The 125,348-nt window shown below is 47.3% G+C and overlaps 4 protein-coding genes and 2 pseudogenes across 8 annotated transcripts; 3 read left to right on the top strand and 3 right to left on the bottom strand.

The window, feature by feature from the left end:
• Positions 1-3,019: 3,019 nt before the first annotated feature.
• On the bottom strand, positions 3,020-27,343 carry SCNN1A (sodium channel epithelial 1 subunit alpha; the record flags this gene model as incomplete). The annotated part of the gene is made up of 12 exons (XM_080812277.1): positions 3,020-4,408; positions 4,761-4,836; positions 4,984-5,039; positions 5,195-5,252; positions 5,385-5,463; positions 8,818-8,935; positions 9,119-9,217; positions 9,589-9,752; positions 10,156-10,259; positions 14,859-15,049; positions 15,894-16,161; positions 26,988-27,343. The coding sequence occupies 12 exons, from the start codon at positions 27,341-27,343 to the stop codon at positions 4,028-4,030; spliced, it is 1,950 nt and encodes a 649-aa protein (XP_080668403.1). The 3' UTR covers positions 3,020-4,027.
• Positions 27,344-35,640: 8,297 nt separating this feature from the next.
• Positions 35,641-42,446, top strand: LTBR (lymphotoxin beta receptor). Its single transcript, XM_080812447.1, has 10 exons — positions 35,641-36,019; positions 36,162-36,258; positions 36,488-36,613; positions 36,694-36,846; positions 37,175-37,271; positions 37,408-37,499; positions 40,151-40,258; positions 40,524-40,549; positions 41,126-41,351; positions 41,530-42,446. The coding sequence occupies exons 1-10, from the start codon at positions 35,924-35,926 to the stop codon at positions 41,769-41,771; spliced, it is 1,263 nt and encodes a 420-aa protein (XP_080668573.1). The 5' UTR covers positions 35,641-35,923; the 3' UTR covers positions 41,772-42,446.
• A 2,600-nt stretch (positions 42,447-45,046) lies between these two features.
• VAMP1 (vesicle associated membrane protein 1) lies at positions 45,047-123,617 on the bottom strand. Of its 2 annotated transcripts, none has more exons than XM_080811138.1 (6): positions 123,592-123,617; positions 123,201-123,310; positions 119,802-119,928; positions 119,435-119,593; positions 118,676-118,727; positions 45,047-45,462 (listed from the first exon to the last, which is right to left on the bottom strand). In XM_080811138.1, coding segments are annotated over exons 2-6 (393 nt in total). In that variant the 5' UTR covers positions 123,203-123,310; positions 123,592-123,617; the 3' UTR covers positions 45,047-45,409. The 2 variants fall into 2 exon arrangements, with proteins under 2 accessions (XP_080667264.1, XP_080667265.1); XM_080811139.1 differs by lacking the exon at positions 45,047-45,462 and adding an exon at positions 99,142-99,725 and having other exon boundaries at positions 123,592-123,604.
• LOC308348011 (calcyclin-binding protein-like) lies at positions 61,286-61,839 on the top strand (annotated as a pseudogene). Its single transcript has one exon. The product of its transcript is annotated as a calcyclin-binding protein-like (transcript).
• Positions 85,973-86,455, bottom strand: LOC308348010 (large ribosomal subunit protein eL21-like; annotated as a pseudogene). The gene has a single exon. The product of its transcript is annotated as a large ribosomal subunit protein eL21-like (transcript).
• TAPBPL (TAP binding protein like) lies at positions 101,927-115,385 on the top strand. 2 transcript variants are annotated; one of them, XM_080811136.1, is made up of 8 exons: positions 101,927-102,301; positions 102,446-102,577; positions 108,556-108,774; positions 108,921-109,178; positions 111,706-112,044; positions 112,655-112,957; positions 114,137-114,220; positions 114,397-115,379. In XM_080811136.1, exons 1-8 carry the CDS (start codon positions 102,166-102,168, stop codon positions 114,438-114,440), a joined length of 1,515 nt encoding a protein of 504 aa, XP_080667262.1. In that variant the 5' UTR covers positions 101,927-102,165; the 3' UTR covers positions 114,441-115,379. The 2 variants fall into 2 exon arrangements, with proteins under 2 accessions (XP_080667262.1, XP_080667263.1); XM_080811137.1 differs by lacking the exons at positions 101,927-102,301; positions 102,446-102,577 and adding an exon at positions 107,222-107,813 and having other exon boundaries at positions 114,397-115,385.
• Positions 123,618-125,348: the final 1,731 nt, after the last annotated feature.

Here is a 125,348-nt window from a genome sequence, read left to right as displayed (position 1 = left end):
TGCGACGAGGAGAGAACCTAGCTCAGGGGGTGGGTGTAAGGGTTTTACTGAGACAAAACAGGTTGAGTGTCTGACCCATGACAGGTACTCAGTGTTCCTTAGTAGCTCTTCCCTTGTCCCCCAAGTTCTCCATTGACACCCTAGTCTCCCACTTTCTTGGGTGTTTATCCCTCCAACCCAGACTCGGAGTGAACCCTCACCCTAGTTTTCCACCCTGACTGGGGCCCTGACACCCTCCCCCCGCTGCTCTGTTCTCATTCACCCTGCCTGGCTGGGGCCCCTAGCTGCTGATCCTGGCTCCCCCACAAAAAATCGAGGGACCTGAGGCAAAACCTCACCCGAGCCTCATTTACTAAGTGAGAGTAACATTGCCTGGCCCACCTACATGGGGGAAATGATGTCATGAGGATTAATGAGATCATATCTGTGAAAATGCTTTGGAAATTAAAGATACCTCGATCACGTTTTACCAGTACATTCTCAGTGCCCCTCTCCCAAATATTCTGATAGATCAATCCAAATTGACCTTGAACATGATCTACCACAGCCTTCTGTTTTATAGGTAAGAAAACTGAGGCCTGGAGATACACATGCAGGTTCTCTGCATGCCAGCTGAAACCCGGGAGCCCCGACTTCAGCCCAAGGGCCCATTTTACTATGATAGACAACATTGCCACTTTTTTATCTGTCCCCTTGAGTCAGACACCACCCCCTGGGTATTTCAGGCCACTCCCCTTTGTGCAAGATATCTCCCAGAGATGAGTCCCACAACGAGGGTACAACTTTCACCCTAATATCCTCTGGGCATAGTGACTTTCATAGTGCCCAGCCCAGGCACGAGGTACCCCCCCACCCCATAGGGCGACCAGAGAGGTCTTTGTGGCTTGGAATCAGAGCTCCTCGCCCCTTCTCTCCTGGATCCACCAGCTGACCCCACCTCTTGTACTCCATCCTCCCTGGCTCTCCCTGGCCTCCCCTCTTTGATCCAGAGGGCATGGCATCTGTAGAAGGGAATGGAGCTCACATGCCTGCTACCCAGGGCTGACTTCACCCCACCCTCCAGCTTCTGAAAAAAGAAGTGTTTACCATACATTAAGCATTCAATAAGTGGTAGCAATGTTAGTAATTGCACAATTAACAGTATTCCCAATTAAGAACAACTTTAATGTCCTGTTTTTAATGTTACTATGAATTTTTAATAGTCTGTGCCACCTGTCAAAGCCATTACACATAGTCTGGCACAAAAAGAGAGTTTCTTTCATTGTTTAGGTTAAATGTGTATTTACTTTAAATTTTAAAGAATGTGGTATTAAATTGTTCAATAAAATTCTGCCTTAAAAAGATGGTGAGAGTGGGTGCTTGTAAGCATATGAAAGGCTAGCTAGTCTCATGGAGGGGGTGAGATTGTGGACATGACCCCTCCAGGGGAAGAAGAAATAATGGTGAGGGAGGGAATGGAAGAGATGGAGAAACAGGAGAGAAGTGAACTAAGGGATGATGGAATTGGCTGTTAGGGCTTGTGAAGTAACAGATGAAGGGAAAAGAGCACAGACCCCTCCCCCCATGCCACGTGTGTGTGTGTGTGTGTGTGTGTGTGTGTGTGTGTGTGTGTCTCTCTCTCTCACACACACACACACACACACGCACACAGTAGCAGCAGAGTGATCAAAAGGACACTGCTCCAAGTCTGGGTGACTTGGGTTCTAGCCCCAGCCCCATCACATGACTCCATGTCTCACAGGGCGCCGGGATGGATCATAGCAGGAGACCTGGCTGGTTCTGTTAAGAATTAGGAGCTTGGGCAAGTCACTTCACCTGCCAACCTCAATAAGGAAAAGAAAGCAACCTAAAGACTTTCTTCTCTGACACCCATTCTGACTCCTAACCCTGGGGTCCAAGGGTCTGTATAGATAAGAGATAAACAGCTCAGGGTGGAAATGCAGTGGGCCAGGAGAAACTCCAGTGTGGGTTGTGGGGGAGGGGAGGAGGAGCTGATCGCTCTCTTCCATGCTTTGTCCTGCTGCCAGAGGAGAGGGTCTGGGGACCCGGAGAAGAAAGGCCCAGAGAGCAGACAAAGACAGGCTGAACCTGAGGGTTCGGACAGAGGTTGTGACACCACCATTTTCCCCTCATCAGCTCAAGTCTAGGAAAGGGAAGTCAGAAGTTCTCACGTCAGTTCCTGTCACAACCTTTTCTACCTCTCAGCTCCTTTCACTGCCTACCCCTCCTTCTCCAAGGTTCCTGTGGCTCCTCAGGACAGGGAAGATTGTAATTGAGAGGGGTAAGACCATGGCAGCAGGGAGTTGTCCTCGGAGATGATGAGGAAGAGTAACTTCCGGCTTCCGGGTCTGATATTAGAATGGAGGAAGGAACCGGGATTCCAAAAACCGGGGTTCCACTCACATCCCCATTGCTCCTTTAATACAAGCAGGAAGATTCCTGCTGCTGCTCTCTGCAGTGATGAGAGGGTAAGAATATACCAGGCTTGGAGGTTCCAGAAGATTCGAACTGGCCTGCGTCTCATGCTCCCCCACACCCCATCCCTCCTAACAAACTACTGGGCAGTTGATGGGGAGATGGGCAGGTGAGGGCATTACCTTGAGACTGGGTGCAGAGTCACTCCAATTGCACTTAGCAGCTGGAGAGGTGGATGACTGATGACGTAAGTAAAGTTGGGGAAGGAAAGGAAGTTCAAACAGTGGACAAGGGTGAGTCATCCCAATCACTGCCCAGTAGGTGTCCTAAGGGGGACAGCACCATGGCTTCGCTGTCCCACCCTAACATGGTGACGGCCACCTAGCAGGTGCTCAGCAATGCCCACGGAGGAGCTGGCGGTACAGTTGGTCTCTGCCAAGACCCCTGAAGAATGGCTGCTTCCATTGTGAAGCCAAGGGCTCTGGGGGGTCTGTCCCCTCGCCCCACCCTGGGACCTCCCACAAGCTTGGGCAGTGACCCAAGGACTTGTGTCCATTCCTTACCCCCTCGATGGTGCCCCTGTACAGCTCTCCAGACATTCTTTATGCAGCAAACATTTATTGAGCGCCTGCCTACTTGCTCTAAGTGGGACACCGGGCTAGACCCTGAGGATACGTAAATGAACAAGACTCCGTCCCCAACCCCAAGGAGCTCACAGTCTAGTTGGGGAGGCAGGCACAAAGGAACAAGAAAGCATTAGGCAACATCAGCTCTAAAACAGATGTTATGCTGCCTTATGGGAGTCCAGGGGAGAGGGAAGTGATCAACTCTGGGGAAGACAAGAAGGAACTGAAGTCTTCACAGAAGTAGTGGTGTCGGAGTAGGGTTCTAAGGGATGCGTAGGAATTCTCCAGATGGTGAGGAAAGCTTCCAGGCTGAGCAGAGAACTGGAGCAAATATGCAGAGGTATAAAGGATGCAGAGGCACTGGGGTATGGCTCCGTGGGGACATAGGGTAGATGAGCCTGGAAGAGTCCTGCGGCCACCTAGGAATGGCCAAGCCTTTCCTACACTGGTCTGCTCCAGCCCCTGCCCTGGGAAGGGGAATTGCCCAAGAACTAACAAAGGGGGCTTTTGGGTGGTGTTCCCCACTCAAGTTCAAGAAGAGGTGCTAACGTGTCTACTGGAAAGCAGCGTGGCCAGGCCCGGGGCTGGGTAGGAAATGTGCACGCCTTTGTGTTCTCTTGCTTGTGTTTTGTTTCCGGTCGCCAGCGGTTTCCAGGGAAGGTTCCTTGTCGAAGCTCCAAGTTTGGCCTGGCTGATCCAAGGGAAAGGCAGACTTGTTTGTACTTGGGGAGGGAAATCAGCGTCTTCTCGAGGCAGGACCAGAGGGTACAGGGCAGGAGACAGGGCCATTCCGGGCAGGTTCCTTGGCCCCTGCTCAGTGGGCCATTTCTGTAGCCCCTTACCCATCCTGCTTCCCTCCCCCACACCAAAGGCAGTTGGGCAGCTCTGAGAGGAAGTCCCCAAACTTTCTCTCATCCTGCCAAGCCTTCCTCCTCCCACCAGGGGAAGTGCCTGCCTTGGGTGGAGGGGGACACTCTCCTTCCCTCTCAGGGCTCCCCCAGAGTACAGGTGGAGGCACTGGTCCTCACCAAGCTGGATGGAGATGGGCGGGGGTCCAGGGAGGCATAGGCAGGGGGAGGGGCTGTCAAGGCTGGGGAAGTCGCAGGGCCTGGTGGGGATGAGGAGGGGGATGTGGCATGGGGGCAGATATGGGAGGGGACGGAGGAGGCTGGAGTGGAGGCCACCTCCCGGGCACCCCTGCCCCCTCGGCCTGGAGACCAGTAGCGGCTTCGGAGCCTCCGGAGTAGCATGAGGACTGTAATGACCAGGAGGTCAAAGATGAGCTCCGCCATCTCCACCACAGACAGCACCGAGGAGCCAAACCACAGGCTCCACTGGCTGCCCAGGTTGGACAGGAGGGTGACCATCTGTGAGGGAAAAGGGCACACTGACCACGAGAGCCAAGGTAGAAGAAGAGCCCCATCCCTCCTTCCGCGAGGCCCACACCCACCTCTTTCGGCCTCTTGGTGGTTCCCTGGACCCTTTCCGTCCAAGTCATACCCATCTGGCACACCCTTACCTGTCGCCGTGCCCAGAGACTTCTTCTGTCCAAGTTCCCCTTCTTCCAACCTTCTCAACCTTCACCCTTGTCCCCTCTCCTTTCCTTTTCCCCTACCTTCAAGGCCTAGACCTCTGTGGCCCCCAGGGGCACCCCCTTGTTTTCCCTCACAGCCACCCACTAAGACCTCCAAGAGAATCTCAGGCTCAGTAAGGACATACCGTGACGGAGGGAGACTCAGAGTTGGTTTTGTATTTCAGCTCCTTGAAGAAGATGTTGAGTTTGGCAACGCCATTTCTTTGGAGTCAAGGAGAGGGTAGAAGAAATGGCAATGGATTAACTTCTCAGACCCTCATAAACACCCTCCCCTGATCACATCCTCTTCCCAGATACACTTTCCCTCCCACGGACTCCTTTCCCCAGCCAGATCAGGGTAGGACTGACCTTTTGTTGTTAATAGTATAGTTGTTCTGTTGGGAGAGCATCCGAAAGACCCAGTCCTGGAAAAGAATGGGGGTGCCAATGGGGTCACCCCATATTCTTCAGGCTTACAGGGTACGGTGTGGCATCAAACACATCTATATACATACCCAGAGAAGACCACAGTGTTACACACACACACACACACACACACATCCCCTTTTCCCCACTTTACCTGAGATGTCACTGAGGGCCATCGTGAATAACCAGCAGACAGCTGATAGCCAGTCACACTGGAGATGGAGAAAGGAGCTCAGTGCTTGTGGTGAGGGTCCGCCACTCAAAGGCTTAGCCAAGTACCCTGTACTCTCCCCAGCCAAGTGGCCAGCTGCCCAACCCATGCCCCAGGGGAAGGAGACACTCACCTGCATGGCTTCCGGCACTTGGTGAAACAGCCCAGGCGGTCTGAGGAAAAGGCATCCTGGAGCTTATAGTAACAGTAACCTGTGGATGCAGAGACGTGCCCATTTTCCTGGGGCACCTCCACCTTCTCCACCCCAGACCCAAGAGGTCTCCCAAGATATGTGGGTACCCATATCCCAAGTTGCATTACAGCAATGACGCCCAAGTGGGGGCACCAAAAACTGTTCAAGAAATTAAGCTAAGTCAGGAAAATTTAAAGAAAAAAAAAATTAAAAACCCAAACCAAAAACAACCCAGGACACATCCGTATAAAGATGACTAGGATATGGACAAAAATCTTAAAATCAAAAAGAAAACTGGGAACAACTGTGTAAGAAGCACAAGCTTAAACCACAGTGAGATGCCACTTCACACCCACCAGGATAGCCATTAAAAAAATAAGTAAGTGTCCGGGAGGATGTGAAGAAGCTAAAACCGTCCTTCTTTGCTGCTGGGAACGTGAAATGGTGTGGCCACTTTGGAAAAGAGTCTGGCAGTTCCTCAAAATGTTGAAAACGGAGTTACGATATGACCCAGAAACGCCACTTCTAGGTATATGCCCAAGAGAACTGAAACACATGTTCACATACGAAATAGAAACAGGACATAGAAACAAGCCAAGTGTCTCCGCGAGGTGGAGCTGTACCATGGACTATTCTTCAGCCCTGAGAAGGAACCCAGTACCCCTAGATCCCACCACGTGGACGGCCCTGGAAAATGATACGCTAAATACAGGAAGCAGGGGCGCCTGGGTGGCTCAGTGGGTTAGGCCTCTGCCTTCGGCTCAGGTCATGATCCCAGAGTCCTGGGATGGAGCCCCGTGTCAGGCTCTCTGCTCAGCGGGGGGCCTGTTTCCCCCTCCCCCTCTGCCTGCCTCTCTGCCTACTTGTGATCTCTGTCTGTCAAATAAATAAATAAAATCTTTTAATAAATAAATAAATGAATAAATACAGGAAGCAGTCACAAAGGACCACACAGTACAGGATTCCGGTCCCATGAAATGTCCAGAATGGGCAAATCTGTAGAGACGGAAAGTGGATTAGTGGTTCCCAGGCTGGGGCAGGGGGGCTGTGGGTGCGGGACATGGGGAGCTCAGAGTGCTAATGGGTCAAAAGTTTCTTTGGGGCGACACCTGGGTGGCTCAATCCATTAAGCATCTGCCTTAGGCTCAGGTCATGATCCCAGGGTCCTGGGATGGAGCCCCACATTGGGCTCCCTGCTCAGCGGAGAGCTGGCTTCTCCCTCTGCCAGCCGCTCCCCCTGCTTGTGCTCTCTCTCTGACAAATAAATAAATAAAACCTTTTAGGGGCACCTGGGTGGTTCAGTGGGTTAAAGCCTCTGCCTTCGGCTCAGGTCATGATCCCAGGGTCCTAGGATCGAGCCCCATATCCGGTTCTCTGCTCAGTGGGGAGCCTGCTTCCTCCTCTCGCTCTCTCTCTGCCTGCCTCTCTGCCTGCTTATGATCTCTGTCTGTCAAATAAATAAATAAAATCTTAAAAAAAAAACAAACTTAAAAAAAAAGAGTTTCCTTTGAGAGTGATAGAAATGTTCTCAAGTAGGCTGTGGCTGCCGCACAGCTCCTTGAGTATACTGAAAACTAAAACTATACTAAAATCAAATTGTGCACTTTAAATGGGTGAATTAAATGGGAGATAAATGATCTCAATAAAGCTGTTACCTAAAAAAGGGAGGGGAGATGACTCTACAGATCCCCCTTCTCCCCTATTTACCAAGTTCTTAATAAGGTTATTGTGTCATTCCTGCTACTTTCAGTTGCCCATTCTGGAAGTCCTCCATTTCTGACCCAAATCCCCCTGTCTGCCAGGACTGGCGGCGGGGGGGGGGGGGGGGTCTGGAAAGGCAAAGCAGGGGGGCAGCTGGGCCGCTTCCTCTGGGAAGTCAGGAATCCTTAGGGAACAGCAGATCGTGTTTCCCCCCACTCCCCCATTCCTCTCCCCTATCCTCCTGGCTTCTCAGCAATCAGCATTGTTATTTTTCTCTCCCAGATCCTCAAGCTCACAGCCACTCAGAAATCATTGAGGGCAGCAAGGAGCAGTGGGCAGGGAGTCCCCACTCTGCACATGGGAGGGGGACATCACATCACATCTTCCCCCTGGGCCTTGGCTTGCTCATCTGAGAAAGGAGACAGTGAGGCCAGATGGCCCCTGAGTTTCCCTCCAGCTCTGGTGTGCTCTGACCTAAGGTAGGAGAGAGGAGAACAGGAAGGCGGGGACTCCCAACTACAGGGCAGGGGGAAAGACCTGTGGGGAGCACACCCAGGAAAGGGAGGAGGCAGAAAGATCCACAGGGACAGAACCAAAAGAGGCAGACACTAATCTCCAGGGTCAGCCCGGGCCCCTCACAAGTACGGAGGCTCACCTCCTCCAGCAACAGCCACCAGTGAGAGGAGAGCTGGGCCCAGGGGAGCCCGGGTAGGAGGACCGGTCAGTGGAACCAGGTGAGAGCATGTGCACCAGGACTGCCAACCCTCTACTTTCTAGTTTCTTGTTTGGGATTTTCTTTCTCTCTCAGCTTCTTAGTACAGAGCTTCTACACAGCATGACTCAACTATAGTTACAGAAAGGAACAGGGATTGGGCTACTCCTAAACCTGGAGATTTCAGTGCTCTCCAAACTTTTTTGATTGTGCCCTCCTGTAGATAAAAAAAAATTCTTAAATTGGGGCACCTGGTTTCAGCTCAGGTGGTGATCTCAGAGTTGGGACATTGAGCCCCACATCAGGCTCTGCACTCAGCAAGGAGTCTGCTTGGGTTCCTCTCTCCCTCCCTTTCTGCACCTCCCCTTCCCCCACCATGCTTGCTTGCTCTCTCTCTCTTTCTCTCTCCCCCCCCCCAAATAAATGAATAAATCTTTTTTTTAAAATCTTAAATAAGTAACTCTCTATGTATTGATTTATAAATTCCATACTTGCTACTAGAGAACTGATCCATTAGGTACATTATAAAACATATACAGAACAGAAGATGGAGAGATCCATATAATTCTAGTATTTTCTTCTGGCACCCAGTGAGCGGTCTTGTGCCTTGCCCAGCACCTGGCAAGTGAGACGGGGAAGCTATAGGCAAAGTGTGCACTGGGACCTCAGGACCTCAGAAAGACTTTCCTCACGTGCTTTTCCTTCCTTATGCTGCAAGTTATTTTTAAATGGGGCGATTCCCTATAAACACACAGAAGCCAGGATGCAAAGAGGGAAGCTGAGAGGAAGGAACAGGGATAGAGGAGAGAGAGTGAGAGGTAACTGAGAGGTGAGCCTAAGGGCTGGAACACAGCAGAGAGAGAGAATTAGCAACCCAGAGGGTCCAAGAGGGGAGCACTTGCTCCCGCTCCAAGAAAGTCCTGGGGCCCAGGGTCAGACTGGGGCTCCCTGCGGGCTCACCCCAGGAATTGTGCTTCCTGTAGTCACAGAACTCCGCATTCTTGGGCAGTGGATAGAAGATGTAGGCACAGCCACACTGCTTGATCATGTGCTCCTGGAAGCAGGAACGGATGCACACCTGGAGGAGAGGGGGGTGATGGGAAAGGGGGTTCAGGCCTGCCGTCCCCACACAGCAGGGAAGGGAACCCCTCTTTCCACCTGTAACACACGCATACACACACACAAATATACCCCTCCAACTTTCAACTGACCTACAGGGCAGGCCTAGGGGATGGTTGCCATAGAAACAGGCTGGTCTCACCTGCTGTGTGTACTTGGAAAGATAAAGGTTCTCCACAGGGACATCACTGCCATTCTTGGTACAGTCACCATAGTTGCCCCCAAGCCTGTCCAGCGCTTCCTGCGTACCCGCATGCACAATGAAGTCAGAGGTCAGAGGTTAGAGCCAGTGGCCCAGGCCCCTTCCTGAATTCTCTGTCTTCCCTCAGTCCAGAGGGTTTTTATCTCCTACCCAGCCAGCCCCTCCTGTCTGTCTGGCCATTTTCAAACATGCCCCCAGGGGACCCCAACAACTATCCCAGGGCTACTTTCAAGAACACTGGCTCCCTACTTCTCCAGCCCCTTGTCCCCGACGCTGCTCCTAAAGACCGCCACCAGCCCCAGACCCACCCCACATGATCTCCCTCTACGGTCTTCGGCTGTCGAGTCACCTCTCCTGCTCTCTCTGACCTGTGGCTCTCCCCTCCCAGGCCTCCCCGGCAGCACCCTTGCCTTCCTCATGCTGATGGAGGTCTCTACGCCAGGCCGCAAGTTAAAGCCACCGTCATCCATGAAGGCAGGCTCATCCTGCCCGTGGACCATGACCCTGGCCCCAGTCACTGTGGACAGCAGCGGGATGAAGTCATTCTGCTCTGTACGCAGTGTTAGGGACAGACCTGCGGGTACAGAGGGAGCAGAGTGGGGGCGGAGTTGGAGACGTGTTAGGGGACGGAAACCCCCTCTCCCACCTGCCTAGTCTCTACTGCTCCTAAGGGGGCCTTCCTGTAGGCCAGGAAGACCTACATAGGGATTTGGCAACCCCTGGACTGGATTCAGGGGTGGTGGGCAGGCAGAATTGGGACAGGGATTCCTAGCACACCTGGAGTGGACTCAGTGGTGCCCATGGGGGACAAAGAACAAAGAAGACTCCTTCCAGGATAGAGACAGGCATGTTATAGGGGAGCCCAGAGGCACACAGCATCTCTAGGACATGAGCACTGGGTGGGTAAGTGCGGGTGAGCAGGGCCGCAGGAAGCCCTGAGGAGAGGTCAGGGATGGCGGGAATGAGGAATGGCTCACCATTTTTTATCCCAGGCATAGAAGACATCCAGAGGTTAGAGCTGTTCTTGCCATTGAAAGTGTAGCAGTTCCCATACATCGGGTGATGAAAGTGAGAGTAATTCCTATCCAGGAGGAGGGAAAGTAGGATCAGAAAGGGAAGTGTAAGGGATCAGAGAGAGAACTTTCAGTGACCTTGGCTTTCTGATCACCTACTATGTGCTGGCACACCCTGGGAGCTTTACCCATGGTCCCTAAGCCACTCTTACCAATCGCCTGTGAGGGATCATCCCCATATCACAGAAGAGGAAGCCAGGGCGCAGAGAGGTCAAGGAGCTGCCCAAGGTCACACAAACAATGATGACAAACTTGGGACACAAAAACAGGTCCTCTACCTTCTAGTCCAGTCTCCTCCCACCAGGCCACCTGACCTCACTGGCCTTGTGACCTCTCTGGTGTCACTGTGCTGCATTACGAAGACTTTGGCAGTGTCCCTAGCTTTTCATGTATCTAAATCTTAGTTCCCCATTTGGACTGTGATCTCCTTGAGGACAGGGGTCACATCTCATTCATCTCTGTATCATCTCTGGGTTAACTGCATAGTTCCTGGCATCCAGACAATAGAGAAGATGGTTAATAAATGAATGAAGTGGAGAACTGGGAGCGAACAGGGTTAGAGGAGACGGTGAGACCAGCAGTGAGCACAGAGCTGAGAGGAGGAAGGTCAGCACCCAGGGCAGGAATGAGCAGGGTTCTGCTGGGATGGCCTTGAGCAAGTCATTTTCTCTAAGCTTATTTTCCTCGTCTGTCAAATGAGGAGATTGGAACTAGATGATCTGGAATGTTCCACTGGCCTTAAAGAACAAAAGCCCAGAGATGTGAAAGATGGGTGCCCATTCTGGGAAGTGCTAGCAAGCCAGCATTTCCAGAGCAAAGGCTGGATTCAGGGAGGGAAAGAAGAGGCTCCAGAAGTGAACAGAGGCCAGTCCTGGAAGGCCTGTGAGCCCTGCTCAGGGGAGAGAGGGGACAGACAGGTACGACGTTGTGGATGCCCACCATGGGCTCTATGTGGCAGGTGGAATCAACAGATTAGATGGAACAACATGGATGCACTTTAAAATAGGGCTCACTTAAAAAAAAAAAAAAAGGCAAGGGACGCCTGGGTGGCTCAGTCAGCTAAGTGTTTGCCTTTGACTCAGGTCCTGATCCCAGGGTCCTGGATCGAGCCCTGCATCGGGCTCTCTGCTCAGTGGGGAGCCTGCTTCTCCCTCTCCCTCTGCCTCTTCTCACTCATGCTCTCTCTCTCTCACCCTCTCTTCCTCTCTCAAATAAATAAAATCTTTAAGAAAAAAAAAAAGGTGAAATGAGACACCACCACTTACACATACATCTCAACCACATTTTGCAAAAAACACATATAAAGAGATACACATTCAGCACAATAGGGGAATCTATGAGAAGCAACAGAACGGAACAGTTAAGAGCACAGACTTCGGAACTCAACTACGCACGTCTGAACCCCAGCTTGAACAAGCAGGAGCCCTGGGTCCCGCCAAGTTACTTCATCTCTCTGCACTGCAGTTTCCTCTTCAGTAAAACAGGGATGATAACAGTACTTACCTCACGGGAGTGTGGTAAGGATGAAATCACCCTTTGAATGAGGCTTAGCACTTAGGAAGAGCTATATAAGTTTGCTATTAAGGTTATAAAGTAAAAAAGACGGTAGCAAGTGAAGGAAGGGGAGGATTTAGAACCTTCATACACTGCCAGGGAAATGTAAACTGGGATGATGGCCACTTGGAAAACAGTCTGCCAGTTCCTCAAAACATTAAACACAGAATTACCCTAGGACCCAGCAATCCCACTCCCAGGTGGATGCCTCAGAGAAATCAAGATTCATCCCTACAAAAAACTGTATGGAAATGTTCATAACAACGTTACTCATAATAGTCAAGAAGCGGAAATAATCCATATGTCCATCAACTGAGGAACAGATAAATAAAATGCGGGCTAGCCATACAACGGAGTATTACCCAGTCATCAAGAGAACAAACTGCTGGGGCGCCTGGGTGGCTCAGTCAGTTGAGCGTCCAACTCTTGACCTTGGCTCGGGTCATGCTCTCATGGGTGGTGGGATCGAGCCCTACGTCAGGCTCCATGCTCAGTGGGGAGTCTGCTTGAAGATTCTCTCTTCCTCTTCTTCTGCCCCTCCCCCCAATAGATAAATAAATCTTTTTTAAAAAGGTTGGGGGCGGGAGCGCCTGGGTGGCTCGGTCAGTTTACCATCTATCTTCAGCTCAGGTCATGATCTCAGGGTCCTGGGAGCAAGACCTGTGACAGGATCCCTGCTCAGTGGGAGTCTGCTTCTCCCTCTTCCTCTGCCCACCCCCCAGAACCCCACTCATGTTCCCTCTCTCTAGTAGTAAAAATTTTTAAAAATAAATAAAATTTCAAATTAGAAAGAATGGGGGCACCTGGGTGGCTCAATCATTGGGTGTCTGCCTTTGACTCAGGTTGTGATCCCAAGATCCTGGGGTCAAGCCCCACATCAGGCTCCCTGCTCAATGGGGAGCCTGCTTCTCCCTCTCCCTCTGCTTGTCCCTCTCCCTCTGCTCCCCCTGCTTGTGTTCTCTCACTCTCTCTGTCAAATAAATAAATAAAATCTTTTTTAAAATTTTTAAAAGAATGAAGTGTTGATACATGCTACAAAATGGACAGGCCTTGAAAACATCATGCTGAGTGAAAGAAGCCAGAGACCAAAGGCCACATAGAGTATGATTCTATGTATACGAAATGCCCACGACAGGAAATATATATAGATGGAAAGTAGATTCCTGGTTTCCAGGGCTTGGAGGAGGGGAGGGAATGGGGAGTGACTGCTGGTAGGTGCAGGGTTTCTTTTCGGGGTGAGGAGAATGTTCTTAAATTAGATCGTGCCTGCACATTTCTGTGAATACACTATAAATCACTGAATGGTATATATTTAAAGGATGAATTTTATGGTGTGTTGTATCTCAGTCAAGCTGTTATTAGAGAAAAGATTACAGAGCAAAGGAGAAAGCCATGATAAGGGGCTTCAACTCTATTCCAGAGGCCATGAGAGACCATGGAGGATTTTAAGCAGGACTAACTGGGGTAGTTGCAGAATAAAGAGAGGATTTGGAGTCCAAAAGACAATGGGAGGGGATTATAATAAACTGGGTGAGAAATGACGAGGCTCCAGGCTCTGAGCTAAGGAAGTGACCTAACCGTCAAGACTGAGATGAACTCTGGACTTTCCATTGATGCGGAGGTACGAGCAGGGGGCTGGCACAGTGAGAGGATCTTTGGGAAGGTGACATTTAGAGACACTTGGTGGCAGGTGTGAGCCTCCCAGGAGGTAGCTCCTGTCTTCAAACAAACATGAAGACGAGAAACAGGAACAAAATCCCCTGTGCGCGGGCCAGAGTGTGTGTGCCAGGTGGGGGGGGGGGGGCAGAAGCAGGTGACATCTGTCCTTGCTGCCGTGCTGCAGTGACATGGGAAGGAAAGGCCCCTAGAGAGTGGAGATGCTGCCTCAGCACCCTTCCTCAGCCAGGCAAAGACAGCCAGATGGCCCCTGAAACGGTGAAGCTCAAGGAGCAGGAGTAAGAGGGGAAGGCAGGGGTGGGGGGGCCAGAGGCTGCCACCAGCCACGACCTCTTTGTGAGGACGTAATGACTGGAGTTCTGGCCCAGGTAATGCCTGGAGGGCACTGCAGGGGAGTGGGAAGGATCCTTAGCTAGGGCTGCCCTAGAAACCTAGGGCAAGCCACATTCACCTGTTGGAGTTCAAGGGCGATGCGACCCAAGTCTCCCTGCAGTTTACAAAATGCCCTCACACTTATCTCATGAACTTGGAGATGGGTATAATCAACATTGCCTGAATAGAAATGCCAAAAGGCTGGGGCGCCTGGGTGGCTCAGCGGGTTAAAGCCTCTGCCTTTGGCTCAGGTCATGATCCCAGGGTCCTGGGATGGAGCCCTGCATCGGGTTCTCTGCTCGGCAGGGAGCCTGCTTCCCTACCCCCCTCTCTGCCTGCCTCTCTGACTACTTGTGATCTCTGTCAAATAAATAAATAAATAAAATCTTAAAAAAAAAAAAAAAAAGGAAAGAAAGAAAGGCCAAAAGTTATCTATATTTTCCTATTTGGTGTATCCCAAATTCCTAGAACAACGACTGGCACACAGCCCAGATAGTAAACAGTGTTTGCTGAATGAACATTGAACGGATCTCATTTTCCCCCATTTTATAAACAAAGAAACGCTCTTTGCAGAGCGATGTCAAATGTCTTGAGTCACCTGGCTGGGAAGTTACAGAGCCAGAGCAGGGGCTCAGGCTCACTCCCTGATTCAATCCATGCTATTTCCACCAAACCATTACTGTCCACCTCCTCTGAGAAGATGACCTCCCAGGCACTTTTGAGTTTGGGGCTAGTGACAAAGAGGCCTTAGAAAGATGGTGACGCATGCTTCCAGCCATGGGAGTCTGAAAGCCAGACCTCAACTCCATCCAGCCTTTCCAGGGCATCCCTATTAGGCTGCATCACTCAGACCAAGAACCCCTGCAGGATAATCCACAGGACAGAGGTTTGGACCTCTCCTCTTGGCACAAAGCATTTCCCGGGTGCCGCCCACATGAGCCTCAGATTGGCCTCGGGGAAGGAGATCCTGTGGCGAGCGCGGAGGGCAGGCACGAGGGACTCACGCCTGACTGCAGGAGCCCTGGTTGAAGCGGCAGGCGAAGATGAAGTTGTCCAGCATGTCCTCCCCCGGGGCGGGAGAAGTGTCTCGCAGTCTCGCAAGAATGTTGATGTAGTGGAAACGGTACCACTCCCTCACTGCATCCACCCCTGACGAGTATGTCTGGTAAAAGCAGTCCGATTTGTTCTGGTTGCACTAGACACAGAGACCACAGAGTGTCAGAGGGCCGGCAGCAGGGGACAGGCTGCAGGACAGGCTGAGGTCAAACATGGAGTGGTCTGGGGTCCCAAGGGCTAATAGAGGGGTGGGGAGCCAGGAGGGGGTTAGAACAGAAGGCAGACAGAAGCTGAAGCCCAGAGGAGAATGGACCAGGAAAGCATGGGCTTAAGGGAGTGCTTGGCCAAGGAGACGGGGAGCTGTACACACCTTGTGGGTCATTTCTAGAGCCTCTGCAAGAGGGTGGAGCAACCATTCGTCTCCCCATTTTACCGATGGCAAGACGGAGGAATCAAGAGGTTTGCCCCAGGAACTGAGCTAGGACGAGAACCCAGGTCTCCTGGCTGTATGGTCCACTCTCCCCAAACAGGGTCTCTCTTCTTTCCTCTGTTACTTCCCCACTTCCGCTTATTCTCCATTTTACTTTTTATTAAAACAATCTTTTTAAGTCTTTCTCCTGTCTCCTTCTTCTCTCTTAGGCCGGCAGAGGCCCACTTCCCTACTGGTGGGTCCCAACTGAGCCCCACCGAGGGGGACTGACAATTCAGAAAGGTGCTTTTTTCACAACAGATCTGACTTCCGGCCGCTGGAACGCTCCCGCAGAGGCCGGGGCGAGGAGACCCCACAGGCCCGCACACAGAGAGGTGTTAGTTAATTAATTAAAGTATTTTGCGGGCCGACAAGATCCCGCCTCCCGTCGCTAGGCAACTGAAGCGGGGTCCGGAAAGGCAGGCGGGTCCCGGGCGCAGGCGGAACCAAGGGGCCCGGGCGCCGGGGCGGGGAGGGGGGCGGGGCCTCCGGGGCTCAAGGGGCGGGGCCTTACCAGCTGGAAGCCGATCTTCCAGTCCTTCCTGTCCACTTGGGGGTTGTTGTCCTGCACAATCGATTTGGCGCTGCGGGCTTGGCGGGCCCGGGAGGGCGGGGCCGGGACGGCCAGGCGCTGTAGGGGGTGCGGCCAAGTCTCTCCGAGGTCGCGACGACCGCGGGGGTGGGCCCCCACGGTGCTGGAAGAGTTGTACTTGTACAGGTCGTAAAGCGTCTGCTCGGTGATGCGGTCCAGTTCCTCCAGCTCCCCTTTAATTTGCGTGTCCCTGGAAGTGGCGATGGGAAGGGGGTCGGTCTGGGGGGTCGGCCTCGCGCGAGTCCCTGGCCCCTGAGGGACCCAGTTTCCTCGCCCGAAACCGGTGAGGTCGGTTCATCAAGGAGAAGCCTGCGGGGAATAGCTCTGGGGGCCCCAGGGCTCTCTCGGAGGGCGGGGGACGTTGGGGTGTAGACAAGGTGTTCCGCGGGGGCAGTGGAGACGACTGTGAGCCTCTGCGGTGACGGCGTTATTACGGCCTGTTTATCAGAAGGGAGAGGCGGGAGGCGCCTGTCTGGGGGGCGCTCTCCTCCCACTCGCCCTGGCAGAGAGGGGAGCCCGGAACTCCTCTGCCTTTTCCAAAGCAGGGACAGGGTGTGGCCTCGTCCGCGCCCACACGCTCCCTCGGACCCGCGGTGTGTGGGTCATCCCACCCGGGTCCCCGCAGGCCCCCCGAAGTGGCCTTTGGGCCCGTCTGCCACCTAGCACCTGCTAAATTAGGGGTGCTGAACTGCACTTCTAAAACTTCCCCAGGAACTTTAAAACTACAGATGCCGCACACGGCCCCTCCCCATCAAAGACTCAGTTTTAATGAGTGATGGGTGGGGCCCAAACACCAGAAGTTAAACACTGTCCAGTGTAAATCATCACATTCCTTCTCGTACAGGCCCTATGACCCTCTCCATCATGAAAGTCCATAATAGCAGTGCCTTAGGGCTAGAATCTACCAAAACGAAACAGACACATTAATAAATTCAACAAGGTTGTAGGATACAAAACCAATGTACAAAAATTCACTGTATTTCTAAATAATAGCAACAAAAAGATGGAAAAATGAAATCACAAAACAACACCATATTAAATAACATAAACAACATCAAATACCAGGAATAAATTTAATGAAAGGCAGGCAAGAGCTTTATCCTGAAAATCATGCTGACAGAACTCAAAGGCCAAAATGAATGGAGAGTTACATGAGTTCATGGGTCAGCAGACATTCTGAAGAAACCGACAGGCTGATTCTAAGGTGTATGTGGAAATGGGAAGAATGTACAGTGGTCAAAACAATTCTGTTTTTAAGTTTATTTGTTTATTTTTAAGTAATCTCTACACTTCACATGGGGCTCGAACTCAGACCCTGAAATCTAGAGTCCCATATTCTTCTGAGCCAGCCAGGCATCCCTCAAAACAATTTTGGAAAAGAGCAAAGCTGGAGTCCTTAACTCTATCTGACTTCAAACTCACTGTGAAGCCACAGTCAGCAAAACAGGGCAGTGCTTACGTAAGGATAGACAATAGATTAATGGAACAGAATAAAGTCCAGAAATAAACTCACACGTATACAGTCAACTGAGTTTTGACAAAACCTAATGAAAATAATTTTTTCAAACAGATGGTGCTGGAACAACTGTATGCTGTGTTGAGAAGAAAAACAAAAAATTTAAAAAAAAGAAAGGAAACTCAACCTCTACCTCAGTTTATACACAAATATTAAATCAGGTTGGATCATAGACCCAAACATAAAATTCAGAAGCAGAAAGATTTTAGAAGGAAACATCGAAGATACCTTCATGACCTTAAGGTTTTGTTTTTTGGTTAAAAAATATATATTTTTTGGTAAAAAATGTATGTATATATAAATATATATTTATATGTATATGTATATAAATATACACATGTGTATGTGTATATATGTGCATATATATATGTATTTATATGTATATAAATATACATATGTATGCATGTATATGTAATATGTATTATACATATTATATATATATCTAAGGAATTAACTGATGGATCATTAAGCTCCATTTCTGAAACTAATAATATGCTATATGTTAATTAATTGAATTTAGATAAAATAAAGTTTAAAACACCTTAGGAAGACCTTATCCTGCAATATAAAGATCTCTTACAAATCAGCAATAAAAAGGCAAATTGTTTTTAAATGAACCAAAAACAAATCCAAAAGACAATAAAAGTAAAAATGCACCAAAAGAGATACACAAATAGTCACTAAACACACGAAAAGGTGCTCAACATAATTAGTCCTCACTACACTTCAACAAAAAATATAAATTTTAAGAAAGGCAAACTTCTAAAAAAAAAAAAAAAAAGAATGAGGCACCATTTAACATCCATTAGAAAGGCTAAACCTAGGGACACCTGGGTGGCTCAGTCAGTTAAGCATCTGACTCTTAATCTCAGCTCAGGTCTTGATCTCAAGGTCCTGAGTTCAAGCCATACATTGGGCTCCACACCTAGCATGGGACCCACTTTAAAAAAAAAAAAAAAAAAAGGCTAAACCTAAAAGATTGACAATGTCAAATGCCGGTGAGAATGGAGAGCAGCTGGAGCTGCAGCTGGTGGGAATGGACAGCAGCTGGAGTTGCAGCTGGTGGGAGTCTATAATGGCACAGTCGAGTGCCGCTTGGTAGCCCTCGACTACCAAAGTTAAACACCCATCTACCTCATGACTCCGGATATCCTACCCGATTCCACTCCTAGCTATTTATTCAAGCACAATGAAAACATAAAGACTTGTACATGAATGTTCATAGCAGCTTTATTCATAAGAGCAAAAAGCTTGAAAACAACCCAAGTGTCCATCAATACTACTCAGCAATAAAAGGAGGCTGATACAGGCAAAAAGCATGGGAGAATTTCAGAAATACAATAAAATCAGTAAGTTGAGCCAGACACATGCAAAAAAAAAAAAGTGTGATTTCCTTTAAAAAATCCGACAATAGGTCAAACTAACTGATGGTGATAGAAGTCAGAGAATGACAGTGGGAGAGGGAGAGGAATGGACTTCAAAGGGCCACCAGATAATGGAAATGTTCAGGATCTTGATAGTCAAACTTTAGTGAGGACTTAAGATTTGTGCATGTTACTGTATATCAATTATACCTCCATTATTTTTTTTTTAAGATTTTATTTATCTGAGAGAGAGAAGGAGCAGGAAGAGGGGCAGAGGGAGAGGGAGAAGCAGACTCCCCACATGGCACTGCATCCCAGGACTCTGGGATCATGACTTGAGCCCAAGGCCGATGCTTAACCGACTAAGCCACCCAGGTGCCCAGTTATACTTCAATTAAAGAAAAAGTCAAGGGGCACCTGGGTGGCTCAGTCGGCTGAGCATCCGACTCTTGGTTTTGGCTCAGGTCATGATCTCAGGGTGGTGAGATCAAGCCCCACATTGGGCTCCAGGCTAGGCATGGAGCCTGCTTAAGATTCTCTCTCTCCCTCTTCCTCTGCCCCTCCCCTCACTCACACTTTCTCTTTCTGTCTCTAAAAAAAAAAAAATAATAATAAGAGAAAGGAAGGAAGGAAGGAAGGGAGAGAGGAGAGGAGAGGAGAGGAGAGGAGAGGAGAGAAAAGGTCAAATACGTGTGTGTCAGGGGAACTGCCAGAGATTCGGGTTTCGTGGGAAAGGGTGGGGCCCAAACAAGGTTGTTTTACAAGAACCTCAGGGGCCCTAACCAGTCTCTAGGCCATACCCTCACTGTCTCCTCCACTAGGCTCGGTTTCTCCCTCCTTCATAAAGTCTAGCTGGCTGGGCCCCAGGCATCAGCCCCAGCTGCCCCTCATCTCTTCAGAAAATGTAGCTCAGGTCAGAGGTGTGTGTCTGACATTCCCAGAGACTTGCTTGTGATTGGGTAATTCAAAGGATGGCAGAATTGGCTAGTCTTTATTGAGCACTTACTCTGAGCCAGGCGCTGTGGTATTAGAAAGGACATAATTTAATGTAATCTTCAGTAAAATTCAGCAAACTGCTGGCCACTGTCAGCTAATACTATTGTCATTCCTTTTCACAGGTGAAAAACCTGAGGCAGGTGGCTTATTCAAGGTTACCCAGCCAGGAACCGGGTCAGAAAGCACTCCAGCCATCATACTGTCCTCCACTCTGTCCCTGCCAGTGCTGGCTATTTTAGGAGGTTGACAAGCTGCCCCAGAAGGAGCACTGGATCCAGAATTAACTAGATGTGCATCCTGGTGTTCCCACCACACACTTCCAGCTAGGCAATGTTGGTAAGTAACTCACCCTTTCTGAATCCAGCCTCAATCTCCCCACCTGTAAAAGGGGCATAACACTAGATCTCCATACCACATGAAGGTCTCAGGGGGTTAAATAAGAAAATATTCAGTGACACGAAATGAACAGGACACTGAGTATCTGGAAGACACGGAGAGGAGTCCGAAGCCTGAGAAACGCAACCGTCTTTCTCCCACTCACATAGGAAGAATCTAGGTCTGCCACCTTGGCTGGAGTTATTGTCCCATATGCCACCACATCTCTGGCTGAGCATTCCCTTTCCACACCCCCTTAAGCTGTCTCAAGTTCCTCTGCATCCATCTTCTGCCTTGTACACTCCCCTCACCCTCATCTTCGACTCAGAAAGTCTAGCACCTTCTCTAGCCACACTGCTCCTCCCCACAGAGCCCCAGGCTGTCCCTATGCCAGTTTCCCCCTTGACAGCCCCCCTTCCTATTTGGCTCCTTCCTGCCTCTTCCAGAGAGGCCTCTGATGAGACCCTAACCCCACCTCCAGAAGAGGCCAGGCTCCACAGAAAACACACTCCCTCCTCCAACGTCTGCCTCTCTCCTTTTGGTTGATGGGGAGTTGCTTAAGGAAGGGAGAAGCATTCCCATATTCCCCCTTCAGAAAATAAATCTCTCCCTCCCTTTCGGCTGACACCTAGAACTAAGAGAAGTGATGCGGAGTAAAACCCACTAATGACATCAGATCTTATCCTGCAAGCGGGAGGGCGCTGGAAAGAGAGCAGGGCAGAGGAGGGAATAAAGAATGCAAACATGGGGGCTTCAGCAAAACAGTCCAGACCTCAAACCTTGACCTCCTACCCAGACATGGTCACTACCCAGTTCCCACACCCTCCCACAATTCAGCCAGGCAGATACTACTATCTCCATTTGACAGCCGAAGAAACTGAGGACCATCCATCACCCGGGCAGCTTCTCCAGGGCCACTCAGCAAGGAAGTCCCAGAGCCAAGATCTGAGCCCAGACCTGTCCGACTTCATGGTTCCTGCTTTTCCCACTACTTCTGCCTCTGGGCTCAGAAGCACTTGAGAATGGGGAGCAAAATCTCCTTCCTCAGCACCTGGCCATCTCCCCTCCAACCCCTCTTCTCCTGCTCAGGACAGACTAGCAGGAGCAGGGAGACTGAGAGACTTAGGGGCTGAGACCCCGGCCGCCTCCCTGTGTGCCTCTCCTCCCTCCCTTTTTCCCCTCGGTGGCTTCCTCTCACGGGAGAGCCCTTCTCACTGGGCAGCCTTGGATTTGCTAGGCCTTCATCCCACCCCCCAGGAGGACCCTAGCAGAACATTTGCACTCAGCCGTCCGGATGCACTAGGCAGGATGAGCACGGGAAATTCACCAGCTTCCTCTCTCGTCAGTGTGCATCTGGGGACCTACTCTCCTCCCTCCGTCCTCCAGGGACCACCTAGAAGCCTTGACTTCCCTTTCTTTGAGCCCTTCCTCAGCCCTATTCTCCTCCAAATCTCAGCGCCCCCAACCTGCCTCCCAGCGGGCTGGGAACAGAGAGCCCCAATAGAACCCTTCAACACACACACACACACACACACACACACTCCACCTCTGGGAACTCAGCCTTCACCACACTGTGTTCACAGGCAGGTGCCCTGGAGCAGCCCCTCAGCAGTGAGCTCCCCCGTGAAGCCAGAGTCAGCCCCTCTAGAATCAGTTCTGAGCTCTCAGACCGCATGTTCAACTCAGTCCTGGCTGCAACATTTTAAGAACAATACATGTTCCCAAACGAATGCTTGTCCTGAGGAGGGACAGCCCAGGGACTGAAAGCTCGAGAAACCATTTCATCCAAAAACTAAGAAACTAAGTTCTAATCAGCTCTGCAGACGGATGTCTGAGCCCTGCCCACGGTTTAGATGGTTTGCCTTGGAGCAGTTACTTATCCTCTGTGCCTCTGCTTCACCGCCTGTAAAATGGGACTATTCATAGTACTTGCGGCATCAGGTTATTATGGGGAGTAAATGAGTTAATATAGGAAAAGTCCTGAGAAAAACACCCGGCCGAGGAGGCACCGTGCAGCTCCTGCTGTTGTCTTATTCTCATTGCTGTTGGTGGAGAACAGCAGGCCACGGAGACACGGGGGTCTTGCCTGCTACTTATCCACCATGGAACTCTGTGGGCTTAAAAAGGTAGAGCCTAAGAGCAGATTCCAATCCTGGCCCCTCTGCCTAACAGCTGGGCGACCTTTGCAAAGCCCGTAGGTTCTCAGAGTCTCGGTTTGCTCACCTGACTTGGGGGGGCAGGGGTGGGGGGCATGGGGTGGAGAGGACTCTCCTTCCTTATCTAAAGAGCTTGTTAGGAGGATCTGAATCTGATAGTGGACTTTGCAAGCTGCAGGCAGGTGCTGTTGTCCTAGTCAGTGGGTAAAGGAGAAGGTGTCTTTAGGGTTGCTTCAAAGAGACAGAACCAGAAACAGAGGCTAGAAGTTTTAACGAGGTCAACTGCAGCTCTATTTAAGGAAGAAAGTTTTCGTTTCTTTGTTTTGTTTTCGTTTGTTTTGTTTTTAGAGGGAGGGTGCACAGGTGCAGGGGTGGGGAAGAGCAGAGGGGCAGAGAGGGAGACAGAGAATCCCAAGGAGGCTCCAAGCCCATCATGTAGCCCGACACAGGGCTCGATCCCAGGACCCAGAGATCGTGACCGGAGCCAAAGGCAGACGCTCAACCAACTGAGCCACCCAGGTGCCCCTAAGGAAGAACTTTCTAAGAACAGCTGCTACAGAGGTGGGGAGGGTCCTGACACGAGAAGGAGCCCATCACTGGGGGCCGAGGAGGGCAGTCCTAAGAGTCTTGGCTCTTGTCCGTGCCCAGCCTGAGACCCACAAAGCCTGATTTCCACACACTGCAGGGTTAGGCATAGAAGGCCCAGCTCAGAGCCCTCCCCACCAACAGCGTCTCTCTTTGGGGAACTGCCCCTCTCCTCATCCCACGCCTGCACAATCTTGGGAAGGGATTTACCATCTTTGGGAAAGGATCCCATGACCTCTTTTGCTGTCTGAGAATCTCAAGCTCTTCCTTAGGTCCAGCCTCAGTCCCTCCCGCGACTAGATAAAAAGTATGTTCTCAGGCTCTGTTTTCCCTCAATGTGGATATGACTGGCTCTCTCTCAGGTGAGAAAAGCTCTTTGTTGACAAGAAAGAAAGGGACTGTTCTGGTTGACCCTTCACACCGGATTCCTAGCACTTCCTTGCTTAGTATGGAAGGTCTTCAGCCCCTCGTCCCCACTTCCGGAAATGACCAAGCAGCCTAGGACCGCTCTGCCTCTGCTGGCCAGGGACATCCGGCTGCCAGCTGTGGGCACCCCTGCTCTGACTCTGCCTCATTCCTGTCCCCTCCTCAGCTCTTCTGTCCTGTCCACTGGTCTCCACCTCCTCCCTGCTACTTCCCTGGAGGAATCACGCATCTGGCCCGTCCCCTGCACCTGCCGCCAGCCAGCAGCCATGATTCACACTCCGGTCACCACCCACCCCTGCCTCTCTCCTAGAACAGGAGCCAAGAGCCCTGGATTCCTCTCTGGCACTCCTGATGAGTACTTCTCAGCTTTTTTTAATTTTTTTTTTAAGATTTTATTTATTTATTTGGGACAGCATGAGCTGGTGGGGTAGGAGGTAAAGGGAGAAGCAGGCTCTCCAGTGAGCAGAGAGCCCAATATGGGGCTCAACCCCAGGACCCTGGGATCCTGACCAAGCCAAAGACAGACACCTAACCCACTGAGCCATTCCAGGAGCCCCAAGTACCCCTCATCTTGTTCCTGCTCTTCCTCATAGGCCCCCAGCAGCAGCCCGCAACCCTGTGGCACTTCACTGGGCTCCTCCTTAAAGTGCAGAGGGAGAGGGGCGCCTGGGTGGCTCAGTGGGTTAAGCCTCTGCCTTCAGCTCAGGTCATGATCTTAGCATCCTGGGATGGAGCCCCGCATTGGGCTCTCTGCTCAGCGGGGAGCCTGCTTCCTCCTCTCTCTCTGCCTGCCTCTCTGCCTACTTGTGATCTCTGTCTGTCAAATAAATAAATAAAATCTTAAAAAAAAAAAAAGTGCAGAGGGAGAAAGAGCGTTGAAATCAAACACACTGGGTTTGTGACTCAGCGGTAACCTGAGGTGCACTGGCTGCTCGGTGGGGTGGGTAGGTGGGTGTGGCATGGTGACTGTTCACCTGTGTGACTCGGGCAGGTTACTCAACCTCTCTGGGCCTCTGTCTCCTCACATATAATGTGGGCCTAATACTAGTACCGACTTCAGAAGTCTTTTGTGAGAATTAAATAATTTCACATAAAATGTAAACTTCTATCCGGCTATATATACTATAGAATTAGTATATTAGCTATTGTTGTTGTTATTTCTTTATTATTTGTTCAAACTGCTCAGTTTACTAGCTCAAATCATGTCACCTCCATTTCCAAAGGGAAATAATAACAATGTCTTACCCAGACTTGCCAAGATTCAATGAGACAGTCCTTATGAAGCACCCAGGGCAGGGGCGCCCCAGTGGCTCATTTGGTTAAGCATCTGCCTGCAGCTTGGGTCATGATCCCAGGGCCCTGGGATCGAGCCATGGGGCTCCCTGCTCAGTGGGGAGCCTGCTTCTCCCTCTCCTCCCCACTCATGCTTTTTTTCAATATCTCTCTATCTCTCTCTCTCAAATTTAAAAAAAAAAAAAAAAAAAGCTTTAAAAAATAAATAAATAAAGCACACAGCACAGGGGTGAGCCCGTGTCAGGTGGTCCACATTGTTCCCTGGGCTTTCCCAGACTCCCCTCCTGTCCCAGGGCGCACTCTCTCCGCTAAGCCCTGAGACCATCAGTCATGCCAGAGAGATTCTATTGTGGACACCCGCCTCCCAGCCTGCTGCTCTGGTCTCAATCCCTGGGGCTTCTTCCTGGCCTGCGCATTACCCCTACCCATGACCCCAGCCCCTGCAGAACCTTAGGTAATATACAGTCCTCAACAGATGGAGCCCGGCCCTCTCCATCTCGCACCTGTGTCTTCCAAGCACAAGCATTTATCAAGAGCCTGCTACCCAAGCCTATGGTCCCTCCCACCTGCCTGCCTTCCCCTCCCTGCTGGCTCAGAGTGGTCCACCATGGCCCAAGGAGGTGAAGGGGAATAAGTGGGGGAAAGATCAGGGCAGGGAAACAGCAGAGGGTCAAGAAGAAGAGAACCAAAAGCCCATGGGCACTAAGGAAGAAAAGTGAGGCTGGCCCCGGGCAGGGGGAGGGGAAGGAGAGCCAGGAAATGACATGTAAATGTCTGACTACAAACTTCATCTATTCCATGTCCTGCACCTCGGGAATTAAGAAGAGGCAAGGGTTTGTGACCAGACAGAGGGTGAGTCACTGCTAGGTCACTATCTCGGTGGCCTTCTCCTCTGTCTTTGCCTCGGTTTCCTCCAATGTAAAATAGGGATAATAACAGTCCCTGCCTCATGGGGCTGGTGGGGGAGTTGGGGGTACTGCAGAGTACTTAGCAGTGGCTGGTGCACGAAATGGGCCCTTCGCCAGGAGGGCATATGGAGGCCAAACCCTGGAATGGCCCGCAGTGTTTTCTCTGGGGCACAGGACGTCCCAACCCTTATTGGTCCGTGACACACCTTAGGACACAAACAGAATGCATGGGGGCGCCCCCACCCTTATTGTGTGACCAATCTCCATCATCCGTAATGGGGTACACACACACACACACACACACACACACTCGTGCGGTCACACCCGCAGGCACCCATAAATCTTACACTCCCTGAAGGCAGAGACTATGACTCTCACAGTCTTTATTGGACTGATCACTCGGCCCTGGTATTTTGGTTTTGGGGGTTGGTTCGTTCCTTTGTTTTTCGTCCTGCTGTTATTTGTGCCGCCTGTTTCTTCCATCTTATTTTATCCTCTGGCCCCCAGAAACTACCTGCCTTCAGGGAAGACTGGATGAATGAGTGATCCCATTTGCCCGGGGCCTCACATTGTGTGGGGGCAAGTTCCAGATGCCAGCAAAGGTGACCCAGTGAATGAACACAAATAAAAGGTGTATATAAACATCCAGCCCCGCCCTCCTTTCTTCTCTGTGGTCACCATCCCCTCCAGCTTCCAGAAGAAAAGCTGGCAAAGAACAGCAATGAAACCCAAAACTGCAGGACACACCCAGCACTTAAAAGTCAGGCACTGAGGCAGGTGAGCTAGAAAGCACCTCAGGGGTCACCTGGGTCTTTGGGGGAACAGAGGACCAGGGGGCTGGGTTCCATCCTGTCCTGGTCTCCTCTGGCTCCACCCCAGCCTCAGCGCTCTGGGACTGCTTGGCTGCCACCCCCCACGTCACTTTCTCCAAAACAAACTCCCCCTTCTATACCAACACCAAGAGACCTGCCTGCCGGCTCCCACCCACCACCCACGACCCGACCCGCAGCACCTGCCCCAGCTTCCCCTCTCCACCACATTCTTCTCTCAAGGTGGAAGAGGCCTTGTTCTCCACCCTCCTCTCGCTCTGGGGAATCCGGGAAAGGGACAGGAATGATCTCTACCCTGCCCTTCGGGGTAGCCGCATCTCCCTCCATCGGCACTCCCCCCCACCCATGGGAGGTAGAAGGGACGCGAAGGGGAGGGCACTGTTGCTCCAACAACCACACTGTGGATAAGCCGTGGGCAGTGCGAGGGCCCCGCTGGCCAGTGCCCCCAGCCCATCAAGTCAGGGAGTCCCTATCTCCCTGGGGACAGGAGTACCCCCTCCACCCGCCAGGTGTGCGGTCCACCCCAGCCCACTCTGGCCCAGCCTTGCCCCCACACAGCGGACTGACCTGTAGGGGTTGAGGTTGCAGATGGTGACGGCGGGGAAGACGAGCTTGTCAGAGTTGAGGTTGATGTTGAGGCTGACGGGGTAGCTGAAGTACTCCCCGAACAGCTGGCCGAACTGCCAGTACATCATGCAGAAGGCGCAGAGCCACAGCACGGCCCAGAAGGCCGTCTTCATGCGGTTGTGCTGGGAGCACACCAGCCGGATGGCGCCATGGATGGTGGTGTTGTTGCAGAAGAACTGGAAGAGCTCTCGGTAGGAGCGGTGGAACTCGATCAGGGCCTCCTCCTCTTCTGTGGGCTGCGGGGGGGCCGCGGGTTCGGGGCCCGGCCCCTGCTCCTCACGCTGCTCTCCTTTCATGAGCCTTGGAGGGTCATGGAGGGGGGGTCAGTGCTGAAGTTCTGGGCCCTGGTGCCTCCCCCCATCATCACCTTGACCCAGAGTGAGGGTGCTCCTGGCCAGGCCCACACCATGTTGGGAGCCCCCTCTTCTCCGCACCTCCCTCCCTCCCTCCACCTTCCCAGGAGCCGGCTGACCTGCAGGAGTTGGGACCAGAAGAGCTGTAGCTGGGCTTCCCTGGGAAGCTACCTTTGGGGTTCTGTCCCAGCACCTCCCTTTCTGTCTCCTCAGCGATCAGTCTGACCTGTCTTTAGTCTCCTTCCTGTAGGACCTCTGTGTCCCGGCGCTGACTCGTGCTCCCCCCTCTCTGTCCTTTCTGCTTCTCTTTGGGTCTCTTTCTCAGCTCTCTTCTTCCTTGCCTGTCTCCTGTCTGTGTGCCAGGCTCTCTGATCCTGCCTCTCTTCCTCTTCCTCCCCGCCTTGCCCCCTCTGTCTGGGTGGGCTCTCTCCTGTGTCTCTGGCCCTGGCCTTGGGCTGTGTCCTGACTCCCTCTGTCCCAGGGCCTAAAGGCCTCCAGGATGTCTGGACTGCCTCCTGCTCCCAGCTCCCAGGTTGTGGCTGGACTGGGACTGGTTCCTTTCCAGTTGAATCTGGTAGGCGAGCCTCTCCTCCCCCTCACCTGACAGGTGCAACGGCCTGGCTAGGGAGCCCGCCCGCCAGGCTGGGATGGAAGCGACAGAAGCCTCATTAGCATCTCAATTAAAGGTGAACAGGGCAGGGGGAGGGGCAAAGGAGGAGTTTGAGCTAAGAGTTCTCGAAAGGGCGGAAGGCTCCCGAGCGCAGGTGCCCGGGGGAATCGTGGGACTGGAGAAGGCAAGAGCCCCCCACCCAGGAAAGTAACATTGGGGGGATGCTGACAAACAAGGAGACCAGAAACAGATTGACAGGGGAGGGCCAGAGATCATGGACAAGGAGAGAAATCCTGAACCCCAAGCCAGGAGGGCAAAACAAAGGAAAAAGAAGCAATCAGAATGAGGGGGACTAAAGCTGGGGAGACCAGGAGGACAGAGATGGCAGAAAAAGGGAGATCCATGGAGGAGGACAGAATGGAGGCCCGGGAGGGAGGGCAGAGTTGGAGGAGCGGCAGAGAGACGAGGGTGATGGGGAGGCAGCCAGCCCTGAATGGACTCTCCCCTCCCTGGCAGGAGATCAAGGGGAAGAAGCCCCAAGTGGGCTTCTAGGAGCTCGTTTCCCTCCCTGGGGACTCCTTCCAAAGGCACCCCTGGGTCATCCTCACCCCCAGGTCTTGCAGAAGAAGAAGGGGTATCTGCAAGTTTCCTCCTTCCTCAATAAAGTGGGAACACCTCCTGGCCCCACTGCCTTCCCTCCTGGTCCATCCTCTTCCCTCCCGACTCCTCACTACCACCCCCTACCTTGTCCAGGCCAGGGAGGGGCCCAGGTGAAGCTGAAGCTTGGGCGGGGCCCTGGGACATTCTGTTCTTTTTTACACCATTGGCTGCCAGGCCAGGAATGTGTAATGTCCCCTGTTGTGGTCACGGGGTTGCAGGAATGTGGTCACCGAGAGGCAGCACAGGGGCCAGGCAGGGCACCCGGGCACAGACCTGGAGCCCAGGGCACATTAGGGACAGCTGACACCGAGGGGACAGGGAGGGATGTGTGCAGCACTGGGCATAAAGGAGGAAGCCCTATCTGCTCCAACCCTGGAAGGAAGGAAAAGCTCACTGGTCGGGGCTGTGTTTTTCCTTCAAAATCTCAGCTCCAAACTTAATCCAGCAAGAGGATAAAGAGTGAAGTGTAAGCAGTGAGCACACAGAGAGGGAAGGCACAGGGGGATGTCCCAGAGAGAAGCCCAGGGAGGCACGGGAAACACAACCACACAGCCCAGACCCTGAGCCTGAGGGCAGGTCAGCCACAGCAGATCCCTACCGGAAGCAGCCCCCAGTACTCATCTCCGGCTGCTGCCACCTCCCTGGGGGGAGCAGGCCTGGGATAGGCAGACACAGGCCCTGCCTGAGCACTGACAGAGGTGGTGGAAGAAGACAGGCAGATGGGCAGCAGAAGATAAAGACTCTCTCTGCGCAGAGATAAGAACTAAGGGCTGAGAGAGCCCCGGGGAGGGGCAGGGAGAGGCACTCACCCTGAAGAAACTCAGGAAGACTTCCTGGAGAAGGCAGCATCTCAGCTGCATCTTGAGGGATATGGAGGAGTCTACCAGGCACACGAGAGGGAAGCGGGGTACTCCAAACTCAGGGGGCAGCTGGGTCCTGGGGCTTCCTCTTGGGACAGGAGTTCTCTTGTGGCCTCTTAAAGTGAGAGCTGCTGTCAACCAGGTTTCCCAGCCCAGTCCCATGGCTTCCCTGGATGCCTGCGGGGGACAGCCCCCTCCTAAGAAGGGAAAGGCTGGGTTTTCCTTGATTTTCCAGATGAAGAAACTGACCCTCCACAAAAAGAAGCCAGTTTTCTGAGGGCACAGAACAAAAGGGCAGCCAAGTCAAACACAAAATCAGAATTCTCCTCCTGTGGGATTGTCTGCTTAGGGCATTTGCCACTTATTTCCCATGATGAACCAGCCAGAGACTCATGGGGAATTGGAGCTCCCCTGCACCTGGTTTTGAAAGCTATGGAGGTTCACACACAGAGTGCATGGGCTCATCAGCAATCTGGGTCCCTGATTCTCTCCCTGACTCTGTGAAAAGCTCTCATTACACCATCTCCACGTTCCCATGGGACTCTGACACCTCTAGATCCTCCATTCTCCCTGAAGTCAGGTCCCTAAACAAGGAGCGATCCTACCTACAAACAGGGTATGCAGCACCCTGCCTGTTTGATCTGAAAGTTTCCCAGAGGCACTTCCCTGTCTCCTGTATTCCCTTGCTAGTGTCTGATATCCAACCGTGGCTTAAAGCAGCATAGCACAGAGTTTTCAACTCCAAGGGCTCTGTGAGCAGAATTGCAAGGGCTGGGCTGGGCTGAGCAGGAGCACGTGGTGTCCCTGGAACTACCTGGCAGGGTACCGGGAGGGAGCGCGGGCTTAGAGAAAGTGTCCTAGATCTGGAATGGGCCAGATCAAGTTTGTTGTTGTGAGAAACGGAAATCTGAGACCTGTTTCTGTTTCTGAGACCTACACTTCTGTTTCTGTCCTGGCTCCATTTGAAATATTATCTTTGAGGGGCACCTGGGTGGCCCCGTCGTTAAGCATCTGCCTTTGACTCAGGTCATGATCCCAGGGTCCTATGATCCAGGCCCACATCGGGCTCCCTGCTCAGCAGGGAATCTGCTTCTCCCTCTCACACTCCCTCGGCTTGTGTTCCTGCTCTCTCTCCGTCTGTCAAATAAATAAATAAAATTTAAAAAATAAATAAGTAAAATAAAACATGATCTTTGAAAATGCAGAAATCATGCCCAAACACATTGTTGTGTCAATGCAGCTTTCCAGCAATACAGAAATACACAGAATGACAAAAGCTCCCCTTTGCTCCATTTCCCACCCACCCCTCCGCCCAAGGAGAGCCTTCATAATCTATATATTGGTCTGGATCTTTTTGTGTGCTTTTATAGGCCTACGTGTATTTTTTAAATTTTATTTTCGTAAATGGGACCATGGCATAGGTATTCTGTGACTCCCATATTTGCCTTTAAACTATGTGACTTTGAAAAAGGCACTTTACCTCTCTGGGCCCCTGTGCTCTCATCTGAAAAGTGAAATGGCAGGGGCAAGTGAGGGTGAGGCAGCCCAGATGGTCCCAAAGGCCCCTTCCAATTGACTTAATGCAGGAAGGAACCACGGCCCCGGGGAAGGAAAGTGATGCGCCCAAAGTCACCCAGGAGTTAGGAGGGAAGCCAGGAGAGCTGAGCCTCTTCTTCTTCCCCGCTCAGTGCTGTTCTCCTGACTTCCAAAGAAGTGGAGTCTTGCTCTGCTGGGGACCCAGGGCCTTGTTGTCTCAGTTTGGAAGTTCCCCCAGCCTCTCCCAAAAACCAAGCTGTTCCTTCCCTCCCAGCTCTAGCCATCCCCTGACCCTAGGCTTTGACCATAAAATGGGAAAAGGCTACAGGGAGAGGAGTAAAATAGAGGGTCTGCAGTGGGATGAGGGTCCTGAGTTTAAAGGGTCTTCTGGCCTCTTGCTCTCTGGGAAACAGGACATGATGGAAATAATCACTTTCTCACTCGCACTCCCAGAGATGTCTTGTTGAGAATTCTATGGTGGCACTTACCGCTGGATACTATTAACCTGTGCGTGTGTGCACGTGTGGGTTTGTGTGCATGCGTGCGCACAGATCCTACTGAGTTCTCTAAGAACAGGTGCTGGGCTTATTCGTCTTGGTGGCCCCACTGTCCACTGGTCACCCTTTGTTGACCCACTCTGCAGAAGACCGCAAAATCAGCATCTTCAGACTCAAGGTTCATCTTTGACAGAGAGCGATGTGCTAGGAGAAAGCATCTCCATCAAACATCCTGATTAACTTGGATAACTCATTAATTTGTCATCTATTAATTTATCTAAATTTCCTTCACTTTTTCCATTTCAGCTTCTATCCTTTCTAGTGTAAAAAATGAGTCACTCAATTAAATGCAACTCTCTGTCCTCACTACTTAGAGCTAATTAGCGTTTCAACACTGGGCTGCCCACTGTGGAAAACAGTGATACTTCTATCTGCGCTTACATGGTGTGGATTTCTCCTCAACCTAAAAGGATGCACCAGAAAATTCCTCCTTGCCACTCCTACTCCAGTCACCTGGCAGGAGGCTTAGAAGTTCACCATTAGAAGTTTATTCCTTTGGGTCAAGGCAGGATTTCTCTACCTTGGCGCAAATGACAACTGGATGATTCTTTGGGATTATAGAGAAGGATGGTCCCCAGTGAAAATGCAAACAACCTGGAGGAGGCTGGCCCTCACCCATGACACATCTCTCAGTGTTTCCCAGACCCTTTCTAAGGGCACTAGTTGGCTAAGAGCAGCGTGGGGAAGAGGAAAAAGAGAAGGAGTATCCAAAAGAATCCATTTGTGGGGCGCCTGGGTGGCTCAGTCAGTTACGCCCCTGCCTTCAACTCAGGTCATGATCCCAGGGTCCTACGATCGAGCCCCCCTGAGATTGAGCTCCTGCTCAGCGGAGAGCCTGCTTCTTCCTCTCCCTCTGCCTGCCACCCCCCACCACACACACACCACTTGTGCTCTGTCAAATAAATAAATAAAATCTTCTTAAAAATTTTTTTGAAGAATCCATTCCCACCAACCCCCTTTTTGGATTCTTCCTGGACCTCTGGGAAGAAGGATCTCTCAGCAGGCCCCTTGGAGGAAGGCCTGGGAGAAGAGCCCCACTCCCAAATGTTCTGAGAATCTGTGGGGTACACCGTCCAGGCCTGGCGCTGCCCAAAGAAAATCAGTACAACGTGAAGGAAGCTGGCGAAGAACACAAAGGAAAGAAACCAAGACAATGCCTTGTCCATAAAGAATTCATGGACCTCAGCTGTGAGTTTCCTTCATCCTCCTGGAGAGGGCTGGATGGGCATAATAACCATTTATTGCTAAGCTTTGTCCATCGTGGTCCAGCTTAGAAACAGGAAAAGCTCTAAGCCTTTCAAGTGGAAGAAATTTAACCCAGGGGATTGGTCCATGGGTAATGAAGGAGATAAGAAGCCAAGGGGGACAGCAAGACAACCCAGAATGCAGCAAAGCAGGAAGCCGCCTCACCTCCAGGGCTGGAAAACCAGCAGGGTCATGTAGCATTATAGACCCGGAGGCCCCCTAAGCCATTAGGCAGGAAGTAAATAGTGGGGGCTGCCTGAGAGGAGATGGTATTATGAAAGGAGAGAAAGAAGAAGCACAACCAACCGCAGGTGAGGTCCGAGGTCTGAAAGCAGAGAGAGACAGGGGGAAAGAGCCTGGCTTCTTTCCTCCTCCCACCTACCTGTCCTCCTCCCACCTGTCTTCCTATTGGCTGAACCTACCCAGAAGCCGGAGGAAAAAGGAATCTGGGAAATGTAGTTTCCAGTAGTAATACAGCAGAGAGCCGAGGAAACTAGAGAACAGATCTCTAAGCAAACCAGCAGGTAACTGGCAAGGGGGGGTGGGGCGGGGAAGAGGCTCAGAGAGAGGAAGTGATGGGACCAGGATAAAAGTCCAGATCTTAAGGCTCTCGTCTAGGATCCAGAGAGTCCTTGAAGGCTGACGTGACAGCAAGAGATTGGCAGCAGAAAAAAGAACGTAGTCCAGCCAGTTGGGCTTTAAAAAGATCTGAGATAGTGCTTACCTGTGAAGCAGGAACCTTTTGAAGTGCAGGAAGTGTCGTAGGGAGATACACAAAAACACACAAAAGTGAAAATTCACTGATCTGTATACATAAGGTTAGTATACTTTATGCATTTCATTGTTTATGAATTATACCTCAATTAAAAGAAACAGGAGTTCCTCCTGTCTTTTGGATCAAATCCTGCCATATTTTCAAATGACATGATCTGTGTCTGGGGTTTGCTTCTAAATAATCAAGGGAAGATTGGAGGAATGGAGGGAGGCTGTATGGAGGAAACTGCCATGAGCCCAAGCTGGAGTTCACAATATTATTTTCTTCCCTTTTGTGTACGTATATGTTATGTGCAAATTTCCATAAAAAAATGTAAAAAAGAAAAAGGAGAAAAAAGGCTCTGGGGACCCTACACACACAGACATGCCTTGATGCACTAGAGAGCTCAGTGCTGGGTCCAGTCCCAGCCCCCAGTTCCCTTGACCGGGAAAGAGCAGCAGCCCCAAGCTGTGCATGCTGCTCTGAAATGTCTTCCCTTTCCAGGCAGCCTTGGACCCTCCGGATAAACACTTGCCCACAGAGTACAGATCTCAGGCTTGTACCAGGAGAGTGAACTGAGCTGTCTACACTCAGGCAGGCCCTTCACTCTCTTGGGAGCCCTCCTCCCCAGACACACTCTTGCACCAGGACTTCCCAGCTCCCCACCAAGACCTATCCAGCCAGTCAGACCAACCAATGCAGGGATGAGCGCAGGGCCCTGCAGGGAGAGGGGTGGGATGGTGCCTAGGCAACCTGTCTCCGGAGAGTAAGTCAGACCCTCACGCCAAAGGAGACAGTCCAAGTCACAAGGAGGCAGCGTGGTTGCTGGTTGAGCTTGGAACCCAGGAATCAGGAACTCTGAACTTCAGGCTGGGTCTGCACAGACTGTCTGGGTGATATGAGCAAGGCCTCGTTTTTTACTCCATAAATATATACCGAACACTGGGCATGGGCCAGACTGGGCTAAGCACTGGGAGCCAGACTTAAAGATTCCACCTAGACCATTGCAGAGTTCACAGCCTGGTGGGGCAGGAGGCAGAAAGCAACAGGTCCCAGACTGCAGTCAGGTGGGAGCCAAGCAGCCTGGGTGGGGTGGGGGTGGGGGTGCTTCCCAGAGCCCTGCTGAAGCTCAAGGACAGATGGGAGCTAGCCAGGAGCACAGAGACCTAAAGACCAGAGAGCCTGGCGTCAGGGGACATGGGGTGCTGTTAATGGGTCGCAGGGAAAAGATGGGAAGGAAGGGGGTAGGGACAAGACCAAACCCTCTGGAATCCCGGTCTCCTCTCTGCGGCCCCCTCAGCCTCCGTCTTCTCACCCTTGAGGCGAGGGGGCTGGACGGGTGGGCTCTCAGCCTCCTCCCATGCAGAGGGATTCAGTCTCCTGGGTGAGGAAGCTGGGACTGAGGGACAAGGTTGTCCAGCTCCAGGGCAGCTGCCTCTACTCATCTTCGGGTACTGGGTCTACCCGTTCCTCCCTGTCATCTAAGAACAGGGGAGCGGGGGCCTCTGCCCTCTCTGCAGTGTCTTCTTGGTGACCTGTGCCCACTAATGTGGGCACGGGGATGGATCACGCACAGGGAGGGCTGGCTGACTTGTTATGCCTTTGTAGCTTGTCTTTTAAAAAGTCACACAACAGGGCAGGAACTCCCAGGCTTCCAGATGGATGCCAAATGGGACTTCTGTTTCCCAGAGGCTGCAGCTGGCTGGCTGGCTGACTGTGGGTCCCTGGGGGTCCCTGCACTCCCCGTGTCTGTCAGCCACATGCCCTTCCACTTTCGGAGCTGGCACCACCCGGCTGGACACAGCTCTGTCTGTCTCTCTCTGTTCCAAGTCAGCTCTACCCTGCTCTCCAAGGCCCATCTGAGCATTGTCCACTGACTCTGCTGCCCTTTCCCACCTAGCCGACCCCTGCAGTCCTCCCCTGCTGGCCAGGCTTCCGAAGAAGGGAGGAGGCCCGGTTCCGGCCCTGCTGCCCTCACGTGCTTTCCCGGCCGCCCCCTCCCGCCCTGCATCGGGGCAGCCAAGCCTGTTCCTCTTCCCCGATTGCGACAGCTGCCTCTGCTCCCAGAGCTCCCTGTCCCCGCCCCAAGGCCGGCTCGCTCCACTCCCACTTCCTGAGCCGGCGCTGGAGCCCTGGAGGCCAGGCCAGGGCCGGCCGCACGGCCCTTGGGGGCACGTCAGTCCGAGCCCTGTCCCAGGCCCTGGGCCTGGGAGCTTGCTGCCATCACTGCCCAGGACTTGCGGGCCTCCCACCTTCCTGCCCCGGCCTCCACCCATCTGGCCGACTGGCCGACTGGCCGCCATGCGCCTGCCATGGGCCGCCTCCCCCTGCGGCCTGGCCTGGGGGCCTCTCATCCTGGGCCTCTGCAGTCTCCTGGCAGCATCCCAGGCCAGACTGGTGAGGGAGGGGCCCATGTAGGTGGGTGGTGGCTGGCTTGGGAGGGCAAAAGGGGGTCTGCCCAGCCCTCTCTCTAGTCCCTCTGCCCTCCCCAGTAGACCCCTGAGTTAATTCTCCCCCCCACCTCCATCTCCCCTTGAAGGAGCCCCCATACCACACAGAGAACCGAACGTGCTGGGACCGGGAAAAGGAGTACTACGAACTCAAGCATCAGGTCTGCTGCTCCCGCTGCCCCCCAGGTGAGAGGCAATGGCCCGAGGAAGCTGGGGACGGGAGGTGAGTGGCAGGGGACTCTGGCCCACTCCGCTGCTGCCTCGGAGGGAAGACAGACACCATCTCCCAGGAAAGCCAACCAGCCATCCTTCGTGGGTGGCTCTCGAGAGGACAGGGTCTTGCAGCGAGTGGAGCTGCAGAGGCAAGGGGGGATCCCGGCTCCCCTGACACTGCAGGGCCCCACTCCCATTCCAGGCACACACGTCTCCGTGGAATGCAGCCGCAGCCAGGACACTGTTTGTGCCCAGTGTCCCGAAAATTCCTACAACGAGCACTGGAACCATCTCCCCATCTGCCAGCTGTGCCGCCCCTGTGACCAGAGTGAGTGGCAGGGGGCTCGGGGGAGGCTGGGATCTCCCAGAGCGCAGGCCCTCCGCTGAGCTCTCCTGTCTCCCCACCAGTGCTGGGCTTCGAGGAGACCATGCCCTGCACCAGCAGACAGAAGACCCAGTGCCGCTGCCAGCCAGGAATGTTCTGCGTGCACTGGGACACGGAGTGTGGACACTGTGAGCCACTCTCCGACTGCCCACCAGGCACTGAGGCCAAGCTGACAGGTCAGAGGTTGCTGTGGGAGGAGGGCAGGAAGGACGCTGGGTGCAGGGAGCCCCCGTCCAGAGCTGTGGGGGGGAGCCCCCCAGGTAGCTCTCTTGGGTATAAAGAGCTGCCTCTCTCTCCCAGTGAAAGGCCCACCGCAGGGGTCTGCAGAGACACTTGGACAGAGGCAGAATCTCAGAAAGCTTCTCTCAGCAAGAGGGAGATAGGAAAGGTGCCGCAGAATGAGATGGGCGGGCAGGCAGGGACCTGCGGAAATTCACAGCATGGAAAGACCCGCCCCCCACCCTTGCCCACTCACCGTGGCTGGTCTTGCTTTTCTCTTGCCAGATGAAGTTGGGGTAGCTAACAGAAACTGTGTGCCCTGTAAGGCAGGCCACTTCCAGAACACCTCCTCCCCCATGGCCCGCTGCCAGCCCCACACAAGGTGAGTGTCCCCCCACCCCACTCCCCCACCATCCTAGTAGTCCCATCTGCTGACCGCCCTATGCTCGCGCCCAAGGGCTCACCCTGCCACTCCCAGCCCTGTGCCCACCTGAATCGGGCCTCTCTTTCCGCTGCAGGTGTGAGGAGCAGGGCCTGGTGGAGGCAGTTCCAGGCACTGCCCAGTCTGACACCAGCTGCAGAAATCCCCCAGAGCACTCTGAGATGCCAGGTGAGGGCCTGGGGCTGAGGGGCATGTGGGGCAGGGCGGGGTGGGGGGGTGGGGAGGGAAGTCTGGGAAGATGCCTTTATTCCTTCCATCTCAAAAAGTGGGGAACAGCTGAATGCATCTCAGAATTGGGGCAAGTGGAGAAGTTCCTTAGGGACTATCCCTAGGAGAACTTAATATACACAAATATACACATAGACTCTTTTTATGTTATATACATACATATAACTTGTAAGTTACATACAATATGTGCCAAGGACCACTCCTACTCTGACATGAAATTGTAGTTGACATCACTGTCATCACTTTGGACCTGCCACCGTCATATAATCTACTTACTAGACTGAGAATCTGTTTATTAGATTACACGCTTATATTATTAGAAAATTCACCCCACATTTGACTCTTTCTCGGTTTGTTGGTTTTTGTTTTTTGTTTTCTTCTGTGAACTTATTGGTTTCCTAGCCCAGCAAATGATTGAGGGATATTTCCAATGACTATAAAGATTATTAGTTGGGAGAGAGTTTATTAACTTTTTTTAAGTTACCAAATAATGGTATCTTTCATTTATCGAGAGCTAGCGTGTCAGACACTCTGTCAGCCCTTGACAATCACTAACTCATTTAATATGTTTTTTTTCTTTTTTAAAGATTTTATTTATTTATTTCAGACAGAGATCACAAGTAGGCAGAGAGGCAGGCAGAGAGAGAGGGGGAAGCAGGCTCCCCGCTGAGCAGAGAGCCCAATGCGGGGCTCGATCCCAGGACCCTGGGATCATGACCTGAGCCGAAGGCAGAGGCTCTAACCCACTGAGCCACCCAGGCGCCCCTTAATATATTTTTTAAGATTTTATATATTTATTTGAGACAGAGAGAGAGCACACACAGGGGGAGAGGCAGGCAGAGGGAGAAGCAGGCTCCCCACTGAGCAAGGAGTCTGAAGTAGGGCTCCATCCCAGGACCCTGGGATCATGACCCGAGCCGAAGTCAGATGCTTAACTCACTGAGCCACCCAGGCGTCCCTAACTCTTTTAATCTTGCTTAATGACTCTACAAAGTACAGATGACCCTTGAACAACATGACTGCACGCGTCCACTTATATGTGGCTTTTAAAAAAAAAAAAAGCACAGTGCTATAAATCATTTTCTCTTCCTTATGATTTTCTCAATAACATTTTCTTTGCTCTCACTTTATTGTGAGAACACAGTATATAAATACATAACCTGCATTAATCAGCTGTGTTACTGGTAAGGCTTCTAGCCAACAGCAGACTATTCATAGTGAAGACTTCTTGGGAATCAAAAGTTATACATGGATTTTCGACTGCACGGGGGTCGGTGCCCCTAACCCCTATGTTGTTCCAGGGTCAACTGTAGTTCTATTATTATGCTCACGGAGGAAAGGAGGCTCGGCAGAGTTCATGTGACTTGCCCCAGATCACACAGGTGGTAACTGATGTTATGAAAACCTATACTCGGTTCTTTCTTACTCCAGAGCCCGTGCCATAAATGCATGCATACTGTAGAAAATCAGAAAATTCAGAGAAACAAAACTAAAAACCACCCATAGGACCATCACTTAGCATATCCACTCTTAACATTTCTTAATATATCCTTCCAGTTGCTTTTCTAAAAGTGGAGTCATTTGAATATTTTGTAACTTGATTTTTCACTCAAATATATCCTAAATCTTTTTCCATGTCCTCTTGTTACTTTATAACCATGCATCATGCCACTGGCACTTTAGAGCTGGAATTTTAGACAGTATGTACCTAACCCCCTCATTTTATCTTTGAGATGCTCCGAAAGGAGGAATAACTTAAAAAGTCACCCAACTGGGCTGGAACCCAGATGTCTTGGACTCCAGGTCCAGTTTTTTTCCCAGGCCTCTCACTCTATCCTCCCTTAAGCCCCAGGTTTAGGTGGATCAGGAAGGGCAGGCTCCCAGGATGCAACTCTCCACGCTTTCCTGACCTTCTCCAGACACACGTGATGAGCACTGTAGACTCTGCTGTGAAAGACAGAAATTATCCATGGCTACCTACCAGAATCTGAGAAACCCAAGTCCCAGCCTCCCTTCCCTCCCCCTCCTGGAACTGGCCCTGAGCAAGGGGGTGAGGAACTTGCAGCCCCTCCTCTCTCACCCCCAGAAACACCCCACAGAGAGAGAGGGGCAATCTCATCCCCTACAGTGGCCCCTCTCTAGGATGGGCACGTCCACAGAAGTGTTGCTCTACCCTGTGTCCTGAGTCGCTTACAAACCCAAGCCCCACCCTCCTTGTAGCGCCTCCCACCCCCTCTTCCAGCCCTGGAAACCCAACTGCTCATGCACCTGTTCTCACAGACAAACTAGCCCCTCTCCCTGGTCTCTATGTGGTGGCCACCAGCACCACCCCCAAAGATCCCATCCGTGAACTGCTCCTGGCTGTCAGCAGGTCCTCTCCAAGTCCAACTTGGTTTCCCTTCTCTGTAACCTGAGGGAAGTTTCTCTGATTCTGCCTTTAGGAGCTGTAGTGGGTCTAGAAGGGAAAAGCTGCTCCCCCTTTTCTGTAGGTCGCCCAGACTACTGGAAACCTGGTCCTTAGCTAGCCCCCCACCCCACCCACCCTGCCCTTTCCAGTGTCATCACGGCTTACCTGTCTGCTGTCCCCACAGGAACTATGATGGTTCTGGCCATCCTGCTGCCGCTGGCCTCACTTCTATTCCTCACCACCATCCTGGCCTGCACCTGGAAGAGCCACCCCTCTCTTTGCAGGAAGCTAGGTAGGAAGAAGCTGGACACAGGCAGGGAGGCAGACCTGGCCGGCTGGCTGCCCTCACCTGCATGAGGGAGGGAAGACTTGCGATGCCCGCCCCCAGCATGGACATCCTCTCCACCCAGCCCCCTATTCTGAGGCTGGAGATAAGGGCAACAATAGACCTGGGAACCCACGGTGGGTGGCATACACCCCAGCAGGCTGTGAACAGTGCAAGCCAGGGGGCCCAGGGCCTACTGGAGGCCTGACCCCCATTTCATTTTCCGTTGCAGGATCCCTGCTGAAGAGGCGTCCAGAGGTAATGGGGAAGGCTGAGAAGGCAGCAGGGAGGGCCAGGCTGGGCTAAGTGAACAGGGTGGGGTAGGCAGGGTAAGAGTGTGTAGGCTTCAACATCCACTCAGCTAATGAGTGATTGAGCCTACCATGTGCCAGGCACCATTCTGGGCACCATGGATATAGCAGTGAACAAAGCAAAGTTCCTGCCCTCCTGGAGTTACAGGCCAAGGGAGCAAGACTAAAGTTAAAGAAATACATATCAGTGGGTGATAGTTGCTAAATAAAGCTCGGTAGGGGGACAGTGAGTGACAGTGGCAAAGGGTAGGGGTACATTATCTTAGAGTGGACAGAGAGGGCCTCTCTGACAAACTGATATTTGAGCAGAGAGCTGAAGACATGAGGGAACCATCCATCAGAACATCTCGGGGAAAGTGCCCCAGGAAGAGGGGCATCAAGTGCAAAGGCCCTGTGGCAGGGAGCATGAAGTGGAGTAGAGGAGAACAGTGAGCTGCCTAAGCATGGGGTGGGGTGTAGGAATTCAAGAAAGCTGGGATCCAAGGCCCACGTCTTCAGTTGGTTCTCTGCCTCTCTCCTCCAGGGAGAGGACTCAAATACTGCTGATGGAAGCTGGGAGCCTCCAAGGGTCAACCCACATTTCCCTGACCTGGTAAAGCCACTTCTGCCCTTTGGAGACATGGCCCCTGCCTCAGCCAGGCTCCCAGCACCCCCAGGTTTGGAGGAAGAGATGCTGCAGCAGCAGAGTCCTCTCAGCCAGGCCAGGGAGCTGGAGCCTGAGCTCCCAGAGCAAAGCCAGGTGGCCCACGGTGAGCCTAGGGCAGGTAGCAGGGAGGAGAGGGGGCAGGGAATGAAGGGTGGGGTGGGAGGGATGGTGGGCAGGAGGCAAGTGTGGGCCAGACAGGAATGAGAAGACTGAAGCAGAGCAAGACAGAGACTCCCAACAGCTTGCCATCAGCCCCTCTCAGTCAGCCTCCTTTCCCACAGGGACCAGCGGCATTCATGTCACCGGTGGGTCTGTGACTGTCACCGGCAACATCTACATCTACAATGGGCCGGTCCTGGGGGGAGCACGGGGCCCAGGAGACCCCCCTGCTTCCCCAGAGCCTCCATACCCCACCCCTGAAGAGGGTGCCCCTGGCCCTCCTGGGCTCTCCACACCCTACCAGGAGGATGGCAAAGCTTGGCACCTGGCTGAAACAGAGACACTGGGCTGCCACGCCCTCTAACAGAGTCAAGGACCCAACTTGTCACCCATGCCTCTTGGTGTCTGGGAACAGCCAGGAGAAGGGACGTGCAAGAGCACCTTCTTCCTGAAGCTGCCCTACCCACCCAGGACTGACCGAGGGCCTGGGTCGGGCCCCTGAGAGGCAGACCGTGAGGGGCTGGGCCTCAGACGCACCTCCGAGAGCAGGGCCGGGCACTGGCTGGGTAGGTATCCCCCACAAGACTCTCACCAGCAGCTGAGCGGGCCTGAGACTTCATTGCAGACCCTCCTGCCCACGGGGCCTGCGACAGCTCAGCTTCCAGCACGGACCGGGCATGTGATGCTCACTGCTGCCCACCACGGCACTCAGCAGCCTCCGCACGGCTGAGCAGGAGGCCGGCCACATGGTCACTGGCAAGGACATCTGCGGGACCTCCAGCAGATTCGTGGTGCTCATCCCCAAGCTTCAGAGGCCCTTTGAGAGCCCACCCTTCACACGGACTGAAGTAGACCCTGTAGGAAGATGTGGTTCATGGAGGACCGCCCCTCCCCTCTCCGCCTGGACGCGAAAGGGACTGACTGACAACTGGGGGGTTTGGACACAGTTACTGGGTAGAAGGGAGAGTTTGGGAGGGGGAGGAAAACAGCAAGTGTATTTATAAATTGTAACCACGTGCAAATAAAGAGATTGAGACCTAGATCACTCATTTTCTTGGGATTCTCAGAGAAACACTGTTCCGCTGGGGCAATGTCAAAGGCAAAGGTCAAAACATTAAAATACAGTCCTACAAAGGGCTGGTGTATGTAATTCAGGTGATACCAGTATTAGCCTGGGATCGCTGACAAGGTGCCAGACAGTGCTCCAGACATTTTATAATACTAACTTATGCAATCCTCACCGCATCTCCGTGAGAGAGATACTTTCACTATTCTCCTTGAACAAATGGGGAAACTGAGGCACACAGAGGGTAAATGACTTGCCCAATTCAGCTGCAAACGGCAAAGCTGGATTTCCACCCAGTCAGTCTGGCTCTGGAGGCCTCTCAGGTAAAACCTTCACAAACCACACACCTGTATAGAATTTTCCCTGAACAGGTTAAAAAAAAAAAAGTGGTGGCGGGGGACTGGTTTTCTCAAATGAGAAGATCTCCTTCACGTCCCCCAGGCATTCGGTTGGAGCCAACTCTCACACCCCCAGCCACAGTGCAAAGGGAAAGAGTGTTCTTTCCACATGGCCGGTCAAAGGGAAAGACACACACTTCAGAGATAAAATATGAGAGACCAAGTTCACATTCTGTCGGTGAAGAGATCCAGGCCGACCTCCTTAGGTGCTCCTTCAGAAGGGGCACTCGTGATTTTTACTTGTTTATTCCGTTTTGTCTTATTTTGCTCCCCAAAAGGACTTTAAATCTTCTCGAGCTCTTCTACTAGGAAATGTTTGGGCCCTAGAATTTATCTATGTCACTGCCTGGTGGAGACAACCTGCACATGAAGGATTGTGAGAGAAGCAGCTGCCAGAGGACTTCGCCTTCCATAAAAGGCCACCGTGTGGGTCTGGTGTTGAGAACTCTGTCGCTGGCGCTCGTCAAGATGGCGTGGCTGCGGGACACGTAGCCATCTGAGCCAACTGAGTGGATGGGTTATTTAAGGTTGACCATGAAAGTATTAGATCCAAATTCCTTTTTTAAGAATTAAGTCATGGGGCACCTGGGTGGCTCGGTCAGTTTAACATCTGCCCTTGGCTCAGGTCATGATCCCAGGGTCCTGGGATTGAGTCCTGAGTCAGGCTCCCTACTCAGCGGGGAGTCTGCTTCTCCCTCTGCCCCTCCCCCTGTTCTTCTCTCTCTCTCTCTCTCTCTCTCTCTCTCTAATAAAATTTTTAAAAAATTTTTAAGTGTTTTTTTTAAAAAGCTATAGTGAGCTGTATCTTTAGAGTTAATCCCCCCTCTCTTCCAGTATGCCAGAGCCAGACTACGTGAATCCTTAATCATTGCTCCAATGTATTTAGATAAAAACCAAATTTTATACATTTTTCAACAAAATAAAACGGAGGAAAGCTTTTTTAAAGAAATGGTGCTAAGGCCCTAGGTGGCACCGTTCACACTTAGGACCACACCAGTCTGTGTGAATTTCTTAGGGCTGCCATCGCAAAGCGCTGCAGGCTGGGGGCTTCAAGAACAGAAAAGTATTTTCTCACCAGTCTGGAGGCTAGAAGTCCAAGATCAAGGTGTCAGCAGGTATGTTTCTTCTGAGGCTTCTCTCCTTGGCTTCCTGATAGCTGTCTTCTCCCTATGTCTGCACGTGGTCTTCTCCCTCCTGTTTGTGTCCTAATCTCCTTTTTTTTTTCTTTAATGAGAGAAAGAGCAGAGAGAGAGGGACAAGCAGACTCTGTGCTGAGCACGAGCCCAGTGCAGAGTGCCATCTCAGGAGATCATGACCTGAGCCGGACACTCAACCAGCTGAGCCACCCAGGGACCCCTAATCTTCTCCTCTTATAAAGACACCGGTCAGATTGCATAAGGGCCCACCCTCATGACCTCAGTTTAATTTAATTACCTCTTTAAAGACTATCTCCAAGCACAGTCGTGTCCTGAGGTACTGGAGTGTAGGACCTCCACATATGAATTTGGGGGGACATGATTCAGCCTATAACACGGCCCATGATTATTTTGCCAGAGCTGAGTTAACAGGCTCCAAGCCACACCAACAGAGCATGTTTTATATTGAGAGGAGCTCTCCCTAGAATGAAAGCTGATAGAAAAGCAATGAGGACAGCCTGTTGATTGTTATCTTCAAAAGAAAGAACCAGGGGTGCCTGGGTGGCTCAGTGGGTTAAAAGCCTCTGCCTTCAGCTCAGGTCATGACCCCAGGGTCCTGGGATCGAGCCACATGGGGCTCTCTGCTCAGCAGGGAGCCTGCTTCCTCCTCTCTTTCTGCCTGCTTCTCTGCCTACTTGTGATCTCTGTTTGTCAGATAAATAAATAAAATCTTTTAAAAAGAAAGAAAGAAAGAACCAGATACAAGAAGAGGTGAGAAGGGGACAATTGGGTCTGAATCCAGCTAGCCTCCCATACTTGACTTCTGAGAATGCCACTCCTATATCACAGGGGGGACAAAGGCAACACAGACCGATGACAGCATGGCTGCAGGGAGCCCAGGAAGGAGGCTAAGGCAGCAGTCCATAAGAGAGATGGACATAACTGGGTATAGAGTACTGGCAGTGGGAGATGTGGGGCTATGTTGTCCCAGGGTAAAGAAGTTTTTATTTATTTATTTGTTTATTTATTTATTTATTTTCAAAAGATGGAACGGTTCACGTTGACGGCTGTGATGAATTCTTTCTGCAAACTCCCCAGCAGACTTCTATACCTTTCCTAGGAACAGAACCCCATTTCTGTACTAGGACAAAGATTCCATGATATTAGCGGAAGAGGCCCTTTCCCTAATCCCAGGAGCCAGTAAACCTGTTCTCTTTTGCCAGAAGTTGGTTTAGGATGGACATGAGGTCCATTTCTGACCAATGATGTGTATAGGGAAGTCTTCCTTCCCAACAAAAAGCATCATTAGGAGAAAGTGTTTGGCTTTCTTTGTCCCTTCTTTCTTGTGTGGAGGATGTTTGTATGAGAACATGATGCCTGAGCTGTGGCAGCCATCTTGCTATCATGAGGAAAAGTCCAGGGAGATAAAAAGCCAGTCCTCTGAGGATGGAGGTCCTGGAAGAAAAGAAAAGAACATGGTTCATGAGACATTCTTTTTGTATAAATCAGAGCAAGTTAAGTTTTCATTTTCTTTTCTGGTTTTAACTTTATTTCCTTTCTTTGGGTATTCATATGGATCAAAATTCAGAAAATATCAACAAGTAGACAGTGGAATATCTCTCTTCCACTCCTGACCCTCAAACATCACGGTGCCCTCCCTGGAAGCAGCAACTGTCACTGTTTCTGATGTTTTTTCCAGAGGTAATTTACAAATATATACACTTATATTCTCTTCCTCCTTTTTTCCACATTCTCTGTATATCCTTCCCCTTGTCTTTTTCCACTTATCAAAATAGCTTGGCCATGGGGCACCTGGGTGGCTCAGTGGGTTAAACTCTCTGCCTTCGGCTCAGGTCATGATCCCAGGGTCCTGGGATGGAGCCCCACATCGGGCTCTCTGCTCAGCAGGGAGCCTGCTTCCTCCTCTCTCTCTGCCTGCCTCTCTGCCTACTTGTGATCTCTCTCTGTCAAATAAATAAATAAAATCTTTAAAAAAATAGCTTAGCCATAATTCCATGTCAGTATCAAAAAGCTCCCTTCTTAATTGTTATATCTGCATCTATCCCATTATATGGTCACCCCATTTAACTAGATCCTTTTGAGGCATTTTAATTCATTTCCAATCTTACTATTAAAAACAATTCTGGGGCGTCTGGGTGGCTCAGCTGGTTCAGTGTCTGACTCTTGGTTTCAGCTCAGGTCATGATCTCAGGGTCATGAGATGGAGCCCGTACATAGCTGGGCTCTGTGCTCAGTGGGGAGTCTGCTTGAGAATCTCTCTCTCCCTCTCCTTCTGCCCCCCTCCTGCTTTCACAGATACATGCTCAATCTCTCTCAAATAAATAAATAAATCCTTTTTTTTAAGTTCCACAATAATAACATATTTTGTTTTACACATGTGGGAGTACTGCTATCAAAAAATTGCTGGAGAGGCACCTGGGTGGCTCTCTCTGGTTGTTAAGTGTCTGCCTTCCGCTCAGGTCATGATTCCTGGTCCTGGGATCCCTACTCAGCGGGAAGCCTGCTTCTCCCTCTCCCACTCTCCCCACTTTTATTCTCCCTCTTGCTATCTCTCTCTTTGTGCCAAATAAATAAATAAAATCTTTTTTTAAAAAATTGCTAGAAATGGGGCACCTGGGTGGCTCAGTGGGTTAAGCCTCTGCCTTCGGCTCAGGTCATGATCTCAGGGTCCTGGGATCGAGCCCCGCATCGGGCTCTCTGCTCAGCGGGGAGCCTGCTTCCCCCTCTCTCTCTGCCTGCCTCTCTGCCTGCTTGTGATCTCTCTGTCAAATAAATAAATAAAATCTTTAAAAAAAATTGCTAGAAATAAAATTGGAGGCCAAAGGGTAGGTAGGTATGTGTGTGTATATATATATATATATATATATATATATATATGTATGTATTTTTTTTAAGATTTTATTTATTTATTTGACAAACAGAGATCACAAGTAGGCAGAGAGGCAGGCAGAGAGAGAGAGAGGGAAGCAGGCTCCCCGCTGAGCAGAGAGCCCGATGAGGGGCTCGATCCCAGAACCCTGAGATCATGACTCGAGCTGAAGGCAGAGGCTTTAACCCACTGAGCCACCCAGGCGCCCCTATTTTTTTTATAACATTACTAAATTGCCCTCCATAGAGACTGAACATGAGCTATTTTTTAAAGATATTTATTTATTTATTTATTTATTTCTTAATTAGAGAGAGAATGAGCACAAGCAGGGGCAGCAGCAGAAGCAGACTCCCTGATGATCAGGGAGCCTGATGCTGGGCTCAGGGTTTGATTCCAGGACCTTGGGATCAAGAACTGAACTGAAGGCAGACGCTTAATCGATTAAGCTACCCAGGTGTCCCTGAACATGAGCTATTTTTAAGAGTGTCCATTTCCATATGCAAACACCAACTATAGTGTGTTATCAAACATTTTGATCTTTGCCAATCTGAAAGGTAAAAAATGTTATCTGAGTATAATTTTTATTTGCATTTCTTATTACGAGTGAACTTTTTCATTTTATTGCTAGTAAATATTTTCATTATGTTAAGAGTAATTTGGGGTGCCTGGGTGACTAGGTCGTTAAGCATCTGCCTTGGGCTCAGGTCATGATCCCAGGGTACTGGGATCAAGCCCTGCCTCGGGGGGTCCCTGCTCAGCAGGAAGCCTGCTTCCCCGTCTCCCGCTCCCTCTGCTTGTGTTCCCTCTCTCGCTGCGTCTCTCTCTCTGTCAAATAAATAAATACAATCTTTAAAATGGGGCGCCTGGGTGGCTCAGTGAGTTAAAGCCTTCGGCTCGGGTCATGATCTCAGGGTCCTGGGATCGAGCCCCACCTCGGGCTCTCTGCTCAGCGGGGAGCCTGCTTCCCCACCCACCCTGCGTGCCTCTCTGTCTACTTGTGATCTCTGTCTGTCAAATAAATAAAATCTTAAAAAAAAAATTTAGGGGCACCTGGGTGGCTCAGTGGGTTAAGCCTATGCCTTCGGCTCAGGTCATGGTCTCAGGGTTCTGGGATCGACCCCCACATTGGGCTCTCTGTTCAGCAGGGAGCCTGCTTCTCCCTCTCTCTCTGCCTGCCTCTCTGCCTCCTTGTGATCTCTCTCTGTCAAATAAATAAATAAAATCTTTTTTAAAATTTTAAAAAAAGAGTCATTTGTAATTTACTTTCCACTGTCTATTCATCTCTAACTATTTTTCTTTTTTTTTTCAAATTAGAGATTTTTTTTTTAAGATTTTATTTATTTGACAGACAGAGATCACAAGTAGGCAGAGAGGCAGGCAGAGAGAAGGGGGAGCAGGCTCCCTGCAGAGCAGAGAACCCAATGTGGGGCTCGATCCCAGGACCTTGGGATCATGACCTGAGCCGAAGGCAGAGGCTTTAACCCACTGAGCCACCCAGGCGCCCCTCTAACTATTTTTCTATAGAACAATTTCCAAATGTTATCTTGCTATCCTTGAAATCACCTATTAAACAGTGATTTTTTTCTTCACTAACTGGTAACACTGCCATTAGCATAAACCAAATTTGTGTAAGAACTTGCATTTACTTCTGGATTTTCAGGTTTCCTCTTTTGATCTTTTTAATCTGCTAGCACCCACAGTCTTCCAATTAATTTAGCTTTATATTTTAATATCTATTAGAGCTCCTTTTGATCTCCTTTTCCAGAATGTTCTAATGTTTTCTTACTTCCTTTTCTGAATAAACTTCAAGATCAGCGTCTTTAGTCCCCCTTCCCCTAAAAAAGCTCCCACTGGTATTTGTATTGAGATCGCAGAGAGAACTAACATCTTCCTCACGCTGGCTCCTTTTCAAGAACATGATGATATATTTTTAAAAATATCTTATGTATTTATTTGACAGAGAGAAAGAGAGAGAAGAAGCAGGGGGAGCAGCAGGCAGAGGGAGAGAAAGATAAGCAGGCTCCCTGCTGAGCAGGGGGACCAGCTCGGCTAGGGGCTCTGTGCTGGGGAGGGGGGGTGGTCCACGCGGGGCTCCATGCGGGGCTCCATGCGGGGCAGGAGCCTGGGATCATGACCTGAGCCAAGGGCAGATGCTTGATGACTGAGCCACCCAGGCATCCCAGAACATGGTGACTTTCAATGTGTTGATTCCTTTTGTGTGGCTTGGTAGTGTTTTAATGTTTAATTTTTTAAAATATAGATTGTGAGTATTTCTTGCTAAGTCCATTCCTAGGTATTTTACCTTTTTCTTTTTAAAGATTTTATTTATTTATTTGCCAGACAGAGATCACAAGTAGGCAGAGAAGCAGGCAGAGAAAGAGAGTAGGGGGAACCAGGCTCCCCACTAAGCAGAGAGCCCGATGTGGGGCTCAATCCCAGAACCCTGAGATCGTGACCTGAGCCGAAGGCAGAGGCTTTAACCCACTGAGCCACCTAGGCACCCCTAGGTGTTTTATCTTTATAAATGCTACAGAAATGGGATCTTTTCTGACTTAATTTTTTTTAACCCAGCTACCTACTGAATTCTCTTCTCATCTATAAGAGCTTTTCAGTTGATGCACTTGGGTCATCTCCTTTAAATCCTGTGAAAGTATTCTCTACTATCTAATTTTTATACTTCTAAGACATTTTACTCTCATCTAAATACATTGCTTAGTACCTTCAGAACAATGTTAAATGGTCACGGCATTAATGAACATTACTGTCTTCATCCTGACTTTAAGGGGAATGCTTTTAGTATTTCCCCATTTAGCAGGAGTTGTAATAGATAGGTTTATTTTTTTTTAAAGATTTTATTTATTTATTTGCCAGACAGAGATCACAAGTAGGCAGAGAGGCAGGCAGAGAGAGAGGGGGCAGGGGAAGCAGGCTCCCCGCTGAGCAGAGAGCCCAATGTGGGTCTCGATCCTAGGACCCTGGGATCATGACCTGAGCCGAAGGCAGAGGCTTTAACCTGCTGAGCCACCCAGGCACCCGATAGGTTTATTTTTATTACACTAAGAAAATATCCATCACTTACTATTTCACTGAGGTTTTTATTTTTTAGGTTTTATTTATTTATTTATTTATTTGTCAGAGAGAGAGAGTGAGAGAGTGCACAAGCAGGCAGAGTGGCAGGCAGAGGCCAGAGAGAGAAGCAGGTTCCCTGCAGAGCAAGGAGCCCAATGCCGGACTCATTCCCAGGACCCCAGGATCATGACTTGAGCCAAAGGCAGTGGCCCCACCGACTGAGCCACCCAAACATCCCTTTTTTTTTTCTTTTAGATTTTATTTATGAGGTTTTTATTTTTTTAAGATTTTATTAATTTATTTGAGAGAAAGAGAGAGAACACAAGCAGGGGCAGAGGGCGAGGGAGAAGCAGGCTCCTCGCTGAGCAAGGAGCCCAATGCGGGGCTGCATTCCAGGACCCTGGGATCATGACCCAAGCTGAAGGCAGATGCTTAACCGACTGAGCCACCCAGGCGCCCCTATTTCACTGAGGTTTTAAACTAACAATGGGTATTGAATCTTTACAGAAAGCAAACACATGCCATTTAAGCCTCTGAAGAGTTGGTTATATATCTATCCACCTGATAAATTACATAAATCAGTTTCCTGATGCTAAACTATCTTTACTTTTCTGAAGAAACCCACACTTGATCTTGTTCTGTTTTTCTTTGAATGGACCTCTGGGATCCTATTTGCTAGATTTTACTTCAGATTCTCATTCATGAACTGGGCCTATAATATTGGTCTGTTTAATGTTGCTCTTAGCTTTATAATTATATTTATATTTCTGACAGAACCATTCATCTTAAAGGAATTCTACCTTAGAGTTAATTTAGTTGAGTATCTAGGACTGCCACCTCCCCCAACCCAAGGTCAACACATCCCCTAACCATGCTTCTGCTCAACAGAGTTATATAGTTCTGCATCTTCTAGGCACCAGTTCGTTTTTATGTGCTTATCATGAAAAGATTTACTTGTTCTAAGTTGTATACCTCTGAGATCCTCAAATTATGGACTGACCCTCAAAACACCTGTTTGAATCCCAAAATTTGTATGGAACCAGAAAAGACCCCGAATAGCCAAGGAAATGTTGAAAAAGAAAAACAAAGCTGGGTGTCACATTGCCTGATTTCAAGCTATACTACAAAGCTGTTATCACCAAGACAGCATGGTATTGAAACAAAAACAGACACACAGACCAGTGGAACAGAATAGAGCCCAGATATGGATCCTCAACTCTACAGTCAAATAATCTTTGACTAAGCAGGAAAAAATATCCAGTGGGAAAAAGACAGTCTCTTCAATAAACGGTGCTGGGAAAATTGGACAGCCACATGCAGAAGAATAAAACTCGACCATTCTCTTACATCATACACAAAGATAAACTCAAAATGGATGAAAGACCTCAGTGTGAGACATGAATCCATCAAAATCCTAGAGGAGAACCTAGGCGGTAACCTCTTTGACATCAGCCATAGCCACTTCTTTTAAGACACGTCTCCAAAGACAAGGGAAACAAAAGCAAAAATGAACTTTTGGGACTTCATCAAGATAAAAAAACTTCTGCACAGCAAAGGAAACAGTCAAAAAAACAAAGAGGCAACCCACAGAATGGGAGAAGATATTTGCAAATGACACTACAAAAGGCTGATATCCAAGATCTATAAAGAACTTCTCAAACTCAACACCCAAAAAACATATAATCAAGTCAAAAAATGGGCAGAAGACATGAACAGACACTTCTCCAAAGAAGACATACAAATGGCCAATAGACACATGAAAAAATGTTCATCATCATTAGCCATCAGGGAAATTCAAATCAAAGCCACATTGAGACACCACCTTACGCCAGTTAGAATGGCAAAAATTGACAAGGCAAGAAACAACAAATGTTGGAGAGGATGTGGAGAAAGGGGAACCTCTTCCACTGTTGGTGGGAATGGAAGTTGGTGCAGCCACTCTGGAAAACAGTGTGGAGGTGCCTCAAAAAATTAAAAAGAGAGCTACCGTATGACCCAGCAATTGTACTACTGGGTATTTACCCCAAAGATACAGATGTAGTGAAAAGAAGGGCCATATGCCCCTCAATGTTCATAGCAGCAATGGCCACAATAGCCAAACTGTGGAAGGAGCTGAGATGCCCTTCAACAGACGAATGGATAAAGAAGATGTGGTCCATATCTTGGTACATACAATGGAATATTACTCAGCCATCAGAAAGGATGACTACCCAACTTTTGCATCAACATGGACAGGACTGGAGGAGATTATGCTAAGTGAAATAAGTCAATCAGAGAAAGTCAATTATCATATGGTTTCACTCATATGTGGAACACAAGGAATAGCATGGAGGACACTAGGAGAAGGAAGGGAAAAATGAAGGGGGCGGGGAATCAGAGATGGAGACAAACCATGAGAGACTATGGGCTCCAGGAAACAAACTGAGGGTTTCGGGGGGTGGGGGGGTTGGGTGAGCCCGGTGATGGGTATTAAGGAGGGCACGTATATCATGGAGCACTGGGTGTTATACGCAAACAATGAATCATGGAACACTACATCAAAAACTAATGCTGTACTACATGGTGACTAACATAACATTAAACACACACACACACACACACACACACACACACACCTGTTTGATAAAACATCTTGTTCAATCAAATAGGGCAATTCATGCAGAAACCAGTCCAAAGGAGGAAAAACAAGGCAGCCATTCCAGAGCAACAAGACCTCAAAAGGCAACTATTTTTATACTCAAAGCCTAACAACTCCCTTTGGGATTAATCCATTTGTAAAAAACTCTATCAGCATTGTCCAACAGAACTTTCTGTAATGATAAAAATTATTATCTGTGCTGTCCAATATGGGAGCTTCCAGCCACATGTGGCTAATGGGAGCCTGACATGTGATTAGCGCAGTGGAGGAACCGAATTTTATTTTAAAGATTTATTTATTTATTTATTTGAGAGAGAGAGAGCATGTGCGTGCAGAAGGGAGGGGCAGATGGAGAGGGAGAAAGAGTGTCAAGCTGACTCTGCTTTCAGCCCAGAGCCCAATGCGGGGCTGGATCCCAGGACCTCAGAAAGTGACCTGAGCAGAAATCAAGAGTCAGCCGTTCAACCGACTATGCCACCCAGGCACCCCTGGAGGAACTAAATTTTAAATTTAATCTAATTTTGGGCACCTGGGTGGCTCAGTTGGTTGAACAACTGCCTTCGGCTCAGGTCATGATCCCGGACTTCCAGGATCGAGTCCCGCATCGGGCTCCCAGCTCCTTGGGGAGTCTGCTTCTCCCTCTGACCTTCTCCTCTCTCATGCTTTCTCTCACTCATTCTCTCTCAAATAAATAAATAAAATCTTTTAAAAAAATAAAAATAATAAAAAAATAAATTTAATCTAATTTTATGCTTATTTTTTTAAAGATTTTATTTATTTATTTGACAGACAGAAATCACCAGTAGGCAGAGAGGTAGGCACAGAGAGAGGGGGAGGCAGGCTCCCCGCTGAGCAGAGAGCCCGATGCGGGGCTCGATCCCAGGACCCTGGGATCATGACCTGAGCCAAAGGCAGAGGCTTTAACCCACTGAGCCACCCAGGCACCCCAATCTAATTTTGTATTTAAATAGCTACATTTGGCTAGTGGCTACCGCACTAGACAGCACAGCTCTAAGTGGTCTATGAAGAAACCGGATTCAATAAGCCTGTGGTTACCAACAGCTGGGAAGGAACAAAGAGGCCAGGCATTGAGGTATTCATGGATTCATCAAATCTCAAATATTTAACTACTGAGCACCTACTATGTGCTAAACATTGTTCTAGGTATCAAAAATACAGCGCTAAGCAGACCATAAGGGCATGCTCTTGTTCTCATTAGATGAGACAGATGATCAAAATAAATCAGGAACAGTGAGTGTTATGCTGAAAACTGAAATAGGGAAAGTGAGAGTAACTACCTAGATACTTTAGACAAGAGTTCATGGAAGTCTTTTCGAGGAGGGGGCATCTGAACTGAACACCCAGAAGGAACCAGTGCTCCTCTTGGAATATTCAGCTAGTGTGAAAGTGCCTGGGACCTTGGGACGTCAGAGGAGTTAGGGGAATACACGTCTAGGCTAGAGTCAGGTGGGTGAGGGCACTCCAGATGGAGTCAGTCATTCTACAGAGGGCTTCATAAACCAAGATAAGGACTTTCATTATATTCTAAATTCAGAGCAGCCATTGGAAGGTTTTGAGCAAGGGAGAAGTGCCATCTCTTTTCATGTTAAAAAGGATCAATCTGGCTGCTTTGAGAGAATAGACAATAGGGCATCATATCTGTAATAATCCAGTGGGTAATGAATAAAGAATGGAACCCAAGAGACCAGGTAGAAGGCTCCTGCGATAGACAGATGGGGAGAGTGTACAGTTTGAAGATATCCCTTGGAAACAGAGTCAGCAAGACTTGTTGATGGCCTTGGGTCTCAGCTCATACTCTGTGGCCTTGGACTACTCATTTGTTAAACTAATCCAAGGCTCACTTCTAAAATTAGCATTCAGTAAGTATGAAATGAGTATTTACTGGATACCGGGCATCTGAAGATAACACAAACAAGACGGACTTACTACCTAAACTTCCGAAGCTTGAAAAATAATTACAGTAAAGTAAGTGCTATAAAGTAGAAACATACCATATCATCAGAAACCTAATCTAAGCTTGAGGATCAGGATAGGCTTCCCTGAGGAAATTTAGGATGTGACCTGCAGAATAATTAAGGTGAGCTAAGTGAAGTGGAGAGGAGAGAATTCTCCCAGTGGAAGGAGGGAAAGGTGTGTGCCAAGGTCCTGTAATCTGAAGAACAGCTGGGCTGGAGCTTGGGAACAGAGAGATGAAGCTGGAGAAGTAGGTAGGAAGCTGATCAGCCTGACTTACAAACTATAATAACGATTTTGGGCTTTACTCTAAAAGCAATAGGAAACCACTTAAGTTTCTTTTTCCTCCCACACTTTAGTTTTTAATTCTTCTTTATTTCACATTTTATTAAGTCATAGGACATATGGTAAACTATGAAAAGTGTACTGATCTTAAGTGTACAGCCTGAAGAAGTGTTACAACTGGGTTACATCCCGGAAGATACAGAAGACTTCACGCCCCTCCCCCCTCAGTAATCCTTACTGCTTGGGTCTCAGTTAACATTCTGGGAGATAGGTAATATATCTTGAGATAGGGGCACCTGGGTGGCCCAGTGGGTTAAAGCCTCTGTCTTGGGCTCGGGTCATGATCTCAGGGTCCTGGGATCGAGCCCCGCATTGGGCTCTCAGCTCAGCAGGGAGCCTGATTCCTCCTCTGTCTCTCTCTGCCTTTCTCTCTGCCTACTCGTGATCTCTGTCTGTCAAATAAATAAATAAAATCTTTCATATATATATATATATTGAGATACAGGATATCTCCAGAGATGTTCACTATTCATCTTATGACTTGTCCCCATCAATAGTCTATAGAGATACTCACGATTTAACTTGTGACTTATCCCCATCAATTAGCCTATTAAGCTGCCTATTTAGCCATTTTATGTCTGACTTCTTTTAATCAATGTCATGTTTTCGAGATGTATCCTTGCTGTTGCTAGTATCGGTAGTTTGGTTTCTTTTTAAAATTTTGCCATGTAGGGGTGCCTGTGGCTTCATTGGTTAAGTGTCTGACTCCTGATTCGGCTCAGTCATGATCTCGGGGTCATGAGATCAAGCCCGGCATCAGGCTCCGCGCTGTGGAGTCTCCTTGGGGTTCTCTCTCTCCCTCTCTCTCTGTGTATCCCTTCTGTTCACACTCTCTCATTCTCTCTCTAAAAAAATTTTTTTTTAAATTTGTCATGTAGTATTCCACTGTATGAATACACCTGAATTTGTCCATTCTCTTGGTTCTTTCTAACTTAAGAGTTGTTTCAAGTTTTCAGCAATTCTGAATAAAGTTACTACAAATATTCTTATACATGTCTTTTTACAGACATATGCACTCCTTTCTCTTGAGTATATACCTAGAAGTAGAACTGCTAAATCATAAGATGGAAATCTGTATAGTTTTAGTTAATACTGCTAAAACATTTCTAAAATTATGGAAGTAATTTACAATCCCACCAGCAATGCTTGAGATCTGCATTGCGTCACATATTTACCTTAACTTGGGATTGTTACTCACCTTGATATTAACCACTTTAGTGGGTCTATTTCTCACTTGGGGTTTCTTTTCTCATTAGAGTATTTCCTTTAAGATAATTTTAGAATTACAAAAATGTTGCAGATGGTACAGAAAGTTTGGATATCCTCCACGCAGCCTCCCTTATTTTAATATCTTACACACTCATGATTCATCAGTTAAAAGCAAGAAATTAACACTGTTGAAATACTAATTAAGCTATAGACTTTACTCAGTTTGCACCAGTTTTCCCCTAATGTCCTTTTACTGGTACAGGATCTAATCCAAGATACTACCTTGTATTAGTGGTCATGACCCTTTTGTCTGATCTGTGACAGTTTCTTTCTTTTTTTTTTTTCTTTTCTTATTTTTTCCTTGGCAGTTTTGAAGCGTGCTAATCAGTTACTTGCAGAATGTCCTTCAGTTTGGGTTTTTGTGATGTTTTCTCAGGACTAGAAACTGCCAAACTGTCTTCCAAAGTGACTATAATATTCCCTTTCATATTTCCACCTGCAATCAGAGTTCCTTTTGCTCCATTACATTTCGTGGTGGTGTTGGTTTTAAGCAATTATGGGAGGTGACCAGTAGTCCCTCATTGTGATTTTAATTTGCATTTCTCTAATGACTAATGTTGACCATCTTTTCACATGCTTATTTGCCATCCATATACCTCATTTGCCAAAGTGTCTCTTTAAATCTTTTGCCTATTTTTAAATTGGGTCATTTGGTTTTTTATTCAGTTTTAAGAATTCTTTATGCATTCCAGATACAAGTCCATTATCAGACATGCAATCTGCAAACGTTTTCTCTTAGCCTGTGGTTTACCTATTTATTCTCTTAACATATCTGTCACAAAGCAGTTTTTAAATTTTGATATGATCTACGTTATCAATTTTTTCTTTTATGGATTATGTTTTCTTTTAAATAATCTCTACACCCAACTTGGGGCTCAAACCCACAACCCCAAGATCAAAAGTGGCATACTCCACAGACTGAGCCATCCAGGTGCCCCATGGATTGCATTTTGGATGTAGTATCTGAAATCTGATCACCAAACCCAAAGTTAATGCAGATTTTCTCCTGTGTTTTTTTTTTAAGATTTTATTTATTTGTTTGTTTGTTTGTTTGTTTGAGAGTGTGTGTAGAGGGAGAGGGAGAAGCAGACTCCCCTCGGAGCAGGGAGCACAACACGGGGTTTGATCTCCAGGTGCCCAACCAGCTGGGGCACCCAGGTGCCCCTCTCCTGTGTTTTCTTCTAAATATTTTGTCACTTCATTCTTTCAGTTTAAGCTTATGAGCCGTTACTCTTTGTGTAAGTATGAGGTACATGTTGAAGTTTGGTTTTTTGTGGTAGAAAAGACTGTTCTTTCTACATCAAATTTTCTTTGCATCTTTTCAAAACCCAGTTGATAATACTTGTGTGGGTTTATTTCTGGGCTCTCTATAAGCACTGCAGGCCTATGGGTCTACCCTTTTGCTAATACCACACTATCTTGATGACTGTAGTTTCCTAATAAGTCTTGAAATTCAATAGGGTAGTTTCTCCAACTAGTGTTCCTTTTTTAGTTCCTTTCAGTTCCTTTTCTTTTCCGTATAAACTTTAAAATCCACTTGCCAATTTCTATCAGAAAAATATAAAAAAGGCCTTCTGTGATTTTGATTGAGGATACACTGACTCTTTAAATCAAACTGGGGAGAGCTGACATCCATGCAATATTGAATTTTCCAAACCATGAACACAGTATATCTCTCCATTTATTTACATCATTGTTGATTTTTTTAATTACTGTTTCATAGTTTTTAGTATACAGATCCCGGCCATACTTTTTATATGTATACTTAAATACTTAAGTGGGGGGTGGGAGGTGAGGGACTATTATAAATCACATTTTTAAATTTCAAATTCTAATTGTCTACTGCTGATATATGGAATATGTTTGACTTTTGTATATTGGCCTTGTATCCGACAAACTTGCTAAACTTACATATTAGTTCTAGGAACATTTTTGTGGATCCTTTGGGATTTTTACACAGATAATTATATCATTTTCAAACAAAAACAGTTTTATGTCTTCCTTTCTAATCTGTAAAACTTTTATTTTCTTGCCTTATTACATTGGCCAGGACATCCAGTATATTGAAAAGATGTTCTGGTCACAGATTCCTTAGAGCAAAATGATCATACCTGTCAGAGCATTTTCATTTGGTGTAGCATTTACAGAACAGACACAGCACTAGTACCAACACAATATACCTAACATTAGGACAAGCCAGTATGGAATAGGGATAGAAGAAAAGAAACAACTAGCATGTTCTGGAGAACCATTACATACATTTTATATTCTTGAATTAATTTGATTACTCACTTTCCCCCTTAATTTACTGCTATTTGTACCTTATAGTAAGTTTATATGTTACTATTTAGCATAGAAATCAGCTAATGATCTGCTAGATCCAGGTCTTCCTTGGGCCAATCATTTTCCATAGGTATTATATCCTGAGGAGGCTTTAATTTAATCCCCCAATACATTCGATCATTTGCATGAAGTAGTTGAATTTTACCAACATCACTATATCATAGTATTTTTAGCATTTGGGCCTACTATCAAGTATGCAAAGCCCAGTCCAACATAAGGGTCTATTCCTATTAGAACCTATGTACAGTTCCCTGGGGCTACCAGCATTGGTCCAATGTAGTCCACAAACAAGCTGTGTGCATGGCCTTCCTTTCCCCCTCCCCCCAGCACCTTTCCCAGAGCCACCTACAGTCTCTCTCTTGTGGCATTTTGTGCCGCAGACAGTGCAAGAGGAAGATGTCTAGATTCAGCCTCTACTTACAGCTGCAGCAGCCACGTGTCCACTCACCTCAAGGGAGTGCCCCAAAACATCGACTTCGTGTTACCAATCACCTTCTAAATCTGGAAGGGAGTTCTTCTGGTGGGCATTGACCTGCCTTACTTTCGTGTGCCCCTTAAATTCCTAGAGTGATTTCTGCATGGCCACACCCTATCCAGGCATCCCCTTAATGGTCCCATTTTCCCTTGACCATCTACCATGACCCCATGGCCAGGTCACTGGCTACTGCCCATGAATCTGTAAAAAACCAAACACGGGGACTTTTAACCAGTGTTCAACTCTTGCATCACCACTAGAGAACAGCACGCAGCTGAGCCCATGGAGAGATGATCCTCTTCTACCAGTCTCTCCATCTGACAGTCTTGAAACAGCAGATTTTCCAGCAGGATACTGGCCAGTTCATCTCAGAACCACCATTAATTCTCATCCCAACTTTCATTTAATCCCATCAGCGGCCGCATCTGTATAGCCTCCTCACCTAATCTTAGGCCCTGTTAAGACTCCACCATTTTGGATTCCCGGTGCACTGGGCTCCTGCATCAAGGAGCATCTGGTCGTGTATCAAGGATAATGGGCTTACTCAGCAGGTGGCTATCCTGGTCATCACCAAGCCACAAAGCCAGTCCCACCTGGCTTGTGAAGGAATCTCACCCTCTGCTTCATCAGCGGTGTTCCACTCAGCATTTATAGGGGAAGCTGGGTGGTTCATCATCTCAGGATAAACACACTTTCCAGTGTTTTCTTTCCAGTCCACCATGCTGGCTGTTCCCTCCTGCATAAATCTCCTGTGCATCCCTGGGTCATGTATCATCCGTTTGTGATGGTTCCATAGTGAGCCGCAGGTCCTGTATGGACCCAAACACGTACGTTCTTCCATTCTGCAGCATTTGAAACCAAAGACACGGCCCCCAGATCAATTATACTCACAACCCACTTCAGCAGAAGTTCTTCAGGGAGCCGATGACACCACTCTACAAAATAAGACAACTCCTTCACACGATACTCCTGGTTTCAATAGCTCCTTTGTTTTGTCCTCCCCCCATCCTGACAACCTTCGTGGGAAACCGGGGACTTAGAGCCTAATATTCCTCTTTGCAGGCAGCTCTGAGGCTCTGGGCTGCAGCTCAGACTTTGAAGGTAGCGGCTGGAGCTACTGGTCCAGCATCAAAGTCCAACCCACCAGTTTCTTCTACTTTCACTTTGGCTGTTACAGATAATAACCAAGGGAGTGTATATTTAGCATGCTTCTCATTATTTCACATTTCTTTATGTATCTCATGAGCCAAATCCTTGAGAATTAGGTCTACCCCCATTTCTCAATTCTCTCTGTGGCTGATCTTGGCACAGCTGCTGTTTCAGACCATGAGGGACTGACTAGGTGGCCGTGCAGCGGTCAAAGATCCCTTATTGCCTCCCCTTCCTTACTTTCTCTTCCCAAGCCAATGTCTCTGTGAGTCATGGCTGTTTGAGCAAATCCCACTCCTCTGACGCCAATTTACAGGATCTGTTTCTACTCACAACACTTGTGACACCAAATGTGTGCGTTTTCCACAGCAGATTCTCCAGTTCTCCGCAGACACCAACTTAGTGTCCTCCAATTTAGCTCAATTTTGACACCAATGACCCAGAGCTTGTAGGTTACCTACACTTCTGTCCAAGTTGCCTACAAATCAGGGGTTCCCAAGACCCCCGTCCTCAACTACAATAATTTGCTAGAACGGTTTAAGGGAATTCAGGGAACTCCTTTACTAACTAGTGACAGGTTTATTACAAAGAATATTATAAAGGATACAAACAAGCAACCAAAGAGGGACGCAGGGCAAGGTCTGGAAGAGTCCAGAGCACAAGCTTCTGCCCCACGGTCCCAGCTCATGAATGCATTCACCAACCTGCAAGCTCTCTGAACCCCTTAGTTTAGGGATTTTTATGGCAGCCTTATCCTAAACAGAGCTATTATTAATTCAGTCTCTAGCCTCCTCCCCTTCCTGGAGGGTGGGTGGATAGAGCTAGAAGTTCCAAACTCCTAATTATGGCTTAACCTTCCTGGTGACCAGTTCTGACCCTGAAGCTATCCAGGAGCCCACCAAGAGTCACCACGTGAAAACAAAAGGCACTGGAGAGGCGCCACGTGCGGAAGCCGGTCACAGCCGGCTCAGGGTCGGCTGTGCACACAGGCAGCAGGCGCTGGGCTGGGACTCTTGCCCAGGCGGGCTCGGGCTCTGCCTCTGAGCAAGCAGCCTCCCTGCGTTGTTTCCTGTTCTCTCCCTGTGTGGCTGCAGCTCCGGGCCTTGCTTTGCGGGCCCAGCTGACCATGGCTGCAGCTTTGGAAGAGCTACAGAAAGACCCAGAGGAGGTGAAGGTGCTGCTGGAAAAGGCCGCTAGAAAAAGAGTACGCGATGCCCTTACCTTTGAAAGTCCAAGATGGAGACAGAAATCAAGACCAAGATGCCGCTGAAATCGCAGAGAGCAGCAGAACCTCTTGACAATGAAAAGCCAGCCACCCTGGTTGCTCCCTTGACAACAGGATGTACAGTGAAAATCAGTGATTGCCGATGGGATCGGCAGATAAATTTGTGAAGATCTACCTCACCTTAAGTTGAGTTCATCAAGTCCCCACTGAGAATGCACACGTGCATTTCACAGAGACCTCATTTGATCTTTTGGTAAAGAATCTGAATGGGAAGAGTCACTCCATGGTCGTGAACAATCTCTTGAAACCCATCTCCGTGGAAGGCAGTTCAAAAAAATTCATGACAGATACAGTTCTTATGTAGAAAGAAAGCAGAAAACATGCGGTGGGACTACCTGACTCAAGTTGAAAAAAGAATGCAGAAAGAAAAGCCCTCCCACAGCACTCATCAGTAGGAAATACATCCTACTGAGGGACTGGTGGATATTCTAAAGAAAATTATGAAGATGGAGATGATGAAAGTGAACTATTAATAAAGCCTAGGTGGAATCAAGAGAGAAGCCAAAGGATACAGAGAATTTTGGGATTATATTTTTTATTTTTTTTAAGATTTTATTTATTTATTTGATAGAGACATCACAAGTAGGCAGAGAGAGAGGGGGAAGCTGGTTCCCTGCCGAGCAGGGAGCCCGATGTGGGGCTCCATCCCAGGACCTTGAGATCATGACCTGAGCCGAAGGCAGAGGCTTAATCCACTGAGCAACCAAGGTGCCCCACAGAATTTGGAGATTTTAAAGTCATTTTGGTGGGACGTCTGGGTGGCTTAGTTGGTTAAGTGTCTACTTTTGACTCAGGTCATGATCCCAGGGTCCTGGAATCAAGTCCCACATCGGGCTCCCTGCCCAGCCAGGAGTCTGCCTCTCCCTCTGCCTGACACTCCCCCTGCTTGTGCTCTCTCTCTCTCTCTCTGACAAATAAATAACTAAAATCTTTTTTAAAAAATTAAGATAAAATCAGAAGTCATTTTGGGAACCGTGGTGTGGAAATACTGATGTTCCCAATAAGGAGATGTTGGTGAACTGCACAGATGAATTTGACAGATAACTACAAACACAACCTTCTTCTAAGAAGAGGCAATGAATTCTCCCATTTCCTCCTGGAAGATTTATTTAAATAGAATATGCTTATTAAACACTTCCTCCAAAGATGGTTTCTTTAGCAATCTGGGCATTTTGTTCGAGAAAGGGTAATATCGCATTCATGTGTGAAATGTGAAAAAGCAAGTCTTGCCTAATGATAATGCCACATTGTGTTTCTTTTCATTCAGCTAACAAAATTTATTGTTCACCTATAAGTTCCTGACATCAGCTCCCACCAGTGTAAGAATAAGTAAAAATAAAACCTGAATTTCTTTATAAATAAATAACTAAATAACAAAAGACATTTTTATCACTCAAGAAATTACAATGGTAAATCTTTTTTATTTCTCCCTTAGATCTTTTAGTTTTGCTTCATATGTTTTGCTGCTCTACTGTTAGGTGCATATACGTTTAAGATTACTATGTCTTCTTTTTTTTTTTAAGATTTTATTTATTTATTTGACAGAGATTACAAGTAGGCAGAGAGGAAGGCAGAGAGAGAGGAGGAAGCAGACTCCCCGATTAACAGAGAGCGCAATGTGGGACTCAATCCCAGGACCCCAGGACCATGATCTGAGCCGAAGGCAGAGGCTTGAACCCACTGAGCCACCCCAGCTGCCGAGATAACTATGTCTTCTTGAAGAAATGACCCTTTAATCAGTATATTGTGTCCCTCTTTATCCCTGATCTGTTCTTGTTCTGAAGTCTACTTTATGTGAAACTAATATAAACATTCCATGTTTCTTTTGATTAGTGTTTTTATGGTACATCTTTCTTGACTCTTTTAGTTTTAACCTATTGAATACTCTAAATTTAAAGTGAATTTCTGGTACACAGCATATAGTTGGGTCTTGCTTCCTAAACTCTATCTTTTAAGTGGTATGTTTAGACTATTCATATCTAATGTGATTATTGATAGAGTTAGATTAAAATATGCCATCTTGTTTGCTGATTTCTTTTGTTTGTTTTCTGTGTTTTGGGGGATTTTTTTTCATTGTTATCTATTTGTTAATAAATTTGGTTATATTAAAATGTAAAATTTTGTCCACTGAAAGACAATGTAAACACAGGACTATGACAATACTTACAATTCATATGACTGACAAAGAATTACCATCCAGAATGTTTAAAAGAAAAACATTAGTAAGATAAAGACAAACAATCTGACAGAAAAACAGGCAAAGAATAGGAATGGGCAACTCACTAATGAAGAAAACCAACACCAAAAAAAAAATATTTTAAGGAGATGTTCAGCCACAGACTCTTAACTATAGAGAACAGCTAGTTATCAGTGGGGAGATGGGTAGAGGGATGAGTTAAGCAGGTGACAGGGATTAAGGAGGGCAGTTGGAGTGATGAGCACCAGATGTTGTATGAAGTGTTATATCACTATTTGTACACCTGAAACTAATATTACACTGTACGTTAACTAACTGGAATTTAAATAAAAACCTAAAGAAAAGAGTAAGAATAGATCACCTACAAGGTATATGAGGGTAACAAGAGAAGAGGGCCAAGACAAGACCCTGCAGAACTTGCACATTCAATGGCCAGGGAGAGGAGGAAGAGCTGGCAAAGGAAATTGAATCAGAACACCCAAAGGAGGAAGAAACCAAGGAAACACGATGTTTGGGGAGGAAAAATGTTTCAAGAAGAAAGGGGCATTCAACCATGTCAAATGAGGCTCAGGGGTTAAATAAGAAGATGGAAAAGTGTCTGTTGGATTTATTAAAATGTAGTCATGGACCTTAGTGAGAGTCGATCCAATGAAGAGATGGGGATGAAGTGAGATGAAGGATGGGTGGGAGGTAAGCAGGGCTGCCACATGGCACAACCCTGGACAGCTCCTTTCAAATGATGCCCCAGGAGGCACCATTTACACAGACTACAGAATAATGTGGTCTGTGGAGTTGTCCGATGCCCCTGGAGAGAAAATGGAGCCCATGAGTAGAGTGATTTAAGAGCATTACCCATAAGGTCCAACAGCCTGTCCTCAAACACTGGTTGCAACACTTACTAACAATGTGAAGTTGCTCAAGTGGCTCAAACATTTCACACCTCAGGGTCCAAATCTATAAAAATAATACCAACACAATAGGACTGTTGAGAGAGATAAATACAACACTCTACATTTCAGCTCATAATAAGCATTCGATCAATGTAAATTATCATTTTCTGTAGTACTTAGACAAACACTTTCAAAAGCATGGCCATCATGGAAAGAGAGAAATGACATAGCTACAAGGGGATATGGAATTAAGGAAGGTAGTGTTTATTTTGTTTTGTTTAATTTAACCTAATTCAATTAATTAACTTTCTTAAAGCTCCAGTTTCCAGAAAAATTGTGCAGAAAATACAGAGTGTCCCTATACTCTTTCTCCCCCTCCACACACCGCTACTAACATCTTGCATTAGTGTGGTACACTTGTTACAGCTTATGAACCAAACTGATACATTGTTACTAACTAAAGTTCATAGTTAACATTAGAGTTCACTCTGTCCTGTGGGCTTGACGAAGGTATAATGTCATGTATCCATTATTATAGTATCGTATGGTACCAAGTAGTTTCACTACCCTAAAAATCCCCTATGATTCACCTCTTCATCCCTCCCGCTCCACAAGCCCCTGGCAACCTCTGATTCTTTTTACTGTCTCTATAGTTTTGCTTTTTCTAGAATGTCATAGTTGGAATCATTTCACACAATATGTAGCCTTCTCAAACTGGCTTCTTTCTCTTAGCAATATGCATTAAGGTTATTCCCTGGTTTTTGTTTTTGTTTTTGTTTTTGTTTTTGTTTCTGTTTTTTTGTGGCTCAATGGCTCATTTCTTTTTTTGCAGAATAATATTTCATGATCTAGATGTACCACTATTTTTTAACCATTCAACCATATAAGAATATCTTGGTTACTTCTAAGTTTTGGCAATTATGAATAAAGCTACTGGAACATATGTGTGCAGGTTTTTGTGTAGACAGAAGTTTTCAACTCATTTGGGCAAATACTGAAGTACAAAATTGCCAGATCATGTGATAAGATAGCTTTGTAAGAAATTGCTAAACTGTCTTCCAAGTTGGTTCTGCCATTTTGTATTCCCACCAGAAATGAAGGAGAGTTCCTGCTGTTCTGTATACTCACAGGAGATTGGTGTTTGGGACTTTAGCCATTCTCTCTCTTTTTTTTTTTTTTAAGGTTTATTTATTTATTTGACAGACAGAGATCACAAGTAGGCAGAGAGGCAGGCAGAGAGAGAGGGGAAAGCAGGCTCTCCGCTGAGCAGAGAGCCCGATGTGGGGCTCCATCCCAGGACCCTGAGATCATGACCTGAGCCGAAGGCAGAGGCTTAACCGGATTTTAGCCATTCTAATAGGTGTGCAGTATTATCTTGTTGCTTTCATTTGCAATTCTTTAATGACATATGAGGTTTAGCATTCTTTTCTTTTTCATATGCTTATTTGCCAGCTATACATCTTTGGGAGGTGTCTGTTCAGATCTTTTTGCCCACTGGGGGGCCCATTTTTTCAATTAAGTTGCCTGTTTTCATATTGTTGAGCTTAAACAGTTCTTTGTATGTTTTTAACATGCGTTCTTTATTAGATTTGCATCTTGCCAATATTTTTTTCAGTCTGTGGCTTGTCCTCATTCTCTTAACAGTGTCTTTCACAGAGCAGAAATTTTTCAATTTAATGGGAATCTCATTTGTCAATTATTTTTTCTTTCACAAACACTACTTTCGCTGTTGTATTTAAAAGGTCATTGCCAAGTTCAAGGTCTCCTAGATTTTTCCCCATACTATTTTCTAGTACTTTTATAGTTTCGCATTTTACATTTAGGTCTATTACCCATTTTGAGTTAATTTTTGTGAAACGTATAAGGTCTATTCTAGTCTCTCTCTTTCTTTGTAATATTTTTATTTATTTGTCAGAGAGAGAGAGCACAAGCAAGGGGGAGCAGCAAGCAGAGGCAGGGAGAGAAGGAGGCTCCATACTGAGCAGGTAGCCTAATACGGGACTTGATCCCAGGACCCTGGGATCACAACCCAAACCAAAGACAGATGCGCAGCCGACTGAGCCACCCAGGCATCCCTATTCTAGTCTCTTTTTTGTATGTCCAGTTGTTCTAGCACCATTTGTTGAAAAAACTATCTTTTCTCCATTGATTGCCTTTAGTCCCTTGCCAAAAATCAGTTGATTATATTTCTCTGTATCTATTTCTAGGCTTTCTACTCGGTTCCATTTATCTATTCATTTATTCTTTTTGCCCATCCTATAGTGTTTTTTTTAATATTTTATTTATTTATTTGACAGAGATCACAAGTAGGCAGAGAGGCAGGCAGAGAGAGAGAGGGGAAGTAGGATCCCTGCTGAGCAGAGAACCTGATGTGGTGCTCGATCCCAGGACCCTGAGATCATGACCTGAGCCAAAAGCAGAGGCTTTAACCCACTGAGCCACCCAGGTGCCCCACCATCCTATACTATCCTAATTACTGAAGCTTTATAGTAAGACTTGAAGCAGGTAGTGTCAGTCTTCTTCTGACTTTTATCCTTCTCCTTCAATACTGAATTAGCTACTCTGAGTCTCTCTCTCTCTTTTTTAAGATTTTATTTATTTATATGAGAGAGCGAAAGTGAGAGAGATCACAGAAGAAGAGGAAAAGAGAGAAGCAGACTCCCAGCTAAGCAGAGAGCCCGACGTGGGGCTTGATCCCAGGATTCCAGGATGATGACCTGAGCTGAAGGCAGATGCTTAACCAACTGAGCCACGCAGGAGCCCCCTCTTTTTTTTTTTTTAAGTAATTTCTACACCCAATGTAAGGCTCAAACTCACAACCCTGAGTTCAAGAACCTCAGGCTCTTCCGACTGAGCCAGCCAGGCACACCTTGGATCTTTTTTAACTTTAGATTGGTTTGTCAATATACACAAAACAACGTGCTGGGATTTTGGTCAGGATTGTGTCAAATCTACGGGTGAGGTTGAGAAGAACTACTACTGAACAATATTGAGCAGAATCGTTTTTGGGTTTTGTTTTTGTTTTATTTTTTTAAGATGAGGAGAAGCTCGAGCATATTTAACAGTTTTGAGGAAGGAGCCAGTAGAGAAGAGATTGAAACCTCAAAAGGCAGAGAATCATCAACATGAGATTACTGAGCAGGCTGCAAGAAGTGGGGTTCAGGGTGCACATGGAGGAATTGATAGGAGGAGGGACCTTTGTCCATTATAAAGGAGGACAGGGAGTGAGGACATGCGTAAATGCAGGTGTATTTGTAAGTTTGGTGGTGTTTGGTTCTTTGGTAAAGATGGACGCCAAGTCAGCTGTTGAGAGCAAGAGGATGAGATAGGACTTGGAAGTTTGAGTGGAGGAAGTGTGAGCAGTCATCGCACAGAGGGAAAGAACATATTTGCCAGAGGAATGGGGCAGGATCACCAGGTGGTGTTGAAGGCTCTCCTGGTGACCGTAAACTTGAAGCCATGGGGACCTGTGAGACCACCCAGTGTACTCAGACACCCAGTTGTATGCACAGAGAAGGAAATCGTTCATCCATCTGGGATCAGGCTGCTTCCACAAAGGTGTGATTAAAGGTCAGGGACATAAAGGATTTTATAATAGCAACAAGAGAGTGATGAAAGTAGTGGTGGGCTGTCAGATCTAAGAGGGACAGGGAAGTGAAAATGGAAGGAGCTAATGGCTGAAAATCAAGTGGAGAGGCAGGGACTGGCGGCTGGAGGGAAGACCAGGTGCAGTGGGCATGGTTGAGCAAGAACAGAAGGTTGTGGTCAAAGAGTTTCCATCTCTGTAAAGTCGGGACATGGGAGTTGCAGTGACAGTCAAACGTGACAGAACGTGTGCTCTGTAAACAGTGAAATACCACACCCATATTTGTTTTGTCACTAGATGTAAACTTGAAGACAGGAACCATGTCTCAGACATTCCTCCTGCTAGCCTAGCACTTCATGTTGAATCTGTGGTAATGAATCTGAGTGTTAGAAAGAGGACCCAGTGAGCTGATTTCCCTTGAAGATTGAGGCTCGGCCAGAATTTTGGACTTTCCAGTCCCAAAAACAGCTGATCCTTCCACATTCTTGTAGGCAGACCAGCTAACGTCTGACAATGAGGTTATATATAGATCAGACTGTTCTGATAAGGGCAGGGTAGCTTGTATTGAATACAGTAGTCCCCTCTTATCCGTGGTCTCATTTGCTGTGGTTTCAGTTACCGCTGGCCAACCAGAGGGTGGAAATAGATGATCCTTCCTCTCACGCAGCCTCAGAAGGTGGCCTAACACCATATCACAGCACCTACCTCATTGACTTTGTGTTATGTCATCACAGAGGCATTTTGTCATCTCAGAGTATGGCAAGAAGCATGAGAAGAGTACAAGAAGATGTGTTGTGTGTGTGTGTACATGTGAGACCATGTACTTACAGCATGTTGTTATCATTGTTCTGTTGTTTTATTATCAGTTGTTATTAACCTCTGTGCTTAATTTATGAATTAAACTTTATCATGGTTCTGGGGACACCTGGGTGGCTCAGTGGGTTAAGCCTCTGCCTTCAGCTCAGGTCATGATCCCAGCGTCCTGGGATCAAGCCCCACATTGGGCTCTCTGCTCAGCGGGGTGCCTGCTTCCCCCTCTCTCTCTGCCTGCCTTTCTGCCTACTTGTGATCTCTATCTGTCAAATAAATAAACAAAATCTTTAAAAAAAAAAACTTTATCATAGGTCTGTACGTATAGGAAAACACAAGTATATTTGGCTCAGTACTATCTGTGTTCTTAGGTATCTCCCACAGATAAGGGGGGAGACTACTGTATATATTTATAAACTCTCAATAAAATATTAAAAAGCAATTATTTGAAGACATTGGAGAATTACCTAAAGGGTAGAAACTGGAAGAGATTTAGTGCTTTAAAAAAAGGAAAAAAAGAGGGGCGCCTGGGTGGCTCAGTGGGTTAAGCCGCTGCCTTCGGCTCAGGTCATGATCTCAGGGTCCTGGGATCGAGTCCCGCATCGGGCTCTCTGCTCAGCAGGGAGCCTGCTTCCCTCTCTCTCTGCCTGCCTCTCTGTCTACTTGTGGTCTCTGTCTGTCAAATAAATAAATAAAATCTTTAAAAAAAAATAAAAAAAAAATTAAAAAAAAAGGAAAAAAAGAAAAGAAAAGAAAAACATACTGATTGAGAGTCATATTACCTGGCTTTTACAGGTTTTCATGATGTACATGGGGGAGGGGTGGATAGAGCCAAAGAAGAAATTGGCACTCTTGCTAATGAGTCCAAGTTTTGTATTGTCAGCTCAGCTGGAAACTGAAGGGCACTCTCAGAAAAGAAGGAACAAGAGGAGAGCCCCCAAATCAGCAAACGCCTTCAAATCCATAACTGACTCCTGAACTATGGAGCAATACTCCAAGGAGCCAATCACAAGAATGTCCCTTCTTCATCAGGCATGGTTTAAGATTAACCCAGCACTGGGGCACCTGGGCAGTTTAGTCGGTTAACCGTCGGACTCTTGATTTTGGCTCCGGTCATGATCTCAGTGTCCTGGGATTGATCCCTGCATCAGGCTCTGCACTCAGTGGGGAGTCTGCTTGAGGATTCTCTTCCTCTCCCTCTGCCCCTCCCCTGGCTCTCTCTCTCCCTCTCAAATAAATAAATAAAATCTTTTAAAAAGTGTAATTCAAAGTGGATAAAATACCTAATACCTAAATGCAAGAGATAAAGCTATAAAACTCTTAGAAGGAATATGGGTGTAATCTGTTTTACCCCAATTAGGCAATGGTTTTGGGGTCTTTTTTTAAATATGACAATAAGAGCACAAGAAACAAAAGAAAAAAGCATAAACTGGACTTCATCAAAATTAAAATTTTTTGTACTTCAAAGGATACCATCAAGAAAGTGAAAAGACAACCCACAGAATGGGAGAATATATATTTGAAAACCATACATCTGATGAGGGACTTGTATCTAAAATATATAAAGAATTCCTATGACACAATTTTTAAAAAGGACAAACAACCCAATTCAAAGATGGGTAAAGAACTGGGGTGCCTGACTGGCTCAGTTGGTGGAGCATGTGACTCTCAGGGTTGTGAGTTTGAGCCCCATGTTGGATGTAGAGATTACTTAAAAAAAAAAAATTTTTTTTTTAACGGGTAAAGGACTTGAATAGATATTTCTCCAAAGAAGATGTATAAATGGCTAACAAGCCATGGAAAGATGTTCAACATCATTAGAGCTTAGAGAAATGCATGTAAAAACCACAGTGAGATACCACTGACTAAGATGATTACAATTTTAAAAAGACAGATAATAACTAGTGTTGGCAACAATGTCAAAAAACTAGAAACTTCACACACTGCTAGTGACAATGTAAAATGTTGCAGTCACTTTGGAAAACAGTCTAGTGGCTCTTAAAAAGGTTAAACATAAAGGGGCGCCTGAGTGGCTCAGTGGGTTAAGCCTCTGCCTTCGGCTCGGGTCATGGTCTCAGGGTCCTGGGATCGAGCCCCACATCAGGCTCTCTGCTCAGCAGGGAGCCTGCTTCCTCCTCTCTCTCTGCCTGCCTCTCTGCCTACTTGTGATCTCTGTCTGTCAAATAAATAAAAAATAAAATCTAAAAAAAAAAAAAAAGGTTAAACATAAAATTACCACATGACAGGGGCGTCTGGGTGGCTCAATGGGTTAAAGCCTCTGCTTTCAGCTCAGGTCATGATCTCAGGGTCCTGGGATCAAGCCCCACATCGGGCTCTCTGCTCCACGGAGAGCCTGCTTCCTCCTCTCTCTCTGCCTGCCTCTCTTGCCTACTTGTAATCTCTGTCTGTCAAATAAATAAACAAAATCTTTTAAAAAAATTACCACATGACACAACAATCCTACTCCTAGGTACACACCTGAAGGAAATAAAGACATGTCCACACACAAAACAGCTGTACAATTGTACACAAATGTTGATAGCACCATTACGCATAACAGCTCAAAAGGTGAAAAAATGTAAATGTCCATCAACTGAGAAATAGGTAAATAAAATGTGGTATATCCATGCAATGAAGTATTACTTAGTGACAGAAAGGAAGTACAACATGGGCAAAGCAAGAAAACATGATGCTAAGTCAAAGAAATAAATCACAGAGGACTATATATTGTAAGATTTCATCTATATGAAATGTTGGGAATTAGAAAATCCATAGAAATAGGAAGTAGATTGGCTATTGTTTAGGGCCGGGAGGGTTTGAGGGAAAATGAGTGGTGATAGCTCAGGAGTGTGGACATTCTTTTGGGGGTAATAATGAAAATGTTCTAAAATTGACTGTGGTGATGGGTGCACATTCTTCAGGAATGACAAGAGGGGCACTGGGTGGCTCAGTCAGTTAAGTGTCCAACTCTTGCTTTGGGCTCAGGTCCCGATCTCATGGTCGTGAGACTGACTCCCACGTGAGGTCCATGCTCAGTGCGGAGTCTACTTGGGATTCTCTCTCTCCTTCTGCCCCTCCCATTTCTGCTCTCTCTCTCTGAAATAAATAAATAAATCTTTAAAAAAAATTTACATGGTATAGTAATGGGATATTATTTGGCAATGAAAAGGAATGAAGTACTAATATATGGTACAACATAGATAAACCTCAGAAGCATTACATTAAGTGAAAGAAGCCAATCATAAAGGAGCACATATCATGTGATTCCACGTATAGGAAATGTGCACAATAGGCAAATCCATAGAAACAGAAAGTGGATTAATGGTGGCCTAGAGCTGTCTTAATGAGGGAAATAGGGAGTGATTGCTAATGGCCACATGGTTTCTTTTGGGGATGATGAAAGTGCTCTAAAATTGTAGGGATGGCTGCACAATTCTGTGAATACTCTAAACACCATCGACTTGCACATTTCAAATAGGTGAACTGTATGACTGTATAATTCAGATATAACTGAACTATATCTCAAAACTGGTTTAAAAAAAAACTGAGCCAAAAGCATACATTTCTACATCAACTGCAGCCAAGGGAGGACTCAGAGTTCAGAACCTGCAAAGGGGTTGGGGTGACTGCCTTTGGAGTGTGGGGGGATGACATAGGGTAGGATGTCTGCTCATCCTCTCCCCTTTTGAGCACTACAGACTAGAGGCAACACCATGGTAGTAACATGAACAGAGGAGAGCCTACCCACAGGCCCACACATATGACTCAAGCCCAAGGGTTGGCGATGGCCATGTTAATATCCCAGGGCTCTGAGGTGTCCAACTTGAGAGTCACCCTGAACCAGTGTATCAGTACCATTCTGGTGGCAGGGATCCATCCATACAGGACCAGGTCTGGTCCCAAGGCACCCTGCCAGGCTCACTGGTCCAAGGCACTGGAGGGAGACTTACAATTCTTGAGAAAGCCACTCCAAAGCACAAGGGCCCCTGAGGTGTGGGACCCTGGACAGTCTTTCTTCTGTCTAAGGGCAGTACTGCAGAGGGTACATACAAAAATCAAATAAGATGGTGAACTTAAACCCAACCATATTGACAAGTGCATTAAATGTAAATGGATTAAACACTCTATGTAAAAGATTATCAGACTGGATTCTTAAAAACCAAGGCCCAATTGTATGCTTTTTATAAGAGACACACTCAAAATAGAGGCAGATGGGTTAACAATAAAGGATGGAAAGTATATATATACCATGCACACAATAAATGTAAGATGGCTAGTTTTTGGGGTTTTTTTTTTTACATTTTTATGTATTTATTTGACAGAGAAAGAGAGGGCACACAAGTAGGGGGAGCAGCAAGCAGAAGGAGAGGAGAATCAGACTCCCCACTGAGCAGGAAGCCTGATATGGGGTTTGATACCAGGACCCTGGGATTATGACCTAAGCTGATGGCAGACGCTTAACTGACTGAGACACCCAGATGTTCCAGCCAGTTTCAATATTAGTATTACAGAGATTTTTTTAAAGCTCATTTTATAATGATAAAAAAGTCAATTCACTAAAAAGAATTAATTATGAACAATTAAGAATTAATAAGACTAAATGTATAATAATCTTAAAACAGATCTTCAAAATAAATGAAACAAAATATTATAGGAAGAAATAAACAATCATAGTTGAAGATTTAAAAATTCCTCTCTTGGGGCACCTGGATGGCTCAGTCAGTTAAGCGTCTGTCTTCAGCTCAGGTAATGATCCCAGGGTCCTGGGATCCAGCCCCACCTCAGGCTCCCTGCTCAGTGGGTAGCCTGCTTCTCCCTCTCCCTCTGCTCCTCCCCCTGTTCCTGCGCTCTCTCTCTGTCAAATAAATAAATAAATAAAATCCTTAAAAAATAAAAAAATAATAGAAATTCCTCTCTCAGTAATTGATAGACCACATAGACAAAAAAAAAAAAAAAAAAGAAAGAAAGAAAGAAAAGAAAATCAGGAAATATGTAGAAGATTTGAACGGTAGCAATGAATCTAACCTAACATAAATTCATAGCACACTCCACCCAACAACAGCAAAATATGCATTCTTTTCAAATGTACACAGAACCTTCACTAAAATATATCATAGGCTGGTCTTTAAGCAAATCTCACCCATCTGAAAGGACTGAATTTAAAAGATTAGTTTCAAGGCAGCTGGGTGGCTCAGTCAGTTAAGAGTATAACTCGTGATTTCAGCTCAGGTCATGATCTCATGGGTTGTGGGATCAAGCAGGGAGTCTGCTTGAGATTCTCTCTCTCCCTCTCCCTCTGTACTTCCTGCCCAGCCCCCGCTCTCTCTCTCTCATTTTCTCTCTCTCTGTAAAGTAAATAAATAAATCTTTAAAAGAAATAAAAATAAAAGATTATGTTCTCTGACTCAACAGAATTAAATTAGAAGTAATATCAAAAAATCTCCCCAATAATTGAAAGTTGAGTGAAACACTTCTAAATAGTCCAAAGGTATCATGAGATACCATTATACACTCACCAGTGTGTAGCATTGTGGAGGTTCTTTTTAATGCTTTCTGTTGGGTTTCTCATTCACATATTTATTCTACAATCAAAATAAGTCATAACTTAAAGCCATAACATTTTTTAAAGGTAAAGGAGAATTTGTGTCACTGCTGCATTAATAAAATGCAAAGCTAATGAAAGACCTTGGCTAAAATTTTAAAAGCTGACAACCACAGATCATAGCACGTAGGTAGAACTGGAATGCTCCTGAATTGCTAGTGCAAGTCTGAAATATTGAAACTACTTTGGAAAACTCTTTGGAGTTTCTTTTTTTTTGTTAAGATTTTATTTATTTACTTGACAGAGAGAGAGGGAATGCAAGCAGGGGAAATAGGAGAGGGAGAAACAGGCACTGTGCTGAGCTGGGAGCCCGATGCAGGGCTCAATCCCAAGATCATGACCTGAGCTAAAGGCAGGCGCTTAACCACTGAGCCACCCAGGCACCTCTCTTTGGGAGTTTCTTAGAAGGCTAACTATATACCTACCTATGACCAAGAAATTCCACTTCTAAATATTTGTTTAAGAAAAATACCATATATCTGGGTGCCTGGGTGGCTCAGTGGGTTAAAGCTTCTGCCTTCAGCTCAGGTCATGATACCAGGGTCCTAGGATCAGAGCCCCGCATTGGGCTCTCTGCTCAGCAGGGAGCCTGCTTCCTCTTCTCTCTCTGCCTGTCTCTCCACCTACTTGTGATCTCTGTCTGTCAAATAAATAAATAAATAAATAAATCTTTAAAAAAAAAAAAAAGAAAAATACCATATATAGAAAACACTTGTATTAGAATGTTCACAGCAGCTTCGACACTATTAGCCAAAAACTGGAAACAACCCACATTTTCACCAAGAAGTGAGTGGATAAACAAATTGTCATATATTCACATGATGGAATACACTCAACAGTAAAAGGAAACTACGGATACAGGCAGCAACACAGATGAGTCTCAGAAACATTATGTTGGGCCAAAGAAGCTAGACAAAAACAATGATTCCATTTACATTACATTCTAGAACAGGTAGAACTAATCTGTGATGATAAAAATTAGAACAACCATTGTATTTGGTGGGGTGGGGGAGACCCCCATTGGAAACGGGGACACAGGAACCTCCCAAAGTGATGGAAATATTCCGTAACTCGTTTAGAATGGTATAACACATGCAGATGCAATTATCAAGATTCATCAAACACCTAATATCATGTGTTGTGTTGCACATAAATTATACTTCGAAGCAAATGCCAGCTTCTTTAAGGCAAAAAATCAAGCTCTTTCCAGGTGCCTCTGCACCCTGCCCCGCTGCATGTCTTCTTAGAAAATGCTATCAGAGATGAAGAATGTACAATCAATCATCTATCGTTGGGGCATTAAGAGTTAGGGATCCTACTGCTAAATGAATTAAACAGCCAGAAGTGGTTGGATTTAGCTGGCATAGGCTAAGATGCTAGGGGGGTCATCCAATACCTCATAGTGGGAGGCAATTTTTGAAGAGGAAAGTATTCCAGAAAGCACCACCAACTGTTGCAGACTTGGGAAGTGGTGAGAAGATTAGATAAGGTTTGGGGCACCTGGGTGGCCCAGTCGGTGAAGCATCTACCTTCCTCTCAGGTCATGATCCCAGAGTCCTGGGATCGAGTCCTGCAACAGGTTCCCTGCTCGGTGGGGAGTCTACTTCTCCCTCTCCCTCTGCTTCCCCTGCCACCCCCACTCATGCTCACTCTCACTCTCTCTGTCTCAAATAAATAAATAAAACTTTAAGAAAAAAAAGAAAGATTAGATAAGGTCTGGCTTTGGAAAGAAAACTCCCAGCTGCATAAGAACTTGGAGGGAAGTGGTACAAAGGGCAAGGGGGATCTGTTTTGGTGGGCAAGCTCTCCACTGGGGTGGACTCAAGAAAGGGGGAGCAGGATTCTTAGTGGGTCTGGGTTCAGATGGAACACGGACCAAAGCAAGAGTGACTGGGCCTTCATGGCAATCACAGGCTTAGTGAGAGTCTCTGAAGAGTCCTCAGCCTCTGCAGCCCACCTCCCACGTCCAGGCCCTCCCCTGGCACCTACAGCTCCAACCCAGCACCTTGGCACTGAACCTGACATCTCCAAGGTCAGGAGCTGGCCTGAGAACTGAGTCTCTGCTCTATTTTCTAATCTCTAACTCTGCCTCCCATCCAAAACAAAGCCTCTGATTGGAGTGTGTCCTGAAAATCAGAATCACAGCTCCAGACTGTCCTTTCTAGTCCTGGCCCTGAACCAGAGCCAGTAACAATGGTGATAGTGATAGCCTAGTAGTGTTGTTGCAATAAGACTAGTAAGTAGAGTAACCGTGGCAATTAATGCTGTAGTGGTTACTATAATAGCACTGGTAGCTAACATTTAATGATGCTTAACTATATGCCAAGCCCCATGCTGAATGTTTAAATGCTTTATCTTATTTAATCCTAACAGATGCCCTCCAGCTTATCAGGGAGGAGATAGAAACTCTTTGTACAATACTCTGCTATAACTTTATTTGTTGTTGTTGCATAAATAAGACCTATTCATTATAGGAAAAATTGGAAGATGCAGATGAGCAAAAATATAGAAAATAAAAGTCACCCATCATCACATCCCTTTCAGTTAATCACTATTGTGCCCTACCACGTATATGTTCTTCAATATCTTTATAAAAACAGTATTATGCAGTATGTAGTTTAATCGACTCATTTCATTCAACAATGTACTGAACCTTTCCCCATTGATAAATAAATATACTTTTAAAATACCGTTTTAGGAGCACCTGGGTGGTACAGTCGGTTGAGTCTGACTCTTGATTTCGGCTCAAGTCATGATCTCAGGGTCCCGGGATCAAGTCCTGTACCTGGATCTGTGCTCAGTGTGGAGTCTGCTTGAGATTCTCTTCTCCATCTGCCCCTCCCCCCACTCACTCTCCCTCTGTAAGTCTCTCTAAAATAAATAAGTAAAATCCTTTAAAAAATAAAATGCCTTTTTAATATCTACTTTATATTCCATCATTTTTTATAAAATACACTTACCCAATCTCTTATTGTTGGACATGTACAGTATTTCCTTTTTTTCCCCCAATGTTTAGTGTTTTGCTTTGTTTTGTTTTTAAGTTACTTATTTTGTTTGTAATGTTTTTTAATGTTTTAATTTTTTTTAATGTTTTAATGTTACAGAAATTGGTTCATAGACTGTCCTTATAGGTTTGAATACACCTTCCTTTACCGCCTTCGGACTGGTTCCTACCAGAGGAGTTGTTGAGTTAGAGCTTGGGCATTGTTAAGGCTTTGAAGTCAGGCAGCCTGGCCCCTGGCCTGAGGCAAAGTGCTTTTGGGGGCTGAGTTTGTGCCCTGTGCTCCTTCTCTTCCTGTTTGCTCCCTATCACAGTTTGCTGTTCTTAGCCTCCATCTGTAGGTCTTGTGTTCTGCCCTGACTGCAGACCCTGCCGCCCAGGCCTGTGCATATTCCTCACTGTGTGCTCCCCGGCACCCGGGACAGAGCTCAGTGTCTCCTCAGACGCAATTTGGTGCCGCAGAAAGGTCATGGTCGGGAAGGAAGGCACCCAGGTCCCATTCCCAACATGACCGCCACTAGCTCTGGTGACAGACAAAGCCCTTCCTCACCGGGCCCTCACTCAGCTGTCGGGACTCATCACCTCCCATTCCACTTCTGTGCTAGCAGCTCTGAGCTAACACTCCTCAGGGCTGATAGTTCTCAGAACATATCTTATTCTTCTACAAGTCTCTACCTTTGCCCACATCTCAGGGCTAGAGACCCACACAGTGCCTTGGTGCAAAATAGGAAAAGGTACCTCTTCCTCCCAGCAGAGTGCAGGCTGGATTTCATGCCCCACTCATCCCTTGGCCCTGTGCCATACTGGATTGACCAACCTGGGTAGCATTTCTGAAGCGTGGAACAAACACAGCTAGCCCACCTAGCAAACCTCCATTCATTCGTCAAGTTGCAAGCTCAAGTGCTACTTCCTCTGTAAAGTCATCTTACTAAAGCAGATATAACTGGTTTGTTTGCTAAGCTGCCTCTGCTTTTTGAAGAGCCTCCATTAAAATAATTAACTTTAATGAATTACTAAATACCTCTCTATCCCATTAGATTCTCAGTGTTTTTCCTCTTTTAGTCCTCCTACAAGGTCCAGTTCCTGACACAGAGGAAGTGACTGCTAAGCTTGAACGATGAATAAATGAATGAGTGACGTTTTACCCCTCTGGTCCTCATGTTGCTTGTCCGAGAATAAAGGAATCCGAATAACAGATGCCTGAAGTTTCTGCCAACTCCAAACTTCTCCTTCCTAATATGCATTAAGTAAATATCTGTTGAGCGAATGAATAGCACCAAACCAAAAGAAAATCCCTTTAAAGATGTGCCTTAAGGGGCACCTGGGTGGCTCAGTGGGTTAAGCCTCTGCCTTCAGCTCGGGTCATGATCCCAGGGTCCTGGGATAGAGCCCCGAGTCGGGTTCTCTGCTCAGCAGGGAGCCTGCTTCCCCTTCTCTCTCTGCCTGCCTCTCTGCCTACTTGTGATCTCTGTCTGTCAAATAAAAATAAAATCTTTTAAAAAAAGAAAAAAAAGATATGCCTTAAAGGATCATGGATCAGTATGTTAAGTTTTATTCTAGAAGCAGGCCAGTATGAGTTTTTGAATCTCTTAAATATTTTGCCTTGCTTCTGGAAGTCCTTCAGAGACATTTCAAACTGTCTGAAATAGAGTCTAAGACTTGCTTTAGGAAACCCTTCCAAAGAATGACTTGCTTTCCGCCTTATCACGTGAGTCACCTACTTTTATTATTTGTCTTTCTCAGACACTCTCGCAAAAGGAAGATCTGTTTCTCAACACAAGGCAGCTCCTTATACATCTTGAAGCTAATGATGCTACTTCTCTCACAAGAAGAATTTTTACCGTGTCCTTTCTCCGTCTCCAGATGTCTCTTCTTTATGTGGACACTGCCAGTCACCTCAGAAGGACAGCTAACCTATTTGAGGGCATCAAGCCTCTGAAACACTAACAGAAGCAGGAATCTAGGGTAGGGGCTTTTACAAACTATAGGCATCCCTGGATCCCCTAAGAGTTCACTAACTCCCTGAAATTCTACTCACAATATCGTATGCTTGTGCATTTGCTAGAGGAAAATCCACATCTTTCTTTGGAACCTCAGAGGAGCCCCTTGACCTAAAAAGAGCTAAGTAATAGCCACTGGTCTACAGTCTGGGCTAAAATAAGCTGGAAAGTACAGGGGCTTTTAAGATCAGATAATGTTCTGGCACATTCTTTGGAGTTATATTAAAGACAGAATCCTCAACAGCTACAGACTGGAGTCTTTGGGACTAAGTCCCTCCCCTCATATCAGTTGACTTCCCTTGGGGGCTTCCTCAAATCCCTAGGACTTGCTGAAACCCAGCCTGCTCCTCAGACACAGAAAAGCTTTGGGGAGAGGTCAGGTGACTGGCACCTCTGCCCTTATGTTTTAGCAGTAATGGCCTTGGAGCCAGAAGATCGGGTTCCTGTGAGGGCATGGACTCTCCGAAGCCCAGGATCATTACTCGACCACAAGGTGGCACCCAAAGCCCAGACAGATGGAACAACAAGCATCCTGCCTCCGCTCAAATCTGAACGTAGGACTCGAGAGCAGAGTCCCCCAGGCACTAAGCCATTAAATTACTGGTTATACAACTGGTCGGCAAAGTCTTTTTACCCACGCCCAGTGTCCCACAGGGGGCCTCACTGCTCTTTCTAAAAGGTTTGTATGTGGTTCTTGCTGGCTTCAGCCCTTTTCCTAGAGGTGGCCTTGAACCCTACAATTCCTCCCTGACTCTACCCTGGATGTGTAATATGAATTATGATGATCCTGATCCTGAGTATACATAGTGCACACACTTCTCTCCATGCCTTGGAGTCACTCCTGGGATTCTGCAGGGTCCTTACCCAATGTTTGGTATCCTCAGTATGATTTCCAGGTTGGGAGCACAATGACATAGGATGTCATTGGAACATCTCTATAGCTGTGACCCACTCAGACAAGAATAAGGAAAGGATCAACAGTCATTAGGCCAAAGGCAAGAGTTACCAAGAGTGGCTGCAGCTTGAGTGGGGATCCCAGACTGCCTTGTATTCCTTAGTGAGGCTGCAATTTGGATACAGAAGGCAGGCTCAAATCTAAACCCATCAGAAGAGTATGAACTTAGATAAAATCAAAATATTAAATTTATAAACAGAGTTTAAAACACTTAAGGGAACTTAGCGCACTTAGTTAAGGAGATCCACCTAGACAGATGTTTGTGGGTACAGGTGGGGCATCCTAACCTCAAATCTCAGGCAAATAGACAACTTCAGCCTTCTTGAGATGGTAATTACAGATCATGATCATACACTGTCCACACAAGCTAGGAAAACTGCTCCCTGAAGTGGAGAGATGTCCTTTTAACTACAAGAAGGTTTGGAATTAACAGGGTGGCTTGGTACTACATCAGCTTTGCGGAGATGAAGCCACAGTTTTCAAACAGTTCAAGGTTAAGATTGGTCACAAGAGAGATGTATGAGATTGGAAAGGGAGAATGGCAGAATCAAGGCAGCAGCCATGATGCTGTTAAGGTCAGCTTGGGGTGCTAGGACTGCTGCCCTTCCCCCACTCTTCACTTTTTTACTCTTCCCCCTTCAGGAGCCAGACAGTAACAAATAAGACACTCAAAAGCAACTGCATATATGGGGAAAACTAGAAAGTGACAATGTATGCCCGGGAAAGGCCCAGAAAAGACCTGAGAAAACTTTTAAATTTATACTTCAGGCTGATATTCAGTGTGGAGAGAGCCAACAACAACGAAAACAAAACAAAACAAAAAACAGAAAAAAAAAAAAAGGGTCACCTGGGTGGCTCAGTGGGTTAAAACCTCTGCCTTCAGCTCAGGTCATGATCCCAGGGTCCTAGGATCGAGCCCCACATTGGGCTCTCCGCTCAGCAGGAAGCCTGCTTCCCCTCCTTCTCTCTCTGCCTGCCTCTCTGCCTACTTGTGATCTCTGTCTGTCAAATAAATAAGGAAAATCTTTAAAAAAAAAAAAAACAGAAAAAAATAACAATAACAAAACAAACAGACCCTGAGGAAGGGGGAAAATCTGATCTCCACAGTTACCACATTATTAGATTCAAATGTCCAGTGTTCAACAAAAAAATCACAAGGATGTAGGAAATTATACCCCATTCAAAGGAAATAAACACATCAACAGAAACTGTCCCTGAAACAATCCTAATAGCACATATATTAGACAGAGACTTTAAAACAATCTGTCTTAAAAATGATCAAAGAACTAAAGGAAGATGTGGAGAAAGGCAAGAAAATATGGTATTGAGGGGCACCTGGGTGGCTCAGTCAGTTAAGCATCTGCCTCTGGCTCAGGTTCTGGGATTGAGCACCACATCAGGATCCCTGCTTAGTGGGGAGCCTGCTTCTCCCTCTCCCTCTGCTCCTCCCCACTGCTAATGTGCTTTCTCTGGTGCACTCTCTCTCTCTCTAATAAAATATTTCTTAAAAAAAGAAAATATGGGGCACCTGGGTGGTTCAGTTGGTTAAGAATCTGCCTTCAGCTCCAGTCATGATCCCAAAGTCCTGAGATCGATTCCCACATCAGGCTCCCTGCTCAACAGAAAGCCTGCTCTTCCCTCTGCCCCTCATCCTGATTGTGCTCTCTTGCTCTCTCAAATAAATAAAATCTTAAAAAAGAAAAGAAAATATGGTGTTGAATAAAATGGAAATGTCAATAAAGACATAAAAAATTTGAAAAGAAACCAAGAAGAAACTCTGGAGCTGAAAAGTATAATAACTGAAATGAGAATTTCACTAGAGGGATTCAAGGCAGATGTGAGCAGGCAGAAAAAAGAATCAGTGAACTTGAAGATAAAATGATGAAAATTATCAAGTCTGAAGAATAGGAAAAAAAAAATAAGAAAAGTAAACAGAACCAATGGGGCCTGTGGGACACCATCAAGAGGATCAACATATGCATCAAGGGGGTCCAGAAGGCTGAGGGGAGAGAGAAAGGGGCAGAGAAAATATTTGAAGAAATAATGGCTGAAAACTTCCCAAATTTGATGAAAGACATAAATACCAGCATCAAAGAAGCTCAGTGAACTCCAAGTAAGATAAATTCAAAGAGAATCATACCAGGACATATATAATCAAACTTTCAAAGGGCAAAAAATGAAGAGAATCTTGAAAGCAGCAAGAGAGAAGGGAATCATCCCATACAGGGGATGCTCAATGAAATTATTAGCAGATTTCTCATCAGAAACTTTGGAGGTCAGAAGGCAATAGGCCAATACATTCCAAGAGCTAAAAGAAAAAAAAACCAACTAAGAATACTATATCCAGCAAAACTATCCTTCAAACATGAGAGACAAATTAAGACATTCTTAGGAAAACAAAAGCTGAGGGGGTTCAAGACCACTAGACCTGCCCTGAAAGACAGGGAGTCCAGCAAGGTGAAATGAAAGGACACTAGACAGTAACTCAAAGCTGTATGGAAAATAAAGATGTCAATAAAGGTAAATACATGGCCAATTATAAAAGCTAGCATAATCATGAGAGTGGTTTGTAGCTTCACTTTTTGTTTTCTATATGATTTAAGAGATTAATATATTTAAAGAAAAAAATTATTAGCGGAAAAGCTAGTATCACTCTAACTTATGGTTTGTGACTCCAAATCTTGTTTTCTCCATAATACAAGAAAGTAATGTATTTAAAAGAATTATTAGTTTATGTTTTGGGGCACACAATGTATAAAATGTAATGCTGTGACATCAACTATTGAAAGGGGATGGAGATGAACGATAAAAGAGCAGAGTTTTTGTGCATCATTTAAGCCAGTATAGGTTCAAACGAAAGTATTATAACTTCAGGATCTTTTTTTTTTTTATTTTAAAGATTTTATTTATTTATTTGACAGACAGAGATCACAAGTAGGCAGAGAAGCAGGCAGAGAGAGAGGAGGAAGCAGGCTCCCCGCTGAGCAGAGAGCCTGATGCGGGGCTCGATCCCAGGACCTTGGGATCACGACCTGAGCTGAAGGCAGAGGCTTTAACCCACTGAGCCACCCAGGTGCCCCTAACTTCAGGATCTTAAATGTATGCCCCAAATTTCACTATAATATTTCATTATTTCCCTAAATATTTCACTACAAAGAATCCATTAAGCACAAAAGAAGACAAATGCATGAATTGAGGACAAAAAAATCTACAACACATATAAAAAAATATATAGCACAATGACAAAAGTACGCCCTTCTTATCAGTAATTACTTTAAAAAGTAAATGGATTGGGCACCCGGGTGGCTCAGTGGGTTAAGCCTCTGCCTTCAGCTCAGGTTGTGATCTCAGGGTCCTGAGATCAAGGCCTGCATCGGGCTCTCTGCTCAGCGGGGAGCCTGCTTCCCTCTCCCTCTCTGCCTGCCTCTCTGCCTACTTGTGACCTCTCTCTCTCTCTCTCAAATAAATAAAAAATAAAAATCTTTTTTTTATTATTTTTTCCAAAGATTTTATTCATTTATTAGAGACAAAGAGCACAAGTCAGGAGGAGAGGGAGAAAGAGGCTTCCCTGCTAATCAGGGAGCAGAACGTGGGACTCGATCCCAGGACCCTGGGATCCCGAACCGAGCCAGAGGCAGTCAGTTAACTGACTGAGCCACCCAGGCACCCCAAATTTAAAAATATTTTTAAAAAAAAGTAAGTGGATTAAAGTCGCTGAACACAAAACAGAGATTGTTAGAATGGCTAAAAACACATGATCCAACTATATGCTGTCTATAACAGAATCACTTGATATCCAAAGACAGAAACAGATAGAAATTGAAAGAATAGAAAAAGAAATTCCATGCAAATAGGAACCAAAAGAGACCTAGGATGGCCACACTAATATCAGACAAAATAGACTTTAAATAAAAAAAGTTTACAAAAGATAAAGGACACTATATATTAATAAAAAGTTCAATACCACAATAAGATGAAATGCCTTGATGGCTCAGTCAGTTGAACATCCAACTCTTGATCTCAGCTCAGGTCTCAGTCTCAGGGTTATGAGTTCAAGCCCCATACTGGGCACCATGGAGCCTACATATATATATATATATATATATATATATATATATATATATATATAACTGGCAGAATTGAAGGGAAAAATAGATAGTTCTATGATGAAAGCTGGAGATTTCAATATCCCATTCACAATAATGGGTAGAAAAAACAGACAGAAAAGTAAAGAAATAAAGGACTTACACAACACAATAAACCAACTAGAACTAACAGACATGTACAAAACACCCCTCCCAACAAAAACAGCATACATATTCTTCTCAAGTGTACATGAAACATTTTCCAGGGTAGACCATATGTTAGGCTGCAGACTAAGTCTCAGTTGATTTTAAAAGGTAAATATCATACTGGGGTGCCTGTGCGACCCAGTCAGTTAAGCAACTGACACCTGTTTTCAGCTCAGGTTGCGATCTCAAGGTCATGAAATCCAGCCCCATGTTGGGCTCCACCCATAGCATGGAGTCTGTTTGGGACTCTCTCTCTCTCTCCCTTTATCCCATTCCACCACTCTCTCTCTCTCCCTCTAAAATAAATAAATAAATCTTAAGAAAAATGGTAGATATTATACAAATTATCTTCTCTGACTATAATAGGATGAAGTTAAAAATTAATTTAAAAAGGAAAACTGGAAAATTCACAAAATTATGGAAATTAAATAATACATTATTAAACAACAAATAGACCAAAGAAGAAATCACAGGGCAATTAGAAAATACTTAGAGGGGCATCTGGGTGGCTCAGTTGGTTAACTGTCAACTCTTGGTTTCAGCTCAGATCATGATCTCAGGGTCCTAGGACGGATCCCCACACAGGGCTCTGCACTCAGTGGGGAATCTACTTGAGGCTTACTCTCCCTCTCCCTCTGCCCCTGCTCCTGCTTGTTCTCTTTCTCTCTCTCTCTCTCTCTAAAATAAATACAGATCCTTTTTTCGTAAATTTTATTTCCACACCCAGTGCTCCATGCAGCACATGCCCTCCATAAGAGACTGTAGACTCTGAGAAATATATTTTTTAAATTTTTTAATTTTTTTTTAAGATTTTATTTATTTATTTGACAGACAGAGATCACAAGTAGGCAGAGAGGCAGGCAGAGAGAGAGGAGGAAGCAGACTCCCCGCTGAGCAGAGAGCCTGATGTGGGGCTCGATCCCAGGACCCTGGGATCATGACCTGAGCTGAAGGCAGAGGCTTTAACCCACTGAGCCACCCAGGCACCCCAAGAAATAGAAATCTTTTTTAAAAAGAAAATACTTAGAGACAAATGTGAATAAAAACACAACATACCAAACTTTTTGTTGTTGTTTTTGCTTTAACTATTTCTTTAGGGGAGGGAACATCACACTTCGAGAAACATTTTTAGAGTCTAAAGGTTTTTGGGTTTTGGGTTTGGGTTTTTTGTTTTTTTTTTTTTTTTTTAGACTTATCATGTCATGAATTCATAGGGTATAGGCTCCAACTGCTCAGGCTCCTTTCCCTTAGTTCTCACAAAGTGTGATTCTCTGGGTGGAGCAGGCTAATACTTCAGTTAAACCCAAGTACATTTCTCTTTGACTTCCTTCTTTTTCTGATCATTTTCTTTCACATGCTTCAGGAAGCTATCTTGGCTCTTAGAGTGCTTAATATGCTCAACTTGTACATTAATTTCCATGGCAAGACTCATATCCTTAATGTGTTCGTTTACAGCAATACCAATAGCATGCTAGGGAGCCCTGCAGATTCTTCTAGTTTTGCCATAGTAACATTTGTGGGGCAGTACTTTTTGAACACTTCCCATTTCCTTGATGTCTGTAATATCACCTTTCTTGAAGATTCATATGTATGTGGCCAAAGGAACAACTCCATGTTTTCTAAATGGCCTAGAGAACATATAGTGGGTGCCTCTTCTCTTTCCCCTTGTATTTGTCATTCTGGCAAACTACTGGAAGATGGTGGTTCTAGCCAAAAGGCTCACACTAAAACTCTTAGGATGCAATGAATGTAGTAATAAGGGGTAAATTCATAGCTGTAAATACTCACGTTAAAAAGAAAATAAGAGGGGGGCACCTGGGTGGCTCAGTGGGTTAAACCACTGCCTTCGGCTCAGGTCGTGATCTCAGGGTCCTGGGATCGAGTCCTGCATCGGGCTCTCTGCTCGGCAGGGAGCCTGCTTCCCTCTCCCTCTCTCTCTCTCTCTGCCTGCCTCTCTGTCTACTTGTGATCTCTCTCTGTCAAATAAATAAATAAAAAATATATATATTAAAAAATTTAAAAAAAAAAAGAAAATAAGAGGAACCCCTGGATGGCTCAATCGGTTAGGCATCTGCCTTCCACTCAGGTTGTGATGGGGTACTGGGACCAAGCCCCACTTGGGCTCCCTGCCCTTCAGGGAGCCTCCTTCTCCTTCTCCCTCTGCCTGCCACTCCCCCTGCTTGTGCTTGCTCGCTCTCTCTCTCTCCCTCTCTCTCTCAATCTCTCTCAAATAAATAAATAAAATCTTTTAAAAAAAATAAGAAAAATCTCAAATCAACAACCTAATTTTACAACTTAAGTAACTAGAAAAAGAACAAAATAAATGCAAAGCTAGCAAAGGGGAGGAAATGACAAAGATTAGAGCAGAGATAAACTAAATAGAAAATAGAAAAATAATAGAAAAAATCAATGAAACCAAAACTTGCTTCTTCAAAAAGACCAAAAAAAAAAAAAAAAGGACAAACCTTTTAGTTAGATGGACTAAGAGAAAAAGAGAATAAACTCAGAAATGAATGTGGAGTATTTGTGTATTTGTGTGCCTATTTGACAGAAATAAAAAGAATTATAAGAGGATACTATGAACAACTGTAATCAACAAGTTGGATTACCTAGATGAAAGAAACAAACCCTTAGAAACACAAAACCTACCAAAACTAAATCATGGAGAACTAGAATATCTGAAGAGGCCTATAACCAGTAAGAAAATTGAATCTCTAATCCAAAATGCCCCCGACCAAAATCTCCCAACAAAGAAAAGCCCTTGACCTGATGGCTTCACTGATGAATTTTACCAAACATTACAAAATAATGCCAATCCTTCTCAAAATTTGTTTTAAAATACTTCTTAACTCATTCTATAAGGCCAAGATTACCCTGACACCAAAGCAGACAAAGACATTATAAGAAAAAATAACAGACAATATCCCTTATGAACACTGATGCAAAGAAACCCTCAACAAATAAAATTCATCAGCATATTAAAAGGATTATACACCATAACCTGGTGGGATTTATTCCTGAAATGCAAAGATCATGCAACATATGAAAATCAATCAATGTAATATGCCATGTTAACAGAATAAAGGGGAAAAGCACATGATCACCCCAGTTGATGCAGAAGAAGCATTTGACAAAAATCAACACCATTTCATGATAAAAACCTCCCAAAAACTAGGAATAGAAGGTAACTACCTGCACATAATAAAATCCATATATGAAAAACCCACACAAATAAAATATTCAATGGTGAAAGACTGAAAGTTTTTCTTCCAAAATGAGAAATTACCTTAATAATGCCCACTTTTACCACTTCTATTCAACACAGTACTGGAAGTTTTAGCCAGAGCAATTAGACAAGAGAAAGAAATAAAAGGCATCCAAATTGGAAAAAAAAGATGTAAAATTATCTGTTTGACATGATTTTTATGTAGACAACCCTAAAAATTGCACACACATAAAACTGTTAGAACTAATGAATTCAGTAAAGTAGTAGGATACAAAGTCGACACATAAAAATCACTTGCATTTCTATACACAAACAATGAACAATCTGAAAAACAAAGTTACAAAATCAATTTCATACACAGTAGTTTCAAAAAAAAATACTTAGGAATTAACTTAACCAAGGAGGTAAAAGAATTGTAGGATGAAAACTACAAAACATTGCTGAAAGAAATTATAGACATAAATAAATGAAAACACATTCCTATTCATGGATTGGAAGACATAATATTGTTAAAATGTCAATACTACCCAAAGTTATCTACAGATTTGATGCAACCCCTATCAAAATCCCAATATTTTTTGCAGAAATAGAAAAATCCATACTAAAATATATATGGAATCTCAAGAGACCCCAAATGGCAAAAACAATCTTGAAAAAGAACAAAGTGGAGAATTCACACTTGCTGATTTCAAAACTTACTACAAAGCTACAGTTAATAAAACAGTGAGGTATCAGTATGAAGACAAACATACAGACCAATGGAACAGAATAGATAGCCTGAAAATAAACGTGTGTGTGTGTGTGTGTGTGTGTGTGAGAGAGAGAGAGAGAGAGAGAGAGAGAGAAAGAGAGAGAAATGATTTTGACAAGGGTGCCAAGACTATTCAATGGGGAAAGAACAGTCTTTTCTACAAATGGTGCTGGGATAAATGGATGTCTACATGCAAAAGAATAGTTACCTATTAACTCAAAATGGGTAAATGACCTAAATGTAAGACCTAAAACAATAAAACTTTTAGAAGAAAACACAGGAAGAAAGCTTCACAACATTGGCTTGGCAAGATTTCTTAGATATGACATCAAAGGCACAGGTAATAAAAGAAAAAAATAAACACATTGAACTTCATATGGTCACAAAAAGACAAATACCATATGATTCCACTTACATGAGGTACTTAGAATGGTCAAAATCACAAATACAAAAAGGAGAATGGTGGTTGCCAGGGGTTGAAAGTTGGGGGAGGGGGAGATGGAGAGCTTTTTTTTTTTTTTTTTTTTTTTAAGGGATACAGCGTTTCAGTTTTACCAGATGAAAAATGTTATAAGGAGATAATGGGGGGCTCTGGGGGGCTCAGTCAGTTGAGCATCTGCCTTCGGCTCAGGTCATTGTCCCAGGGTCCTGGGATCAAGCTCCGTGTCAGGCTCCCTGCTTAGCAGAGAGCCTGCTTCTCCTTCTCCCTCTGCCTGCCTCTCTGCCTACTTGTGTTTTCTCTATCTCTCTGTCAAATAAATAAACAAAATCTTAGGGGGGAAAAAAAGGATGGATAATGGAGGGTAACGGTTGCACAACCATGTGAATGTCTTTGATACCACTGAACCGCAGACTTAATGGTTAGGATGGTAAATTTTGTTAGGTGTACTTTACCACAATAAAAAACATGCTCCCCAAAAGAGAAGATCATTGTCTTTGTTTTTACTATATTATAAATAACCAAACAAAATCTATAGGCTGAAATTAAAGAAAAGCAATAAGTAAGATTTTCAAATTTATTAGATTCAGAATAGAACAACAAAAGTTGAAATTTAAACTTAAAAAGCATAAGAAAAATTAGATTTTGAAGCTGATTGCTTTAATAAACTAATATTTAAAATTCTTGTAACTATGCATAGCCTTTTGTGTGTGTGTGCCCCAAATATAAAAAGATACAAACTTGCATTAACCTACTTCTTGCAACTGTCCCTAGCCAGCTTGTCTCATTTCTCTGGCGTGAAATGTAATGGGGTCTCCTCATTGTCCATGTTAAAGCTCCCATTGCTACCTCTGAGCTCTAGTAAAGGAGAGATTTGTCCCATACACTTTCCATATACCTCTCCTGAAGGATTTCTGTCCCCTTTCCCTTCCATTATGAGCTCTGTGACACTCAACCCCAAGAAAGAAAGGACCTTGAGGATCAGCTCATATTCCAAGGAACATTTACTAACACCTTCTGCATCAAGCCCTGTGTGGGGTGTGCCCCCACGTTACCACACTTAGCTGTTCACATCTACCCTGTGAAGCAAGTGTCAGCACCCTCATGTTACAGTGGAAACAGACTCATAGTTTAAGTAACTGGCCCAGCTAGCAAGCGGTCAAGCAGAGAGATGGCCTTGGACAGGGCCTGGGCAGCACAGATCTATCTTGCCTGGTCCTCTGCTTCTCAGGTTTTCACCATCTGGTTGATTCTCATACTCCCTCCCCAGAAGATTCCTCTGACCGCCTCCCCACTGCAAGACTCCAGGCCCCTGCCTGTGCCTGTCACCCTCAACATTCCTCTATGGCCAGGATGCTCACCAAAGGAGAGAAGATTCTGGCCCAATTTGCAGGTAAGAGAGAAGGTTACCACAATCCTTGCTCTTCAAGAATAACTGCAGTGGGGCCCCTAAAAACCATGAAGGAGAGAAGGGTCAGGAGAAGCAACTGTGAGGGAGGCAGAAGCCCCTGCCACTAACCCACCCTCTTCCTCTCCCAGTCGAGGAAGGCTTCAGAACCAAAGGGGGTATGGGAAAGATGAGTCAGATATGTTTCCCTTTGCGTCACAGAATCTAACTCTCCATCTGTGACTTCAGATAAGTTCCAAATAACCCCAAGCAGTGGCCCACAGGGTGTGATAGCAACACACCTACACCACAAGGTATCCCTTTCCAACTCTGTGGGAAAACAACTGCCTCTTTCAACAATCAACACATTACCTGAACAATGAACAATTCAAAAATGAAACTAAGAAAACTATTTCATTTACAATAGTACAAAAGAGAATAAAATATTTAGGAATAAATTTAATGAAGACTTGTACATGGAAAACTACAAAATGTTGAAAGACATAAAAGGAGACCTAAATAAATGGAAAGACATCATATGTTCATGGATTGGAAGACTTACTATTATTAAGATGACAGTACTCTCCCAAATTCATGTACAGGTGCAACCCATTCCCAATCAAAATTCCCCCTGCCTCGTTTTTCAGAAATAGACAAGCTAATTCTAAAATTCCTATGGAAATGCAAGAGACATAGAAGAGCCAAAAATCATCTCGAAGAAGAAGAAAAAGTTGGAGGACTCACACTTCCTGATTTCAAAACTTACTACAAAACTATAGTAGTTAAAACAATGTGGTACTGGGGCGCCTGGGTGGCTCAATGGGTTAAAGCCTCTGCCTTTGGCCCAGGTCATGATCCCAGGGTCCTGGGATCGAGCCCCACATGGGGCTTTCTGCTCAGCAGGGAGCCTGCTTCCCCCCCTCTCTCTCTCTGTCTCTGCCTACTTGTGATCTCCGTCTGTCAAATAAATAAATAAAATCTTTAAAAAAAAAAAAAACCAATGTGGTACTGACATAAAGATAGACATATAGATCAATGGAATAAATTCAAGAGTCCAGAAACCAATCCATGTATCTATAGTCAATGGTTTTTAACAAAGATGCCAAGGCCATTCAATGTGGAAAGAATAGTCTTTTCAACAAATGGTGCTGGAATGAAGCTGGACCCCTATCTCAAATCATACACAAAAATCAACTCAAAATCAACAACAAAAAAAATGTAAGAGCTAAAATCATAAAAATATTAAAAATAGATAAAAATCTGTGTGACCTTGGAATAGACAACAAATTTCATATGACACCAAAATCAAAAGAAAAAAATGGCAACAAAAGATATTGGACTCCATCAAAATTTAAAACTTTTATGTATCCAGGATACTGTCAGGAAAGTAAAAAAACAACCCATAGAATGGAGAAAATATTTGCCAATCATATATCCGATAAGGGTCTAGTATCCAGAATATATATCCAGAATATATAAAGAACTCTTACAACTTGGGGTGGCTCAATCAGTTGACCAGTTGAGCCGTTGGGTGACTGACTCTTGGTTTCCGTTCAGGTCAAGATCTCAGGGTCACTGTATCAAGCCCCATTCCAGCCTCAGTCTCTGTGCTCAGCAGGGAGTCTGCTGGAGATTATAGCTCTCTCTGCCCCTCCCCCAACTGGCGTGTAGGCTCTGTCTCCCGAATAAATAAATAAATCTTTTTTCTTAATATTTTATTTATTTATTTGATAGAGAGAGATGCAGCAAGACTGCGAACACAAGCAAGGGGAGTGGGAGTGGGAGAAGCAGGCTCCCCACCGAGCAGGGAGCATGATGAGGGGTTCCATCCCAGGACTCCAGGATCATGACCTAAGCCAAAGGCAGATACTTAACAACTGAGCCACCCAGGCGCCCCTAAATAGATAAACCTTAAAAAAATAAAGAACTCTTACAACTCAACAAAAAAAGACAAATAATCCAATTTAAACATGGACAAAGAAATAAACGTTTCTCAAAGAAGATATAAAAATGGCCAGTAGGCACATGAGAAAATGTTCAGCACCATTAGTCTTAGAGAAATGCATCTCAAAACCATAATGAGATACCCCTTCATTCTAACTAAGACGGCTATAATTTTTTAATGGAATTTAACATGTGTTGGTAACTATGCAGAGAAACTGGGATCTTCATGTACCATTGATAGGAATGTAAAATAGTTCAGTTGCTATGGAAAACAGTTTGTCAGTTCCTTAAGAAGTTAAATATAGAGTTATCATATGATCCAGCAATTCCTCTCATAGGTGTATACCCAACATATGTTCACACAAAACTTGACATGAATGTTGATAGCAGCATTATTCATAATAGTCCAAAAGAGGAAACAACCCAAACGCCCATCAATGGATAAATGGTGTATCCATCAATGGACCATTGATCCATAAAAAGAAACAAAGTACTGATGACATAAGGTGCACATGGATAAACGTTGAAGATATTATGCTACAATGAAAGAAGCCAGATACAAATGGCCACATATTATATGGCTCCATTTAGCTGAAGTGTTCAGAATAGGCAATAAGGGAGAGTGGAAGAGGTTAGATAAGGAAGGGGGGCAGCGGCAGGCACGGAGGGCAGATGAGAAGGGGAAAAGTGGGACTACCTGTAATGGGTGGGGTGTGAGGTTTCTTTTAGGAGAGATGGGAATGTTCTCAAATTAGATGGTGGTGATATTTGCCCAACTTTGTGAAAACGCTGACAACCACTGAATTGTACATTATAAAATGATTAATGTGTTAAATTTATTTTAACTTTAAAAGAGTCAACATGTGGGGCGCCTGGGTGGCTCCGTAGGTTAAGCCTCTGCCTTCAGCTCAGGTCATGATCTCAGAGGTCCTGGGATCGAGCCCCGCATCGGGCTCTCTGCTCAGCGGGGATCCTGCTTCCCCTTCTCTCTCTGCCTGCTGCTCTGCCTACTTGTGATCTCTCTCTGTCAAATAAATAAATAAAAAGTGAAAAAAAAAAAAAGAGTCAACATGCAGGGACACCTGGGTGGTTCAGTCAGTTAACAGTCTGCCCTCAACTCAGGTCATGGTCCCAGGGTCCTGAGATCAAGTCCCACATCAGGCTCCTTGCTCAGCAGGGAGTCTGCTTCTCTCTCTGCCTGCTGCTCCCTGTACTTGTGGGAACTCGCTCGCTCTTTCGCTCTCTCTCTCTGACAAATAAATAAATAAAATCTTAAAAAAAAAAAAAAAAAAGAGTCAACATGCACCAAGGAGCCCTTCAGTGTGGGCTCAGGATCACTGTAGTCCTTAGGGAGGCTGGTGGTGCTGAAGCAACGGAGTCTTAAGGGTCAGCCATGTCCCAACTTCCATCTCCCAAATGAGCTCAGAGATACCCTCTCCGAGCAGGTCTGCAGTCTCCTAAGCAGGAATGACCTCCCTTACCACAAGGAGACTTTTCTCAGCCCACTGGGGCAGAGGGCAAACATCTGAAGGGATCCACGGGATTGGCAGAGGCCCTGCAGGTTGGGTCACAGAGGATTTGGGAGAGAAGAGCCAAGAGTGGACTTTAGAACACTGGTGGTCACACGAGGATAAAGACGTCACAAAAGAGAAGATCCAAGTCACGAAGGATGGCGGAAGATGCTTGGCCTCACTGGCAATCAAAGGAACACACGCTAGAACAACAATGAGACAGCATTTTCCCCCAATTAGATTGGAAAAATGGTTTGCTAATATGAAATTTGGCAGGATGTGAGGAGGTACGTGTCCTCATTCCACTGCTGGTGGGCGTGTGAGTTGGTAGAGCTGCTTTGGAGGGCAACTTGCCAGGATCTATCAAAGTGAACAGTATGCATACCCTATGACTCAGCGGTCCCAGTGCCCAGGATTTATTCTAAAGACACACTTCCACATGCACGGGGAGATATGAGATGTTTATGCGACACCATTTGTGATAATGAAATGTTGGGGGGCAAAAAACTGAAGTATTCATGAACAGGAGAAAGGCTAAAAAGCCTATGTACATCCATTGTCTATTTAACAAAACGAGAAGTTCCAGAAACATAACATAAAATGATCTCCAAGGTATGTTACTGGATTTAAAAAGCAGAAAACAAACTCTAGAAAAGGATATATGTCATTTATGAAAAAATGAAACAAAACTCAAAACACAAGTGTGCTGAGGCTCTTGGAGATTTCTGAGAGGCAGGCCAAGATGCCAGGCCAAGTAAGAACCCTTTCTTTAGCTGGACAAAGATGGACCTTAAAAAAAAGTAATGCAAGAAGAACATGGAATTACCAGGCTTGGGGCTGTTTGACTTTCAAGAGATATATTTTTTTAAGATTTTATTTATTTATTTGAGAGAATGATCACAAGCAGAGGGAGGGGCAGAGAGGTGGAGGGAGAAGCAGGCAATGCAGGCTCCATCTCAGGATCCTGGGATCATGACCTGAAGGGAGATGCCTAATCGACTGAGCCACCTGGGTGGCCCTAAGAGATTATTTTCTAAGGAATGGAGAGAACGAATGCATGATTCGTTCCTTGGGCTTTATTTCTTGTTCTGTGTTAGAAGAATTACTACAGGCCTGTGTAATATTTCTTTTAGAGAACAGAGGTAACCTACCATGCCCCAGATGGAAAAGGAAAGGTTAAAATTAGGTGTCCTCATTGTCAGTGATCTCAGGTATAAAGAGGGAGATAAGCCTTCGCCAGAGAGAAGTCATGACCACATGCTGTACATGAGGCTTTTCACCCATCTCCCAGGCGGACAAGGAGTCTTCCCTGCTCTGACAAATTCAAGCAGAGGGTTCTCAGTAGGAGAGGGGCTGAGATCAGAGTAAGAAATAATTGATTATGGCTTAATAATATTTTAAGTAGAAAATAAAAGGGACTTTAAAAAAAGGAGAGAAAAGAGACTTTGTTAGAAAGATCCAACTAGGGGCGCCTGGGTGGCTCAGTGGGTTAAAGCCTCTGCCTTCGGCTCAGGTCATGATCCCAGGGTCCTGGGATCAAGCCCCTCATCGGGCTCTCTGCTCAGCAGGGAGCCTGCTTCCTCCTCTCTCTCTGCCTGCCTCTCTGCCTACTTGCGATCTTTGTCAAATAAATAAATAAAATCTTTAAAAAAAAAAAAAAAGAAAGATCCAACTAATTCTTTGCTGAAAGATGTCTGTAAGCAGAAGTTTTGCTCTTCCATTCTCTGTTGTATAAAAAGAACCTGATTATTACCATACAGCCTAACAAAGGGAAAGGATCGTCCCTCATTTTTGGCCATGAACATTCCTAAACTAATAACACATAGACACGTATAAATTTTATTTGTGTGTTTTATTTTTTTAAGATTTTATTTATTTATTTGACAGACAGCGATCACAAGTAGGCAGAGAAACAGGCAGAGAGGAGGAAGCAGGCTCCCCACTGAGCAGAGACCCCCCCCCCTCCCCCGCCATGCGGGGCTCCATCCCAGGACCCTGAGATCACGACTGGAGCCGAAAGCAGAGGCTTTAACCCACTGAGCCACCCAGGTGCCCCTATTTGGGTGTTTTTAAAAAGTTCTGGAAGGGGTGCCTGGGTGGCTCCGTTGGTTAAGCGGCAGCCTTCAGCTCAGGTCATGATCTCAACAGGGAGCCTGCTTCTCCCTCTCTGCTCTGTTGTTCCCATGGCTTGTGATCTCTCACTTACGTTCTCTCTTTCTCTCTCAAACAAATAAAATCTGAAAGAAAGAAAGAGAGAGAGAGAGGGAGGGAGGAAGGGAGGGAGGGAGGGAGGAAGGAAGGAAGGAAAAGTTCTGGAAGAAGAGTCACTAATCTGAAACAGGGATTACCTCTGAGGAGGCAGGGAGAGGATAAGGGCTGGGGGAGAAGACTGATCAAAAGTACTTTGAGTCTTATCTAGAATTGTTAATTTTTTTTCCATTTTCACTTTTACTTTTTTAAATAAAAAAGAATGAGATAAAGTTGGGGAAAACAATATTTAAAGACAATGTTATTTTTACATATTTACAAACATAAAAGATCTTTTTTGCTCCCACTTAAATATTAATACACAACAAATTTTTAAACAACATAACAATATTTAGTAATAACATATTTTCACAAAATCTTGCTTCAGCATACCCAAAACAGTTCTTAGAGGGAAATTTATAGCCCTAAATGAACACATTATAAAAGGAAAATTTAAATGAATGAACTAAGTGTCCAATTCAAGAAGTTAGAAAAGAGGGTGCCTGGCTGGGAGAGCATACAACTCTTGATGTTGGGGTTGTGAGTTTGAGCCCCACGTTGGGTAGGCAGATTACTTAAATAAACAAAACTTTTTTTAAAAAGGAAGTTAGAGGGCAGAATAAACCCAAAGAAAGTAAAAGGAAGGAAATAATTTAAAAATAACACCAGAGAATAAAATGAAACAGAAAACAAAGAAATCATAGAAAAACAGAATGAGATCAAAAAGTGGTTTTTGGGGGGCACCTGGGTGGCTCAGTGGGTTAAAGCCTCTGCCTTCAGCTCAGGTCATGATCTCAGGGTCCTGGGATCGAGCCCCGCATTGGGCTCTCTGCTCAGTGGGGAACCTGCTTCCTTCTCTCTCTCTGCCTGCCTCTCTGCCTACTTATGATCTCTGTCAAATAAATAAATAAATAAAATCTTTTTTAAAAAAAAAGTGGTTTTTTGAAGCAATTGATACTTACGTATATTTCTTGCAAATATATGAAGAAAAAATGAGGAAATTGTAAATAAACAATATTAGGAATGAAAAGGGGAAAATAACTAGAGATCTAGTGGTGATTTAAACATTTACACCCATAAATCTGAAACAGGTTAAGTAATCTCCCAACAAAATAAAACCTACCAAACTGACTCTAGAAGAAACTGAAAACCTGAATTAAATCATCAGTGAAAAGCCTACACTCAAAATACACACACACACACACACACATTCCAACAAGACTTCAAGGAACAGATTATCCCTATTTTCTGTCATCTGTATATAAGAAAAACTATTATGCCTCAAGAAAAGTGGCCGAAGAAAAAAAAAAGAGGGTGGTGTCTAGAAACCTAAACCAAAGGAAGAGACAATTCTCAAGAAGGTGGAGGGAGAGTTGTCAGATCCCACACAGCTCAGCAAAACTTCCTGGCTGAACACTCCTCACCCCTCAGGGGACAGGCAGCTGCATTATACCCAGTCCCTGCCCTTCATGGTGCTGCAGTAATGACCATTACTAATAACTTTATGTGTGTCTTTGAGATGATTTGATCAATTTCTGATTCACTGATGTGTTGATTCTATGAGGGAAGAAACCACATGCTTATTTTTTTTCATCTTTGTAAATAATGCATTACTTAGCTAGTACCTGGCACAGACTGGACGGGCAACAGATTCTTGTTGAATGAGGAGTGGAATTTAGGAGGTCAATGTGGCCTTGGACCCCCTGCAATTTTAACCTTACAATTATGTCATTAAGGAATAAGACTGAGGGTAGACTACCTGATACTCAGTGAGTACCTTAAGTGCTAGACAATACTAGGAGCTGGAGTTGAGATCCTGAAAAGTTGTCAGAGTTTGGAAGAAATGCCCACAAATGCTCTGGGAGATCCCTGGGAGATCCAGACAGAAATCCCACAAATACAAATTATGGAACTGGGAAGTGAGCTCAGCCCACTGTCCTGCCCACTTGGTCTCTCAAAGACTCACTGGGAAGGAGGGAGGTGGGAAAGGGAATACTCACTTAAAGCAGGGAGGGGTAGGAGTAGAGGTAGGGGAAGTGTCACCAAAGAAAGTGGGAGTGGAAGGGGTGCCTGGCTGGCTCAGTTGGTTAAGTGCCTGGTTCAGCTCAGGTCCTGATCCCGGGGTCCTGGGATGGAGCCCCCATGGGTTCCGTGCTCACCGGGGAGTCTGCTGCTCCCTCTTGCTCTGCCTGCCGCTCCCCCAGCTTATGCTCTCTCTCTCTCTGTCGAATGAATACGTAAAATCTTAAAAAAAAAAAAATGTAGGAGTGAAGGATGAAGGAATGGAGTGGAGGGACAAAGAAGGCTAGGGTTTGGTTGATACGGATCAGGAATAGTGATTTCTGACATCTATGTAATGTAACAGAACTTCCTTTTAAGAAAAAAATCTTGGAGAAAGCTTTGTTCCACTGAGTATTTTGACTGGTTATAGATTTATAAAGGGCCAAGACATGGGGCGCCTGGGTGGCTCAGTTGTTAAACATCTGCCTTCGCCTCAGGTCCTGATCCCAGGGTCCTGGGCTGGAGCCCCACATCAGGCTCCCTGCTCCACAGGAAGCCTGCTTCTCCCTCTCCCACTCCCCCTGCTTGTGTTCCCTCTCTCGCTGTGTCTCTCTCTGTCAAATAAATGAATTAAGTCTTTAAAAATAAATAAATTAAATAAAAGGCCAAGACTGATTTGGGGATTAAGAGCTGAAGACAGATGAACTATGCTGCCGCCTGACAGAACGCATCTGAAAGGTAGTCTGTATGGGGTGGGGGATGGTGTCAGCAAAATGGCTAGTGCCTTTACTGCCTTGTAAGGTAGCCGGACTACTGATAAATCTCTGGAGTGGGAAGGATCATTGAGAACAAGCACATCCAAAATGCAATTTTAATTTGTATCCCTATGATACATAAACCTTCAGCAAAAGTTTCGCCACACCAAACAGTCTTTTATTTACAGTTGCTTTGGAGGAAAATTCCAGAAAGTTCTGTGTCCCAAATTTGGAACCTGTGGCAGGGCAGAGGTAAGGGAGGTAAGCCAGGAGCACAGAGGCAGGAACAGAACTTTAGCGAAGTGGGAACGAGGGGTGACCACAACAGCAGACCCACTGGAATTGGGGCCAGGTGACAGTTCTGCCTCTTCCTCGCTCTGTCCAGGACCTACCCTGCCTGGAAGGCGAGGAGTGTCTCACCTTGATAACAAGGAGCAGGGTGGCCCCGGATGGCCTCCTGGCTATGGTCATTGCTCCAGACAGAGGGATTATTCAGGCCCTCAAAAGTAATGAAAATCATCAAGAGAAGGGCTTCTGTGGACCTATCTCTGGAGATGCAAGTGGAGGAGGGAGCTGTTGAGAAGATATGTCTCTGTGCTGGCAGGTGTGGAGAGAAGCTGCACTCCAGGAGAGAATGTGGTGGTGGAAGATTCCCAGAGAGAGATCAGCAGGTTGCACTCGCAGGGCCTGTAGACAAGAGGAAGGAACTACCCTGGGAGCCAGTCCAGGACAGGCCAAGACTCACCAGAAATTGATGCAAACACAGAAGGCAGAAGATGAGGTCATTCCATTTGCCCAGAGGAAAGTGAGGTCCAGAAAGCTGGCTCTCCTCCTCCTGGCCAGGGTACTCCAGGAGAGCCAGGAAGACCCTGCTCCTGTCCTTTCCCCCACAGAGAGGAGATGATGGGCCGTAGCACAGACCACTGAAGCCTCCCTTGCATGGGTGAGCAGCTCACGGCAGGTCAAAGTTGTCAGTCCTCTCAGGGTCCTCCAGTTCCCCCTCCCGCAACGTTCTCTCTAAAGGTCCCATCTCCTCATTGTTCCTGCATTGTGTCATCCATCCCCACACCCCACCTCACCGTGCCTGCCCAGGGTTCAAGATTCACAGAGGAGGTGTCCCTGGGTGGCTCAGTCAGTTAAACATCCAATCCTAAGGTGTTGGGTTTTTTTTTTTTTTAAGATTTTATTTATTCATTTGACAGAGAGAGATCACAAGTAGGCAGAGAGGTAGGCAGAGAGAGTAGGATGCAGGCTCCCCACTAAGCAGAGCCCGATACGCAGCTCGATCCCAGGACCCTGGGATCATGACCCGAGCCAAAGGCAGAGGCTTAACCCACTGAGCCATCCAGGCGCCCTCAATCCTAAGGTTTTGGCTCAGGTCATGATCTCATGGGTGGTGGGATAGAGCCCCTCATGGGGAGTCTGCTTGAAGATTCTCTCCCTCTGCCTCTCTCCCCCACAATCTCTCTCTCTCTCTATCTCAAATAAATAAATAAATCTTAAAAAAAAAAAAGATTCATAGTGAAAGTAGTGACCATCATCTGGGGATGGGGCTGGACCATTCGTGACAGCACAATCCTCAGATGCCAAGCTTATCGCTCTGAGGTGGGAATTCAGGCGTGCTGTCGGATAGTGAGAAGGATGGTTGTGTAGAAGTAATTCTTCAGCTCACACTCATATGTGGCTTCCCATGGGTGAGGACCCTCTTAAAGAGAAGAGGGGGCTGGGGAAAGACAAGAGGATGGAAAATATGAAGAGAAAGGAAACCAGAGTGAAAGAGAAAACAGAGCTAACAGGTGAGGTCACAGGAGTGTGACATTTTATGAGCACTCTGGAAACAACAGCAGAGCCCCTGAATGAAGAGTGGCCTGGCGTTCCCAGGACTCAGAGAGAGAAAAGTCCAGCAAGTTCTAATGTCCCCACATCAGCTTTCCCAGGAGAACAGCGGAAACAGGGAAGAGATGACCCAGGGAATCTAATCCCAAGCGCCAAGGCTGGGGGGTAGGATGAAGATGATAGTGAGGTGACAAGGGCAGGCTAGATGGACAGGAGTGACACCCATGCCACAGGCTGGCAGGAGGATGAAAAGAGGTCACAGATGATCTCTTAGCAGAGTTCAACAGAGAGGAGAGCACAGGTTTAAGTCCCTTGTTGACAACTCTGAACAATTCTGTAGCAAAGTCTTTTGGCCATAAAACCAGACCTCAGTGATGCAAGGGTTAATTACGGTCCTCATTCACCCCACTTAGCTTAAATATTCAATTCTTTTTTTAAAAAAAGATTTTATTTACTTACTTGAGCGAGAAGAGAGAACATGAGCTGTGGGGAGGGGCACTGGCAGAGGGAGAGGGAGAAGCACACTCCCCGCTGAGCAGAGAGCCCAATGCAGGGCTCAAGCCCAGGACCCTGAGATCAAGACCTGAGCTGAAGGCAGATGCTTAACCAACCGAGCCACCCAGGTGCCCCAGTATTCAATTCTTTTGCTGCAGAAATGTGCCTGATTGAGTGCTACTCTGGCCTCATGAGGATGTCTGGCGAGGTTAGTTACTCCCCAAAATCTGAAAAATTCTGAATTCTAAAACTTACCTGACCCCAACAGTTTCAACTAAAAGTCTGTGGACCTATACTCGATTCAGGTTCCCCCTCCCTCTCTAAACTGTTATTAGCTTGTAAGCTGTGAACAGGGGTGGGCATCTTTGTGTCTGAGCTCGTGAACAGGAGAGGTGGTAACCAAGCATCCAACATTCTGTAAAAGAGGCACGGGCGGGTTCCAATCTCAGCGGCCGGGAGATGCGGGCGTCTTGGGGGGGGATGGAGGTCTCTGAAGAGCAGCAGGTCTTCTGACAGCACTTGCCCTTTAATACTCCCCCTGGTACCCAGCACCCAGCACACGGAAAAGGGGGAGGGGGTGGAAGTCACGGCTCTGCGGAAAAAAACCAGCCACAACAGAGCTGCAGCTGCCATCAAAGGTCGGCTTGCCACCCGAAGCCAGCAGCTTGAAGAGGGCCTGCAGCTGCTGCCCAGGAGGTACTAAGAGTAGGGCCCCAGCACCCCACTGGAGGGGCCAGCTCCACGGAGGCCAGGCATCAGCAACTGGAACGCAGAAAGGGCTCCCTGGGCAAGAGCCATGGCCCGGGCACCTCCCTGCTGGCTGTGGATTCTAGGGACCCTGGCGGGGCTCTCAGCGACCCCAGCCCCCAAGCCCTGTCCCGAGAAGCACTACCTGGTCCAGGGAGAGCTTTGCTGCCAGAAGTGCAAGCCAGGTGAGAGAGGAGGGCTTGCTGGGAGCTTGGGGGGAAGGGCAGCAGAGAGTGCATCTGAGCTCAAAGAGAGGAATCCTGTACCAGCCTTGACAAGGGCAGAGAAGTGGCCTTCCTTGGGCCTTGACCCTGGACCTCTGCTTGCAGGGACTTTCCTCGTGAAGGACTGTGACAAGCATGGTGAGTCTGCTCAGTGTGACCCGTGCATCCAGGGGGCCTCCTTCTCACCAGACCACCATTCCCGGCGCCACTGTGAGAGCTGTCGGCATTGTAACTCTGGTGAGATGGGCAAGCCTCTGGGGGCCAAGGTGGCAGAGGCGGGTGTGGGGAAGCAAGGAGGAGGGGGCCAGAGCTTGTCACTTTGAGGCTACTGCAAGGGGAGCCAATGTGGGAAAGTGGGGGGCCCTGAGCAGGACACATACTGGTGTGGGGAGAACTCTGGTGTTACAAGGAAGGGGTAAGCAGAATGTGGGGGGCTGCCGAGAATGGGTGTACCACTCAGATCACAAGAAAAAGGAGTAAGTGAGGAAAAGGAAGCAGTAGTGGCCCTAGGTTTCTAGATTTCAGATGAGTGACCCCCCCATGGATGAACTGGCTTGGTCTAGAAGCATGCATTTGTTTGGAACTTGGAGAACATCTTTCTTAGGATTTAACAATACCAGCCAGGGGGGAACATCCTTCTTCTTCTTCTTCTTCTTCTTCTTCTTTTTTTTTTTTTTTTTGGGGGGGGCATAAAAGCCAATTTAGGAAAAGGAATATGTATGCGGCCCATGTTTTTCTTGTTTGTTTGTAATTTTATCTTTTTTAAATGAAGAAGTGTAATGTCTGCAGCTGTGTTATGAATTCTTATTATTCCTCCAGCTTAGCTAAAATTTCAGAAACCATATGCCAGCTGGGATAGAGGCATAGACTTTAAAGTGGCCCCTTTGAACAAACATTCCCCTTCAGGACCCTTCTGAGGGCTCTGGAACTGAACCACTACCCTGCTTGCCTATAAAATATGCTTGGGCTCAGTAGGCCTTTTAGACTGTCTTCAAAAATGAAAAGGTTTTGCCATTGCAAATTGGTCAAAAAACAATATCTTACATACATAAGTATTCCTCAGTCCACTTGACTTAAAAATCTGTTACTGGATGCTTTTCTCTTCTTGGCAGCAACCCCAGCAGGGTTGGAATATTCTAGTCAGAGTCTCCCCACTCACCGTAGGCCCCACCAGGAGGCCTTTTCCCAATACTGAGCCAGTCCCCCGCTCCCGTTGCTGGGCTCCAGACCAGACAATCCATGATCCTTCTCTGTAAGACTCAGCCTGTAGGCCTCCATAGCACCCACGCAGCTACTGGCTGCAGGACGCCAGGGGGAAGGAAGGTGGCCAGGGGGAGGCTGAATAAGTGTGGCCCCTCTGGACCTCAGTGTTCCCCTGGGTAAAATGGAGAAGTGCCGGACATCAGTCTGGAATTGGGGGCACAGGTTATATGTGGTGAAGAGAACTCCTAGGTCTCTGGATACTCATCTCTGAAAACGATGGCACTCCCATGCAGAGCCAAGTCCAGCCCTCTCTCTCTCTCTTTTTTTTTTTTTTTTAAAGATTTTATTTATTTATTTGACAGACAGAGATCACAAGTGGGCAGAGAGTCAGGCAGAGAGAGAGAGAGAGAGAGGGAAGCAGGCTCCCCGCTGAGCAGAGAGCCCGATGTGGGGCTCGATCCCAGGACCCAGGGATCATGACCTGAGCCGAATGCAGAGGCTTTAACCCACTGAGCCACCCAGGCACCCCCAGTCCAGCCCTCTCTTTAACCCTTCTTCCCCTCAGGCAGATACCCTCCTGACCACTGCCTTTGGCGTCTGAGGTGATCTTCCTCACCTTTGCCTACCTCTTCTCCTCTCCCCAGTCCCTGTCACCTCCCCCATCACTGTTCTCCTCCCGTGGACCCTTGTCCAGGCTGGCTCACAATTCCTGGTAAGCCACAAAGAAACGAAATTCTGGTAGCAGCTACTAGTCAGAATTCCAAAAGAAACAGAATAAGGATGGGAAGAAGGAATCTGTGTCCCTCTCCCTTTCCTGGCAAAAGGCATCTGCTAAAGGAATTGTTAGAGCACTGGTCATTGTCTTTGGCATCCTCCAAGCCTTCCTTTCTGCACCCCGCTTGCCCCGTCAGGGCTCTTCTCCCTGGGTCCCCACAAGTGCACTGTCCCAGGGCCCCACCACGCTGGGCTCAAGCCTGCCCACATCCAGGTGCTAGTGCCTTCCCCAGAATCACTCTCCTCTTTTTAACCCTAACCACCTGTGAGCACAAACCCACCCAGTGCCCCTCACATCCTTCTCCCCTAGTAGAATTTTTTGGCAGTCACTCTGCACCTGACCTCTACACCTGAATAAAATTTACACAGTAAAGCCAAAGTATGTTACTAATCAAGTAACTCTCTAGTAAAGTTTAAAAACCCATCAGGGACCATAGCAGCACTATTCCTGATTGCTTAAAAACTGGAAAATACCCAAATGCCCGTTAACAGAATAGACACATGAATCACAGTATATTCATACAGTGAAATGCTATACCGATGAGAACGAGCGGTCCACAGTTACAATATGGATGAATTTCACAAGGGATTGAGGAAGAGGGTCAGACACAAGTGAGTACACATGCATGACTAGACAAATACAGTACAAAAATAAGCAAAGTGACTCGCGGCGTTAGGAAGTCAGGCTGGTGGCTATCTGTGGGTGGGAGGAGGTAGTGACTAGAAAGGGACACTGCTGCTCTTGTCCGTGGCTCCCATCTGAAGCCATTCTCAAGCTTTACGCTTGTGACCTGTGTACGTCTTTGTCCGTCTCTTGTACTTCAATGAGAAGTTATCAAAGTGCCAGGGAATAGGAGAGAAAATCCTGCAAGCTGTTTCCACTTTTTACAGTTGGCATTTTCTGAACCATAAGTAAAGGAAAAAAACCCAAGTGTTTCCCTTTAATGACACTAGTAATAAAGGCAGAGGTCCTGGGTGACAGGGAGGGAGGGGCAGCCTTTGTGTGGTTGGGGCAGGAGTCCCTGCAGCTGGGCCTGGGATGGGAGCTCAGGACAGAACTCAGCAAGCACGCCTGGCAGGTCTCCGAGGCCTGAGCTTCTCGCATTCCTCTTCTGTCCCCAGGTCTTCTCATTCGAAACTGCACCCTCACCACAAATGCACAGTGTGCCTGCCCCAAGGGCTGGCAGTGCAGGGACAAGGAGTGTACAGAGTGTGACCCTCCTTCAAACCCTTTGCTGACACTGCCTCAACCGTCTTGGGCCCCAGACCCATACCCACAACCCACCCACTTACCTTACGCCAAAAGTAAGTCCCGGCCATTGCTTTGTCCAGCCATGCAGATAAGGGTTGCGCCCCAAACATCACCCTTCCCACATCAGCTGCCTGGCCAGCTGGTCAGCCTTCCCATCTCCCTGGGCCTCTTAGGGCAGCTGTAAGGCCTTGGACCTGCCTTCAGCCCAGGCTTGTGCCCTGGGAGGTTCCCTGCTGCTGCTCACCCTGCCTCTTTCTCCAGGGATGCAGGAGCCCAGGACAGTTCCGCAGGTGCAGACTCTGGCTGACTTCAGGTGGCTGCCTGCCCCAGCCCTCTCAACCCATTGGCCAGAATGGGGAGTCTTCTCCCCATTCTCTACCCCCAGGGAGACTGCATACAGGAAAGGGAAGCCAGCCAGAAAGCTCCTAGGAGTAGGGGGAAGAAGGGGAAGAAGCGGAGTTCTAGGGATTAGGAAAGAACTTAGTCCAATGGTAGCAGTGGGGGAGGGGGTGAGAGAGAGACAGAGGAGGGGTGACAGGTGGTCTGGGCTGAGGGGAGTCTAGGCTGAGGCCCTCTCCAAAAACCCTTGCGTGGTCCTTGCCTATCACAGCCCAAAGGCCCCTGTGCAGCTCAGATTGCATCCGCGTCTTTGTCATTCTCTCTGGGATGTTTCTTGCTTTCACCGTGATGGGACCCCTGTTCTTCCATCAACAAAGAAAATGCAGACTAAGTAAGAGACAAAATACTGGTCTCCAGTCCTGTCCCTGCACCCTACCCTACCACCCCAGCCCCGCTGTCCATGCCTCGAACCTCACAGAAGGCTTGCTCAATGCATCTTTACCAATCCTGGCTCCCCCCTCCTCCTCTTTTCTCTCAGCTAGCAACCCCCTGACAGCCCTCCCCGAGCCTGAACCTCCTTGGCTTATCTCCACTCCTTTCACCACGTCCCACCCCCAATGCCCCCCAAGGTTCATCCCATTCTCTTCCCGCAGACAAAGAAGAAAGTCCAGCGGTGCCGGCAGAGCCTTGCCGGTACAGCTGCCCCAGGGAGGAAGAGGGCGGCGCCATCCCCATTCAGGAAGATTACCGAAAACCAGAACCTGCTTCCTACTTCTGAGCTTGCGCACAGAGAAGGCTGGGTGGTCGGGTCATCACTACAATAAATTTTCCGCCTCCATCCCACCCCAGCGGCCATCCACGGGGTGGAGCGGATCGAGACCTGGCACACATACACACCCACACCCCGACCCCCACCTCTGCCCCCAAGCCAGGGTTTCAGTACCATCCTGTTGTCATCAGGACTCTTTCCTGTGCACAGACTTGAGAAAGTGCCTTTTGGAGGCTGGCACCGGCAAGGACGCATGGGGGTGAGATGGAGGGTGGGACATGGGCCCCACCCCCACCCCAGTGTGTCCTGGCCCAGCCACCTTCACCCCTGCACTGCACTGAAAGGGTGGGGCCTTAGGTGGAGAACACACTTTCCCCTAGAACCACCACGTGCTGTATCACCGACCTAAAAATTTGGCAAAATAAAGTGACAGCCAAGCACACACCGAAGCTCTCCCTGCCTGCGCGCTCAATCTCTCTCTCAATCTCTCTCTCTCTCTCTCTCTGAAATTCCAATCTCACGATACAGGCCACACCCAGCCTCCTCTCCCAGATCGGGGACCTGAGGGAGGAGCTCTCTCCAGGGCAAACTAGTGTTGGGGCCCCGCCCAAGTCGGGGAGTGGGGATCGCGAGTGGGTGTGGCACCCACAGAAAATGAAGAAAGTTCCCCCAGTAGCCCCTCAGCCTCGCCCCCCCCCTTTTTTCAGCTCCACTTTCTTGGTTGGGGAGCCAAAAGCGTGCATGCAGTCAAGTCAGATCTTGAGATAACGCGAGGATTTGGCGGGGTGCCATGGCGGGGGAGAAAAAGGAGAACAAGGAACAGGACTTTGGCAGGAGCACCTGGTGGTTTCACTCTCAAGCAAAGGCAGCCACGGTGACAGTCGAAGTGAAAGCGAAAGAGAAGTAGGCCAAGGACTGAAGAGAAAGCAACAGGCTGGCAAGGGTGGTTTGGAGAGGCCCCTCTTCTCCGACAACGGGGCGGTGCCAGCGGGAAGCCGTGCAGAGGAGCGGTGGGGGACTGGGGGACTGGGGTACGAGGGGGGCGGAGGGGGGCGGGAGCGCTGCCCCCATGGGCACGGAGGAGGGATGGTGCCTGCTGCTGTGCTTGGCTCTGTCCGGGGTGGCGGCAGACCCAGGTGAGTGGGGAGCGCTGGCTGGGGGTGGGGGGGATGGGGAGCAGCACCAGGGAGCCGCCACCGCGGTGTGATTCCAGAAGAGGAAAGGGTTGGGGGGAGGGGCCCGGGATGACCTCCTAAGCCCAACAGGAAAAAGGCCAGCAAAGTAAGATACCAAAGGTGTTGGGGAGAGGGTAGAAGACTGTGGGAAAAGCCAAATGAAGAGAAGAGGGGCCTCCTGGGTGGACGTGGTGGGGGCCTACCGCAGAGGGCACTGTCTGGGAGCAGACCCTGAAGGGGAAGGGTTCCCCGGCTAGGAAATCCGCGCGGGAGGTTTGGGGAGGAGAAGGCCACCTTCCGGTAATGGCAGAAAGCACAGCAGACCCAGTGGGCCGGCTGGGAAATTGAGAAGATGGTTGCCACACAAGTGTCCTGTCTCCTCTCCCGGTGGCAACTTTGCTCATTTATTTGCTTTAGCTGAGAATTCCCATGACTGAAGAGAGTATTTGGTGCCAGCTGTAGTAATAAACTCTTCCAAGTAAGGCAAATCCAGGATTTTAAATAAGTCCTACCAAGTATATACCTGGAGTGGCAGGTGCTTCCCAGAAAGGCTGGTGTGGGGTGACAAAAGAGGGACACAGAGACAGCTAGGACCCTGGAAGACTTTTACTCCTTCCTTGATGACTCCACAGCTGAGGTGGGTGACCTGAGCACAGAAGCAACTCTCTGGGAAGAGGGTGCTCACCCTGTCTTTAACCTGCAGCGGAAAGGCAGTTGCGGGCAGTGGATGTGGTCCTAGACTGCTTCCTGGTGGAGGAAGGTAGGCAGCTTGGAGGTTTTGCCAGCAGTAGAAACATGGTGAAGACCTTGCTCGTGCTGAGGCAGGTACCAGTGCCAGATGACGGCTCCCTAGAAGGCCTCACCGACTTCCAAGGGGGCACGCTGGCCAAAGACAACCCACCTGTTACCTTCGAGGCCTCAGGTAAGAGCCCTGTACACTGTGTCCCGATCTTTCTGGGCTCCCTCTGCTGAGACAGCCTGGTGCCTGAGTACACCCACTGTGCTGGCTTCCCATGGGCCAGGTGTCCTCCAACCAACCAGACCTCTATGCTGCCCTTCTCCCCGCAGTGAACTTGGTACAGATTCCCCAGGCCGAGGCCTTGCTCCATGCTGACTGCAACGGGAAGGAGGTGACTTGTGAGATGTCCCACTACTTTCTCCAGGCCACTGAGAAGGCAGCTTGGTTCATCACCAACGTGCAGGTATCTGGAGGGGGACCTAGTGTCTCCATGGTGATGAAGACTCCCAGGGATGCGGAGAATGGGGCTGTCTTGCACCCCACACTGAACCTGCCCTTGAGCCCCCAGGGGATGATACAAACTGCAGGTGAGAAATTTTAAAGTAGCAGTAAGAAAGTTTTTGGGTGGTGTTGTTGTTTTTTTTCAAGTTGTCAGTCATTGGGGAATAGAGGGAGAAGGAACAAGCCCACCTCCATCTACATCAGTCATCTCAAGGTGTCCCCTAGCCTCAGTCCTTTCTCCTAAAGGCCCAAATAATTGGATTGGGATCATTTTCACCTCCCTAATCTGAGGAAATGACATGTGATGCTCCATTCACATATGCTGTCCCTAGAGGTCTTTTTTTTTTTTTTTAAGATTTTATTTGTTTATTTGACAGAGGGAGAGATCACAAGTAGGCAGAGAGGCAGGCAGAGAGAGAGAGGGAAGCAGGCTCCCTGCTAAGCAGAGAGCCCAATGTGGGGCTTGATCCCAGGACCCCAAGATCATGACCTGAGCTGAAGGAAGAGGTTTAACCCACTGGGCTACCCAGGCACCCCTGTCCCTAGCAGTCTTATTAAGCCGAATACCAGTTGTATCCCAGCGAAAGCCAGCCTGATCTGGTGCTTCAAGATGATTAAAGCAACGACAGGGATGCAAATTCATTCATTATCTCTTATCAGTAAAACCTGGTCCTTGCCCTCTCCCACCCAGCACATCCCAGCAGATACAGCAAATTGAGAGCGTAACAATAGATTTCTCTAGAGTTCACCAAATCCAGTATTTGGCCTTGAAAAAGACCCGACCAAGTCTAGAGATTAGGGGGCTACCCTCTATCCTTAGAAAGCCCCAGAACACTTGAAGTTTTCTGTGGTGCAACCTAAATTTATCCTGCCACATCAGAAAAGAGAGGTTCTCATGTCTGTCCAGTGTCAACCATAGTCCTGGCACAGCTAGGTATCGCCCCTTTTATCTTGGGATATTTCAAACCTACAAAAAAGGTGAAAGAATAATGGGGAGTAAATTGGGTAATGAATACCCAATTATTAATATTTTGCCACATTCTCTCTTTTTATAAATGAGAGGATACCCCCCAAACTAAGTAAGTTGCCCATATCTCAACACTTTGCCCCAAAAGTTTCCATGCAGAGCATGTATTCCTTTAGAACACAAACTTTATAACCAAAGACAAGGATATTCTCCTTCATAATCACAAAACCATCACCCCAGCAGCAAACCAAGGTGGGGAGCAGTGTACAGTGGTGCAGGCAATCCAGGGGCACAGTGTGCAAAGAGTTCAACAGCATATTCTCACCATTACGCCATCACCATATTGTCAATCTTGAACACTATCAGTGATAAAATACTCCCCCCCTTGCCAGGGCAGTCTGTTCCCATCACCCCCACCACTGCTTGGTACGCCACTGAGCATCAGACCTAAGAAATTGTAAAACTGATATAGTAGTCCTGTCAGTACAGAGTCCAAATTCAAACTTCTCCAGCTGCCCCAATAATGTTCTGTATAGCTTTCTGGTTTGATTTTGGGTTCATTTGTTTTTTTTTTTTTTTTTTAAAGGCCAGGATTCAAACAAGGATCGTGCATTGTGTTTAGTTGTCCTGTACCTTTAGCTTCCTTTCTTCTTTTTTTTTTTTTTAAGATTGTGTTTATACACCTGACAGAGCGAACGAACACAAGCAAGGGGAGCAGGAGAGGGAGGAAGAAGGCTCCCTGATCAGCAGGGAGCCCAACATGGGGCCTGATCCCAGGACCCCGAGATCATGACCAGAGCCAAAGGCAGACGCTCAACCAGCCAAGCCACCCAGGTGCCCTAAGCTCTTAGCTTCCTTAAGTCCAGAACATTCTTCTCCCAGCACTGATATTTGGAGAGTCCAGGCCCACTGTCTCAAAGAGCATCCAACCATTTGGAACTGTCTGATTATTCCTCATTAGATTCAGGTTCAGCATGCTTGGCACAAATACTACCACTGTGTGCTTTTTAAATCTCTTACTCCTGGGGCATCTGGGTGGCTCAGTGAGTTAAAGCCTCTTGCCTTCGGCTCAGGTCATGATCTCAGGGTCCTGGGATTGAGCCCCACATTGGGCTCTCTGCTCAGTGGGGAGCCTGCTTCCTCTTCTCTCTCTGCCTGCTTCTCTGCCTACTTGTGATCTCTGTCTGTCAAATAAATAAATAAAATCTTTTAATAAATAAATAAATAAATCTCTTACTCCCATGTTGTCTTCACAGCAGCCTTGCCTTAAGCAGATGACCTTGGCAACCCTCAGTGACTTGCCCAAGGTCACAGAGCTAGTAAGTGGAAGGAGCAGGGTTCCAAAGCTTTTTCTGCTATTCCAGTGGCCTGACCTGAAGGTCAATGGTAACCCCTAATTTTGGCTATGGACTTGTCTGGTGAGAAGTCCATAGCTTTTGTCAGATTGTCTGGGGGTAAGTGACTCCAAAATAGTTAGGTTTACCATGTGTGCCAGGCTGCCTTTCCAGAGCACCATTTCTCTGTGGTTCCAACTAGTGGGAAATGAGCTCAGCTGGCCTCATTGTCCAGAGGAGGGGGCAGGGGCTAGAAATCGAGTGGGCTGAGGAGGAAGCAGCCCACAATCACCCTTCTTTTTCTCACTGCAGTGGAGCTCCAAGTGACAACACAGACCCCATCCCTGAACATCTTGCTGGGGTCCTCAGCCTCCCTGCCCTGTGGCTTCTCCATGGCACCGGGCTTGGACCTGACCCGTGTGGAGTGGCGGCTGCGCCATAAGGGCAACGGCGAGCTGGTGTACAGCTGGACCAGGGGGCAGCGGCAGGCCAAGCGGGAGGGCACTGCGCTGCAGCCTGAGCAGCTGCTTGTGGCGGGGGATGCCTCCCTCGCCCTGCCTAGCCTCACCCTAAAGGACGAGGGGACCTACATTTGTCAGATCACCACCTCTCTGTACCAAGCTCAACAAATCATCCAGGTCCATGTCCAAGGTGAGGCCATACTTGGGTCTCCAGGGAGAGTGGAAGGGATACGCCTATGGGAGCGTTTTCCAGGACTGAATCCAACACAAGGGCAAGTCCGCAAGAGGCACACGGTCACATTGCCACGACCTAATTGCCATCACCATCCTAGAGACACAGACCATTCCCCGTCAGACTCCAGGAGAATTCCACCAGGCAGTTTCCCAGCCCTGGATCCCATCGCCCTGTCCTGGCTGGCTGTCTCCCAAGTACCCCAGTCCTTGGGACCATATCCTGAGAAGGAGCAGCAGCAAACCGAGCAAGGGCCATGGGCGCCGTCTGACTGGCAGGAGTACTTCATCACTGATGTCCTTGAAAATCAGCGGCCTATAGTGATGGGAAGAAGCCAGCCTTTACTTGGTTTTACTACTGTTTTTCAATTGCCTATGAAAGACGTGCTCCCTTCTGGCCTGCACCCAGGGTGAACTCCTTACACCCACCTTGGGCCCTCCACTGGGGGTTAATTCCTTCATCTTCCACAACCTACTTTCACTCCCAGCAGGAAGAGAAAGGAAGTTGTAGGAGATTAAGCCATCAGGTTGGGGCCCTCTGGCATCTTCTTCCTCATTCTTTCTTCCAGCTTCACCCAAAGTACGACTCAGCTTGGAAAACAAAACTCTGCCAGCCACCCTCATCTGCAGCATCACTGGCTATTATCCTCTGGACATGACTGTGACGTGGAGCCGAGAGGAGCCAGGCGGAGCCGCAGTGCCAGTCTCTGGCGCCTCCTTCTCCAGCCTCCGGCAAAGCGCAGTGGGCACCTACAGCATTTCCTCCTTCCTGACCGTAGAACCTGGCCCTGCAGGCACCACTTACACCTGCCAGGTCACCCACAGCTCCCTGGAGCAGCCCCTGGGGGCCAGCACCCAGATCCTCCCACAAGGTACTAGGACTGCCCTCCTTTCCCTACCTCCATACTTGGGCTCATGGCTCTCCTGCCCCCAGCTCAGTCTCTGGCCTTGTTCTGCTTCCCACAGCACTTTGTTCAACCTCTGCCTCTTGGTTCCCGAAGTGGCAGCCCCCCATCCTAGCTGCACGCACATCCCAAGGCTCCACCAAACCCCGGGTTCCAGGGCCCCAGGCAGTGTACTGAGTGCTGGAGACCAAGGGTTTCTGCCCTCAAGGAGCTTAGTCAGTTTGGAGGGACTGACGCCACTGACGCCAGCCAAGGGAGCTAGCTCAGGGGGGAAGAAAACAGCCAAGACGTAAAGAACGGCACATGTGAAGGCCAGATTATAAACTGGAGAACTTGGGGAACTGCAGAGCTAGAGCCAAGGGTATGTGGGAAAAGGGAGAAGTGGCCCTGGAGCTTGAAAGTAATTACATCTATTGAGCATTTACATGACTCAAGCACTGTACTAAGCAGTTAGCTATATGATCACATATAGTTAGCTATATGATCACATGATCACATATGATCATGACTCCCATTTTACTGATGAGCAAACTAGCTCTTACAGATGTCAGGGAATTTGCCCAAGGTCACCTACCTAGTAAATGGTCGAAGAAAATATGAAAAATGGGCACTGACTGCCCTACAGCCTTAAACCCTCTACGCTATTAGAGGGCAGATCACAATGGGCCTTCAGGCTGCAATTTCATCCTAAAGTCACAGAATGTCATTGAGAGGTTTTCAACAAGAAATGCAAACATCCAGGAGCATTGGGCATTATTTGGTGGCTCGCCAGACTGCAAGCGTCCCCAGAACTGGGGTTTTGTCTCAGCTTACTTCGTTTCCCAGCTAGTCGCAAAATTTCAGTTTGCCTGTCAACAACTTATCTAACCTAAATCTCTCTAAATGTCCCAAGGTGGGAAGGGGTAGGAAAACACATGGACATCCCACAACCTTCAACAAATATGAATACTACAGTGTGCCCACTTCCTAGGTGAAAGCAGAACACTTGCCATGAGCTCCTTAACCGGGGATGGGGGCGCACGCGCAGACATGCTCTCTCTCTCCTCTCCCTTTCTCTCCCTGCTTTGTCCCTCTTGCTGGGGCAGGTGCGGGCTCAAAAATTATTCCAACCTACTCATTCCTGCCCGTGCTGTTCTCAACCTACAGAGCAGAAAACAGCCTTTGGAGTCCTTTTGGCCAGCAGCCTCTTCTTTCTTGCACTGCTGTTCCTGGGGCTTCAGAGACGGCAAGGTAAGCCCTGCCCTGCCCCTCCTTACCTGTAGATCAGCCGGCTCCAGCCACCTCCCCACCCAGCCCAGGGATGAAGCCCAAGTGTCCTGAGTTCCAGCCAGTCCCCATACCACAGCCCCTGGCTTTTGGGGTTACCTCAACTGAAAACATCCTCCTTCCTTCTTGTTTTCTCCTAGCTACCTCACCAAGATCTGCCAAGACTCTGAGGCCCTCTGGGTAACCACCCTCCTGCCTCAGAGCAAAAGGGAATAGTAGTCACATTGTCCCAGTAGGACTGCAGCCATGTCTCAGAGCTCAAAAAGGCCCCAAGAAAGGCATGAAGAAGGCACAGATCTTGGGGACCCTGGCTCTGTGTGGGTCTCTGCCTTCCTTCCTTGTGTCCCTGGGCTGAACACCAAAGGAGAAAACATGAAGAGGTGAGAGGGTGGTAGAGAGCAGAATGTCTGGGTAGGAGGTTAAAAAATGAGCCTATGGGGGCACCTGGGTGGCTCAGTGTGTTAAAGCCTCTGCCTTCGGCTCAGGTCATGATCTCAGGGTCCTGGGATCGAGCCCCACATCGGGCTCTCTGCTTGGCAGGGAGCCTATTTCCCTTCCTCTCTCTCTGCCTGCCTCTCTGCCTCCTTGTGATCTCTGTCTGTAAAAAATAAATTAAAAAAAAAAAAAGAGCCTATGGTAGAAAAGAAAAAGGGAAAACACTAAGAAAGGAATAAGTGGGCAAGTCATGATCTCATGGTTCATGAGATGGAGACCTGCATGGGGCTCCACGCTCAGTGGGGGGTCTGCTTGAAGATTCTCTCCCTCTGCCCCTCCCCCCGACTCATGCTCTCATTCCCTCTCTAAAATAAATCTTTTTTTAAAAAAAGGAGTGAGGGGCACCTGGGTGGTTCAGTGGGTTAAAGCCTCTGCCTTCAGCTCAGGTCATGATCTCAGGGATCAAGTCCCGCATCGGGCTCTCTGCTCGGCAGGGAGCCTGCTTTCCCCTCTCTCTCTGCCTGCCTCTCTGCCTGCCTGTGATCTCTGTCAAATAAATAATAAACTCTTTAAAAAATAAAAAAATAAAAAAAGGAGTGGGTGAGGGAGGCAGTGGGACAAAGGGGCGTGGCGGTTGGGACATAACACACAAGCATTTGAACTCTGTCCAAATAAAAGCCCCTTTTGTCCTCAGAAACAAAACTTTTCCACTTTCCTGTCTTTCCCCACACCAGACCCAACTGAGCCCTGTCCCCAAGCCTTGCCACGCCCACTGGCAGAGTGGCCCTGGGGCACCATCTCAGGTTGCTCTGTTTGGAACCCTGAGCCACAATTAAGGTTGTGCGCTTTTGGACAGCGCCTCCCTCCCTCAACTGCCAGGGAGAGATTTCTCCTTCCATCCAACTCTAAGATGTGTCTGGTGAGGACAGCAGAACTCAGCAGAAGAAAACTGGACATGAGGCTGCTGGGGAACAGGGTGTGTTCGCAGAGGCCTCATGTGGGCGCCCCCTCGGACAGGCCGGGCAGCACGAGGACATAGGAAGGAGGCAGAAGGGAGGTGTCAGAGAAAACTTGCAGTGGTTTCTGATGTGATGTGTGAGATGCCCACTCGACTTCCTGTCACCACTTCCTCTCGCTAGCACCTGAAGGGTTGGGCCGCGCCAGGTACAGACGCAGAGCGGAGACCACTTCCTCTGCCAACACATGGATCTTTTATCTCAAGAGTGCCACACGGCACCTGTAAGCCAGCCTTCTGGCCTCACACAACAACACACCGTAAAGGAAAAGAACCCCTCCCCCACCCCTCCTCAGTTACTCCAACCCAAACAACAACCAAGTCAGTTTAGTGGTAGGAATTTATATATATATATATATATATTTTTTTTTTTTTTGCCTTTGTTCAGAATACATGAAGTTGGTAAATATGCCACATGCCTTGAGTGGAAGTACAACGGTTATTATTGTATACAAGTATGAGGTTGGGGGTAGGAAAAAAGACAGAAGTGATGACAGACACACAGTGGAAACCCCACATCGCCTCATGGCAAACCAAGGAAGAAGGGGATGTGGGAAGCTCGGCTTCATTTGACTGCAAAGTCCCGGGGTTTTGTTGCATATTTGCTCATGCACATGGGTGGTGGGAGGGACAGGGGACAGCAAAGACACAGAAGAGGGTACAGGGCGGGGTGAGAAAGAAAGTAGAAGGCCAAACATCCCCAAAGAACAAAGCCAACTGCATCTGGTGAGCCTCAGAGGGACAGAAACCCAGGAAAGAATTCCTGTGACAGGGCTGGGTGGGCCAAGAGGGCGAATTTGCTCCAGGCTCGGGACACATCGAGGACAGTGGCAGTTCTTCTCCAGCGGTGACCCCCTGCATTAGGCAAGGAGGAGCCCAGAGGAGAGTGGAGACCTTCGAGGGGGGCCGTTGGGAGGGTACACTGACTGCTTTCTTCCAGCTCTTCGGTCCTGCCCTGGGGCAGGACGAAGGGAATGTGGGAAACAGGGGCAAAGGGAGAGGAAGGATGGTTTTGTGCAATGAAATGCTGCTGCATGGAAAGGAAGCACCCAGACCTGGCCTGGCTGGGCCTGGCCCGGCCTCAGCCTCTTCCTGCTTATGGGCTGGAGGACGGGAGGAATAAGGGGTCATGGGTGTTCCCCCTTGCTGCTCCCAGCCTCCCTCCTTCCCTCACACCTGGGTCTGTTCCACTCCACAAGCTATCCTGAAGCCCAGCTGTGGCCTCCCACCCTTAGGTTCCACTGTCTCCCCCCACAAACCATGCAGACAGGAAAGGAAAGGAGGCAAAGTGGAGTTCAGAAGGGTACAGGTGGTTCAGAAGGGGAACATGGCACAGGAAGAACAGACAGGTGGCTCTAGATAAGAGGGCCCATAATGGCACAGCAGTGCACATGCGCACCTGTCCACAGACGGTCCCGCCTCCCACCCAAGACCGGTCGGGGGTATACTGGACTTCTCAGAATACTCAGAATCTGCCAGCTTCAGGAAGGACCTCCTGCCTCATCCTTGTCTTTGGTAAGTACACGGGAAGGGTGTAGAGGAAAGCAGTCCCAGAGAGCCCAAGGATCCTCATTTCTAACACCTCACGCTTTATCAAGGGGAAGGGAGGAGTGGGACCCTCCCCAACGAGCCGGCAACAAGTGTCTTCCTCCAAGCTTGTTATTTTCAGATTAGGCTCTTGACTCGTTGTCTCTCTATAATTAATACTTGTTCTCTCCAACAATTAAAACTAACTCAGAATCCCCAGCTTTGGCTCTATGAAATTATTTGGTGCTCTCATAAACGATACAGAATCCTGTAGAAAACGTGGACAAGAGACAGCCCCTTGTAGTTATGAGCTTAGAGCGCTGCTTCTAGGATGGGAATGAAGCTGGTCCTTTTGCAATGAAGATGCCTTCTGTAGGTCTCCAGAAAACAAAGCAAAAGGCTGTATGATATCTGATGACAGAAAGTCTTGGACAGATCAGAAATAACTGCAAAAACAGATTTGACTTTCCAAAAGGGTACTACCCCAGAACCACGTTGGACTTCGGGCCCAGCCCAGGCTCCTTTTCAGGTCTGGCCTAAGAGAAGAGCCCTTAGTGATCGGGGCAGTCCTGAGTGAGCTGCCCTTCTTCCTGCTGTTCCCAGCCCCCTCCCGCCAGTGACCTGGCCTTTCCTGGTGACACCAGGGACACCAACACCCTTCTCTTTCCCCAATCTTGACACCTTGTTGGGCACGTCACCTTGGCTACACCCCTTCCTCTTCTCTTGGCCTCCAATTCTTTTTGGCTTTGGGGGAACTTGAGAGCACATAAGAAGGGGGTAGGGAGGTGCCAGCTGTGGCTCTTCAGGGAGTTACTTTGAGACAGTGCCACGAGCAGCATTTCTAGTGTTGAGGGACACAGTGCAAATGAGAGCAACAGAAAAGGAGGAATGGGCGATGGAGAAGCCAGGACAGGGTGGAGGAAGGTAGATGGGGACGTTCGTCGAGAGAGCAAACAGAGGGAGAGGGATGTGAGTTTGGATGGCAATGGAGAACAGGGAAGGGGTGGCACATTCTCAAGTAAAAAAGTAGACTGGACACAGGAATCAGGAAGTCCCAGATGGAAAAGAGAAAGAAACAGGAGAAAACAAGAGGGCAAATTACATCAAGTTACTAGACATTCAGGCCTTTTAGTCGCAGATGTCCCATCCCCGTGGTCTCCCTCTGACCCAAGCCAGTGACAAACAGCACAGCCCCACTTCCTCAGAATAGGAAGGACCATCTTCCCACGAGATCTTGCAGAGGGAAGGCTTGTCCATCAAGGAAGTCCCTTGTCTTTACCCTTCCTCCCTCCCGAACCAGGTGACGATCCCACAGTAGCGATCTCCATACCTCAGTGAGAGCAGCCCCACGCCCCAGGCAGGCAGGCAGGCAGGCAGGGCTGGGAGAAGACTCCAGGACCTTCCCACCTCTTCACCCCACCAGCAATCTCAGCGATACTTACTTACAATAACTACCACGATGATGGCACAGATAGCTCCCAGCATGATCATCATCTGAGGAAACATTGACCAAAAAACGGGTCCTTGGATTTGGGGAAGAGGAAAGAGGATGTTCCCACTAGAGATGTGGGCAAAGAACTTCCTCCATCCTGGGGACGGTGGAAGAAACTACTCATCCCCCAGGAAATAGGCGGGTCTCTCGGGAAGGGCCCAACCCTCCAGTTCCCCATGAGACAACCACCCCTGCACCACAGCTGAGGCTTCCCAGAAACATCCGAGCGTCTATGGCCCGCTCCATCTCACTTGGTTCCTTTTGCCTGAGGCTTTGAAGGGAATGCCATGGAGGTGCAGACACCGGATCTTTAGTCAGTTGGTTCATTTTCCATTGTGAAGTATTCAGCTCATTCCTAAAAGCTACAGGTATTTAAATATAGACCTATCCTAGCCATCGCATTAATGTTGGCTGTGTGTGGGGAAGGAGGAGGCGAGATTTTCCCAGGGGTCTTTGAGGGGAAAGCAGCCCAACTGACCACTTCCAACTCCTAAGGGTATGGCTGGCACCCAGTTAGTGGTTCTGAGCGCTCTAGCATACCCTGGTGGCCAATTCTGGGTACTGCATCTCAAGGAGGCTTTGGGATTTCCTCCCCACAAACTTCCTCAGCACCAGCCACCGGAGGTGAGGAAGGTAGAACCTGAGCATTTTCTTTGCTTCCAGGAGTTGAGGCCCAGGAAGAGAAGGCAGAGAGGACAAGAAAACTCACCTTGCAGTTTTTCCACCAATACTTCCTCTTTAACTTGGCAGCGCTGCTCTCAAACTGTGATGCTCCCACTTGCAAGGCGTCCGCTCGGTCATCCAGCTGTGACAGTATCTCATCTCTCTTCAGGACCTTGTCCACATTCACACGCATGATGTCCACCACCTGAGGGGGGTGCAGAAACAAAGCTAGTAAGTTTCCCTGCTAGAGACGGGTGAAAAACAACAGAATCTCAAGTCTGGTCCTATGTAACTCAGCGATGAATTGCTTCCCAGAGCTTTCAGGCACCCCTTTATTTAAAAAAAAAAAAAAAAAAAAGAGGTTCTAAACTTCCATCATCTGGAAACTCTCAGAGAAAAAGCTCTCCACTTACTTCCTCCACTTGTGCCTGGGTTTGCTGTAGTCGTCTGTTACTGGTCGTATTAGGAGGAGGGCCAGGGGGGCCCCCTCCTGGGGCAGTCCCTTCTGCCCCTTCAGTGGGAGGCTGAGCTGGAGCAGACCTGTGGAGAGAAGCGGACCAAGTACACAAAGTAACTGAGACAAGAAAGGAATCACGTGCATTCTGGCCCCGTATCACAAATGCTATGGTGATGAGGCTCCATGCAACCAGAATGGATTCTAACTTCTTGGCAACACCAAGGAGGGAGAGGCAGCATAGAGGAAGAAGCAAAAGATGAAAGATTCTGTAACAACACTTGGGGTGGGGGGTTCGGGGACATTCAGGGTGGCATCAGGAGATCTTCTTTGGGGCTATCCTTTGACCTAAATTCAAACATCCTCTGGCACAATGGCTACAGGGACAAAGGTGCCAGCCTTGGACTAAATGGCACTTCCCTGACTGTCAGAAAGAAGCCTTTAGGGCCCCTGGGTGGCTGAGTCATTGTCTTCCTTCGGCTCAGGTCATGATCCCAGGGTCTTAGGATTGAGTCCCGCATCAGGCTCCCTGCTCAGCAGGAAGCCCGCTTCTCCCTCTTTGACTTCCCCTGCCTGTGTTCCCTCTCTCACTGCGTCTCTGTCAAAAAAGAATATAAAATCTTAAAAAATTAAAAAAAAAAAAGTAGTCTTTCACATGAAGTCAAACTGGAAATTTCCTATCCAGGTTAAGAGAAATTCATACAAAAGACTAACACTTACAGACTGAACAGCTCTTTTATGCAAAGCCTAAAGAACACAAGCAAGCTGGACAGACTCCGCTTAGGGGAAACCAGCTATTAGTTGTTTCACATAATGATTAGTGTATCGGGGCAGCTGTAAAGTAAGGACAACTTGGAGAATCACCAAAGGCAAGGCTTCTGTAGGTAGATTTAAGTCAGGACAATTCACTTGCTTTGTTTTTGGCAGAGAAGATGGGTGTTTCACTTAGATAAACCTGGGGTGCCAGGCAATTGTGTTAGTTATGAAACTGTTCCAAGAGCACAGACAGGAAGCAAGAATATAGGTAATGGTCTTTGACATACATGCATCATACAGCGTGTCCCTTCCTTTTCTAGATTTGTCATCAAGCCTCAGGAAGCTCCCCTAGTTCTTCATGTCCCAAAGAGAAATTTTGGTTTACACTACTACACACAGAGATTCTTTCTTTCCCTTAGCCTTAGAAGGAATGAATCTAGTGGAGGTCTTCAAGATAAAATCCTTTCCATGTCCCAACACATGGAGACTAAATTCACCTTCTGAAGAATTCCCAGAAATCTAACCTAAGGCATGAGATTTTTCTCTCCCAAGAAAGAATGCACCAACAGAGGGAGAGCTCTCAAACTTGATGGAGAATAGAAGTTACAGTAAGAACTCCTCATACGGGCTCAGAATCTCACAAAACATACCTCACAGGAGCAGTCCAAGAGTAAATGCATTAAGAATTAAATCATCACAAAAAGGAAATGCCTTAACTACTCACAACAGAACTGATACCCAGAAAATTCTTCCTTCCTAAGTGAATCTTTCTTTTTTTTTTTTTTTTTTTTTTTTGGACTAAAAAGATAGAGAATAACTCTTCAGAGAGGCTTTACTAGCAGCCTATACCCAACCCAACCCCATTAAAGAAATCACTTTCTCATCTCCCTCTAAAGCACAAAGAAAGAAAAAATATACAAAGTCATGGAAGGCACAAGACTCTTGTGTTACTACTGAGCTAAGCAATCTAGTTCTCTGAAAGGTGGAAAACTCAGTGAGTAGGTAGCAGCCAGTATTTGGTCTTGGAAGCAGTCCAGGATGGTGGCACAATGACAATTTTAAGGTCAGAGACCTCGTGATGCCTTGCTTGTCACCATGCTTTCCCCATTTCCTTCAGTTTGTCCCACATGTGTGCTGTTGGGAAGCAGTCTATCCCCCTCCTCCCCAGTGTGTGGGAGGAAAAAATGAAATTTCAGGGCTTGGCCAAAAGGCATAGAACATCACGTACAGTTAAAACCGCAGAAATCAGAACTGAGCTACTCTGAGAGGCCTGGGTAGCTCAGTGGGTAGAGCATCAGACTTTTAATCTGAGGGTCCAGGGTTCAAGTCCTGTTCAGGCGGTAATCAGTACTTCGGGGCACCTGGGTGGCTCAGTGGGTTAAAGCTTCTGCCTTCGACTCAGGTCATGGTCTCAGGGTCCTGGGATCGAGCCCCACATGGGGCTCTTTGCTGAGCAGAGAGCCTGCTTCCCCCTCTCTCTTTACCTGCCTCTCTGCCTACTTGTGATCTCTGTCTGTCAAATAAATAAATAAAATCTTAAAAAAAAAAAAACCCTGCAGAAATCAAATAGAGAAAAAGCGAAATGGTTATAAAGCATTTGAAGGGACCATTTCACTTACTATTTGTTGGGAGTTGGGAACACTCAGCAATAAAGCATCCAGGGGTAGTCATAACCCATATGTCACATAAGTAAATCTTTTCCCCTTTTTGTCACTAAGAGAAGCAACACAAATATATCTAAGACAAGCCAGGACTCCAGACAATAATAAGAAAGAAAAGCCTCTATTAAATATATGGTGATCCTGAGAGGGATATACTTCATTCGTCTTGCCACAGATCTCCCTCAGGATCTTGGGACGCCAGTTGTGTTGAAGATGGTCAGACACTAAACTGAATTGTTGGAGGAAGTCAGAGATCTTCAGTTCTATTTCTTTTCCAACTTGGCCTGGTCCGGATGACGGGAAAACACCTCCTATACAGGTGGCCTTGAGATGAATGGCTGCTTGGAATCACATGCCACTGCCCCCTAAGTCTTTCTGAGCCGCTCACCTGGGGTCAAAGAACTGTCGGATAAGTTTCTGGATCTTTGCTCACTGCTAAGAGGGGGTGGGCGAGTAGGGTAACACAGCACAGATGGGGCGAGGGGCATACATAAATCCGGAGATCGCCGGGCAACTCAAGTTACTAACTGGCGGGTGCACCCTTTACTGTTTCCAGAGGTCCTAAGTACAGATTCGATCAGACAACAAGAAAGGGTCTTGAACCCCCTCCCCGATGTCTCTCCATGCCCCACCTTCGCCCAGTCCCGGGCTTCACTGTTACCGAGACTGAACAGGGCGCCCCGCAAGTCAGAGGAGAGAGTGCCATGAAAGTGGGACCCCCGCGCCCCTACCCGCCCCCGTGGGGTGCTGGCTGCGGCTGCTGCAGGAATGGGGTGCTGCCCTTCCTCCCCAGGGGCGGCCAGGTCTGGGGGCGGCGCGCGGTGGTGGTTCCCCGCGTCGCAGCAGCTGCTGCAATGCGCCATTTTCCGTCCCGCAGAGTCCGGCCTGGGGGTGGGAGTTAACAAGGAGGTGTCGAGCCCCCCACACCAGGGGCAACTCACATTTCTGTGGCTGTTGAGGGATCCGTCTTGTCTCCTGAGGCTGCGGCCAGATACCTGGCCGGGGAAACGCTGCGGCTGAAGTCTACGGAGCCGCCAAGCTCCGCCTCCACCTAACAAACCAGAGCTCCAGCTGCGGTAGAACTTACCGCAGCTACCGCGCGGGTCCCACACTTTATTAGCGTCGGCCACGCCTCCCAGTAACATTGACAACCCCGCGGCCCAGTCAACGCGCAGGACAGGCGTCAGTCCAGAAGCCAAGCCCGACTACGGCCGAGCCCGCCCCGCCCCTGCCAGTTGGCCAATCCCAGCTCTCCTCTCACAGCCAGACTCCCGTTAGGAGCGGTAGCCGAGGGGATCGTTCACTGACCACTACGACTATAGTTTCGCTTACCAGTCTAAGGGCTGAGTGGAAACAGGCTCTCTGGAAGGGCGGTGCCAATAGTTTGATTTAGGGCCCTTGGGCCCCTGCCAGCCAATCGCTGAGCAGTTCCTAAAGCCCGGGCCCGCCCACGGCCCCTAGTTCCAGCCAATCACAGCCGCGGGCGGGCCCCAGCACAATGTCGCCCAGACCTGAGAGTGCTAGGTGAGAAGGCGGTGCCGCGGGGCGCGCAGACCCTACCTTCTCACCCCTCACAAACAGCTCTGAGGTGTGGAATCCATGGAGGCAGAGCCGCGGGCCGCGTCACCCAGTTCCCCGCGCGGAGACTTCATTCATCTTTTTCCTTCAGCATAGCCAGCAAGCTCCTCACGCGGTGTCTCCTAAAACGAATAACCCGTGCACGCCCGCTCCTCCTCTCCCTCCCACGCAGGTCTCCACATCTACTCCGTCGCCCAAACAACCTGGAAACCACCCTCAATTTCCTTACCCGTTCATCTGTACCCCCCTCTGATATTCACCGAGGTGAGTCGATTTTTCCTTCTTAGTTTTTCTAGGATTCGCTCCCCTCGTATCACGGTCCTGCTCTCACTTTATTATTTTTTTTAAACATTTTATTTATTTGTCTGGGAGAGAGAGAGAGAGAGCGCGCGCGAGCGCGCACGAGCAGGGGGAGCAGCAGGCAGAGGCGGAGAGAGAAGCATGCTCCCTGCCGAGCAAGGAGCCTGATGCGGGACTCGATCCCAGAATTCTGGGATCGTGACCTGAGCTGAAGGCAGCCGCTTAACCGACTGAGCCACCCAGGCGTCCCCCTGCTCTCACTTTAGACTATTACCCTTGCCTGGACCCCCTGAGTTGTAAAACTGAACCGTTATTGTAGCTCCCGCTAAGGATAAAAAAGGTGGCAAATGAACTGATGCCACGCTTTCTTCTAACTTTGATTTTTTATTTTACATTTATTGAAAATGTAGACTTATATAGATACAGATTTTTGTAGTAGCTCACTCTAGTGCGTACACAAAAAGGAAATTTAAAAAGAGTAACATGGTAGGGGCGCCTGGGTGGCTCAGTGGGTTAAAGCCGCTGCCTTCGGCTCAGGTCATGATCCCAGGCTCCTGGGATCGAGCCCCGCATCGGGCTCTCTGCTCAGCAGGGAGCCTGCTTCCTCCCTTCTCTCTCTGCCTGCCTCTCTGCCTACTTGTGATCTGTCTGTCAAATAAATAAATAAAATCTTTAAAAAAAAAAAAAAAAGTAACATGGTAACAGTATTCCCAAAACTTCACATTAGAGCCTCACGCCTATGACTCCTTTTTTTTTTTTTTTTTTATACTCAGTCTTAGATGTCCATGATTGTTCACACAATGTAGTCCTCTGTGCATGCCATCAAGGGCTTTGGCGATGTAGCATTTCTTAAGAGTGTTCCTCTTCTGTCTCTAGAATTTTCTTCCAAGCCTCAAGACACCCGTTTTGCATGTTTTGATTCTTCTGAGTAGGTGTGACAAATACAGTATGACTACTGTCTGGCTGATAGTTGTAATGAAACATCCCAATTTAGATGTTAAAGTATAAACAAAATGCCTCCTAGAATCAAGGAAATGTATCTTTCTGATTCTAATCTTGCCCTCCCTCATATACATCTTCTAAGAAACCACCAGGAAGATCTATCCAAATGTCACAATCCTTAAACTCTTAAAGCCCACCCAATCTCCCGTGAAGGGATGCCTAGGTGGCTCAGTGGGTTAAGCCTCTGCCTTTGGCTCAGGTCGTGATCT

This window comes from Martes martes (genome assembly GCF_963455335.1).
Source record: "Martes martes genome assembly, chromosome: 8".
Classification (NCBI taxonomy): Eukaryota; Metazoa; Chordata; class Mammalia; order Carnivora; family Mustelidae; genus Martes; species Martes martes.
This window is presented reverse-complemented; position numbering and strand designations above follow the sequence as displayed.

Coding starts and splice junctions, on each gene's coding strand:
- LTBR (XM_080812447.1), top strand. CDS start 35,924: ATGCGCCTGCCATGGGCCGCCTCCCCCTGCGGCCTGGCCTGGGGGCCT. Junction 36,020..36,161: donor CAGCATCCCAGGCCAGACTG/GTGAGGGAGGGG, acceptor CTCCCCTTGAAG/GAGCCCCCATACCACACAGA. Junction 36,614..36,693: donor GTGCCGCCCCTGTGACCAGA/GTGAGTGGCAGG, acceptor TCTCCCCACCAG/TGCTGGGCTTCGAGGAGACC.
- TAPBPL (XM_080811136.1), top strand. CDS start 102,166: ATGGCCCGGGCACCTCCCTGCTGGCTGTGGATTCTAGGGACCCTGGCG. Junction 102,302..102,445: donor CTGCCAGAAGTGCAAGCCAG/GTGAGAGAGGAG, acceptor CTCTGCTTGCAG/GGACTTTCCTCGTGAAGGAC. Junction 108,775..108,920: donor TGTTACCTTCGAGGCCTCAG/GTAAGAGCCCTG, acceptor TTCTCCCCGCAG/TGAACTTGGTACAGATTCCC.
- VAMP1 (XM_080811138.1), bottom strand. Junction 119,594..119,801: donor CCCAGGCACAAGTGGAGGAA/GTAAGTGGAGAG, acceptor CACCCCCCTCAG/GTGGTGGACATCATGCGTGT. Junction 118,728..119,434: donor ATTGGTGGAAAAACTGCAAG/GTGAGTTTTCTT, acceptor ATGTTTCCTCAG/ATGATGATCATGCTGGGAGC.